Source organism: Lathyrus oleraceus, chromosome 7, assembly GCF_024323335.1.
Source record: "Lathyrus oleraceus cultivar Zhongwan6 chromosome 7, CAAS_Psat_ZW6_1.0, whole genome shotgun sequence".
Classification (NCBI taxonomy): Eukaryota; Viridiplantae; Streptophyta; class Magnoliopsida; order Fabales; family Fabaceae; genus Lathyrus; species Lathyrus oleraceus.
The window spans coordinates 30,724,411-30,868,589 of NC_066585.1; the positions used below are offsets into that span (position 1 = coordinate 30,724,411).

At 36.9% G+C, this 144,179-nt stretch overlaps 2 protein-coding genes, 1 non-coding gene and 2 pseudogenes across 3 annotated transcripts; 3 read left to right on the forward strand and 2 right to left on the reverse strand.

Annotated features, from left to right (window-relative positions):
- Positions 1–9,238: 9,238 nt before the first annotated feature.
- On the reverse strand, positions 9,239–10,410 carry LOC127101847 (uncharacterized). The gene is made up of 2 exons (XM_051039284.1): positions 9,519–10,410; positions 9,239–9,418 (listed from the first exon to the last, which is right to left on the reverse strand). The coding sequence occupies exons 1-2, from the start codon at positions 10,341–10,343 to the stop codon at positions 9,239–9,241; spliced, it is 1,005 nt and encodes a 334-aa protein (XP_050895241.1). The 5' UTR covers positions 10,344–10,410.
- A 7,932-nt stretch (positions 10,411–18,342) lies between these two features.
- LOC127101848 (protein CHROMATIN REMODELING 19-like) lies at positions 18,343–19,895 on the forward strand (annotated as a pseudogene).
- A 3,973-nt stretch (positions 19,896–23,868) lies between these two features.
- On the forward strand, positions 23,869–32,452 carry LOC127101849 (protein CHROMATIN REMODELING 19-like; annotated as a pseudogene).
- A 23,583-nt stretch (positions 32,453–56,035) lies between these two features.
- On the reverse strand, positions 56,036–83,151 carry LOC127101851 (uncharacterized). Its single transcript, XM_051039286.1, has 4 exons — positions 82,806–83,151; positions 63,821–63,977; positions 56,406–56,550; positions 56,036–56,304 (listed from the first exon to the last, which is right to left on the reverse strand). Exons 1-4 carry the CDS (start codon positions 83,149–83,151, stop codon positions 56,125–56,127), a joined length of 828 nt encoding a protein of 275 aa, XP_050895243.1. The 3' UTR covers positions 56,036–56,124.
- Positions 83,152–98,245: 15,094 nt separating this feature from the next.
- LOC127109042 (small nucleolar RNA R71) lies at positions 98,246–98,352 on the forward strand. The gene has a single exon (XR_007796528.1). It is a non-coding gene; the product is annotated as a small nucleolar RNA R71 (small nucleolar RNA).
- The last annotated feature ends 45,827 nt before the right edge of the window (positions 98,353–144,179 follow it).

The following is a 144,179-nucleotide window of genomic DNA, read 5'->3' on the forward strand; positions in this document are numbered from 1 at the left end:
AGACATAGGCTATAATTTGTAATATCCAACAAGATAAAATATAGAATATTATAAGTGGGATATTAAAATAGTGATAGGGATGCATCAAAGTAGCATAAAAGGGACATAGGTAAATGAAGTCACATAAGATACATCATATGTGCGTACAAAATATAACATGTCCAAAAATACAAAATACTAATAATATGCAACATAAGCCATATTAAAAGGAATGTCACCTCGCTTCCATCAAGTTATCTTGCCTTCCTTTTTCCTAAAACCTAATCAATTGAAAAGATAAACAACAACATGAGATGCAAAATCTTAGTAGAGTCCTACAAAAATCATAAGTTCTCTCAATGGTCAAGGTTCTCTACTATCATAGATTCATAAGTTCTCTCAATGGTCAAGGTTCTCTACTATCATAGATTCGATAATATTCTAACACTCACGTGTTTAAAACAAACAAAGGGGGTTCTGACACTTTTCCAATAGCTGTAATTGATTACAAAATTCTTATAATTAATTATAGTTCATCCAAAAACTCAAAGAATTCAATTTTCAATAGTTGTAATCGATTACAATCCAGAGACTCAAAAACTCGATTTTGTTTTACCTATAATCAGTTATATACTAGCTAAAATCGACTACATACTAGTTGTAATCGATTAAAGACTTGCCCAAATTTTAAAAGCACCATTTTCCTACATTCAAACCAGCTTCCACTTTCTCTCCTCACCACGTACACCATCCCAAAACATATTTGAAGTATTTATGAATAACAATTATGCATGTAGTCACATTCAAGCATTGGAACATAAAAAATATAAAACTTAAAGTACTCAATTCTCACATGCAAACCCTTAATTGGTCTACGACAAGATCAAAGCCCAAGAACCTCATCTTAGCAAAATTGGAGATTTTAAATTTGAAGAATGGTGAGGATGATATTCCTTGATTCTTCTATCTTCTCCTAAGCTAGATGATCTTCAATTATTTATTTCTACATGAAATATTTACCTTTCCTTCGCATGCAAAAATGAGTATGAACCTTGGAGCCTCATCTCTCTTCTTTCTGTCATTCCCATGTGTTCCTCTCCCTTTATCTAAACTCTCTCTAAGTTCTGAATGTAAAAGATGAGAAATGAGATAAACTCTTATACTTTAGGCTTTTAGACTCTCTTAGCACAAAAACACAATTCCCTTCAAGTTACTCTCAAATTCCCACTATTTCATTTATGCCATTAGTCTTAAAAATCCTAAAATTTATTAAGAACAGACATAGAATCTTAAGGTAAGAAGGGTTTAATGAGACGGGGTATTACACCCCTACCCCTTAATTAAAATTATGTCCTCGAAATTTAAAATTTACCACAAGAGGTGTCGATAGATGGATGGCTCGCACGTAAATTCTCTGGGGTGAGATTCTTTCAACCTCACATTCACCAACTATATCTACTTATTCCTTTGGGACTTCGGTGCATAATCCACTATTCAACCTGATTGAGGTTAGAATGTGAGATGCAATTTCAAATGTATTGATAAGGATAAGTTTGAAAAAAATTGGAAACAATTTTCGAAATTGATATATATGTGTGTGTGTGTGTTTGGCTCAAAAGGGGAGGGGAAGAGATATATTTTAATTAAAATATGTTTTGTTCATAAAGGGAGGGGATAGATTTTATTAATAATTTATATTTTTATCGGTAAATATCTTTTGGTTATAAAATATGCATAAATAATTAAACACAATTTCTATCGTTGATTGATTAAATAAGTTATAACGTAACATTTACAAAATCAAGTACAATTGATTCAAATTATAATTCTTCGACACTATTTAATGCATGTCTTGATAACAACTTTTAAATCGTGATGAACAATCTAACAAAACAAATACAGAAAATAACAATATAATAGACAAAAAAAGTTAAATGGTTTAAAATTTGATGTTAAAGGAAATACAATAATACACAACAAAATTAGAAGAAAAAAATAAACAAAAAAAAAGTGCAGTGATTATAATGTATATTAAGTATAAAAATACAAAATTACATTAAAGGAGAAAAACAATTAACATAAACCCATGGATATGACAAAAAAAAACTCCACTACAGAGAAGCACTTATACAAAAAATAATACTTTGTAATACTAAAATAAATAGGAGGATATTTTAGTAAATGTAAAATAAATTTAAATAATAAGAATCATATTATCTCCCCTATCCTCCAAATTCCCTGGATTTGGAGGGACATAGAAAATATGTTTTTGAGGGATTTTGTTCCCTCTTATCCTCTCTCTTCTTAAAATTTGAACCAAACATATTTAATTAAAAATATTCTCTCTCCTCCTCTCTCATCCATCAACCCTCAATCAAACACATCTTTATGATCTAGTAAGAACCCATGTATCTAGAACTCAACTTATTTGTCTTGAGTGACTTCTTATACCCTAACTTAGGGGTAACCCTCAAGAACAAATGGTCTCACTCATTAAATTACAAGATTATCCTAAATATTTTTAAATTAGAATAACGGTGACCCTCGGTGAATTTGGAAATTTTAGCACATATTAGCTATAATGGTGACAAACAAAAAAAAGTTATAATGGTAGACTAAATTTTAGGATTAAAATATTAATAGAACCAAAATAATTTTAAATTGAGTTATTTCCACATAAAATAATCCGGAAATTTATTCATTATTATTACTATAATTGATGCAATAACTTTTTAGAGTAAAAATGTTAATGCTCTCAAAAAAAACAGGAAATCAAAAATAATTCATTATTATTAACTATAACTGATGCAATAAATATAACAATTAAAAATGTTAATGGTCCCCAAAATTCTTTTAAATATTTCTGTTTGTTTTTAAAAAAAAAATTGGAAATTAAAATCAAAATTTGAATATTCAAAATGTATGGATATTTCTTAGGCTGCATTTTAGCTTATTCTATCTACTCTAGGCTTTTATATATATATATATATATATATATATATATATATATATATATATATATATATATATATATATATATATATATATATATATATATATATATATATATATATATATATAGTAATGAATCCATTCAACTCAAACAAAGCAAGTACAAGGGGTACTTGAATTATTTATAATTGAAACAACTCCAAATACACTAATTGAAACAACAAAGGGGAGCATTGAACCAATCAAAGAAGCAAGAAGAAGATACAAAGTTTGAAGCAACCCTTAACCACTCCCAAGCTTTGGTTTTAATGTTGGACTTACATTCCTCCAAATTCGAAATAGTTGCCTTAAATATAACTGCTTTACGCGTCAATCAAATGGTCCATTAAGTCGCCAACCAAAGTAAACCAAAGTACACTCAGAATTCTACGTACCTCCTTTTCCTTCACCTTAATATGCTTGCATGAAAACAAAGAGAAATCATCCGCCGATAAATTTGTATTTGCACCTAACCACTTAATCACTTTAGCCCATAAACTTCTATTGAAATTACAACTACAAAACAAATGATTTCTCGATTCATCTTCCTTAAAATAAAGCATGTAGCACTTATCTCTATCATTAACAATAATCCTCCTTTTCAGTAATTGATCTTGAGTGAGAAATCTATCAAGATTCCAACGTCATTTGAACAACAACAAATTCGACGGTGCCGTAATTTTCCACATAAATTTGATAGCTTTTCTCACAGTTCCTGAAAATCTGAATGCATTACTGTTGCAGAACTGAAAGTAAACACCTCATGACCCGATTTGAAAGAGAAAGATGTGTGCTTCTCTGGTAACCATTCAAAAACACTAAAAAGCTCATTTATTTGATTAGCAACAAATATTTTAAATTGATTATCAAATATTAAACATATGTTTTAAAGGATTAATCAGAGTTTTCTTATCATTCAATCTTTAAAATATTTAAAAATGTGATATTATTTTCATATGTATTAATAATATTGATTTATTTATTTGCAGATAAGAATGTTAATAATTTCAACTTTAATATATAAAAGTAGGAAGCGTTCCAGAAACTTATACATATTAACAAAGACAAGTAAAAATTCAGCTAAGACTTTGATGATCTCTACATTCTGCTTCATTTATCAACAAGAAAATAAAACAAATAAAAAGTCAGGCAAATAATTATATATATATATATATATATATATATATATATATATATATATATATATATATATATATATATATATATATATATAGTAATGAATCCATTCAACTCAAACAAAGCAAGTACAAGGGGTACTTGAATTATTTATAAATGAAACAACTCCAAATACACTAATTGAAACAACAAAGGGGAGCATTGAACCAATCAAAGAAGCAAGAAGAAGATACAAAGTTTGAAGCAACCCTTAACCACTCTCAAGCTTTGGTTTTAATGTTGGACTTACATTCCTCCAAATTCGAAATAGTTGCCTTAAATATAACTGCTTTACGCGTCAATCAAATGGTCCATTAAGTCGCCAACCAAAGTAAACCAAAGTACACTCAGAATTCTACGTACCTCCTTTTCCTTCACCTTAATATGCTTGCATGAAAACAAAGAGAAATCATCCGCCGATAAATTTGTATTTGCACCTAACCACTTAATCACTTTAGCCCATAAACTTCTATTGAAATCACAACTACAAAACAAATGATTTCTCGATTCATCTTCCTTAAAATAAAGCATGTAGCACTTATCTCTATCATTAACAATAATCCTCCTTTTCAGTAATTGATCTTGAGTGAGAAATCTATCAAGATTCCAACGTCATTCGAACAACAACAAATTCGACGGTGCCGTAATTTTCCACATAAATTTGATAGCTTTTCTCACAGCTCCTGAAAATCTGAATGCATTACTGTTGCAGAACTGAATGTAAACACCTCATGACCCCTGTTGCAGAACTGACAGTAAACACCTCATGACCCGATTTGAAAGAGAAAGATGTGTGCTTCTCTGGTAACCATTCAAAAACACTAAAAAGCTCATTTATTTGATTAGCAACAAATATTTTAAATTGATTATCAAATATTAAACATATGTTTTAAAGGATTAATCAGAGTTTTCTTATCATTCCATCTTTAAAATATTTAAAAATGTGATATCATTTTCATATGTATTAATAATATTGATTTATTTATTTGCAGATCAAGAATGTTAATAATTTCAACTTTAATATATAAAAGTAGGAAGCCTTCCAGAAACTTATACATATTAACAAAGACAAGTAAAAATTCAGCTAAGACTTTGATGATCTCTACATTCTGCTCCATTTATCTACAAGAAAATAAAACAAATAAAAAGTCAGGCAAATAATTTTTATTTCCAAATATATATTTAAAAGATACTTGAAATAAAATATTATTTTAATATCTATTTAAAAGTTACTTGAACGAGTACTAAATCATCTTTAAATAATAGAAATATAAATCAAGCTTCCCAATCTTTGCAAATATTATATAAACTTCTATATTTCTTTCAAATACAATACATATATTTTACAATGTACAATTAACATTTAATAAAATGTAAATTACTAAAAATAAATTAACAAATAAGATTTATTAATATTAAGCAAAAAATAAAAAGATAAACATTTTAATATTTATAGTTTCATTATGCATGTATACTTAGTCGGTACAAAGGAACTTAAAATAAATTATAATTATAATACTAAAAATTAATTATAAAATACATATTTGGTCCCAAGAAATATTTTACATTTGATTAGAGTAATATTGATTTTTTTTTTTAGAATTCAAATTGATATTGATTAATCAATAAAATATAAACCTATCTGTTATAGTAATATTGATTTTTTTTAAAAATCAAATTGATATTGATTCAATAATTATTATGCTATAATATTAATAAACATCCCAATATCTGAGAAAATAAAAGTCCTACTATTTGAGAAAATAAAATAATCCACTATTCAATAACATTAATAATAATAATAATAATAATTATTATTATTATTATTATTAAGATGTTATTGAAGACAAAATAAACTTCAATTTTAATATTTTAAAATTTTCTTAAGATGATATTCATTAAATAAAAACATTATTTTCATAGAACATTATTTATTATTATGCTATAATATTAATAAACATCCCAATATTTAAGAAAATAAATGTCCCACTCTTCCAGAAAATAAAACAATCCACTATTCGATAACATTAATAATAATAATAATAATAATAATAATAATAATAATAATAATAATTATTATTATTATTATTATTATTATTATTATTATTCCCATATTATAACAAAACTATTAGTAAATCAATTATTTCACTAAGAATTAAATTATTTTCAAACATATTTTATGTATAAATATTATTTTTTTTCAAATATTTTTAAAATAAAATGCTTCCTCCAAATTCAACTCTCCAATAACTTTGATAATGTTTTATAAATTATTTTAATAACTCATAAAATCATCCTAAAATATTAAAATAGTAAACACAAATAATTAGGGTTTTAATAATCAAACGCATCTACAATAATGCTCTCAACATTTGCTGAGTGTGAGTTTTGAAGCAAAAAGTTTATCTCTTCATCATATCTGCACACATATGAAACGTCGGATGTTTCTATTTTAAGTGACTTCAAATTAATTAGGGAAGGTGGATTAACTTTTAATAAATCAAGAAAAAGGAAAAGAACCTACCAAATAAAAAAAAAAAGTATTAGATTGATTTTAAGTTTTTTTTATAACAACTTGATTTTTTAGATTGATTTTAAATCATTTTGTTCATGTTTAGAACATTTACAAATTTATAATGGTTGTATTTTTGGTTGCATTTCATTACTTTCGTATCACTCAAAATAATTGCAAGTATAATTTATATATTTACACTTTTAAAAAAGAGTAATGATTGTTACACACAAAAACTTAAAAGATTAATTTATTATACAAAAATAATTTAAAAATCTTTGAGGTAAGTTTACCTATATACATATGTAGTTTTACATATAATTTTAAATTGTATTTTCATAACTAAATACTCTTTCAATTATTTTATAGATTATTATATTTAAAATAAATATTTTTTTATTAATTATCATATAAATATATAATGATATTAAATTACTTTTGAAAATATAGTGGGGGACACATGCCCCCTTACTATCACAAGTGCCTCCTTTAGTAAGAAATCTCTTCCAATTTAATCATAAGTTATTGATTCGAATTCAACTTTTAAATTACTAGTATGATAACCTTTAATTTATTATTTATTTTATATTTTTCCCTCTCTCCAATGAATTTTCTATTTTTTTTGCTAACGTTTGTTTTTATTTAGTGAATCACATTATAAAGTTGATTATTTATTTTTATTATTAACATATATTTTAATTAATAAAAATCTTTTCTTATAAGATAACATTATTATTTTTTGTTTAATTTTTTCTTTCCTTCATATAAAAACATGATCATTCGTGATGGTTGCGGAAAAAATGATTCAAACAGATTCGTCATCCGTTGTACTCGACAAGAACCTTTTGGTTAAATTTGCGATTGAATGTTAACTTATGTTAATTGTTTTCTTCGAGTGATTGAATGTGTGAAAGCAATATATTTTTGGTGTTTTTTATTATAGTGTTTGACGAGACGATGAATCTTGCTCCTACGTATCTCCAGGTGCATGAAGAACTCAAAGCTACGTAGTTCATGGTAGATAGGAGTGTTGGTTGATTGATTTTAGAGGACGAATATTTAGGTCGCATTTTAATGGTTAAACATTGGCTTATTTGCTCGTAGATGGGAGACTTAGTATTTGTTTGTTTTGCGGTAGAAGGAATCTTGTTTGATCATATTCTAGCAGTTTAAACATTTAGCTGTATGATTCCACATGGGAGGCTTAAGAGCTTGTTGTATACGCGTTAGAAAGGACTAAATATTGTTCGTTTATGGAAAATAGGTTTTAATCACACGGGGGCGAGAAAAAAGGTTTGAGTTTGATTAGAGTGTGTTATGGTTAAATACGTGTCTAGATCGCATTCTAACGGTAAAACATGACTTGCTTACTCGCGGTGGAGGCTTAACCGCAAGTTTGTAAGTGTTATAATGGATTGGACAAAAAAATTCTGAAAAGAAGTTTTTGATCGCACGGGGGCGAGAAATTATGTTCAAGTTGTGTTAAATGATTTCAGGAGAATGACGAAAATTTGATGTGAATGAGACGTGAGTACTAAATCATCTTTAAATAATAGAAATATAAATCAAGCTTCCCAATCTTTGCAAATATTATATAATCTTCTATATTTCTTTCAAATACAATACATATATTTTACAATGTACAATTATCATTTAATAAAATGTAAATTACTAAAAATAACTTAACAAATAAGATTTATTAATATTAAGCAAAAAATAAAAAGATAAACATTTTAATATTTATAGTTTCAATATACATGTATACTTATCGGCACAAAGGAACTTAAAATAAATTATAATTATAATACTAAAAATTAATTATAAAATACATATTTGGTCCCAAGAAATTACATTCGAATATTGATTTTTTTTTAGAATTCAAATTAATAATGATTTATCAATAAAAATATAAACCTATCTGTTATAGTAATATTGATTTTTTTTTAAATCAAATTGATATTGATTCAATAATTATTATGCTATAATATTAATAAACATACCAATATTTGAGAAAACAAAAGTCCTACTATTTGAGAAAATAAAATAATCCACTATTCAATAACATTAATAATAATAATAATGATTATTATTATTATCATTACTATTATTATTATTATTATAATTAAGATGTTATTGAAGACAAAATAAACTTCAATTTTAAAATTTTAAAATTCTTAAAATGATATTCACTAAATAAGAACATTATTTTCATAGAACATTATTTATTATTATGCTATAATATTAATAAACATCCCAATATTTAAAATAAAACAATCCACTATTCGATAACATTAATAATAATAATAATAATAATAATAATAATAATTATTATTATTATTATTATTATTTTTATTCCCATATTATAACAAAACTATTAGTAAATCAATTATTTCACTAAGAATTAAATTATTTTCAAACATATTTTATGTATAAATATTATTATTTTTCATATATTTTTTAAATAAAATGCTTCCTCCAAATTCAACTCTCCAATAACTTTGATAATATTTTATAAATTATTTTAATAACTCATAAAATCATCCTAAAATATTAAAATAGTAAACACAAATAATTAGGGTTTTAATAATCAAAGGCATCTACAATAATGTTCTCAACATTTGCTGAGTGTGAGTTTTGAAGCAAAAAGTTTATCTCTTCATCATATCTGCACACATATGAAACGTCGGATGTTTCTATTTTGAGTGACTTCAAATTAATTAGGGAAGGTGGATTAACTTTTAATAAATCAAGAAAAAGAACCTACCAAATAAAAAAAAGTATTAGATTATTTGCAATCATATTTTTGATAAATTTGAAAACTACAATATAAAAAAAGAGAAATGAATACATTAGAAAGTACCTCAAGAGTATATGTATCAACCATTAATGACTCGATATTAGCAAATTGCTCCAGCCAGTTGAGTAAAATCCAATAGTTCTTCCCAATGTTTTCAAAACACCTTATATTAATTTTTAACTGTTTGATAGAAGATGAAAAGCTCTTGCTGCCAAAAAGTTTTGAAATATGATTACCCTTAAAAGAAAAGGTACGAAGACTTGGAGCATATAACTCAATTTCAAAATAAGTTCTGGAAATCATATAGTAACACATAGTTATAGATAAATTTTCAAGTTTGGCATTTGATATACATAGGTGACGTTTATGCAAAACCTGACAGTGATGAATGATCAAAGTATTCAACATGTTAAATGTGGAAAATGGGTCAGCACAACCATCTTCATTGGAAAAAAAAGTAAAGTGGCTTAGAGAGAGGGTGGTTAGTGCTGGAAAATTAAGGGAATTTGGAAATATACTAATCACACCACTAATTAAATGGTCACTAGTAAGTTCAAGTGACTTTAATGTAGGACATGAAAAGGAAAAGCAATTAGGCTTAAAACATATGAATTTTATAAGCAAGTGTTGAACATGGTGTGAAAAAGCATATTTCAAAATATGATAAACTAATTTGTTGCACTCCTTTCTTAAAAATGGGGGGTGAAGTAGGATGGAGTGAATATCAGTCTGATCATCCCGAAGAGACAGAAACTTAAAAACAAAATGTTCAAAAAGTTTGCCACTCAATTCTGAATAATCTAATAATGTAAGAATATGAAGTTTCTTCCAAACATTAATCCATCTTTTGGACAAAATACAAGTTTGAACGGCCTCTTGTGCATCCATAAAAGACAGTATGTGTATCAGAATACAATCGGACAAATCACTGATGATATCTACAAAATAAATATAACGCAAATAAATATGACTAGAGATATACAAATAAATCACTAACCAACCTAAATAATTAATACATAATGATTGACATATTCTTGGATCAAATAAATGTACTGCAATACATATTGTTGTCATTACCGTATGTAGTAATAACAATTTATTGTTTAATATCAAAAAAAAATTACATTATTGGAATCTGCCAAAACCCTTTTGAAAACCCTAGTTTTTACCGTAAACGAAAGAAATAAAAAACCTGGTCCTGGTGAGAGTTTTTGTTGGTTGGCCTTCATGGCTGGTGGTTGCTTTCTGGGAGCCCTGACCTTCTTGGCTGGGGCAAGTTGTTGTTGCTTTCTGGGAGTTTTGGGTTTTGGGGTTATTTGCTTTGAAGGTGCCATCTATATGAATGTATTCTTAAGCACGAATTATCGATTTAGGTTTGATTGGGCGCTATTTATATAGATGAAAATTATCCATATGAGAAGAAGGCGTCCGTGGATTTGGAAATTTTGGCCCATGCTTTTTAGCTATAAATTAAATTTTTGGATTAAAAATATTAATGGTCCCAAAATGCTTTTAAAGTTTTTGATTGATTTCCACACCAAAAAACTCGAAATTGATTCTTTCCTATTACTATATAAAATATGCAATAAATGTTTTGACTAAAAATGTTAATGGTCTCCAAAATAATTTTAAATTTCTTAGTTTATTTCCAAAACAGGAAATTAAAACAAAATTAAAATAATGATATCTTAGTATATAATGATATAATCAATTGACGATGATATTAGTAGTTGATTGTAATTTTTTATAATGATATCTTAGTATTAAAATAAAAACATATAAAGTAAATTTTTGAAAAAACTTTTTAGTAAAAAATTATTTTGAAATTAAATACAAAATTAATTTAACTATATTTTAACTGAACACATTTTAAATTCAAAATTAATTTTAAAATAAATAATTCACAAATGGAACTCTAAGGTCCTTTTAAATTATTTTTGTGTAATAGATTGCTTTTAAGTTTTTTTTATAACAATTTGATTTTTTAGATTGATTTTAAATCATTTTGTTCATGTTTAGAACATTTACAAATTTATAATGGTTGTATTTTTGGTTGTACTTCATTACTTTCGTATCACTCAAAATAATTGCAACTATAACTTATATATTTACACTTTTAAAAAAGAGTAATGATTGTTACACACAAAAACTTAAAAGATTAATTTATTATACAAAAATAATTTAAAAATCTTTGATGTAAGTTTACCTATATACATAAGTAGTTTTACATATAATTTTAAATTGTATTTTCATAACTAAATACTCTTTCAATTATTTTATAGATTATTATATTTAAAATAAATATTTTTTTATTTATTATCATATAAATATATAATGATATTAAATTACTTTTGAAAATATAGTGGGGGACACATGCCCCCTTGCTATCACAAGTGCCTCGGTTAGTAAGAAATCTCTTCCAATTTAATCATAAGTTATTGATTCGAATTCAACTTTTAAATTACTAGTATGATAACCTTTAATTTATTATTTGTTTTATATTTTTCCCTCTCTCCAATGAATTTTCTATTTTTTTGCTAACGTTTGTTTTTATTTAGTGAATCACATTATAAAGTTGATAATTTATTTTTATTTTTAACATATATTTTAATTAATAAAAATCTTTTCTAATAAAGATAACATTATTATTTTTTGTTTAATTTTTTCTTTCCTTCATATAAAAACATGATCATTCGCGATGGTTGCGGAAAAAATGATTCAAACAGATTCGTCATCGAACTTTATTTATTCCAATTAATGAAAGAGAAAAATATCGATAAAACCTTTAAAAATGGAAAAATGATCTTCAAAACCAAATTCGGGTTCAGAGTCGATTATGTAAGGGGGAGGTATTAGCACCCCTCACATCCGTTGTACTCGACAAGAACCTTTTGGTTAAATTTGCGATTGAATGTTAACTTATGTTAATTGTTTTCTTCGAGTGATTGAATGTGTGAAAGCAATATATTTTTGGTGTTTTTTATTATAGTGTTTGACGAGACGATGAATCTCGCTCCTACGTATCTGTCATACCCCGATTTTGGCCCTGAAAATCTTTCCCCATCAATCACTCGTTTGCATTCTTTCTTCATTCACCTTCATATCCTTCATTCATGTTCATGTTTACTATTTCATATTTTTTTTACGTTTTTTACATTCCAAATTTACATTCATATTTTCTTCATTCACATTGAAAAAAAATTCCATTCATATTCAAGAATTTCCACATACTCATTCATAGTTCAATTACTTCATTCATTCAATCATAATCATCCATGTACATGGCATATGAATAACTTATAATCAAAAAGCATCTCATCACATGAATACATGAAGTTTCTAAGATGCAAAGAGAGATCTTTGTCTTGCTACAAGAAACACCAATTTTCATTCATTGCAAATCATAGATTATCCAAAAAAATACATAATTTACAAAGAGCACGGTTTGCATCAACGACAAGTTGAAAGAATAAAGCGTCGGAAGTCACAAACAAGGAGAGACGACGATGTTGGGCCTCAAGTTCAACCCGAATCTCTAGTTTCCATTTCAGAATTCCATGGTTCTCGTTTTGCTTCAGCCAACACCTTCACTGTTTCAACAATTTGGGCCCACTTGAATTTTGAGAAGCCAACCTTCAACTTATCTGATGGATGATTCGTCGTTGCCTTCAAGTTGTGTGCCTGCATTTATTGAGATATCACAAGTATTGTTATTAGAATTTACAGAGATGGTTGGGGTCCCACAACAATCTGCTTTTCTTTTGTTAGATGGTGCTCTCACCTATCTGAGAGAATTAGCAAGTTATTTTCCTTTCACAGATCCTACCTCATCGAGCAAAGTTTATACAAAATTAGTACAAATTCACATGAGGGCAATAGGTAATCCATATTGTTGCAAGGAAAGAGGGCAAAACTAACCTTGCACGAAAGACAGTCGAGCACAAAGACACTGCATAAAGGACCGTTTGAAGCTTGCTCTTCTAATGAGATGCACTACTTTTGCTTGAATGAATTGAAAACTAGGTTGCAGGTGTCATTCAAAGCTTTTATAGAGGGGCAATCGGAGTTGCACCTTTTGTCTACTATACAGGCCATTGAGAGAGCACTAGTTGGAGTACAAGAAGGATGCACTATAATCTATGGCATAAAAACAAATAAAGATAGGGGGTGAAATTTCAACACTTGTGGCAGCTGGCATTGATTGCTTGGACATGATTCTCGAATTTGTTTCAGGTCGGAAAGGCTTGAAGCTGATCAAAAGACACTGTCAGAGCGTAGTACCTGCTGTTTTCAACATTATTGTGCATTTACAGAGCCGACATACATTTTATGTTAACTTGAGATGTAAAACAGCTGCCGGTACTCCAGATCCAGGGTCAGCCATTCTCATGTATGTTGAAGTGCTAACTACAGTTTCAAGGAAACATGGTCTTTTCTCAATGGATGTGTGTCATGTGGGTCACATGTTACATATCCCTGCTGCACTCTTTCAGAGTTTCCATCAGCATAGAATTTCTAAAGCTTCTCGTCCTTCATATTCATTTATGGTCTTGGAAGAGCAAAATTCTCGTTCAAAAGATGGAGTGAATTTCTGTCATGTAGATCACCAGTTCACAATTAATCTATTTGTTGCTTGTTGTCAAATATTGTGCACCATTATAAGGCACCGTCCAAGTGAGTGCAAACAGTGTGTTGCCCATCTTAAAGCTTTTGTCACTATTCTTCTTAATTGCTTGGAGACAGTTTTAGAGAACAACAAATCAACGGTGAATGAAGGTTGGTTTTGTTGGGAAGTAGAAGAGGAAGTAGAAATTAACACTGTTGCTATAATCCCCGTCTCTATGCAGAATTTGCCTCACAACAGTAGTGGTGGTTTCTCAAATCAACATATATCTGCACAACCACGACATCAACAACATCAACAGTACCTAAAACCGTTACTGTCAAGCATTCCAACAAAACATATCATGGTTGTGATGATTGTTATCTTAAGAAAGCCACTGAGTCGGTATCCTTGCAAACTCGTAGCTGGAAAAGTGTCGGTCCGCAAGACAGCAAGCCCCCTAAAACACATGGGACACTATTAAACGTATGAGGCAAACTAGTGGTGCTCGCATTGAGGTTGATGATTCCAAGGCTCGTCTTGATGATTGCTTAACCACGAGAGCAATCATGATGTCATGCTTCTAGCTGCCAGGGCGTTAACTCATCGCTGCGATGTGTTTCCGTCGTCTTGTACTGCTGTTCTGCATTATGGTGCAATGCCAATCTTCTGTGCCAGATTGCTTACCATAGAGTATATGGACTTGGCCGAGCAGTCTCTTCAAGCAGTAAAGAAGATTTCTTAGGAGCTCCCGACTGCATGTCTTCGAGCTGATGCTCTGATGGCTGTTTTTTCTTATTTGGACTTCTTCTCTACTGGAGTTCGGAAGGTGGCATTGTCGACTACTGCTAATATGTGCAAGAAGCTTCATTCTGATGCAGCTGACTTTGTGATGGAAGTTGTTCCTCTTTTGACAAACCTTCTTCAGTACCATGACGCCAAGGCTCTTGAGTATGCTTCCATATGTTTGACTCAAATAGCTGAGGCATTTGCATCATCCCCAGACAAAATAGATGAATTGTGCAATCATGGACTAGTGGCACAAGCTGCCTCCCTAATTTCTACTAGTAGTTCTGGAGGTGGACAAGCTTCTCTCGGCATGTCAACATATACTGGCTTGATCCGACTTCTTTCCACATGTGCAAGTGGGTCCTCTCTTGGAGCTAAAACATTGTTTCTCCTTGGAGTTGGTGGCATTCTTAAAGATATACTATCCGGTTCGGGAGTTTCGTCCGACGCCTCTGTTTCACCTGCATTAAATAGGCCAACAGACCAAATATTTGAGATTGTGAACCTGCCAAATTCACTAAAAGCACCAAAAAATGTTCCTCTCCCTGATTCTCAGAAACTTAATGGTGTGAACGGTGTCGGTGCTAACTTACCTAAGGCCCACGAAATTGTAAAAGTGAATGGAAGTTTTACTAATTTCTCGCCCAGTCCCTCAAGTATCACTAGCGCAAACAGTGTTAAAGAACACCATATGAGTTCTGTTGCACTACTGGATGGAAATGGTAATGTGAACCATGATGCAAATCTGACCTCGGACGCTTCAGGGACTGAAAGTTTGAAGAGTGCCTTAAAAAATGGCAACGGTGACGATACTTCAAAGTTATTTGATGAAGACTTGAATAAGGCACCAAATGGGCATGCTGTTTTGCAGGTAAAGGAACTTCTACCTCGAGGACTTATTAACTCCGGGAATTTATGCTTCTTTAATGCAACCATCCGGCACACCATCCTCACACATCCAAACTGAAATTACATCATCAAAAACCACCCAAAAGCCAATCTCCAAATGCAGTGCAATGATAACAGCAACACATCGAGATACTGACGAACAAAAACGACAACAATCCGATTTAGTTAGAGGAACAAATGATGATGTACTCCTTTCTCGTGGTGTTCATAATCCTGAAGACTTCAATGAACGAGAGCATGGAAAAAACGACGATATTTCTGTCGAGAATCATGCTAATGAGGATAAGGTGCTAAGAACTGAGTGTGAACATGTTGTCTTGGCTATGCCTGCGAAAAGTGGTTTGTGTTCTAGTGCAACTGATTTTGCAGCTGAGCGTATGATACGAAACATGCCATTCCTTTGTAACGACATTGTGTGGTCTACCTTACTCCGAGCATGTAGGGATCACAGGGATGTTGACCGAGGAAGATGGGCAGCAGAACAAATGCTTCGCTTGGATCCAAATTCTGCTGGAACTCACATCACTATGGCTAACATATATGCTGCCAGTGGAAGATTGGAGGAAGTAGCACATTTAAGAAAGTTAATGAAGTCAAAGGAAGTTGTCGATAATGCTATTGCTGCAAGTCCTTACGAAACCAACAGTGACGATGACGAAGGTTATTCGGTTTGGGTTGATTGATGCCGGTTCAATATCTTAACTCACTGCAGGTGGAACATCGGGGGTTAATTCCGCTGTCTGCATCGATGGTTGAGCCGCTGCAGTTGCCGTCACCGTCCATGCCACCAATAATTACTTTGTGACTGCATCACTTGACAGCACATGGTGCTTTTATGAACTGTCTTCAGGAACTTGTCTGACTCAGGTTTCAGACTCTTCTCAAGGCTACACATCTGCAGCTTTTCATCCTGATGGTCTTATTCTTGGTACAGGCAATGCAAGCTTTTACTTCGCTACTACAATTGGTTATGCTTTCTTGCAGATCATCCTGGTAATTGAAAGTGTAAGCGCCATACTTAATCATGACAGAACGCTTACAAAGTTAACTACCGCAAAACTTCGAAATGTCAAATCTTGAGAGCTTCATTTGGAGTATGATTTCAATGCATCCAAAACTTCTGTGGTGCCCCAAGTTCACTTGACTTTGATCCAAAAAGGTAAAATTATAAATTCCACGGTTGGACTACTGGGCTGTCCTTCATTTCCTTTTTATCATCCATATGTATTGTTTCGGATGCAAAGGTTTTTAGTATTTGAACGCAAGACTTCACACGTTGAACTTGTAAAAAAAAACAATATCTCCACTATAGAGGGATTACGTGAACTTACTCGGCTCCGTGTCCTAGACCTCAGCTTCAATCGTATACTAAAAAATGCAGATTTTAACAATCCTGCAAATGTGATATGCTCTCTGAGCTTTGATCGGGATGAAGATTACTTTGCTTCTGCTGGGATATCTAAGAAAATAAAAATCTTTGACTTCAATACACTTTGCAATGATTGTGTCGATATCCATTATCCTACAGTTGAGATGTCAAACAGATCAAAGCTCAGATGTGTTTGCTGGAATAACTATATTAAGAATTATCTTGCCTCTACAGACTATGACGGTGTAGTGAAGTTATGGGATGCTAGTACAGGTCAAGAATTTTCTCAGTACAGTGAACATGAAAAGAGGGCTTGGTCTGTTGATTTTTCTCCAGTATGTCCTAAAAAATTTGCCAGTGGAATTGATGATTGTACTGTCAAGCTGTGGAGCATCAGTGAGAGAAACTGTTTAGGCACAATCCGGAATGTTGCTAATGTATGCTGTGTTCAATTTTCTGCTCATTCCTCTCATTTGCTAGCTTTTGGATCTGCAAATTATTCAACTTACTGTTACGATCTTCGCAAGCTTAGAGGTCCCTGGTGTGTACTGGTTGGCCACCGTAAAGCTCCGCATCAGTATCAGTAGCAGTGGATGTCCATGCAGTATCCTGCTACTGCTATGGCTATGATGCAGCAGCAGATGATGATGTATCCACAGCATTACATGTTGTGTCTTCATCCTCATCATTATCAGGCGCCGCCTCATTAACATTAACCGTTGGCCGTTTGCAGCACAAAGGCACAAGAGAGCCTGCACGCACGGCATACTGCAAGGAGTTAAACTCCTTATCCAAGGCAGGATTACCTCCCCCATTTAATGTTCTTCTTGTGTGTTATTCACTTTTCGAACGGCACAACCCACAGCAGAAGGATGATCGTAAAATTTTGAAGCGTTGGAAGTGGAGTTGTGTACTGATGGATGAGGCACATGCTTTAAAGGACAAAAATAGGTTTAGGTGGAAAAATCTGATGTCTGTTGCTCGAAATGCAAACTAACGCTTGATGCTGACAGGGACACCTCTTCAAAATGACCTACATGAGTTATGGTCTATGTTGGAGTTTATGATGCCTGACGTTCTTGCTTCTGAAGATGTTAATTTAAAAAAGTTGCTAAGTGCTGAAGATACAGATTTAATAAGTCGTATGAAGTCTATCTTAGAGCCATTTATTTTGCGGCGTCTGAAATCTGATGTAATCCAGCAGCTTATTCAAAAAAATGCAGAAGGTTGAATATGTTATGATGGTAGAGCAACAGGAACATGCATATAGGGAAGCCATGGAGGAGTATCGGACTGTTTCACAAGCTCGGTTAACAAAATGTTCTGATCTGAACTCGTAAAATGTTCTTGAACTTCTTCCTCGACGACAAATAAATAATTACTTTCTTCAGTTTCGCAAGATTGCCAACCGTCCTTTGTTGATAAGGCGAATTTATACTGACGAGGATGTAGATCGTTTTGCTAGGAAGATACATCCATTGGTTGCTTTTGGCTTTGAATGTACTATGGACAGAGTTATAGAGGAGCTTAAAAGTTACAACGACTTCTCCATCCACCGACTTTTACTTCATTATCGTATCAATGATAGAAAGGGGGATTCTTTCAGATAAGTACGTTATGCTTTCTGCGAAATGTCGGGCTCTAGCAGAACTTCTTCCATCACTAAAGAAGAGTGGCCATCTTGTCTTGATCTTTAGTCAATGGACATCCATGCTTGATGTATTGGAGTGGGTTGTGGATGTTATTGGGTTGACCTACAAACGGCTTGACGGAAGCACACAGGTAGCAGAGAGGCAAACAATAGTTGACACATTCAATAATGATACTTCGATTTTTGCATGCTTGCTTCCCGCAAGAGCTGGTGGACAAGGCTTAAACTTAATTGGAGCTGATACAGTTTTGATTCGTGACATGGATTTTAATCCACAGGAATTGGCCAAACAAATCCTGTAACCATATATAGACTGGTGACAAAGGGAACAGTTGAGCAGAATGTGGGTCAGCGGCAAACAGAACTGCCGGCATATTTGATGACTTTGAATCAAACACAACCAAAACCCAGCAGCAAATTCAAAACTTCACGACTGCCGGCACCAATGGAAAGTGTTATCACACGACTGTCATTGCAGCAAAACAACCGTAGCCCTGCAAAGATCAAACCAAATCCACGTCGAAGCCCCTGCGACACAAACACACAAAAATCAGTCCAATTCCAAAAAAAAAGGGAGAAAGCACATATTCAAGTGAGTTACAGTGGTGAAAGTTTTCTTACCAATGGTGAAGTTTTCGAAATGAAGAGGAATTGGGAGAGGGACCACAAGCTGGAATAAGGACAAAATTCCAAACGTCTTCCGTACAGACACTTCCCACTACTCTGAAAAACAAAAACACAGCAGAGAGAAAGGAGGATGAGGGGTATATAATAGGAGGTCACTGTTCATGAGGAGAGAGCTGAAAAACCCTAGAATTTTGAAGAGGATTGGCGGCTACTATTCAGAAAAGAAAAGGAGAGAATTGAAGGCAAGGCTTACTCACATTCGTCGGTCGAACTCGCCGCAACCGGTTAGCTTCCTTTCCGAGCTTTATTTCCATGTTTCGATTATGCTTTGAACTCCATGTTTGATTTACTGCCTGTTTGTTTGTGATGTTAACTTGCTGTTAAAATTTTGATTTTCAAAATGGAAAGAAAACTAAGCTTTGGTCATCCGTCGTTACTGTTTTCAACATGAGCTTTGGTTATTCATCGTTACGGTTTTCAACTGTGTTTGATTTAAAAGGTTTGGTGCGACTTTTGTTATATTATGTATTAGCTTCTGAAATTATATAACAAGGATGTTTATCTAGTTGAGTTGGTAAAGTTGTGCTTCAGTAAACCTTAGGTTTTGGGTTCGATTCTTGGTTTTCTCATTTTTACATACCTTTTATTTTCTACTAGTTTTTATTATTATTACCATTTTTTTCTATTATTTTAAATCTTTTATTTATTTTTTATTTTTATTTTTTCTCTTTTTTTTAAAACACTTGTTGATTTTAATGTTAAACATCGATTTTTAATTTATGGATTTGACAATTTTCTTGTTATTTATCCATGATTATTTTTATCGATATATTGATAGTATTTCGCCGCGTTTCGATTAATCGCATATGACATTTCAATTGTTGTGAATATGTACAAACCGGCTTTGAGCACATTATTTAGGTTTTGTGTGTTCCTCAATTTCCATCCGTGCAAATCCCGATTTTATCCTTTTTTCGATTTAATTTTTAAGTGTCTTGTAAATATAACTTGTTGTGTTATTTTCACATGGCTTACTCTTGGACCTTCTTACAATGAGACAGTTCGCTTGCACTTACAATCATGAATTGCATTATTTGTTGTTTGGGTCCGATTTAATTATTCCAGTATTTTGAGTCCCCATTTGACAAAATGTACCCCACTCCCCCGATGTGTAATAATTTTACTATTTTATTTCTTTGACTGTTTAGTTAGCTACTAACACAAGAATAAAATCAGCAATTTCAAAAAGATCAAAAATAAGACTCGATCCAATGTCGAGTATTTTCTCAATAAACAAATCAATCCTTTTCTTCCTCTCATTTTATTCGATTCCTTTCAAACTTTCATCAAATGCTTGATCCAACGTCAAGCCATTTTCATAATAAAAAACTCAAAAAATATTAATTTATAGTTAAGACTTTTTTCAATAAGATGGAAGTGGAACGTGGTGTATACCACGCACTCCTGAGACTAGGATCCGAGATGTATATCTCGCCAATCTTAGCTCTCGCCATCATCCAAGTTTATCCACTTTGTTTTCTCTCAAACACTCATTCAAAAATTTCTCTTGAACGTCCATCAATACTTGATCTAGGGTCAAGTCATTTTTCACAACAAAATTCAAAATACCTAATTCTTATTTAACACTTTCTCAATAAAGGTGGAAATAGAACATGGTGTATACCATGCACTCCTGAGGTTAAGATTCGAGACGTATGCCTCGTCAATCTTAACTCTCGCCATCATTTAAAATTGTCAATGCGGTTTCTTCAAACCTTTTCTCAATCGAATTCAAAACACTTAATTATGATCAAACATTTTTGCAAATAAGATGGAAATGGAACGTGGTGTATACCACGCACTCCTGAGACTAGGATTCGAGATGTATATCTCGCTCATCCAAGTTCTCGCCATTATTCAAAACACATCAAACCAATCAATTTCTTTTCTCGCCGCCGTGCGATCCACCCTTCAAACCTTTTCTCAAACGAAAGGTACTTTGTTTCAAAATAATGCAAGGCAATGTTTTTCCACCTGTTTTGGGTAGTCCAACAATGTTTTCGTCGATTTGACACAAAGTAGCTTTCGCTAAAATCGACCAACAAACAAACATTTTTCTACCCAGAACTACGTAAGCCTTGATTTCTCTTTTGAGATACGTAGGAGCAGGATTTGTAAATCTTGTCAGGCCCACTAATAAAAAAACTTAGGTTTAGTCCTTCGTTAAAAAATCCAAAAACATCTTCTCTTTTCTTTTGATTCTATTTATTCTTTCCCACCTAATAATTTGAAAAGCCTAATATTTTAATTAACACTAACGCACACAACTGACCTAATGGTTCCCGTTGAGTACAACGGACGTGAGGGATGCTAATACATTCCCCTTGCGTAATCGACTCCCGAACCCGGATATTGGTCGCGATGACCATATCTTATCCTTTTCTTTTGTCTTGGGTTTTATCGATATTTCCCCTTTCCTTTTTAGGAATAAATAAAGTTCGGTGGCGACTCTGTTCAGTCCATCATTACGAGCGTGCGATCGCGCTTCGCTTTGAAGTCGTATCCCCACATTTTTTCGAGGTGCGACAATATCTCCAGGGGCATGGAGAACTCAAAGCTACGTAGTTCGTGGTAGATAGGAGTGTTGGTTGATTGATTTTAGAGGACGAATATTTAGGTCGCATTTTAATGGTTAAACATTGGCTTATTTGCTCGTAGATGGGAGACTTAGTATTTGTTTGTTTTGCGGTAGAAGGAATCTTGTTTGATCGTATTCTAGCAGTTTAAACATTTAGCTGTATGATCCCACGTGGGAGGCTTAAGAGCTTCTTGTATACGCGTTAGAAAGGACTAAATATTGTTCGTTTATGGAAAATAGGTTTTAATCACACGGGGGGCGAGAAAAAAGGTTTGAGTTTGATTAGAGTGTGTTATGGTTAAATACGTGTCTAGATCACATTCTAACGGTAAAACATGGCTTGCTTACTCGCGGTGGAGGTTTAAGCGCAAGTTTGTAAGTGTTAGAAAGGATTGGACAAAAAAAATTCTGAAAAGAAGTTTTTGATCGCACGGGGGCGAGAAATTATGTTCAAGTTGTGTTGAATGATTTTAGGAGAATGACGAAAATTTGATGTGAATGAGACGTGAGCCTCGAGACCAATTAATCGGGATATTACTAGAATGCTAGATTCCAATAATACCTTTTTAATTCAATGTACTAATAAAATTGTTTGATGGAGGATGAACTTTCAAATGATTGTTTAAAGATTCCATCAGAATGCTAGACTCTAATGGCCCCTCCTTTCGCCCAAGTTTAGATTAGGTTTCTTAGAAATGAAAGTGTGAATGAAAAACTAACCCAAGGCGTGTGCCTCAAGAGCATTCATTCAAAGATTCAAGGAATACGAGACTCCAAGAACCTTCTTCTTTCGTGTTTTATTAATAAAAGGTATAACGTTGTGTTTGAATCATGAAAGATTGAATTGCACGGAGGAAGTACTTGACGTTAGATCGGGTATTTGCATTAGTGAAAATGTTTTAATTTGGATTATGAAAATGGTTTGAAGTCGGAGCGATTGTGAAATCGAATTGATGGTTTGCAATGAAACATTGTTGAATTGATTTTGACACATCTCGATCAATTTTTTTTATTATCAAAATCAATTGTTTAAAACTAAATTAAATCATCTAATTAAGTTATTTGAAAGTAATTATCAAAATTGTTTGATTAAAATTTAATGTAATCAAATAATTAAGTTAATTAAAATTGATTAACAAAATCATCTAATTAAACAAAATTTTAATTAATTAAATAATTTGATTAAAACATAAAAATAAGATAAACAACCAAATGAGTATAAAATGATCAAATCGAATAAATCACAATGTGCTCAAAACTGATTTGTACATAACGACTATGTATCATACATTTAATCTGATTTAACATAATGGAATCAAATAGCAACAATATTATATTTACAATATTTACAATTTATGAGGGTGTCATGATAAACGGGTCCAATGCATATAATAAAACTCAATACTTATTCTAAATTTAATTTTCTAATAATAATATATAATAATAATAAAATATAAACAAAAAGAATATTGCAAGAGGGAGCATCGCCCCTACTTCTTTCCTGATTCCATACAGTCTCACTTTTTTTCAAAAAAATTAACCATGGCCAATAATATTATGACATGTGGCATCAAAAAAATAAGAAGAAAGAAACAAAGTGAACGCCAAAACGTTAGAACGCATAATCAGAACAAAATCCAACAATTCTTCCTCACTTTTCTTCTTAATTTCAACACTTATTCCTCAAATTCACACCAAAGAAAAATATAACAGCAGAATGTTAAGGTGGTCCAACATCGGAAAAGTGAGGATTTCTTCGAATGAGAGGTAGTGAACGGTTTGTGGAGGTGTGGTGTTTCACGTGTGAATGGGATGTCTCTAGTGGTAATGGTGGAGAAAGGGAGAGTTGAGAGTGTTGAGTTAATGGAAATGGGGAGTGTAAAGTTTTATCGTGGGTTATGGAGGCTTGAAGGGATGCGACAATTGTATCATTGTTTTACGGTGGTGATGGGTTTTGAAGTGTTAGGAAGCGGTCGTGGAAGATGGTGGTTATCAGGTTTCATGGTGAAAGTTTGAGGGAAATAATTGGTGGAAAGTGTTGATGGTAGTGGAGAAGGAAGAAGAGGGACTGGAGGTAATTTTCGATTGATTGCAGAAGAAGAGGATGAAAACAAATTTATGGATTTTCACCCTTTTTCAGAGAGAGAGAGAGAGGGAAAGATGAGTCTCTGAAAATGGATTTTCATTTTTATCATTTCTCTCTTTTTCATAGATTGTCCCTTTGTTATAGTGAAAAATGAGAGAGGAAATTACCCGTTGGGAATTTTCAGTAGTGACCCGCGTGGCATTGTGAGGATAAGGCCTAAAAAATGTGTGAGAATATCCCCTATGAAATGGGGACGTGTCTAGCTCTTATTGGTTGAATTCTTCTCCTTCTATTTAACATCCAATGAGAAGGAGATCAAGACTACAAGTACCCAAACAAATGAGGGCATATGGCATGTTAATAATGGAAGGAGAGAAATATTTTTTTTATTCTGATTTTTCATATGAATGCTATTCATTTAATTGCTGTTTTTTTATTGGATGAATGAGGCAAACATGGATAATCAATATGGGTCTTTCACTAATCTCGATTTAACGGTCGAGATAAAGTAAAAGAAAAACACATCATTTAAAATGTTGAAGTTGTCCCTTCTAGAAGTATTAATTAATTTAAATGAAATTAAATGAATTAAAACAATTAAAATCTACCAATTCTTAAATTAATATGATAAAAATAAAATGAAAAGGTATAAAATTCTATTTAATCATTTTGAACTCTTTGACAAAAGAATAAAAGTAAAATGACTGAACATGAATAAAAGTCTAGCGCATAAGTGCTCGAGAAATCAAAATGAATGCACCAAAATGATGAGCGCGAAATAAACTTCTCGAGAAATATACAGGTTTTTGTTCAACTTTGAAGTGAAAAATATTCAATTGAAAAGGCTCAGACGGATTAAAATGCAGCTCAAAAAGTATTCAAAAAAGCAAGACGAGCACACAGGTTAAACTACGCAAAATGGAGATTAACAAGAATGGCATTTGCAAGCTTGATTTCGAAACTTTTTGTCCGCCAATTTTATGTACATTTGACAAACGGTTCAACCGATCTGTCTGTAGATCCGAAAATTTATTTTGGATTGTATTTTAGGCATTATGAACAGTGAGAGACATGTTATGTTTTAGAGATGATGCAAAGTAAAAATAAAGTCAGATGTATGAATGTTTTAAAATGCCCGGACAAAATTGGGGTATGACAACTGGTCATGGATAATTTCCAATTACCTTATTAAATGCCTTAAGGATGAATGCGTTTTTCTTTTAGATTAGGCCCCTTTAGATGAATTATCCCCAATAATGTGAATCAAATTATCTCTTTTCTATGATGAAACTAATCTTTTAGTTATTCAATGTTATTTTGTGTTTAATGATTTTTGTTCTTATCTAAGGAATTGGTGGAATCGATCTTGATAGTAAGAGAACTAACACTAAATTTGGATGTTGGAGTTAAATAATATTGTGGGACGATTTATGATTGTTAGACATAGGCTATAATTTGTAATATCCAACAAGATAAAATATAGAATATTATAAGTGGGATATTAAAATGGTGATAGGGATGCATCAAAGTAGCATAAAAGGGACATAGGTAAATGAAGTCACATAAGATACATCATATGTGCGTACAAAATATAACATGTCCAAAAATACAAAATACTAATAATATGCAACATAAGCCATATTAAAAGGAATGTCACCTCGCTTCCATCAAGTTATCTTGCCTTCCTTTTTCCTAAAACCTAATCAATTGAAAAGATAAACAACAACATGAGATGCAAAATCTTAGTAGAGTCCTACAAAAATCATAAGTTCTCTCAATGGTCAAGGTTCTCTACTATCATAGATTCGATAATATTCTAACACTCACGTGTTTAAAACAAGCAAAGGGGGTTCTGACACTTTTCCAATAGCTGTAATTGATTACAAAATTCTTATAATTAATTATAGTTCATCCAAAAACTCAAAGAATTCAATTTTCAATAGTTGTAATCGATTACAATCCAGAGACTCAAAAACTCGATTTTGTTTTACCTATAATAAGTTATATACTAGCTAAAATCGACTACATACTAGTTGTAATCGATTAAAGACTTGCCCAAATTTTAAAAGCACCATTTTCCTACATTCAAACCAGCTTCCACTTTCTCTCCTCACCACGTACACCATCCCAAAACATATTTGAAGTATTTATGAATAACAATTATGCATGTAGTCACATTCAAGCATTGGAACATAAAAAATATAAAACTTAAAGTACTCAATTCTCACATGCAAACCCTTAATTGGTCTACGACAAGATCAAAGCCCAAGAACCTCATCTTAGCAAAATTGGAGATTTTAAATTTGAAGGAATGGTGAGGATGATATTCCTTGATTCTTCTATCTTCTCTTAAGCTAGATGATCTTCAATTATTTATTTCTACATGAAATATTTACCTTTCCTTCGCATGCAAAAATGAGTATGAACCTTGGAGCCTCATCTCTCTTCTTTCTGTCATTCCCATGTGTTCCTCTCCCTTTATCTAAACTCTCTCTAAGTTCTGAATGTAAAAGATGAGAAATGAGATAAACTCTTATACTTTAGGCTTTTAGACTCTTTTAGCACAAAAACACAATTCCCTTCAAGTTACTCTCAAATTCCCACTATTTCATTTATGCCATTAGTCTTAAAAATCCTAAAATTTATTAAGAACAGTCATAGAATCTTAAGGTAAGAAGGGTTTAATGAGACGGGGTATTACACCCCTACCCCTTAATTAAAATTATGTCCTCGAAATTTAAAATTTACCACAAGAGGTGTCGATAGATGGATGGCTCGCACGTAAATTCTCTGGGGTGAGATTCTTTCAACCTCACATTCACCAACTATATCTACTTATTCCTTTGGGACTTCGGTGCATAATCCACTATTCAACCTGATTGAGGTTAGAATGTGAGATGCAACTTCAATTGTATTGATAATGATAAGTTTGAAAAAAAATTGGAAACAATTTCCGAAATTGATATATATGTGTGTGTGTGTTTGGCTCAAAAGGGGAGGGGAAGAGATATATTTTAATTAAAAATATGTTTTGTTCATAAAGGGAGGGGATAGATTTTATTAATAATTTATATTTTTATCGGTAAATATCTTTTGGTTATAAAATATGCATAAATAATTAAACATAATTTCTATCGTTGATTGATCAAATAAGTTATAACGTAACATTTACAAAATCAAGTACAATTGATTCAAATTATAATTCTTCGACACTATTTAATGCATGTCTTGATAACAACTTTTAAATCGTGATGAACAATCTAACAAAACAAATAGAGAAAATAACAATATAATAGACAAAAAAGTTAAATGGTTTAAAATTTGATGTTAAAGGAAATACAATAATACACAACAAAATTAGAAGAAAAAAATAAACAAAAAAAAAGTGCAGTGATTATAATGTATATTAAGTATAAAAATACAGAATTACATTAAAGGAGAAAAACAATTAAAATAAACCCATGAATATGACAAAAAAAAAAAACTCCACTACAGAGAAGCACTTATACAAAAAATGAATAACTTTGTAATACTAAAATAAATAGGAGGATATTTTAGTAAATGTAAAATAAATTTAAATAATAAGAATCATATTATCTCCCCTATCCTCCAAATTCCCTGGATTTGGAGGGACATAGAAAATATGTTTTTGAGGGATTTTGTTCCCTCTTATCCTCTCTTTTCTTAAAATTTGAACCAAACACATTTAATTAAAAATATTCTCTCTCCTCCTCTCTCATCCATCAACCCTCAATCAAACACATCTTTATGATCTAGTAAGAACCCATGTATCTAGAACTCAACTTATTTGTCTTGAGTGACTTCTTATACCCTAACTTAGGGGTAACCCTCAAGAACAAATGGTCTCACTCATTAAATTACAAGATTATCCTAAATATTTTTAAATTAGAATAACGGTGACCCTCGGTGAATTTGGAAATTTTAGCACATATTATTAGCTATAATGGTGACAAACAAAAAAAAGTTATAATGGTACACTAAATTTTAGGATTAAAATATTAATAGAACCAAAATAATTTTAAATTGAGTTATTTCCACATAAAATAATCCGGAAATTTATTCATTCTTATTACTATAATTGATGCAATAACTTTTTAGAGTAAAAATGTTAATGCTCTCCAAAATTCTATTAAATTTTTTAGGTTATTTCCAAAAAAAACAGGAAATCAAAAATAATTCATTATTATTAACTATAAATGATGCAATAAATATAACAATTAAAAATGTTAATGGTCCCCAAAATTCTTTTAAATATTTCTGTTTGTTTTAAAAAAATAAATTGGAAATTAAAATGAAAATTTGAATATTCAAAATGTATGAATATTTCTTAGGCTGCATTTTAGCTTATTCTATCTACTCTAGGCTTTTATATATATATATATATATATATATATATATATATATATATATATATATATATATATATATATATATATATATATATATATATATATATATATATATATATATATATATAGTAATGAATCCATTCAACTCAAACAAAGCAAGTACAAGGGGTACTTGAATTATTTATAATTGAAACAACTCCAAATACACTAATTGAAACAACAAAGGGGAGCATTGAACCAATCAAAGAAGCAAGAAGAAGATACAAAGTTTGAAGCAACCCTTAACCACTCCCAAGCTTTGGTTTTAATGTTGGACTTACATTCCTCCAAATTCGAAATAGTTGCCTTAAATATAACTGCTTTACGCGTCAACCAAATGGTCCATTAAGTCGTCAACCAAAGTACACTCAGAATTCTACGTACCCCCTTTTCCTTCACCTTAATATGCTTGCATGAAAACAGAGAGAAATCATCCGCCGATAAATTTGTATTTGCACCTAACCACTTAATCACTTTAGCCCATAAACTTCTATTGAAATCACAACTACAAAACAAATGATTTCTCGATTCATCTTCCTTAAAATAAAGCATGTAGCACTTATCTCTATCATTAACAATAATCCTCCTTTTCAGTAATTGATCTTGAGTGAGAAATCTATCAAGATTCCAACGTCATTCGAACAACAACAAATTCGACGGTGCCGTAATTTTCCACATAAATTTGATAGCTTTTCTCACAGCTCCTGAAAATCTGAATGCATTACTGCTGCAGAACTGAAAGTAAACACCTCATGACCCGATTTGAAAGAGAAAGATGTGTGCTTCTCTGGTAACCATTCAAAAACACTAAAAAGCTCATTTATTTGATTAGCAACAAATATTTTAAATTGATTATCAAATATTAAACATATGTTTTAAAGGATTAATCAGAGTTTTCTTATCATTCAATCTTTAAAATATTTAAAAATGTGATATTATTTTCATATGTATTAATAATATTGATTTATTTATTTGCAGATCAAGAATGTTAATAATTTCAACTTTAATATATAAAAGTAGGAAGCGTTCCAGAAACTTATACATATTAACAAAGACAAGTAAAAATTCAGCTAAGACTTTGATGATCTCTACATTCTGCTTCATTTATCTACAAGAAAATAAAACAAATAAAAAGTCAGGCAAATAATTTTTATTTCCAAATATATATTTAAAAGATACTTGAAATAAAATATTATTTTAATATCTATTTAAAAGTTACTTGAACGAGTACTAAATCATCTTTAAATAATAGAAATATAAATCAAGCTTCCCAATCTTTGCAAATATTATATAAACTTCTATATTTCTTTCAAATACAATACATATATTTTACAATGTACAATTAACATTTAATAAAATGTAAATTACTAAAAATAAATTAACAAATAAGATTTATTAATATTAAGTAAAAAATAAAAAGATAAACATTTTAATATTTATAGTTTCAATATGCATGTATACTTAGTCGGTACAAAGGAACTTAAAATAAATTATAATTATAATACTAAAAATTAATTATAAAATACATATTTGGTCCCAAGAAATATTTTACATTCGATTAGAGTAATATTGATTTTTTTTTAGAATTCAAATTGATATTGATTAATCAATAAAAATATAAACCTATCTGTTATAGTAATATTGATTTTTTTTAAAAATCAAATTGATATTGATTCAATAATTATTATGCTATAATATTAATAAACATCCCAATATCTGAGAAAATAAAAGTCCTACTATTTGAGAAAATAAAATAATCCACTATTCAATAACATTAATAATAATAACATTAATAATAATAATAATAATAATAATAATAATAATTATTATTATTATTATTATTATTATTAAGATGTTATTGAAGACAAAATAAACTTCAATTTTAATATTTTAAAATTTTCTTAAGATGATATTCACTAAATAAAAACATTATTTTCATAGAACATTATTTATTATTATGCTATAATATTAATAAACATCCCAATATTTAAGAAAATAAATGTCCCACTCTTCCAGAAAATAAAACAATCCACTATTCGATAACATTAATAATAATAATAATAATAATAATTATCATTACTTTTATTATTATTATTATTATTATTATTCCCATATTATAACAAAACTATTAGTAAATCAATTATTTCACTAAGAATTAAATTATTTTCAAACATATTTTATGTATAAATATTATTTTTTTTTCAAATATTTTTAAAATAAAATGCTTCCTCCAAATTCAACTCTCCAATAACTTTGATAATATTTTATAAATTATTTTAATAACTCATAAAATCATCATAAAATCATCCTAAAATATTAAAATAGTAAACACAAATAATTAGGGTTTTAATAACGCATTACAAGTTGTGTGTTCATCCTCATCATTATCAGGCGCCGCCTCATTGACATTAACCGTTGGCCGTTTGCAGCACAAAAGCACAAGAGAGCCCGCACGCACGGCATACTGCAAGGAGTTAAACTCCTTATCCAAGGCAGGATTACCTCCCCCATTTAATGTTCTTCTTGTGTGTTATTCACTTTTCGAACGGCACAACCCACAGCAGAAGGATGATCGTAAAATTTTGAAGCGTTGGAAGTGGAGTTGTGTACTGATGGATGAGGCACATGCTTTAAAGGACAAAAATAGCTTTAGGTGGAAAAATCTGATGTCTGTTGCTCGAAATGCAAACCAACGCTTGATGCTGACAGGGACACCTCTTCAAAATGACCTACATGAGTTATGGTCTATGTTGGAGTTTATGATGCCTGACGTTCTTGCTTCTGAAGATGTTGATTTAAAAAAGTTGCTAAGTGCTGAAGATATAGATTTAATAAGTCGTATGAAGTCTATCTTAGAGCCAATGATTTTGCGGCGTCTGAAATCTGATGTAATCCAGCAGCTTATTCAAAAAAACACAGAAGGTTGAATATGTTATGATGGTAGAGCAACAAGAACATGCATATAGGGAAGCCATGGAGGAGTATCGGATTGTTTCACAAGCTCGGTTAACAAAATGTTCTGATCTGAACTCGTAAAATGTTCTTGAACTTCTTCCTCGACGACAAATAAATAATTACTTTGTTCAGTTTCGCAAGATTGCCAACCGTCCTTTGTTGATAAGGCGAATTTATACTGACGAGGATGTAGATCGTTTTGCTAGGAAGATACATCCATTGGTTGCTTTTGGCTTTGAATGTACTATGGACAGAGTTATAGAGGAGCTTAAAAGTTACAACGACTTCTCCATCCACCGGCTTTTACTTCATTATCGTATCAATGATAGAAAGGGGGATTCTTTCAGATAAGTACGTTATGCTTTCTGCGAAATGTCGGGCTCTAGCAGAACTTCTTCCATCACTAAAGAAGAGTGGCCATCTTGTCTTGATCTTTAGTCAATGGACATTCATGCTTGATGTATTGGAGTGGGCTGTGGATGTTATTGGGTTGACCTACAAACGGCTTGACGGAAGCACACAGGTAGCAGAGAGGCAAACAATAGTTGACACATTCAATAATGATCCTTCGATTTTTGCATGCTTGCTTCCCGCAAGAGCTGGTGGACAAGGCTTAAACTTAACTGGGGCTGATACAGTTTTGATTCGTGACATGGATTTTAATCCACAGGAATTGGCCAAACAAAGCCTGTAACCATATATAGACTGGTGACAAAGGGAACAGTTGAGTAGAATGTGGGTCAGCGGCAAACAGAACTGCCGGCATATTTGATGACTTTGAATCAAACACAACCAAAACCCAGCAGCAAATTCAAAACTTCACGACTGCCGGCACCAATGGAAAGTGTTATCACACGACTGTCATTGCAGCAAAACAACCGTAGCCCTGCAAAGATCAAACCAAATCCACGTCGAAGCCCCTGCGACACAAACACACAAAAATCAGTCCAATTCCAAAAAAAAAGGGGAGAAAACACATATTCAAGTGAGTTACAGTGGTGAAAGTTTTCTTACCAATGGTGAAGTTTTCGAAATGAAGAGGAATTGGGAGAGGGACCACAAGCTGGAATAAGGACAAAATTCCAAACGTCTTCCGTACAAACACTTCCCACTACTCTGAAAAACAAAAACACAGCAGAGAGAAAGGAGGATGAGGGGTATATAATAGGAGGTCACTGTTCATGAGGAGAGAGCTGAAAAACCCTAGAATTTTGAAGAGGATTGGCGGCTACTATTCAGAAAAGAAAAGGAGAGAATTGAAGGCAAGGCTTACTCACATTCGTCGGTCGAACTCGCCGCAACCGGTTAGCTTCCTTTCCGAGCTTTATTTCCATGTTTCGATTATGCTTTGAACTCCATGTTTGATTTACTTCCTGTTTGTTTGTGATGTTAACTTGCTGTTAAAATTTTGATTTTCAAAATGGAAAGAAAACTAAGCTTTGGTCATCCGTCGTTACTGTTTTCAACATGAGCTTTGGTTATTCATCGTTACGGTTTTCAACTGTGTTTTATTTAAAAGGTTTTGTGCGACTTTTGTTATATTATGTATTAGCTTCTGAAATTATATAATAAGGATGTTTATCTTGTTGAGTTGGTAAAGTTGTGCTTTAGTAAACCCTAGGTTTTGGGTTCGATTCTTGGTTTTCTCATTTTTACATACCTTTTATTTTCTACTAGTTTTTATTATTATTACCATTTTTTTTCTATTATTTTAAATCTTTTATTTATTTTTTATTTTTATTTTTTCTCTTTTTTTTAAAACACTTGTTGATTTTAATGTTAAACATCGATTTTTAATTTATGGATTTGACAATTTTCTTGTTATTTATCCATGATTATTTTTATCGATATATTGATAGTATTTCGCCGCGTTTCGATTAATCGCATATGACATTTCAACTGTTGTGAATATGTACAAACTGGCTTTGAGCACATTATTTAGGTTTTGTGTGTTCCTCAATTTCCATCCGTGCAAATCCCGATTCTATCCTTTTTTCGATTTAATTTTTAAGTGTCTTGTAAATATAACTTGTTGTGTTATTTTCACATGGCTTACTCTTGGGCCTTCTTACAATGAGACAGTTCGCTTGCACTTACAATCATGAATTGCATTATTTGTTGTTTGGGTCCGATTTAATTATTCCAGTATTTTGAGTCCCCATTTGACAAAATGTACCCCACTCCCCCGATGTGTAATAATTTTACTGTTTTATTTCTTTGACTGTTTAGTTAGCTACTAACACAAGAATAAAATCAGCAATTTCAAAAAGATCAAAAATAAGACTCGATCCAATGTCGAGTATTTTCTCAATAAACAAATCAATCCTTTTCTTCCTCTCATTTTATTCCATTCCTTTCAAACTTTCATCAAATGCTTGATCCAACATCAAGCCATTTTCATAATAAAAAACTCAAAAAATATTAATTTATAGTTAAGACTTTTTTCAATAAGATGGAAGTGGAACGTGGTGTATACCACGCACTCCTGAGACTAGGATCCGAGATGTATATCTCGCCAATCTTAGCTCTCGCCATCATCCAAGTTTATCCACTTTGTTTTCTCTCAGACACTCATTCAAAAATTTCTCTTGAACGTCCATCAATACTTGATCTAGGGTCAAGTCATTTTTCACAACAAAATTCAAAATACCTAATTCTTATTTAACACTTTCTCAATAAAGGTGGAAATAGAACATGGTGTATACCATGCACTCCTGAGGTTAAGATTCGAGACGTATGCCTCGTCAATCTTAACTCTCGCCATCATTTAAAATTGTCAATGCGGTTTTTTCAAATCTTTTCTCAATCGAATTCAAAACACTTAATTCTGATCAAATATTTTTGCAAATAAGATGGAAATGGAACGTTGTGTATACCACGCACTCCTGAGATTAGGATTCGAGATGTATATCTCGCTCATCCAAGTTCTCGCCATTATTCAAAACACATCAAACCAATCAATTTCTTTTCTCGCCGCCGTGCGATCCACCCTTCAAACCTTTTCTCAAACGAAAGGTACTTTGTTTCAAAACAATGCAAGGCAATGTTTTTCCACCTGTTTTGGGTAGTCCAACAATGTTTTCATCGATTTGACACAAAGTAGCTTTCGCTAAAATCGACCAACAAACAAACATTTTTCTACCCAGAACTACGTAAGCCTTGATTTCTCTTTTGAGATACGTAGGAGCAGGATTTGTAAATCTTGTCAGGCCCACTAATAAAAAAACTTAGGTTTAGTCCTTCGTTAAAAAAACCAAAAACATCTTCTCTTTTCTTTTGATTCTATTTATTCTTTCCCACCTAATAATTTGAAAAGCCTAATATTTTAATTAACACTAACGCACACAACTGACCTAATGGTTCCCGTTGAGTACAACGGACGTGAGGGATGCTAATACATTCCCCTTGCATAATCGACTCCCAAACCCGGATATTGGTCGCGATGACCATATCTTATCCTTTTCTTTTATCTTTTGTTTTATCGATATTTCCCCTTTCCTTTTTAGGAATAATTAAAGTTCGGTGGCGACTCTGTTCAGTCCATCATTGCGAGCGTGCGATCGCGCTTCGCTTTGATGTCGTATCCCCACATTTTTTCGAGGTGCGACAGTATCTTCAGGTGCATGGAGAACTCAAAGCTACGTAGTTCGTGGTAGATAGGAGTGTTGGTTGATTGATTTTAGAGGACGAATATTTAGGTCGCATTTTAATGGTTAAACATTGGCTTATTTGCTCGTAGATGGGAGACTTAGTATTTGTTTGTTTTGCGGTAGAAGGAATCTTGTTTGATCGTATTCTAGCAGTTTAAACATTTAGCTGTATGATCCCACATGGGAGGCTTAAGAGCTTGTTGTATACGCGTTAGAAAGGACTAAATATTGTTCGTTTATGGAAAATAGGTTTTAATCACACGGGGGGCGAGAAAAAAGGTTTGAGTTTGATTAGAGTGTGTTATGGTTAAATACGTTTCTAGATCACATTCTAACGGTAAAACATGGCTTGCTTACTCGCGGTGGAGGCTTAAGCGCAAGTTTGTAAGTGTTAGAAAGGATTGGACAAAAAAAATTCTGAAAAGAAGTTTTTGATCGCACGGGGGCGAGAAATTATGTTCAAGTTGTGTTGAATGATTTTAGGAGAATGACGAAAATTTGATGTGAATGAGACGTGAGCCTCGAGACCAATTAATCGGGATATTACTAGAATGCTAGATTCCAATAATACCTTTTTAATTCAATGTACTAATAAAATTGTTTGATGGAGGATGAACTTTCAAATGATTGTTTAAAGATTCCATCAGAATGCTAGACTCTAATGGCCCCTCCTTTCGCCCAAGTTTAGATTAGGTTTCTTAGAAATGAAAGTGTGAATGAAAAACTAACCAAAGGCGTGTGCCTCAAGAGCATTCATTCAAAGATTCAAGGAATACGAGAATCCAAGAACCTTCTTCTTTCGTGTTTTATTAATAAAAGGTATAACGTTGTGTTTGAATCATGAAAGATTGAATTGCACGGAGGAAGTACTTGACGTTAAATCGGGTATTTGCATTAGTGAAAATGTTTTAATTTGGATTATGAAAATGGTTTGAAGTCGGAGCGATTGTGAAATCGAATTGATGGTTTGCAATGAAACATTGTTGAATTGATTTTGACTGATCAGTCACCATTTATGCTAGACATTCCACTATTTAACCGTGAATAAATCAGGTAAAAAGCTAGTTTGGAAGCTCAGGGAATCAAACGTCAGATGAGAAATCGAGCCCGAGCAAGAAAACGGAAGAAAAAGTCATTTTTTGGAGAACCTGCTATCCATACGCGTATGGCCTTACATGATACGCGTATGGACCTTCCCAGTACGCGTAGCATACGTAAATGACCAGAGGGAAGGAAAAATCAACCAAAATACAAGCTTCTGGTGATACGCGTACCAATTTGGGCAGTACGCGTATCACTCTGGGCAATACGCGTACCAGGCTGGGCAATACGCGTATCAGAGACTGTGTTACGCCCAATACGCGTATAGGACAGTGCAATACGCGTATGGGACAGCGCAGTACGCGTATGGAGCACAAAATCAGGAAAAGTCTAACTGAATGGCTATTAAGAAAGCAGAATACGATTTTCCGAAGGTTGGACGTTTTTGGAGAGAAAAGAGACGCGTTTTGAGAGCTGGAGACTCAACGAATATCAACGGATTCATATGTTCAAGAGTTTTCCGACGATTGAAGATTGATTCCTCACGAAATTCTGTAATGACAACAATATTAATCTTTGTTTTTATTCCGATTATGAGTAGCTAAAACCCCCATTGCTAGGGGGTGACCCTGATTCTGAATGTGACAGATTTGATGTTTATGAATGCATTGATTATTTATTCTTTTCCATTGATTTGTTCTTATTACCATTCTTTATGCTTTATTCGTCGGACCAACGAATGATAATTATTATGAATAGTTTAAGCGGGACAGTTGTTGTTCATTGATCTGGATAAGAACTTTGGATAGTAAAAATAACCTAGGACTAGGGATTTTCTATCTAACCGGTAATTCTTGATATTTGAAGGCTTGAGTATGAACTTAATTATTTATGGACATAGTAATTAGGTTACATAATCAAAGGTCTGTTCACTAAGGACTTAGGAATAGATACCCTTGAGGACCGGAATTAATTTGAAAGGAATATTGTCTAAGCCTTCATAAATTATATCTGTTACAGGAAGTTTCATTCACCGAACCCTAACAATCTTCCCTCATTTGTATCTCGATCAACCTTTTTACTTGTTTTATTTATTTGCAATCAATAGCATAATTAATCACAACACAAAAAACCAAAGGCTTTTGTCTAATTAAAACAATCTACAAACTCTGTATCGTCAAGCAGTCCTTGAGATCGACAAACGGGGAAATTTCCATTTTATTACTACAGTGAGAAAAATAGTACACTTGCTATTTACTCATCAAGTTTTTGGCGCCGTTGCCGGGGACTGCCAAAGATAGTAGAGTTTATTAATTTATTTTCAATTAGAATTTTGTTGCTCTGCATCCAAAATTTTATTTATTGTTAATTTTATTGTTATTATTATTATAACTAACTTCTGTCTAATCTGTGTATGCGAGGTAAGGCCTCAGCTGATTTTTATTTTGACGCAGAACCAGAGAGAACATTGCGCAAAAAGCTCAGAGAAGCTAGAAGAAAGAAACTGGTCAACTCTGACACCGAAGAACCGGCCACACCTGTCACTCCAGTTTCTGTTCACTCCGAAAAATCTGAGTCAGACACAGCTTCACATCCAGACACTGAAAATATGGCTGCAGACCCACCCCCAGCGGAAAGACTTTTAGGTGATTATGGCAGACAGAATAACCCAGCAGTGCGGTTGACCATTGTTAACCAACCTGTTAATGTTGCTCACTTCCAGTTACATCCCTCAACTATCCGCCAGTTAGAAAGCAAACCTTTTGCAGGAAAGATCAATGAGGATGCAAACAAGCATCTGCAGAGGTTTCTGACTATGACTACCTCATTGAAAATTGATGGGCATTCTGAAGAGGCAAAGAGATTGGTCATGTTCCCATTCACATTATCTGAGGACGCTGAGGAATGGTTCTATTCCCTACCCGCAGGAAGCATTACTACTTGGCAACAAATGGAAACAACATTCTTGAATGAGTATTTTCCTGCTTCTGTGTATATCGGTAAGAGATATGACATTGTGAATTTCAAACAGAAAGACGGAGAGACACTTGGAGATGCATACAAAAGATTCAAGAGATGTTTAGTTGCATGTCCTACACATAATCTAGATGAAACTGAACAAATGCAGAATTTTGTAAACGGGCTGAAAATGAAAACTAAGCAACTTATTGATACAGCTGCTGGTGGCTCATCTAATTTTTCAACAGCAACCGGTATCAAAAAGATCATCGAAGCTATTGCAGCAAATGAGCATTTGGAATTATATGACCGTATTGTGAATCAGCCGAAGGGAAAAATTGACTTGAAATTAGCAAATCAGGTAGTGAAAATGGAAGACCAAATTGCTGCTGAGGTTGAAAGAAGATTGAAAGCTATGAATTTAGGTACCCAGACTGTGGCTCAAGTTCAACCGGTTCCGACCATGAATTGTGAGATTTGTAGTGGACCACACTTTACCATGCATTGTGTTGCAACCGCAGAACAAGTGCAAGCTATCAATTACTTGAGGCAGAATAGTCCCTACTCAAATACTTATAATCCGGGGTGGAAAAATCATCCTAATTTCTCTTGGAAAGATCAGCAAGGTAATATTCAGAACCAAGGACCTCCACAACAACAACCACCGTACCAAGAGCAACCTTATCAGCAACAGGTACCGAAGAAAGCGGATTGGGAGATTGCTATAGAGAAGATAGCGACTCATAATATGCAATTTCAGGAGGAAACCAGGAATAATCAGAAAAGCACCAATGCATCCATTAAAAATCTGGAGATTCAACTGGGTCAGATAGCACAACAGATAACAAATTCCCAAATACCAGGCGCATTACCTAGTGCAACAGTGACAAATCCGAGGGAGCACAATAATGTGAGTGCGGTAACAACAAGAAGCGGAAAAGCTGTTGAAGACCTTAAGAAGAAGGATGAAGAAGAAGATAAATTGTGTGAAGTGGACCTGGAAATCCTAGAAAACAAGACACCACCTGAGGAAGAAAGTGTGACACTGCCGGTGGTACAAGAAAAGCTACCTGAACCAAAACCCATCATTAAGCTTCCATTCCCACAAAGAAACAAAAAGAAGAAGCAAGATGAGAAAAATTTTCAGAAATTCATGGAGTTGTTCAAGAAATTAGAAATCAATATTCCATTCTCTGAGGCACTCGAGCAGATGCATATCTATGCGAAATTCATGAAAGACATCATCTCCAAGAAGCGCACCACTGACACTGACTCTGTTATACTAACTGAAACTTGTAGTGCTATTTTGCAGGGTATGAAGATTCCAGTAAAGAAGCCAGATAGAGGTTTTGTGACCATCCCGTGTACCATTGGAGACAGGTCTTTTAAAAGGGCACTGATTGATCTGGGGGCTAGTGTTAGCCTTATGCCTTTGTCTATTTACATGAAGCTAGGGATAGGAAATGTTCAAGATACCAGAATGACACTTCAATTTGCTGACCACTCAGTTAAGAGACCTTTTGGGGTAGTTGAGGATGTTCTGGTCAAAGTTGATAAATTTGTTTTTCCTGTTGATTTTGTAATTTTGGAAATGCCAGAAGATGAAGAGATACCTCTGATTCTGGGCAGACCTTTCTTAGAAACAGGTAGATGCATGATAGACATTGAGGGAGGTACCTTGACCCTAAAGGTATATGATGAAGAGCTCAGAATTGATGTCCGAGATACTATGAAACATAAAGAGGAGATGTGTACAAACCACTCTGTGGAAGTAATTGATCAAATGGTAACTAGCACAATGCAAAGAAAGTTTCCTGAATTACCATTGGAAAGAGTTCTTAGTCTGTCGGTCAGAGAGATTGAAGAGAATGATGATGAAAAAGAAAAAGAAGTGCTTGCCATGCTGGATACACAACCTCTTTGGATGAAATCCAAACCACGCCGGTGGGAGGATCTGAGATCTTCACCAGAATTAGAAAATGAAAAGGGTAGTAAACCAGGTATAAATTTTGAATTAAAACAATTGCCTGTAAATCTTAAATATGTCTTTCTAGGATCTGGAACAAATTATCCTGCTATTATCAGTTCTGAGCTAAATGCCATAGATGAGGAAAAGTTGATACAGGTACTAAAGAAGCATAAAAGTGCTATTGGGTGGACTATTGAGGATTTGAAAGGTATTAGCCCCACAGTATGCATGCATAAGATACTAATGGAGGATATCAGAAACCAGTAGTGCAACCACAAAGGAGGTTAAACCCAGCAATGAAAGAAGTGGTAAGGAAAGAGGTTGTAAAGTTGTTAGATTCGGGGATGATTTACCCCATTTCTGACAGCTCGTGGGTGAGTCCAGTGCATGTGGTCCCAAAGAAAGGAGGAACCACAGTAATTTTAAATGAAAAGAATGAACTGATCCCAACTCGCACAGTAACAGGGTGGCGAGTATGCATCGATTACAGAAGACTGAACACTGCAACAAGAAAGGACCATTTTCCTCTCCCGTTTATTGATCAAATGTTAGAAAGACTTACAGGTCATGAGTATTATTGCTTTCTGGATGGATATTCGGGATACAACCAAATTGCTGTAGCCCCGGAAGATCAGGAAAAGACTGCATTTACATGTCCTTATGGTATTTTCTCTTATAGACGGATGCCATTTGGGTTGTGCAATGCCCCAGCTACTTTTCAGAGGTGTATGACATCTATATTCTCCGACATGCTTGAGAAGTATATGGAGGTGTTTATGGATGATTTCTCTGTGTTTGGTTCTTCTTTTGATAATTGTTTAGCTAACTTGTCTCTGGTTTTGCAAAGATGTCAGGAAACTAACCTTATTCTCAATTGGGAGAAATGTCATTTCATGGTGCAGGAAGGAATTGTGCTAGGACACAAAATTTCCCACAAAGGAATTGAAGTGGACAAAGCCAAAGTGGAGGTGATAGCTAACCTCCCACCTCCTGTGAATGAAAAAGGGATAAGGAGTTTTTTGGGTCATGCAGGTTTTTATCGCAGGTTTATCAGAGACTTCTCAAAAGTCGCCAAACCATTGACTGATTTGCTAGTCAAGGATAAGCAATTTAATTTTGATAAAAACTGCATGGTAGCTTTCGAAACTTTAAAGAGTAAGTTGATCAGTGCACCTGTTGTAATCGCCCCCGATTGGTCCTTGCCGTTCGAAATAATGTGTGATGCAAGTGACCTTGCTGTGGGGGCTGTCCTAGGACAGAGAAAGGACAAATTATTGCATGTGATTTATTATGCTAGTCATGTCCTTAACCCGGCCCAAATGAATTATGCAACTACCGAAAAGGAGTTGTTGGCCGTGGTTTACGCTTTTGACAAATTTAGATCATATTTTCTTGGTTCAAAAGTCATTGTGTATACTGATCATGCTGCTTTAAAGTATTTGTTTGCTAAGCAGGAATCAAAGCCGAGACTTTTGAGATGGATCCTCCTCCTTCAGGAGTTTGATTTGGAAATCAAAGACAAAAAGGGGTGCGAGAACATGGTCGCGGATCACTTATCTCGCATGTCCCCAATCAAAGAGACTGAGGAGGAACATCCTATTAAGGACACATTCGTTGATGAGAAAATACTTGCTGTTCAGGAGATACCATGGTTTGCTGACTACGCGAATTATGTGGTAGGTGGGGTTATACCTGATGACTTTAATTCTCACCAAAAGAAAAAGTTTCTTTATGATTGCAGGTTATACCTATGGGATGATCCATTTCTCTACAAAAAGGGAGTGGATGGTTTGATCAGAAGATGTGTGCCAGAAAGAGAGCAAGCCGACATTCTGAAAGCTTGTCATAATTTGGAGTATGGTGGACATTTCAGTGGAGATAGAACTGCAGCAAAATTCCTCCAGTCGGGTTTGTACTGGCCGTCGCTATTCAAGGATGCAAACTCTATAGTCCGAGAATGTGATAGGTGCCAACGAATAGGTAACATTACAAAGCGGAATCAGATGCCGCAAAACTCCATGCTAGAAGTGGAGCTGTTTGATGTTTGGGGAATTGATTTTATGGGACCCTTTCCGCCATCATCTGGTAAGAATTACATATTGGTTGCGGTTGATTATGTGTCAAAGTGGGTAGAAGCTGTGGCATTACCAACAAATGATGCTAAAGTGGTGGTGAAATTCTTGAGGCATAACATCTTCTCTAGGTTTGGGGTACCACGGGCTTTAATTAGTGACCAAGGTACGCATTTTATAAATAAACTCTTGGAGAATCTGTTGAAGAAGTATAATGTCAAACATAAGATAGCCACACCATATCACCCCCAGACGAGTGGGCAAGTGGAAGTATCCAACCGTCAAATAAAGCAGATCTTAGAAAAGACGGTAAATGCTTCTCGGAAAGATTGGTCAGTAAAGCTGGATGATGCATTGTGGGCATACAGGACTGCATTTAAAACACCAATAGGTATGTCTCCCTATCAATTAGTTTACGGTAAGGCTTGTCATTTACCACTCGAACTCGAGCACAGAGCCTTCTGGGCCTCCAAATTCCTTAACTATGATCTTTTCAAAGCGGGTGAATCCCGAATTCTTCAACTTCATGAGTTGGAAGAATTTAGGAATCAAGCTTATGAAAATGCCAAAATTTACAAAGAACAAACAAAAAAGTGGCATGATCAAAAGATCCAGAAAAGGGAATTTCGGGAGGGACAACTTGTACTGTTGTTTAATTCCAGGTTGAAGATGTTCCAAGGGAAATTGAGGTCAAGATGGTCTGGACCGTTCGTCATTAACAAAGTACTTCCTTATGGAGCAATAGAGCTTAAAAATGAGAAGAATGGCGACACTTTCAAAGTTAATGGTCAGAGGTTGAAGCCATACAATCCCGGTGAAAGGGGACCAATTGAATCCGTTAAACTCCTCTGAGTATGAGGTATCCCGTTGAGCCATACGACGTTAAACGAAGCGCTGCTTGGGAGGCAACCCAAGGGAGGTTTGAGTAGTTTTATCATTTTATTTTTGCCGAGTCAGTTTTGTTAAGAAAAGAAAAAATTTATGAAAAATAGAAAAAAAAAATTTTGAAAATGATTCTGCCAATACGCGTATGGATCTCATGATACGCGTATTGGACAACAAAAACGCACCCCCCTGGTGAAACGCGTATGATACGCGTATAGAGGAAACATACGCGTATGATACGCGTAAGGGACCAGGCCATACGCGTATCACCTTATGATACGTGATCTGTTACGCAGACCACTTTTTGCACTTCTTTCAGCAGCGTATGATACGCGTATGGTCTATTGATACGCGTATGGTACGCGTATGGATGCCTGATACGCGTATTTGCTGCGTATCATACGCGTATCAGTTTTATGGGGATGTTTATATAGTTTTTGTCCGTACTGACTTCATTTTCTCACTTTTTCATTACGTGTTTTCTGCGTATTACTGTGATTTTTTTCTGTGTTCTTCTATTTTCCTTCCGTCTACAGATCAATATCATGTCTCAATCACCCAACGAAGTCAACAAATTCCGTACCACCTACCATGAAGATCGATATGAACAAATCAAGGGTCGAAGCATGGTTGAAGAAAAACATTGGATGTATCAGAATGATACGTATCCAGAGGTCACGAATATTCTAAAAAAGCAGAAGTTGATCTACTTTAATGACAAAATCCAACCGGTTTCACTGGATTTGATCTGGGAGTTTTACGCGAATGCGCTACGGGTAACATCTGATGAAGACGATCCCACAGGGAATGCAGCGTTCGTGTCATGGGTCAGGGGCACAACGATCAAATTTGATGGAAAAACGATTAACAGTGTGCTGAAATGCAAATTTTATGATTCCGTTTGTCCATTTAACGAAATGAAACGGTCGGACAAGAACTATTGGCCTTATGCTGACATGAAAAACTCACTGATTAGGCCAGGCCACGATTGGGCACCCACTTCAAAAATCTCTCCGGCAAAGGTTATGGTGGTTGATCTAGCTCCGATTCCGAAGGCATTGGCCTATTTCATTCATCACAATCTGAGTACTAATCGAAGCGGGTCAGAATTGATATCCGAACGTGCCTTACTGCTCCATCAGATCCTGCATCAGAAACAAGTGAACATTGGACAAATCATAGCTACTGATATGGATGACATCGCTCAGTCACCTAAGAAATCATTAGGCCATGCGACTGTGATTTACCTGCTGTGCAAGAAAGCGGGTGTTCCGGACTTCTCTGAGTCGCTGATGTTGCGACCTGCTGCACCGCTGAACGCCCACTGGATGAAGGAGAGGACGGTCACAGATGATCAGCCCCGACCTTTGAGGCAACCACGAGACAGGGAGGGAAGCACCAGTGCTCCGCACCAGGAGGCTCAGCCGACTGCAGCAGAGACACAGCCACCTCAGCCTCCTCCGATTGATGAGAACTCCAGAGAGTATCGGATGCAGATGTCCCAGTTTTGTGTTATGCAGGACTTCTGTTTTCAGTATGGGCTGTCAGGGAGAGTTCTGACTCATCAGACGGATCTGTGGGAGGAGGCACAGCGCTTCAGAGATAGATTCTCGGGACCGCCTCCAGCCCCTCATTTTGGCCAGTTCACCTATCCTTGGTGGAACCAGCCAGTTCAGATAGGGGGAGAGATTCCGCAGCAGCCACCGCAGCAACCACCGCATCAGACACCACCTCAGCAGCAACAGTCTCCGTCGGGCCACACAGAGACGTTGACGCCTATCTCGGCATTCGCACGAGGGCAGACTATTTTGGACCCGACATATATGATTAATTTTGATACCCACATGCAGGACGGTGGACAGAGTGATTGACTTTGATTGTTGTTTTTGTACTTTTGGTTTTATTTGTGTAATTTTTGTTTTTTTTAGTTATTCAGTTTTAATTTCTGTTGCTTTGATGTAACCACCTATTATGGGTTGGCTAATTCTAATGAATTTGATTTGGTTTACCTCCATTTTCCTGTTTATTTCATTAGATACGTGACTATGTCTGGCTATTGGTTTTCGCGATCACTTACACCAACTACTTGGGCGTCCTCTCTTTCAGTCCCCTGACTTTAGATACTGTTGTTTATGATTGGACGCACTGGTTCAGATTAACATCAGAACCACGAGCATGAGCTTTGAACTCAGAGATATGATAGAACAAGTCAGCTTAAACCGTCCTGGTGAGATCATAAAAAGCCAAACACTTATCATCATATGAGAGATATCAGGTATGTCTTTATCAATCTTGGTTTGCGTATGTTCTTTTGTTATTATTAGCTGTACGAATACACACACTGAGGCATGTTTTTTTTGTTTATCACCTAGAGCCTTTCTAGCCATCCCATTATTGTTATTATCCATTGTTTTACCCTGTTGAGCCTGTTAATCATTTATTTTTTGATATACCCGTTTTTCTAAAGCCATGACCTTGTACCTATCCTACCCTGTTCAGAGTATGTGAGAATTGATTTCATCTCTACGTTTCTATCTGAGTTTGGGGTTGCTGTTGGAATAGCAACCTTTAAGTTTGGGGTAGCCTTGCAGTACATGAAGAGTAAGTGAATGTCGTATGAAAAAGAAAAAAAAAAGAAAAAAAAAGAAAAGAGAAAAAAGAGAAGAAAAAAAAAAAGAGAACAACAACATGAAAAGAAAGAAAGAGAAAAGCGAAACACAATAAAAGAACAGCTTTTGAAAGATGCTACATTCACTATATATAAAAGAAAAAAGGATGACATAACCCTACAAAAAAAAAAGAAAAGAAACGTAGTGAGAGAATGATTTCATGTACTCTGAACCAAAAACCTTTGTTCAAATTTCATAGCCTACCTAAACCAAAACCCCGTTACAACCCAAAAAGAAAAAAAAAACCTTGTTCCAATTTCATACCCTACCTAAACCAAAGCCCCGTTACAACCCTAGAAGACCTCAAATAGTGTGTGTGATTGTACATGTTGATAGGATGAGAGAATTTATTCAAACTTCTGATTTGATATCGCATATTGTGATTTGAGAGTGATAACACTTTAACCCAGAGAGACTTGGTGAGAGTGTGATATAAGCTGACAGGTAAAGTCATATCTCTGAGGGAAAGAGTTTCTAGCTCGTTGGCTATGTGGAAGAATCAGAAAACCTGAAGAACATCAAGAGGTCCAGTGCGAAAGATTTCAGCAGTATTGTGGTAAGAACTGTGTTACAGTAAGTTTGGGGTGACATGATTTTTGATGGTAATAAAATGTTACTTGAGGACAAGCAATAAGCTAAGTTTGGGGTTGTGATCAGTCACCATTTATGCTAGACATTCCACTATTTAACCGTGAATAAATCAGGTAAAAAGCTAGTTTGGAAGCTCAGGGAATCAAACGTCAGATGAGAAATCGAGCCCGAGCAAGAAAACGGAAGAAAAAGTCATTTTTTGGAGAACCTGCTGTCCATACGCGTATGGCCTTACATGATACGCGTATGGACCTTCCCAGTACGCGTAGCATACGTAAATGACCAGAGGGAAGGAAAAATCAACCAAAATACAAGCTTCTGGTGATACGCGTACCAGTTTGGGCAGTACGCGTATCACTCTGGGCAATACGCGTACCAGGCTGGGCAATACGCGTATCAGAGACTGTGTTACACCCAATACGCGTATAGGACAGCGCAATACGCGTATGGGACAGCGCAGTACGCGTATGGAGCACAAAATCAGGAAAAGTCTAACTGAATGGCTATTAAGAAGGCAGAATACGATTTTCCGAAGGTTGGACGTTTTTGGAGAGAAAAGAGACGCGTTTTGAGAGCTGGAGACTCAACGAATATCAACGGATTCATATGTTCAAGAGTTTTCCGACGATTGAAGATTGATTCCTCACGAAATTCTGTAATGACAACAATATTAATCTTTGTTTTTATTCCGATTATGAGTAGCTAAAACCCTCATTGCTAGGGGGTGACCCTGATTCTGAATGTGACAGATTTGATGTTTATGAATGCATTGATTATTTATTCTTTTCCATTGATTTGTTCTTATTACCATTCTTTATGCTTTATTCGTCGGACCAACGAATGATGATTATTATGAATAGTTTAAGCGGGACAGCTGTTGTTCATTGATCTGGATAAGAACTTTGGATAGTAAAAATAACCTAGGACTAGGGATTTTCTATCTAACCGGTAATTCTTGATATTTGAAGGCTTGAGTATGAACTTAATTATTTATGGACATAGTAATTAGGTTACATAATCAAAGGTCTGTTCACTAAGGACTTAGGAATAGATACCCTTGAGGACCGGAATTAATTTGAAAGGAATATTGTCTAAGCCTTCATAAATTATATCTGTTACAGGAAGTTTCATTCACCGAACCCTAGCAATCTTCTCTCATTTGTATCTCGATCAACCTTTTTACTTGTTTTATTTATTTGCAATCAGTAGCATAATTAATCACAACACAAAAAACCAAAGGCTTTTGTCTAATTGAAACAATCTACAAACTCTGTATCGTCAAGCAGTCCTTGAGATCGACAAACGGGGAAATTTCCCTTTTATTACTACAGTGAGAAAAATAGTACACTTGCTATTTACTCATCATTGACACATCTCGATCATTTTTTTTTATCAAAATCAATTGTTTAAAACTAAATTAAATCATCTAATTAAGTTATTTGAAAGTAATTATCAAAATTGTTTGATTAAAATTTAATGTAATCAAATAATTAAGTTAATTAAAATTGATTAACAAAATCATCTAATTAAACAAAATTTTAATTAATTAAATAATTTGATTAAAACATAAAAATAAGATAAACAACCAAATGAGTATAAAATGATCAAATCGAATAAATCACAATGTGCTCAAAACTGATTTGTACATAACGACTATGTATCATACATTTAATCTGATTTAACATAATGGAATCAAATAGCAACAATATTATATTTACAATATTTACAATTTATGAGGGTGTCATGATAAACGGGTCCAATGCATATAATAAAACTGAATACTTATTCTAAATTTAATTTTCTAATAATAATATATAATAATAATAAAATATAAACAAAAAGAATATTGCAAGAGGGAGCATCGCCCCTACTTCTTTCCTGATTTCATACAGTCTCACTTTTTTTCAAAAAAATTAACCATGGCCAATAATATTATGACATGTGGCATCAAAAAAATAAGAAGAAAGAAACAAAGTGAAGGCCAAAACGTTAGAACGCATAATCAGAACAAAATCCAACCATTCTTCCTCACTTTTCTTCTTAATTTCAACACTTATTCCTCAAATTCACACCAAAGAAAATATAACAGCAGAATGTTAAGGTGGTCCAACATCGGAAAAGTGAGGATTTCTTCGAATGAGAGGTAGTGAACGGTTTGTGGAGGTGTGGTGTTTCACGTGTGAATGGGATGTCTCTAGTGGTAATGGTGGAGAAAGGGAGAGTTGAGAGTGTTGAGTTAATGGAAATGGGGAGTGTAAAGTTTTATCGTGGGTTATGGAGGCTTGAAGGGATGCGACAATTGTATCATTGTTTTACGGTGGTGATGGGTTTTGAAGTGTTAGGAAGCGGTCGTGGAAGATGGTGGTTATCAGGTTTCATGGTGAAAGTTTGAGGGAAATAATTGGTGGAAAGTGTTGATGGTAGTGGAGAAGGAAGAAGAGGGACTGGAGGTAATTTTCGATTGATTGCAGAAGAAGAGGATGAAAACAAATTTATGGATTTTCTCCCTTTTTCAGAGAGAGAGAGAGAGGGAAAGATGAGTCTTTGAAAATGGATTTTCATTTTTATCATTCCTCTCTTTTTCATAGATTGTCCCTTTGTTATAGTGAAAAATGAGAGAGGAAATTACCCGTTGGGAATTTTCAGTAGTGACCCGCGTGACATTGTGAGGATAAGGCCTAAAAAATGTGTGAGAATATCCCCTATGAAATGGGGACGTGTCTAGCTCTTATTGGTTGAATTCTTCTCCTTCTATTTAACATCCAATGAGAAGGAGATCAAGACTACAAGTACCCAAACAAATGAGGGCATATGGCATGTTAATAATGGAAGGAGAGAAATATTTTTTTTATTCTGATTTTTCATATGAATGCTATTCATTTAATTGTTGTTTTTTTATTGGATGAATGAGGCAAACATGGATAATCAATATGGGTCTTTCACTAATCTCGATTTAACGGTCGAGATTAAATAAAAGAAAAACACATCATTTAAAATGTTGAAGTTGCCCCTTCTAGAAGTATTAATTAATTTAAATGAAATTAAATGAATTAAAACAATTAAAATCTACCAATTCTTAAATTAATATGATAAAAATAAAATGAAAAGGTATAAAATTCTATTTAATCATTTTGAACTCTTTGACAAAAGAATAAAAGTAAAATGACTGAATATGAATAAAAGTCTAGCGTATAAGTGCTCGAAAAATCAAAATGAATGCACCAAAATGATGAGCGCGAAATAAACTTCTCGAGAAATATACAGGTTTTTGTTCAACTTTGAAGTGAAAAATATCCAATTGAAAAGGCTCAGACGGATTAAAATGCAGCTCAAAAAGTATTCAAAAAAGCAAGACGAGCACACAGGTTAAACTACGCAAAATGGAGATTAACAAGAATGGCATTTGCAAGCTTGATTTCGAAACTTTTTGTCTGTCAATTTTATGTACATTTGACAAACGGTTCAACCGATCTGTCTGTAGATCCGAAAATTTATTTTGGATGGTATTTTAGGCATTATGAACAGTGAGAGACATGTTATGTTTTACAGATGATGCAAAGTAAAAATAAAGTCAGATGTATGAATGTTTTAAAATGCCCGGACAAAATTGGGGTATTACAACTGGTCATGGATAATTTCCAATTACCTTATTAAATGCCTTAAGGATGAATGCGTTTTTCTTTTAGATTAGGCCCCTTTAGATGAATTATCCCCAATAATGTGAATCAAATTATCTCTTTTCTATGATGAAACTAATCTTTTAGTTATTCAATGTTATTTTGTGTTTAATGATTTTTGTTCTTATCTAAGGAATTGGTGGAATCGATCTTGATAGTAAGAGAACTAACACTAAATTTGGATGTTGGAGTTAAATAATATTGTGGGACGATTTATGATTGTTAGACATAGGCTATAATTTGTAATATCCAACAAGATAAAATATAGAATATTATAAGTGGGATATTAAAATGGTGATAGGGATGCATCAAAGTAGCATAAAAGGGACATAGGTAAATGAAGTCACATAAGATACATCATACGTGCGTACAAAATATAACATGTCCAAAAATACAAAATACTAATAATATGCAACATAAGCCATATTAAAAGGAATGTCACCTCGCTTCCATCAAGTTATCTTGCCTTCCTTTTTCCTAAAACCTAATCAATTGAAAAGATAAACAACAACATGAGATGCAAAATCTTAGTAGAGTCCTACAAAAATCATAAGTTCTCTCAATGGTCAAGGTTCTCTACTATCATAGATTCGATAATATTCTAACACTCACGTGTTTAAAACAAACAAAGGGGGTTCTGACACTTTTCCAATAGCTGTAATTGATTACAAAATTCTTATAATTAATTATAGTTCATCCAAAAACTCAAAGAATTCAATTTTCAATAGTTGTAATCGATTAGAATCCAGAGACTCAAAAATTCAATTTTGTTTTACCTATAATCAGTTATATACTAGCTAAAATCGACTACATACTAGTTGTAATCGATTAAAGACTTGCCCAAATTTTAAAAGCACCATTTTCCTACATTCAAACCAGCTTCCACTTTCTCTCCTCACCACGTACACCATCCCAAAACATATTTGAAGTATTTATGAATAACAATTATGCATGTAGTCACATTCAAGCATTGGAACATAAAAAATATAAAACTTAAAGTACTCAATTCTCACATGCAAACCCTTAATTGGTCTACGACAAGATCAAAGCCCAAGAACCTCATCTTAGCAAAATTGGAGATTTTAAATTTGAAGGAATGGTGAGGATGATATTCCTTGATTCTTCTATCTTCTCCTAAGCTAGATGATCTTCAATTATTTATTTCTACATGAAATATTTACCTTTCCTTCGCATGCAAAAATGAGTATGAACCTTGGAGCCTCATCTCTCTTCTTTCTGTCATTCCCATGTGTTCCTCTCCCTTTATCTAAACTCTCTCTAAGTTCTGAATGTAAAAGATGAGAAATGAGATAAACTCTTATACTTTAGGCTTTTAGACTCTCTTAGCACAAAAACACAATTCCCTTCAAGTTACTCTCAAATTCCCACTATTTCATTTATGCCATTAGTCTTAAAAATCCTAAAATTTATTAAGAATAGACATAGAATCTTAAGGTAAGAAGGGTTTAATGAGACGAGGTATTACACCCCTACCCCTTAATTAAAATTATGTCCTCGAAATTTAAAATTTACCACAAGAGGTGTCGATAGATGGATGGCTCGCACGTAAATTCTCTGGGGTGAGATTCTTTCAACCTCACATTCACCAACTATATCTACTTATTCCTTTGGGACTTCGGTGCATAATCCACTATTCAACCTGATTGAGGTTAGAATGTGAGATGCAACTTCAATTGTATTGATAAGGATAAGTTTGAAAAAAAATTGGAAACAATTTCCGAAATTGATATATATGTGTGTGTGTGTGTGTTTGGCTCAAAAGGGGAGGGGAAGAGATATATTTTAATTAAAAATATGTTTTGTTCATAAAGGGAGGGGATAGATTTTATTAATAATTTATATTTTTATCGGTAAATATCTTTTGGTTATAAAATATGTATAAATAATTAAACACAATTTCTATCGTTGATTGATTAAATAAGTTATAACGTAACATTTACAAAATCAAGTACAATTGATTCAAATTATAATTCTTCGACACTATTTAATGCATGTCTTGATAACAACTTTTAAATCGTGATGAACAATCTAACAAAACAAATACAGAAAATAACAATATAATAGACAAAAAAGTTAAATGGTTTAAAATTTGATGTTAAAGGAAATACAATAATACACAATAAAATTAGAAGAAAAAAATAAACAAAAAAAAAGTGCAGTGATTATAACGTATATTAAGTATAAAAATACAAAATTACATTAAAGGAGAAAAACAATTAAAATAAACCCATGGATATGACAAAAAAAAACTCCACTACAGAGAAGCACTTATACAAAAAATGAATAACTTTGTAATACTAAAATAAATAGGAGGATATTTTAGTAAATGTAAAATAAATTTAAATAATAAGAATCATATTATCTCCCCTATCCTCCAAATTCCCTGGATTTGGAGGGACATAGAAAATATGTTTTTGAGGGATTTTGTTCCCTCTTATCCTCTCTCTTCTTAAAATTTGAACCAAACACATTTAATTAAAAATATTGATTTTTTTTTTAGAATTCAAATTGATATTGATTAATGAATAAAAATATAAACCTATCTGTTATAGTAATATTGATTTTTTTTAAAAATCAAATTGATATTGATTCAATAATTATTATGCTATAATATTAATAAACATCCCAATATCTGAGAAAATAAAAGTCCTACTATTTGAGAAAATAAAATAATCCACTATTCAATAACATTAATAATAATAATAATAATTATTATTATTATTATTATTATTATTATTATTATTATTATTATTATTATTAAGATGTTATTGAAGACAAAATAAACTTCAATTTTAATATTTTAAAATTTTCTTAAGATGATATTCATTAAATAAAAACATTATTTTCATAGAACATTATTTATTATTATGCTATAATATTAATAAACATCCCAATATTTAAGAAAATAAATGTCCCACTCTTCCAGAAAATAAAACAATCCACTATTCGATAACATTAATAATAATAATAATAATAATAATAATAATAATAATAATAATAATAATAATAATATTATTATTATTATTATTATTATTATTATTATTCCCATATTATAACAAAACTATTAGTAAATCAATTATTTCACTAAGAATTAAATTATTTTCAAACATATTTTATGTATAAATATTATTTTTTTTCAAATATTTTTAAAATAAACTGCTTCCTCCAAATTCAACTCTCCAATAACTTTGATAATGTTTTATAAATTATTTTAATAACTCATAAAATCATCCTAAAATATTAAAATAGTAAACACAAATAATTAGGGTTTTAATAATCAAACGCATCTACAATAATGTTCTCAACATTTGCTGAGTGTGAGTTTTGAAGCAAAAAGTTTATCTCTTCATCATATCTGCACACATATGAAACGTCGGATGTTTCTATTTTAAGTGACTTCAAATTAATTAGGGAAGGTGGATTAACTTTTAATAAATCAAGAAAAAGGAAAAGAACCTACCAAATAAAAAAAAAGTATTAGATTGATTTTAAGTTTTTTTTTATAACAACTTGATTTTTTAGATTGATTTTAAATCATTTTGTTCATGTTTAGAACATTTACAAATTTATAATGGTTGTATTTTTGGTTGCATTTCATTACTTTCGTATCACTCAAAATAATTGCAAGTATAATTTATATATTTACACTTTTAAAAAAGAGTAATGATTGTTACACACAAAAACTTAAAAGATTAATTTATTATACAAAAATAATTTAAAAATCTTTGAGGTAAGTTTACCTATATACATATGTAGTTTTACATATAATTTTAAATTGTATTTTCATAACTAAATACTCTTTCAATTATTTTATAGATTATTATATTTAAAATAAATATTTTTTTATTAATTATCATATAAATATATAATGATATTAAATTACTTTTGAAAATATAGTGGGGGACACATGCCCCCTTACTATCACAAGTGCCTCCGTTAGTAAGAAATCTCTTCCAATTTAATCATAAGTTATTGATTCGAATTCAACTTTTAAATTACTAGTATGATAACCTTTAATTTATTATTTATTTTATATTTTTCCCTCTTTCCAATGAATTTTCTATTTTTTTGCTAACGTTTGTTTTTATTTAGTGAATCACATTATAAAGTTGATAATTTATTTTTATTTTTAACATATATTTTAATTAATAAAAATCTTTTCTTATAAGATAACATTATTATTTTTTGTTTAATTTTTTCTTTCCTTCATATAAAAACATGATCATTCGCGATGGTTGCGGAAAAAATGATTCAAACAGATTCGTCATCGAACTTTATTTATTCCAATTAAGAAAAGAGAAAAATATCGATAAAACCTTTAAAAATGGAAAAATGATCTTCAAAACCAAATTCGGGTTCAGGAGTTGATTATGTAAGGGGGAGGTATTAGCACCCCTCACATCCGTTGTACTCGACAAGAACCTTTTGGTTAAATTTGCGATTGAATGTTAACTTATGTTAATTGTTTTCTTCGAGTGATTGAATGTGTGAAAGCAATATATTTTTGGTGTTTTTTATTATAGTGTTTGACGAGACGATGAATCTCGCTCCTACGTATCTCCAGGTGCATGAAGAACTCAAAGCTACGTAGTTCATGGTAGATAGGAGTGTTGGTTGATTGATTTTAGAGGACGAATATTTAGGTCGCATTTTAATGGTTAAACATTGGCTTATTTGCTCGTAGATGGGAGACTTAGTATTTGTTTGTTTTGCGGTAGAAGAAATCTTGTTTGATCGTATTCTAGCCGTTTAAACATTTAGCTTTAGAAAGGACTAAATATTGTTCGTTTATGGAAAATAGGTTTTAATCACACGGGGGGCGAGAAAAAAGGTTTGAGTTTGATTAGAATGTGTTATGGTTAAATACGTGTCTAAATCGCATTCTAACGGTAAAACATGACTTGCTTACTCGCGGTGGAGGCTTAACCGCAAGTTTGTAAGTGTTAGAATGAATTGAACAAAAAAGCTCTGAAAAGAAGTTTTTGATCGCACGGGGGCGAGAAATTATGTTCAAGTTGTGTTAAATGATTTTAGGAGAATGACGAAAATTTGATGTGAATGAGACGTGAGTACTAAATCATCTTTAAATAATAGAAATATAAATCAAGCTTCCCAATCTTTGCAAATATTATATAATCTTCTATATTTCTTTCAAATACAATACATATATTTTACAATGTACAATTATCATTTAATAAAATGTAAATTACTAAAAATAACTTAACAAATAAGATTTATTAAAATTAAGCAAAAAATAAAAAGATAAACATTTTAATATTTATAGTTTCAATATGCATGTATACTTATCGGCACAAAGGAACTTAAAATATATTTACATTCGATTAGAGTAATATTGATTTTTTTTTAGAATTCAAATTGATATTGATTTATCAATAAAAATATAAACCTATCTGTTATAGTAATATTGATTTTTTTTTAAATCAAATTGATATTGATTCAATAATTATTATGCTATAATATTAATAAACATACCAATATTTGAGAAAACAAAAGTCCTACTATTTGAGAAAATAAAATAATCCACTATTCAATAACATTAATAATAATAACATTAATAATAATAATAATAATAATGATTATTATTATTATCATTACTATTATTATTATTATTATAATTAAGATGTTATTGAAGACAAAATAAACTTCAATTTTAAAATTTTAAAATTCTTAAAATGATATTCACTAAATAAGAACATTATTTTCATAGAACATTATTTATTATTATGCTATAATATTAATAAACATCCCAATATTTAAGAAAATAAATGTCCCACTCTTCGAGAAAATAAAACAATCCACTATTCGATAACATTAATAATAATAATAATAATAATAATTATTATTATTATTATTCCCATATTATAACAAAACTATTAGTAAATCAATTATTTCACTAAGAAGTAAATTATTTTCAAACATATTTTATGTATAAATATTATTATTTTTCAAATATTTTTAAAATAAAATGCTTCCTCCAAATTCAACTCTCCAATAACTTTGATAATATTTTATAAATTATTTTAATAACTCATAAAATCATCCTAAAATATTAAAATAGTAACACAAATAATTAGGGTTTTAATAATCAAACGCATCTACAATAATGTTCTCAACATTTGCTGAGTGTGAGTTTTGAAGCAAAAAGTTTATCTCTTCATCATATCTGCACACATATGAAACGTCGGATGTTTCTATTTTGAGTGACTTCAAATTAATTAGGGAAGGTGGATTAACTTTTAATAAATCAAGAGAAAGAACCTACCAAATAAAAAAAAAGTATTAGATTATTTGCAATCATATTTTTGATAAATTTGAAAACTACAATATAAAAAAAGAGAAATGAATACATTAGAAAGTACCTCAAGAGTATATGTATCAACCATTAATGACTCGATATTAGCAAATTGCTCCAGCCAGTTGAGTAAAATCCAATAGTTCTTCCCAATGTTTTCAAAACACCTTATATTAATTTTTAACTGTTTGATAGAAGATGAAAAGCTCTTGCTGCCAAAAAGTTTTGAAATATGATTACCCTTAAAAGAAAAGGTACGAAGACTTGGAGCATATAACTCAATTTCGAAATAAGTTCTGGAAATCATATAGTAACACATAGTTATAGATAAATTTTCAAGTTTGGCATTTGATATACATAGGTGACGTTTATGCAAAACCTGACAGTGATGAATGATCAAAGTATTCAACATGTTAAATGTGGAAAATGGCTCAGCACAACCATCTTCATTGGAAAAAAAAGTAAAGTAGCTTAGAGAGAGGGTGGTTAGTGCTGGAAAATTAAGGGAATTTGGAAATATACTAATCACACCACTAATTAAATGGTCACTAGTAAGTTCAAGTGACTTTAATGTAGGACATGAAAAGGAAAAGCAATTAGGCTTAAAACATATGAAATTTATAAGCAAGTGTTGAACATGGTGTGAAAAAGCATATTTCAAAATATGATAAACTAATTTGTTGCACTCCTTTCTTAAAAATGGGGGGTGAAGTAGGCACTACGCCAAAAAGGACTATTAACAGCGCATCTTAGACAGCGCTTTTAAAAGAAAGCCCTGTCTAAGGTTAAAATAAAAATTAAGCGCTGAAAATGTTCCAAGAAAATAATGAAAGCGCTGTCTAAGGGGGGGTCTTAGACAGCGCTTTTGAAAAGCGCTGTCTAAGACCCCCCCTTAGACAGCGCTTTTAGAAAGCGCTGTTAAACATAGACCTTAGACAGCGCTTTTGAAAAAGCGCTGTCCAAAGTCTTTAAATTTTAAAAAAAAATTAAAACCAAAAGCGCTGTCTAAGGGGGGGTTTAGAAAGCGCTTTTGGAAAGCGCTGTCTAAGGCCCCCCTTAGAAAGCGCTTTCCACAAAAGCGCTGTCTAAGGTCTAATAAAAATAAAATTTCAGACTTTAGCGCTTTCGTTCTCTGTTCTTTTGTTTTGCCTCTTCTTCACTCACCTCACAGCGCTTCCGCCGCACTCGTCTTCCCCTCAATCTCCAACAACCTTCCACTCTAAAAGACGACATCACACAACATCACGCCTTCCACTCCAAAACACGAAAACCCTATTTTCCTTCAACTTCCGAAAACCCTTTTATCCGCCGTCGAGGGTCCCTCCGCCGTCACCGAAACATTCGACCGCCGCACTCGCCTCTCACGGTACGTTCTGCTCTAATGTGTTAGTTAGCTAGCTTACTAGTTATGCAATGCCACAACGCCTGCTTGTTTGACTTTGGCTTGAACTGGAATGTTGGTGTTAAAAATGTGCTTGTTTGATTGTAATGCCATGAGTTCAAATAACTTGGATTGTTACTGCAATAGTTTCTTTTTTTTATACTTGTTGCAGTTGTATGTTTTGCCTATGTTAATTGCTCTGCTTGAATCATGTTGAGGGATGTAATTAGATCCATGGCTGAATGTATGTGTATGGGTTGGTGTTAGCATATGGCTTCCCTGTTTGAATCTACACTCAATGCTTGTGGTTTGTCCATTGCCCTGTTGCAATCTTGATCAAATTTTTACTATCCACCACAACTGTCATTGTTAATGGTTTTGCTATTGCCCTGTTGAAATCTTGACCAATAAAAATGTTATTTAAATATTTAGTTTATTGACTATTTGTATAATTGTAAAAATATATTACAAAATTATTTAATGTTTATACGAGAGTATTTAGTGTAGATTGCAGGAACAAATACAACACAATTAATAGTATATGTACAAAGAAATTTAAAAAGAATTTTGTAAAAAAGGAGAAGATATTCAAGAGGGACATATATTTAAGAATACTGATAGTAGCTGATTGCATTCACATGGATAACTACAAGTTGATTAGACCATTTTAAGAAAAAGAAATTAGTTAGACTCTTTTAAATCCGAACAGAAATGAAAATTGGATAGTTATAGAGCACAATCAAAGTTTCATACAATGGTTGAAGGATCATATTTATTTGAAGCGCTCTTCAGATCCTTCTTCGGTAACAGAAAGGTTGAGATGTTTGGCGTATGGTCCAAGTTTGCATGTGTTTTCTCATAGCGCATATTCAATTAATGGATACACATTTTATACCAAAGAACAAGATGATAAGAGTACTATGCAAAATAGTGGTGTCACCGTGCTAGCTGAAGCAATGCATATATCAAGTATGAAGGACTTAAACCCCAAATATGCAAATTTGTCATATTTTGGAGTTATTGAGCATATTTGGGTGTTTGATTACGAGAAGTTTCAGATTCCCATCTTTGGTTGCAAGTGGGTGAGTAGTAGTGGCATACGAATGGATAAGTCTGGATTTTTGCAAGTTGATTTTACTAGGGTGGGGTACAAAGATGAACCTTTTATTCTAGCATCTCAAGCTAAACAAGTGTTCTATGTGAATGACCCGAAGAGTACAAAATGGTCTATAGTGCTTTTCTCTAACAAAGTGACTGATGATAGCGGTGTCGATCAATGTGATATTGATGTTGAGAATGAGTCATGCATTAGACGGAATGAGTTGAATAGAAATGATGAAGTTGAGGATCTTATACCGGATGAGTCATATATAAGAAACGATCATAATGAGGGAATTTGGATCAATTCATCCGTACGCATTGCTAAGAAACAAGTGATTAATATTCCAACAAAGAAAAGAAAGAGATGTTAGTGACTTAGGTAAATTATCCATGGTTTCTTTATGTTTTTTTTCATTTGTTTTGATTATAAGTTATATGTGGTAATGCATGATTTCATTATATTTTTGTATTCAATTGCTTTGATTATAAGTTATATCTGATAATGCATGATTTCTTTATTTTTTTGTTTTCAATTGTTTTGATTATAAGTTATATTTGATATTTGATGGTTTCCTTGGTTTATTACAGGTTAGACATGGCTGATGACCAACATGAGGAAGTTAGTAAAGTATCCGCGGAAGAAGAAATCCGAAGAGGCATCACAGTAATGCGAAGGGTGGTCCAAGGAAGATCTCGAGGCATCATACTAGATGTCTCTTGGAACAACCAGGGACAACTTATAGAACCTAATGGGCATACCTTAACTAGTTTCATCGGTGCACTAGTAAGGAATGAAATTCCCATTACGTGTGATGATTGGAGAAATAAAGAGTTGAAAGAGTCCAAAGAAAAAATTTGGAGTGAGATAAAGGTACAATCATTTGGCCCTTAATTATACCGTATCAATTATGTTTTTTTCAATTACCGATACTAACTATCAATCTGTATGTTTTTCTTAGCGATGTTTTAACATCGAAGAAGAAAGAAGAGGGTTTTGCATGAAATTGGCCGGAAAGCTTCTTAGAGGGTTTCGGACATTTTTATCATCCAAGTTCCTTAAGGATGCGGATGGTAATTTTGTGGATGCGGAGCTTCCTAGAAAATATGAAAGTTTGATATCGGCTGAAGAATGGGAAGCTTTCAAATCCAAAAGACAAGACCCGACTTTTCAAAGAATAAGTGCTACGAATCGGGAAAGAGCATCGAGTCCCGCATATCCGTACCGAAAAGGACGTGTCGGATATGGACGCTTAGAACAATCCATGGTAAGTATTTATAAATTGCGAAAACAAATTTGTTCATCATATATTAGTTTTATCTGATCAAATTGTATGACTTAATGTGTAGCTGCAGAAGGAGGAAAGTTCAGAAACATCTCTTCCTGCACATGTTTTGTGGAAGGAAGCCCGTGTGGGCAAATCTGGAGTTCCACAAGAAGAAGTTTTAAACGTATACCAGAAATGTGTAAGTATAATATTTTTTCATTAATTGAATAACATTTTTATACACATATTTGACAAGTATACGGTATTCATCTGATTTTTCAGGAGGAGCTATCTCAGTCTCTATCTCCCGATGATACTAAGAGCATACTTAGTCGGGCATTAGATGTCCCTGAGTATTCTGGTCGGGTGAGGGGTAAGGGATTTGGAGTCACTCCGACCTCCCTCAGTGTTAGAAAAGGAAAGGCTCCTAGTAATCGGGAGCTTCATGCAAGATTGGAAGCCATGCAAGCTGAGCTTGATGCATTGAGGAGAGAAAGAGAGGCTAGCGCCTCAACGGTATACAGAGATGCTTCGGACAAAAACAGTATCAACTGTACCTTTCAGCCGAACATTCCAGAGGTAATTACATATAATTGTCTTAAATTGAACTGTTTGCTTAAATTATGTATTTGACATATATACACATTAACGATTTCTTGTTATTATTGGTTTTAGGGCATTTCCCATTGTCAGCTGTATTTGTCGTCACCACACTATCGGATGGTTGGCAAGGGAAAAGTGCATAACGTTAGCGGAGTATTACTCCACACTAGAGAGCTCCCTGCTGGATGTTTGAAGGTATCAGTTGATATTGCAGTTGACCCGAATGCATTATTACCATATCCTAGCGATGATTCGGATGCAACAACGGTGCACGAAGCAGTAGGTTCGTTTGTTGCATGGCCGACAAACCTCATATGCGTAGGATATGAGGTATGCTTAAAACTTATGTTAACTTTAATGTGTATATTCAAAGTTTAAAATTTATGCTTAAAATTTTACTTACATATTTTCCTTGATTATGTTAAATAGACTCCCACAAAATCCAAATCAAGAAAAGAGGTAATATACAATTATATGACATATATTCATGGAAGTTGTTACATTCTTAATTTGATCTAACTATTTATATGACATGTAGGTTCAAGAAAATGAGGTTAGCAATGCCTCCGCACAACAAATAAAGGAGGTTAAGAACGCCTCCGCACGGGTAAAAAGTTCTGGTGCTAAGAAGACCGTAGCTAGGAAAAAACCTACCACCAAGTATAGGTCGTGCCTCAGGACATTTATAGAGATGACCGATATACCGACCGGAGGTGTTCGGACTATACATATGGAGGAAGGGATTTTCGGCTTTGCTCACGACCAAATGATTGGTAATGAAGACTTCATGCAAGTTTTTGGTCATGAAGAAATCGGCGTCAACGTTGTCAATACATATATTAGGTAAATCCGGTCTACTTTGTTTTATTAATTCGGTTTACTTTATGTTAATCCGGTTTACTTTATGTTTCAAAAGAGGTGTTAATGATGTTTTTATATTAGGTTTTTGTATGACAAAATGATGCGCCCCAATGATTTGGACGAGTCATTCGGATTCTTAGCACCAGCGAGCATCAACTTAGGTGCAATCTTAAATAACCCGGATTCCGTGACGGAGTACGTTCTTCGGATCCTCAATGACAATAAAGATGCGGAGAAGTTGTTTTTTATACCGTTTAATACCGGGTTAGCATTTCATTCTAAATTCATATATTATAATTATTTTCCAAGTTACCATCTAACATTTGCCTAATCATTACAGTGGACATTGGTTGTTGCTCGCAATCAATCCTATCCGAGAAATTGTGTATTATCTTGACTCGTTAGGAAATGATTGGACAACATACCCGGATATGAAGCGCCTAATTGACACGTAAGTGAGAATGTTCAAAATTTTTCTTAGTTTATGTTAATTGTTCTAATTGCTTCATTTTTATTTTATTAGCATCCTACAAGCTTTTCGGGCCCAACGAGATATCCAAACCTCAAGGAGGGGCGCCAACCGCATTACATGGATTAAAGTGGCGGTATATTTTTAATTACCACATTTTTTATTATATTAGTGATGACACTTGATAAAACTTAGGATTTATAATCCATATTTTTTTTTCATGTAGTGTCCTCAACAACGTAATCAAATAGATTGCGGGTATTTCGTGTTGAGGTTTATGCGGGATACTCTTGCTTTGGGCCGATTAGTGATTCCCACCGATGTATGTATTACTAACTTATGAGTTAATTTTATATTTACACATATCTCATATAATTAAATAGTTGGAATTAATTCAAAATATTTTTTGCTTCATATGTAGTACTTTGAGGAATTCAAGTGTGCATTTTATACAAAGGATCAAGTGGACGAAATCAAAGAGGAGTGGTGTCAATTCATGATAGAGCTCAAAGTTTTTTCATAAATTTGTGTAATTTTGTAGTATATTTGTAATATATGTAATGACTTGTAAATGTGTACATAAATTTGTAGTATAGGTAATGACTTGTAAATGTGTACATAAATTTGTATATATTTTGATACATTTAAGGCAAAATTGGTTTGAATTGGTATATATATATTTGTTAGCCAAAATTGGTAGAAAAAAGGCCAAAATGGCATGTATAAAATGTGATTCTGTCTGTCAAAATCTGGTTGAAAACAGGTAGAAATTCTGGTTTATAAACCTGGAAAAAATGTGGTTTAAAACAAAAGCTACAAAAATTTTCGTATACATTAGACAGCGCTTTTGGAAAAAGCGCTGTCTAAGGGGGGCTTAGAAAGCGCTTTAGGCAAAAGCGCTGTCTAAGGGGGGGGGCTTAGACAGCGCTTTATGAAAAGCGCTGTCTAAGCCCCCCCCTTAGACAGCGCTTTTGCCTAAAGCGCTGTCTAAGGTATACCTAAAAAAATTAAAATAGGGGGGCTTAGACAGCGCTTTTCAAAAAGCGCTGTCTAAGCCCCCCTATTTTAATTTTTTTAGGTATACCTTAGACAGCGCTTTTGCCAAAAGCGCTGTCTAAGGTATACCTAAAAAAATTAAAATAGGAGGGTCTTAGAAAGCGCTTTAGGCCAAAGCGCTGTCTAAGGGGGGGGCTTAGACAGCGCTTTTAAGATTTCAAAAAGCGCTGTCTAAACCTTTAGCAGCGGAGGTTTAGACAGCGCTTTAAAGCGCTGTCTAAGGCTAAAAAAAGCGCTGTCTAAGGTCTTGTTTGGCGTAGTGAGGATGGAGTGAATATCAGTCTGATCATCCCGAAGAGACAGAAACTTAAAAACAAAATGTTCAAAAAGTTTGCCACTCAATTCTGAATAATCTAATAATGTAAGAGTATGAAGTTTCTTCCAAACATTAATCCATCTTTTGGACAAAATACAAGTTTGAACGGCCTCTTGTGCATCCATAAAAGACAGTATGTGTATCAGAATACAATCGGACAAATCACTGATGATATCTACAAAATAAATATAACGCAAATAAATATGACTAGAGTAATACAAATAAATCACTAACCAACCTAAATAATTAATACATAATGATTGACATATTTTTGGATCAAATAAATGTACTGCAATACATATTGTTGTCATTACCGTATGTAGTAATAACAATTTATTGTTTAATATCAAAAAAAAATTACATTATTGGAATCTGCCAAAACCCTTTTGAAAACCCTAGTTTTTACCGTAAACGAAAGAAATAAAAAAACCTGGTCCTGGTGAGAGTTGTTGTTGGTTGGCCTTCATGGCTGGTGGTTGCTTTCTGGGAGCCCTGACCTTCTTGGCTGGGGCAAGTTGTTGTTGCTTTCTGGGAGTTTTGGGTTTGGGGGTTATTTGCTTTGAAGGTGCCATCTATATGAATGTATTCTTAAGCACGAACTATCGATTTAGGTTTGATTGGGCGCTATTTATATAGATGAAAATAATCCATATGAGAAGAAGGCGGTCGTGGATTTGGAAATTTTGGCCCATGCTTTTTAGCTATAAATTAAATTTTTGGATAAAAATATTAATGGTTCCAAAATAATTTTAAAGTTTTTGATTGATTTCCACACCAAAAAACTCGAAATTGATTCTTTCCTATTACTATATAAAATATGCAATAAATTTTTTGACTAAAAGTGTTAATGGTCTCCAAAATAATTTTAAATTTCTTAGTTTATTTCCAAAACAGGAAATTAAAACAAAATTAATTATCAACTTTTAAATAAAATAATGCAAAATTTTAAGAAATCCACGAATAAAAAGTTTATTTTAAAAAAAAATAATGAAAAAATTAATTATCAGATTTTAACATTTAACTTAAAGGCACATGTTAGTATTATCTATGAAAAAATTATTATTATTAGTTATAAATGATGCAATAAAATAAGAATTAAAAATGTTAATGGTTTCTAAATTTCTTTTAAAAATTTTGGGATGTTTCAAAAAAATTTTGGAAATTAAGAGAATTAAAATTATTAAGTACTTTTTATGCTGTTTTTTTTAAGCGGTAGTTTTACCTAAGGACAGAGTCAAAAAAATTATGTTATGGGGGCAATATATTAATTTATGAACTTATTACATTATATATCTACCACGAATAGAACTTTAAAACATAAATATATATCATATTATTTTTTATCAAATTTATCTTTAAAAAATAATTAATAAAGTTTAAATTTTTTATTTATGTAATCTTTTTAATTTTATTATCAACAATGTTTATCTATCTACTTTTATATATAATCAATTGACGATGATATTAGTAGTTGATTGTAATTTTTTATAATGATATCTTAGTATTAAAATAAAAACATATAAAGTAAATTTTTGAAAAAAAAATTTAGTAAAAAATTATTTTGAAATTAAATACAAAATTAATTTAACTATATTTTAACTGAACACATTTTAAATTCAAAATTAATTTTAAAATAAATAAATCACAAATGGAACTCTAAACAATTATTCATATATTTACACCAAGGTCCTTTTAAGTTATTTTTGTGTAATAGATTGCTTTTAAGTTTTTTTTATAACAACTTGATTTTTTAGATTAATTTATTACACAAAAATAATTTAAAAAATCTTTGATGTAATTTTATCTATATAAATGTAGTTTTACATATAATTTTAAATTATATTTTCATAACTAAATACTCTTTTAATTATTTTATAGATTATTATATTTAAAATAAATATTTTTTTATTAATTATTATATAAATATTTAATGATATTAAATTATTTTTGAAAATATAATGGGGACACATGCCCCCTTACTACCACAAGTGCCTCCGTCCCTGTGTTACCTATGAGCATTTGGATAAGTTAGTAAGAAATCTCTTCCAATTTAATCATAAGTTATTGATTCGAATTCAACCCTAGACGCGCAACAATGTTAATGTCTACGATTGCATGTATAGTGTGTTTTTTAAATTACTAGTATGATAAACTTTACTTTATTATTTATTTTATATTTTTCCCTCTCTCCAATGAATTTTCTATTTTTTTTGCTAACATTTGTTTTTATTTAGTGAATCACATTATAAAGTTGATAATTTATTTTTATTTTTAACATATATTTTAATTAATAAAAATCTTTTCTAATAAGATAACATTATTATTTTTTGTTTAATTTTTTCTCTCCTTCATATAAAAACATGATCATTTGCGATGGTTGCGGAAAAAATCTGTAGTGAGCATTGCTGATGTTACCAAGGTGATCCGCAGTGGTCGTGTGTTTGGGTCAGTGTTCCTAAAAGACAAAGAAGATTCAGCTGTCAGTAAGGAAGTGGAAGTTCCTGCTGTAGATCTGGTTAGTGCTTCAAAGGGTAAGTCTGGTGAATCCAGCAATTTGAAGGCTAATGATGATGATGAGGTACTTCGTCTGATCAAAAAGAGTGAGTTCAATATGGTGGAGCAGCTGCTCCAAACCCCCTCAAAGATTTCCGTACTGTCTCTGCTTATGAATTCATAAGCGCATAGAGAAGCACTGCAAAGAGTTCTTGAGCAAGCATTTGTGGAACATGATGTTACGGTGGATCAATTCGATCATATTGTGGCTAATATCGCTTCCTGCAACAATCTCAATTTCTGTGATGAAGAACTCCCTGAGGAGGGTAAGAATCATAATCTGGCTTTGCATATCTCTATGAATTGCAAAGATGATGCTTTGTCCAATTCGCTTGTTGACACCGGGTCTTCATTGAATGTGTTGCCGAAGTCACCTCTTTCAAAGCTATCATATCAAGGAGCTCCCATGAGGTATAATGGTGTAATCGTCAAAGCTTTTGACGGTTCATGCAAAACAGTTATTGGTGAAGTAGACCTTCCAGTGAAGATAGGTCCGAGTGATTTTTAGATTATTTTTCAAGTAATGGATATCCACCCGCCCTACAGTTGTTTATTGGGAAGGCCATGGATCCATGAGGCGGGAGTTGTTACCTCCATATTGCATCAGAAGCTCAAATTTGTCAAAATGGCAAGCTTGTCATTGTTGGTGGGGAGAAGGCACTGTTGGTTAGCCACTTGTCATCTTTCTCTTACGTTGAAGCTGAGGATGAGGTTAGGACTCCGTTCTAAGCCTTATCTATTGCTGCTGAAAAGAAAGTTGGGGCACCTATGTCCTCATTGAAAGATGCAAGGAAGATCGTTGAAGAAGGCAATGCTGATCAATGGGGGCGCATGGTAGAGGTCTCCGACAACAAAGGTAGAACTGGTTTGGGCTTTCAGCAAGGTTCATCAACTGCAAGGTCTGAGGATATGCAACTTAGCTTCCGTAGCGGAGGGTTCATTCATGGCAATGAACAACACTTAGCTGTTGTGCTAGAGGATGACGAAGAGGAAGACTGCACCAATTTTGTGACGCATGGAAAGGCTTGCAACAATTGGACTGCTGTTGATATTCCAGTTATTTTGCATCAATCTAAGTAATTGCTTTTATATGTTTTAAAAATCCTTCTCCTATGCCTAAGGGAGAAGTGAACATTGTTTGGGCATTTTGAAATTGATCATTAATAAAATTAATTCTATTCATCCACGTCTATGATGTTTTGTTTTTACTTTTTGCTTTATTCTGAAAATGGTAATCACAAAAAACATAAATAAATAATATAATTGTCCATCTGCATAATATTTGGTCACAAAATTCGCTTCTCTAAAATCAAAATATCAAATCATTATGAAGGTTGGTTTCTAACCCCATTGAATACAATGATCCTTCTCCTTCTCCAAATTTTAAATTCCCTGTGTTTGAGGCCAAGGAGGAAAGTGATGAAGAAGTGAGTGATGGATTATCTCGTCTTCTTTAGCATGATGAAAAGACCATTCAGCCGTTCGAAGAACAGATTGAGTTAGTCAACTTGGGTTCCGAGGATGATGTGAAGGAAGTCAAGATTGGGTCTCGACTGTGTCCAGATGCTAAGAAGGGGTTGGTTGATCTTCTTCGAGAATATTCAGATGTGTTTGCTTGGTCCTATCAAGACATGCCTGGTTTGGATTATGAGATTGTGGAGCATAGATTGCCGTTGAAGCCAGAATGCCCGCCAGTCAAGCAGAAGTTGAGGAGAACGCATCCTGATATGGCTGTGAAGATCAAAGAAGAAGTGCAGAAGCATATTAATGTTGGTTTCCTTGTGACCGCTGAGTATCCGCAATGGGTGGCCAATATTGTGCCCGTGCCGAAGAAAGATGGGAAAGTCTGCATGTGTGTTGATTACCGAGATTTGAATAAAGCCAGTCCGAAAGATGATTTCCCTCTGCCACACATTGATATGTTGGTAGACAATACTGCTAAATTCAAAGTCTTTTCGTTTATGGATGGATTTTCTGGATATAATCAGATCAAGATGGCACCCGAAGATATGGAGAAGACCATATTCGTTACACCTTGGGGAACATTCTACTATAGAATGATGCCTTTCGGTTTAAAGAATGCTGATGCAACTTACCAGAGAGCAATGACTACTCTTTTTCATGATATGATGCATAAAGAGATTGAAGTTTATGTCGATGACATGATCGCTAAATCTATTGATGAAGAGGAACATGTTGAGCATTTGTTGAAACTTTTCCAGCGTTTAAGGAAGTATAAACTCTGCTTGAATCCCAATAAGTGTACTTTTGGTGTTCATTCTGGTAAGTTGTTGGGCTTTATTGTCAGTGAGAAGGGTATTGAAGTTGATCCTGCCAAGGTCAAAGCAATACAAGAGATGCCTGCGCCCAAAACTGAGAAGCAAGTCAGAGGTTTTTTCGGCCACTTGAATTATATCTCAAGATTCATTTCTCACATGACTTCCACCTGTGCGCCTATATTCAAGCTTCTTCGGAAAGACCAGTCTTGTGATTGGACCGAAGACTGCCAGAAAGCTTTAACAGTATCAAAGACTATCTGCTTGAACCTCCGATTTTGTCTCCACTTGTTGAGGGAAGACCGTTGATCATGTATTTGACTGTGCTTGAAGATAGTATGGGTTGTGTTCTGGGTCAGGAAGATGAGTCTGGAAAGAAAGGATTTGCAATTTACTATCTCAGTAAGAAGTTCACCGACTGTGAGACTCGGTATTCTATGCTAGAGAAGACTTGTTGCGCATTAGCTTGAGCTGCTAAGCATCTGCGTCAATATATGTTGAATCATACTACTTGTTTGATATCCAAAATGGATCCAATCAAGTATATATTTGAGAAGTCTGCTTTAACTGGGAGAATTGCCCGTTGGCAGATGTTGTTATCAGAATATGATATTGAATACCGATATCGGAAAGCAATCAAAGGTAGTATTTTAGCAGACCATTTGGCTCACCAACCGATTGAAGATTACCAGTCAGTGTAGTATGATTTTCCTGATGAAGAGATCTTGTACTTGAAAATGAAAGATTGTGATGAACCATTGCTTGAAGAAGGGCCAGAACCTGGTTCTCGTTGGGGCATAGTATTTGATGGAGCTGTTAATCAATATGGTAATGGCATTGGGGCAGTGATTATTACTCCTCAAGGCACACACTTTCCATTTACAGCTAGATTGACTTTCAAGTGTACAAATAACATGGCAGAATATGAAGCCTACATTATGGGGCTCGAAGAGGCCATTGAACTCAGAATCAAATATTTAGATGTCTTTGGAGATTCGGCTTTGGTTGTGAATCATATCAAAGGTGAATGAGAGACGAATCAACCCGGTTTGATACCGTATAAAGATTATGCGAGGAGGATTTCAACTTTCTTTACCAAGGTTGAATTTCATCATATCCCTCGAGATGAGAACCGGATGGCAGATGCTCTTGCAACATTGGCGTCAATGATTGTAGTGAAGTACTGGAATGAGGTTCCTAATTTGACTGTGATGCGTCTTGATAGACCATCTCATGTGTTTACTGTTGAAGAGGTCAAAGATGAGAAGTCGTGGTATTACGACATGAAATGTTTCCTCCAAAGTCAAATTTACCCATTTGGGGCATCTTTGAAAGATAAGAAGACTTTGATAAGGTTAGCCGACAATTTCTACTTGAATGGTGACGTGTTGTACAAGAGAAACTTCGACATGGTTCTGCTCAGATGCGTGGATAAACACGAAGCAAACTTGTTGATGACTGAAGTGCATGAAGGTTCCTTTGGTACACATTCCAATGGACATGCAATGGAAAAGAAGATGTTGTGAGCAGGTTACTATTGGATGACAATGGAATCTGACTGTTGCAAGTTTGTGAAGAAATGCCACAAGTGTCAAATATATGTGAATAAGATTCATGTTCCTCCGACACTATTGAATGTTATTTCTTCCCCATGGCCCTTCTCCATGTGGGGAGTTGATATGATTGGGATGATTGAGCACAAAGCGTCAAATGGACATCGTTTCATTTTGGTGGCTATTGACTACTTCACAAAATGGGTTGAAGCGGCATCGTATGTGAATGTAACCAAGCAAGTTGTTGTGAGGTTTATCAAGAATCAAATCATATGCCGTTATGGTCTGCCAAGTAAGATCATTATTGATAATGGATCGAACTTGAACAATAATATGGTGAAAGCTCTCTGCAAAGACTTCAAGATTGCACATCATAATTCTTCTCCCTACAGACCCAAGATGAATGGGGTTATTGAAGCCATAAATAAGAACATCAAGAAGATCATCCAGAAGATGGTTGTGACATATAAGGATTGGCATGAGATGCTTCCATTTGCTTTGCACGAGTATCATACATCCATCTGCACTTCAACAGGGGCAACCCCTTTCTCTCTTGTTTATGGTATGAATGTACTGCTCCTCATAGAGGTTGAGATTCCTTCGCTGCGTGTGCTCATGGAAGCCAAGTTGATTGAGGTTGAATGGTGTCAGACCGGGTTTGACCAGCTGAATTTGATTGAAGAGAAGAGATTAACTACCATGTGTCATGGTTAGTTATATCAGCAGAGGATGAAGAAAGCTTTTGATAAGAAGGTCAGACCTCGGGTATTCAGAGAAGGTGACCCTATGCTCAAGAAGATTTTATCTTTCAAACCAGATTCTAGGGGCAAATGGACTCCTAATTATGAAGGCCCATAGGTTGTCAAGAGAGCCTTTTTAGGTAGTGCTTTGATTCTTACAACTATGGATGGTGAAGAGTTCACTCGTCCTGTGAACGCATATGCAGTCAAGAAATACTCCGCCTAAAAAATAAAAGAATAGCTCGCTAAGTTGAGAACCCGAAAGGGCGACTTAGGCAAAAAAGAGCGTCTCGGTGGATTGAAAACCCGAAAGGGCAATCCAGGCAAAAATTAGAGACATAAAACAAAAAAGTTTATCCCAATAAATTGAGTACCCCACCTTGGGGTAATTTATGAAAAAATTAGGGATTATGGCAAGTAACTACATCCTGCTGATCTTCGGTTTTGAAGACTTATCTTGAGCATATTGTCAAATTTTGGGTTCGCTATCTCCAGCAGTCGCCCAAAGCACAGTGGATATCAAGAGTTGGTAGAAGGATTAGTGATCATTGTATTCAATGTAACCCTTTTCCATGTAAATTACCATTTTCAACTTTGTAAAAATTTATGGAGTCTTGTCATTTACAAACTACCAATCTATTAAATAAAGTTGAGCCTTTATCCAAATGTTTCTACTCTTATTTATTTCAGCCAATAGTTTTAAATTTTATTATGATCATTTTTGAAGTTAAAATTGTTAATCAAAATTATTTTCTTAAACATATAAAAGCAAGAATTTTTCAGAGGCAGTTTTAAAGCAATATCAACAGCATTTCGAAAAAAAAGCAAGTCTTAAGTGTGGAGCTCTATGGGTCCTCCCAAGCAGATAACCCTTCGGGTATCCTTAGCCGAGTTTGTTGATCTAGTGCCCTGCGGAGTTGTGTTTAATCCCCAGCAAAACTTCTATATTTTTCCCAACTGAGTTGGTTGATTCATTCCCCGATAGAGTTTGTGTGTTTGTCAGCAGGGTTGATTTTCTGTTTTGATCTTCAGCAAAGTAAGATCGATCTCCCAAGTAAATCGCGTTGGTTCTTCTCCAATAGCCATCTGACTCGCTCCCAGCCAGAGTTTCCTCCTGGTTTCTGAGATGCTATTTGTGTTTATGCCATGTATGGTTGTCTCCCATTTGATATGGTGTTAACCTAAAAATCCCTGCAGATTTGATAATTTTCCCTTTTCTCAGCAGATCTCCTCCTTCCCCAGATAATGTTGATCCTTTGAGATTTTGATCTCCCTGTTCTCCGGCAGTTGTATCCCTTTGTTGTGGATTGACTGAGAATTGTACCGATGATTCAATTTTTTGCGACACCTTTGTATCCTTTGCGATCGTTTTGTCAGCATAATCATCATACATATACATACACATATACATATACACTCATATAATTTCATGATTACATATTTTTGCATAATCATATTTGTTGATTCATTGTTTGAGATTATTATTCTTTGCTATGGCGATACTTTATCCCCATACAAATCTGGCGTCTGTTCTCCCTCAATTGTAGAGTGTCAGCCCCTTAAGCAGAAAGATTTTTAACCTTTCTCCTTTCCCCACTGAGTTATTTCCTCATGGATGATCATTGTTTTAGTTTCCTCCCCAGTTGATTACCTGGATGGAATTACTCCCCTTGAGCTATATCCTCATTGGGTTGAGTCTTGATTGACCTTTTCTTTCTAGATCTTACCTAGATAGATGCTTTTAGTCCCTTGAGAATCTATTACCTAGTAATTGGTGATGTTCTTCTCATGTTTTTCACTTTTTCCCAATACCCGACAAGAGCAATTTTTTTTCTCCCCAGCGGATTCATTTTCACGTTTCCCTAGGAAGTATATCCTTGATATTTTCATCCTAACCGATGACGGATATTTTCTTCCCTTGCTTGGGTCTATCCTTGATATGTTCATCTTAACCGATGGCAGATATTCTCATCCTTGGTATTCTACCCAGTAAAAAGGTAGTTGTAATCCCTATTTTGTTCCCCAGAGGGTTAACCCTTGATATGTTCATCCTAACCGATGACGGATTTCCTCCTCTTTGCGGTCTTCTACCCAGTAACCGGTAGTTGTAAATCCTGCGCTTCCCCTCAACAGAGTTTATCCTTGATATGTTCATCGTAACCGGTGACGAATTTTCTCTTTATTGGTCTTCTATCCAGTATTCGATAGATGTAATTCCTACTTTTTGTTCAGTTGGTTTATCCTTGATATGTTCATCTTAATTGATGACGGGTATCCTCCTTAACAATTCCCAAGCAAGACTATCCTTGATATGTTCATCTTAACCGATGACGAATTTTCTTTCCTTTGAGTATATCCTTGATATGTTCATCTTAACCGATGACGGGTATCCTCCTTAACAATTCCCAGGCAAGACTATCCTTGATATGTTCATCTTAACCGATGACGGTTTTTCTTTCCTTTGAATCTATCCTTGATATGTTCACCTTAACCGATGACAAATATTCTCATTTTCGGTCTTCTGCCCAGTAACTAGTAGTTGTAAATCCTATTTTTGCAGTTTTTCCCAGCAAGGCTATTCTTACCCAGTAGCCGGTAATGAATTTTCCCTCCTGGTGGTTCCTAGCGAGTCATCCTTGATATGTTCATCTTAACCGATGACGGGTGTCCTCTCTGTCAGACTTTTATTATCTCCTTACCCAGTGACAAGTAGTGGATAATAGATTTCTACTCCTCCCGCGTTGAAGTTGATTTCTTCCCCAGTTGAGTTGAGTGTGCATTTCCTTAGTGAAATCGCTTTTCCTTGCATTGATTCAAGAACTTCAGTTTTATCCTGATCTACTTGTAATCCCCTGCAGATGTTTTTGTTTCCCCGACTGAGTCTTTCCATTTTATGGAATTCCTCTAGTATGCCCATCAGTTTTAAGTCGTAGTCTGGCCTACGCATAACACTTTATCCCCCAGAGTCTCTGTCTCCCCAGTGAGTTTCCTTATGGAATGCATTACGCTCCTACGAATTTTCGGTCTCTCTGATTTCTTTTCCTTTGTGGCAATATTTCCCCACAGAGAAATTTTCTTTTATATATGCATCATGAGGTCTCTTAGGGACCAAAATTTGTTTCTATGTTGTTATTTAAGCCCATTCTACTAAGTCGACGCGAAGATTTTAACCTTCACCTCCTCAGTTAGAATGTCCTTAAATAGGGGCAGCTGTAAGACCCCAATTTTGACCCTAAGATCCCTCATGCAATCTCATCATATGCATTAGCATTAGGATCATACCTTGACATCCTCCTTACCCCTATTTCATTTGGTTTGATTTGGGAGAGATCACCAAGCACCATGCGATTGTATCATGCTTTTATTTTATCATTTCACTAACCAAAATACCAAAAATATGTCTTTGCATTTGCTTAATTCTTTTGTAGGTAGGGCATGATCATCATTGATCTATCAAGTTCACACCTAGGGTTTGAGACCTCATGGCTAAGTGTTGGTGTAAGCCCTAGAGGCCAATACTTTTGGTACTTGTATCGAATTATTTATTAATTAATAAAAGGCTTTTTCTTTATTACGTTTGATTAATAAAGTCCCTAGAATAGCTAGTCCGTTTAATGTATCAAGTATGACTTAATCATGAGATCACATTAAACATAAGGACACTATTCTTAAAGTATCTGTAGTCGAGCTTTATTGTGAAGTGGGATAACATTAAAGCATTAAGACTATTATGTTTGTAGACTGATGATCACATCTCATGGATCATGGATAAAGAGTTATCAAGTCTTAAACATAGGTATGAATATTAAGAGTAATATTTATACCGGATGACCCGCTATGAGAATACTATATAGAAAGTTATGCAAAGTGTCATAAGTTATTCTCATGGTGATAATAGTGTATACCACTCTTCGACCTGAAACCACTGTGGACCCTAGATGTAGAGTCGAGTGCTTTGTTGCTGATCCAATGTTGTCCGTAACTGGATAACCATAAAGACAGTTGATGGGTTTTCCACAAAGCATGTTAAGGGACATGAGTGTCCTAGATGGAATTTGTCCATCCTGCGTAACAAGATAAATGTCTATGGGCCCAATATTGAACTGGACAAGGATGACACGGTCTATACCTTGTGTTCAATATAGACATAAGGGCAAAGGGGTAATTATACACATAATTATTATCACAGGAGGTTTTGTCAGATCACATGACATTTTCGTGACTTGGGTAGCAGTGATGTGTTGCTAGATACCGTTTACTGTTTATTATGTTAAATGCGTGATTTAATATAATTGCCAACGTCACGAAAACCTACAGGGTCACACACAAAGGACGGATTGATGAGAAATAGAGTAACTAAGGAACACCGTAAGGTACGGTGCACTTAAGTGGAATACGAAATATGGTAAGGTACCACACGCTTAAGTGATTTTGGGCATATTATAAGATATGGGGCAAAATACACTTAAGTGGGCTTTTTAGCTTGAAGCCCACACAAGTGGTTCTATAAATAGAACCCTTGGGTAGAAGCATTGTCATTCAGACTAACACTCAAGTGAAGACTTGGAATTTCGTTTCCCTCTCTCTCTCTCTCACTCAAAGCCTTCATTCGTACCAGCTAGCACTAAGATTGAAGGAACCCGTTCGTGTGGACTGAGTAGAGACGTTGTCATCGTTCAACGTTCGTGATCGCTCCGTGGATTTGTATCCAAGGTTTTGATCGTTACAAGATATCTGCACCAAAACCAAGGATTGATCCATAATGTTTCAAAGCATCATATATGAGTCCCAATGATCTATACATGTTATATTGATAAAGCATTCTTCAAGAGTTTGGAAGGGATTTGCCTTGGAAACCCTAGTTTAACCGGGTATCTTGAGTAACTTCTTTAACAAGCTATCTCACCAATTGATCAAATTTCTCAAGGGACACTTCAAAATTCATCATCTTATGCATATATTATCTACCATGAGCCTAGAAAGTCAAGAGACATGAAGGTTAGCAAGTTGGTTGATGGTGGTTGGCCAGATGAATTCATCTCATCAAAACTGGGTCTCCCTAGACCCTATCTCCTACAATTTTCACCATATGAAAATGATTACAAGATCAAAGTTACTCTAAATGACATTCCAAACAACTTTCATGTTGAGATCTAGATCTAGTTTTTCTTGGAAAATCATTTTCTATGTTGAAACATTATAGGTCATTTTGTCTAAACCCTAATTTGAAAGTCAACTTCCCAAGGCCATAACTTGCTCAACTTTTATGAGATGAAATATTTCCAAGTTGCATAATATAATTCAAGATGTCTACTTCAACTTTGATGTTTGGAGTGAAACCTAATTCAACTTTTATGAGCATGTGATATCAGGATACATTATAGGTCATTTTTGACCTATACCATTGAACAAATGATTTTTCCAAACTTCAAAAATGCATAACTCTATCATTCTAAATCCAAATGACATTCAATTTGTGACTATTTTGAAGGTATTTGAAATAGCTACAACGTTTATAAAGACACTTTTCTCATTTGAATCTCACATAAAAAGTTAAGCAAGGTGGAATATTGAGATATATGGCTTGACACTTAGAAAAAATTTCAACATGTTGAAATTTCCCAACTTCCACCTGAAAATTCACCATGATCCAAGTTCCAAATGAAAAAGTGTTCAACATCAAATTTGTTCCCCTTGATCTAAGATTTCCAAAGAACTCAAGTTCATGCATTTTGGATAAGGATTGCTAGGTCTGCGCATGGCTTTAATAGAGCTGCATGATTAGAAGAAATCAAATGCCAAAAATCACATTTCACATTGCCTTAACATCCAAGCTTCAGTTGAACTTCATACAAGTTGCAAGTGGATCAAATTGGATTGTTTCATGGGCCTGTACATGCCCATGCAAGCTTGTGCATCACCATTTCCAAATTTAGCAATTTTTCAAGTGTGCAAATATCAGTCCCAATTGCTATAAATACAGGCCCTTGGAGCTCAATTCAAACACACCTTGCGCGCCAGCTTTGCCCCCCAATTGAAACCCTCACCATTCAAAGGAAAACTTGAGAATTTTCAACTTGAAAATTGAGTTTGAATCTCACTGTTTGGAGATTCAGAAACTCCAGGATCCAAAGCTTTGTACCATTGCCAAACCTCTCCTGTAAGCTTCTCAAGTGTGATCAGATCAAGGTTGAAGCAAGCAAGATCCATTTCTGCACAACATTGAATGTAAATTTCAGAAAACTTCCTCTCTTCGATTCTCACTCAATTCTCATCAATTCTCTTGAATCTTTGGTTGTCTGAAGTCCTACAAATATAGGTAAGAAGATTGAGTTGCTTGGAGGCCAAATCAAAGCAACTTAGTTGACACACCTCAAAATTCAACTCCTCATATCTTTTTATATATTTGGAGTTAGTTGAAATTAAGGTTAGATTCGTGTTCTACGCTATTTTTCCTTACAGATCATGCCCTCCTTTTTTATTTTGGTGATGGTTGAGGGTGGACCAGTCTGGTGAGGTCCATCGGAGAAGAAGACCAGAGCTTTGGCTCCGGCGGTGTGTTGGCACGTCTCCCAGCCACAGGATCCATTCAGATTGTTTTAATCTTAGGCGTTTGTTTTGATTACCATGCGTGTGGCGCGCTGACTAGGTTCCATCATGGAGCGCGTGTTTGTGTCCACTTGATATGCTACCTCAATTAATGAGGGAGATCAAGTGGCTCACATTTTTTTGATTTTTTGATTTTTTTTTAATTCATTTGATTTTCATTAATTCATATTAATTTTAATATTGATCCAAAATATATGAGAGTTTCACCAAAAAAATTTAAATAAATTCCTCTTTCATATTCTGAATTAAAATTATATTTTGGATCATTATTAATATTTTTCATGATTTAATTGATTTTATGAGATTGTAAGTCTCCCCTCTTTCATGGTATTGTGTGGAAACTTGGCCTTTTTTCCTTCCTTTGGAAGATGTCTTGGCTCAAGGATTCGTGCTTGTGATAAGTGGGTTGAGTATTCTCCAAAGAATGACTTAAAACAAAACAGCAAAAGCAAAACAATACTAACTTCTAACTTATTAACAACTAACATTTAATTTCAAGTCCTTTATTTTAATGCACTTTAATTTTTAAGCTCTATCCATTTGCCATTATTCATATCATTCTAATTGTTTATATTAATGACTTTTCACTTTGTCCACTTGGACCATATTATGTGATATATCTTGCTTGTGTATATTTTGTTTGTTTGTGTGGTCTTTGACCATCAATGTACATGATAACAACAAAAACTCTAAAAAAACTTTTGTGTGGACTGTTGGCTTGATCTTGGACAATATTCCTATGCTAAAGGACTTGGCCAATGCCAATCTTCATGTAACCAAGTGCTTGCAATTTGAAACTTCATCTGATATATCTTAGAAGACCCCTTTGAGTTCATCTGCAACATGATCATTGTGAAGTTGTTATTTTGAACCTATGACTTGTGGAATTCATCTGTTACATGAGCAAATTTGAAGGAGATCATGGAGTGGCTAAAGCTTGGATGAGGCTATCTTTATTTGATGCCTTGCTCTTCAAGATAATATTGTATGCATTGTTGGTGGCTTGATTCTAATGTCCAAGGGAATTTGGGATTTCTATAGGACATTCTTGTCTATTGGATTGCTACCCATTGGTCAGATCTTTTCAACTCTTAGCTTTTAATTTTGTACATAAGATTAGTCTCTTCATCTCCTCACCACTTCTTTAATTTCAAATTCTCTCCCTCCTTTTTAAAATTTCTTTGTGTGAACTAGTTTTGTTCTAAACTTTGACCACTTTGCAAACTAGAAACTTTGGCCTTATGCCATTGCATTTTCAAACTTCTTTTCTTAAATCAAGCTTGTAAATATACTTAACTATACTTGACTTAAATTTTTTCAAAAGCCAAAAATAACTAACTCATTCAAACCTTTTTCTAGGCCCTTGTGCCTCTTAAACTTATTTTTTTTTAATTAAAAGCAATGCATCCACTTTGAAATTTGTATAACGAACTACGAGGTTTTGATCCCTCATTTTCATGTTGGTACGTAGGCACAAGTCCGAAGGTCTTGTCAAACACAAAAATATAATCAATAAATTCTTTTCTCATCCCCCCATTCTATTTGTTTGTAAATATCACTTTGTACAAAATACATATGCACACAAAAAAGGACTCCCTAGGAGTACCTAGGACACTTTGGGTGCTAACACCTTCCCTCTGTGTAACCAACCCTCTTACCTGTAATCTCTGACATTTTAGTAGTTTTGATTTGAAAACTTCTTACTTTTAGGTTTTTGTTCGTACTTTTTCCCTTTTCCCTTGGAAACAATAAAAGCGCGGTGGCGACTCTTGTTATTTGACGTCTAGCTTTCCCATAGCTTGATGATCATGAATTTACTACTACACCCCCTTACCTGTAATCTCTGACATTTTATTAGTTTTGATTTGAAAACTTCTTATCTTTGGGTTTTATTCGTACTTTTCCCTTTTCCTTTGGAAATAATAAAAGCGCGGTGGCGGCTCTGTTTTTATTGACGTTAAGTTTATTCATAGCTTAATGGTCATGAATTTACCGCTACATGAACTTCATTAATAATCAATATAATCATGTATCACTCATCAACACCAGTTATGTCAACCGGTGTTGCAATTTTTTTAACATATTGTTTAATCGATTATCTGTCAGCCTATTAAATAATACAATAACATTAAAACTTGATACAAGTGAATATCAAACTCCAAATCTATGTATAGAATTTGGTATTTGATAAATGAAAACTTAGGTCAAGACTTGAAAGATATTTATGAATAATGATTCAAACCACGAATATACATAAGAGCAAAGATAATCATATATATATTGATTATTAACTAGTTCACATACAAAGGATCAAAAGAAATATATACTATTTAGATTAATTATTATATAATCTTGACTAAAGGGGGTTTAGATACACATCATGGTATCTTTCTTCATAAGAGAGATGAAGAGTTCACAAGCATCAATGTCGAAAAGTCAAAGATTGATGCTCTGAAGAATTGATTATGAGTTCCTTTGATATTTTTGGTGTGTTTTTCTCTCAAAATGGGTATTGTGTCCTAAAATTGTGAATTATAAATTATAAATACTAGGCTGAAAAATAAGACCGCACTAAGCCCCATAAGGGTTTGCTTAGCGCGGCTACACAACAAAAAAGACCAAATTGCCAGAAACCACGTTGAGCGTGCAACCTCCTCTCCGGCCACCTCTAAGTGCGCTTTGACCGCGCTTAGCCCAAATTGAAATTCTTGATTTCCATAAAAAAAATGCATCTTGAAGCTTTTATTTTGCCTTTTAAGTGCCCAATGTTCAACTATGCAAGGAAACCTACAAAGTGAAATGCATATGATCAAACTCTATGATATTTACACGATAAAACTAGAAAATAATTATTTATTTTAAAGTTAAGGTTTTGACATGAAATTCCAATGAAACCAAGTGATTATATACACAATTTGGCCCTCATTAGTCCTTGCATCAGAAATTCCACTTACTCAAACTGACATAACAATACAAGGTACTCACCGTATTCCTTCTTCATTCATGCCTTTATCATCTATTGTTCCCTCATCTAGTGGAAATACTATCATTACACGTTCCAAAAAACAATATTTTAAAACCAAAATCTATTTTTGCTACCACCAAGCATATTTTACATGAAAAATTGGAACCTTCAACCATCATTGAAGCCTTAAAAATCCCTCATTGGAGACAAGCTTGTTTAGAAGAGTTCAATGCACTTATGAACAATGGCACATGGACATTGGTGCCCAAGGATACTAGCAAAATTTTGGTAGGCTGCAAGTGGATCTTTCATATCAAAAGAAACCCATATGATATTATATTTAGGTACAAATCCAGATTGGTAGCCAAAGGCTACACTTAAACACCTGGATTGGGTTTCAAAGAAATTTTTTCTCATATAGTTAAACCTTAAACCATCCAAGTTATTCATCTGAAGGTTGTACAAAAGTCGGATAGGGGGTTCATTAGAAGAGAGTAATAATAAGAATTGTGTATTCTTGCATCGGTGCACTTTGTGAAATTTTTCATCACAATTAAAAAACAATCTTTAAGCTTTGTATGCATCCATTTCAATTCATGATAAGAGTTAACTTTGTGGAGAGTTTTTGGGGTATGAAGGAGGGGTTGGTAATGTTAGGCTTGGTTGTGGCGATTATGGTGAGTTTATTAGATATTGTGGTGGTGGGTTAGGTAGTATAGGTGGTGAGTTTATTTTGATACCAACAATTTTGACTCAACCAATTTTATTTATCCAATGACTTGGAAAATGAGGTAGGATACAAAATTGCAAGTTCATTTCGAATCTCAGAACAAAGGCCAAAGATGACAAAATTAAGAAAGGGATGGTTAGGTAACCTAACCATGCAGTTATGAAGACGTTCAAACTCATGTTGGTACTCCAAAATTGTTGTTGTTTATTTTAGTTTGAACAACATTTGCTAATGGTTCTCATAAGCGGATAGTCGAAAGCTGATGTAGGATGGCTTTTTAAGCCACCCGGGTTTGTTTCAGACCCAAAAACAGCATTATAATAATTTATGAAGTTTTATATTTTATTTTTGTTTTGTATTAAAAGTCTATTAGGGTTTCCTTTTTTCTTCTATTTTGTTTTTGTTTTGAAATTCTAGTATCAGATATGAGATGTCGAAGGTAATGTCACGACACTAATATCTGAGCAACAAGTGAAATATGAACAGACTAAAAGTCAGGAAATAATTGAAAAACGACACAAGCAATTGTTAACCCAGTTCGGTGCAAACACACCTACGTCTGGGGACTACCAAGCCAAGAAGGAAATCCACTAAATAGAATTAGTTCAAAGACTCTCAGCAAACAACTTCAAGTTACAGTCTTTTCACCTAATCTCTACCCGTGTGATTTCTATCTAAGAACTCTTAGACATGAGACTCTACTCAATCCCCCTCAGTCACAACAGTGATACTAGAACAAATACCAAAAGAAAGAAGACACACTTCAAAGACACACACTTGATCTTGCTTAAAAGCTTCAATCAAGTAAAAAAATACACTCGTACTTCAAAGCTTAGAGTGGACGAATTACAACTCAAAAACTCAGTCCAATTCACACATCAACAGGATGGATGAATGACTCACAATTCATAAACTCACACAAGACTAAAACCCTAATCCTCACTCACTTCACGTTCGTATATTCTCTGTGTAAAACATGGTTTACAAAGTCTTTAAATAGAAGCTTCCTAAATGGGTCTGGGCAGCATGAAACCCTACTTCTATTTATTTCATATTCCCTAAGAAATAGCAGCGAATCATTCCTTTTTGGGAAATAGAATATTCTGGATTTAAATATTACTTATTGAATAATACATGCAATCTCCACATAAGCATACAAAGATTTTGCATGAAAAGCGCAACAACAAAATACATAACATTCAGACTAAATGTTCTGTATGCACATGTCGTAACATCGGGTCTGACATCTTGAATAAATCCTGCACAGCCATATTAAACAACCTGCAGAAAGCAGATATCACATGTCAAGACTACAAGCGTGACATCTTGCGATAACACTAAGTTTTACCAAAATTGATGCCAATTCATAAAACCAACAAACTCCCCCTTTGGCAAATTTTGGCTAAAACAAACAATAGATCACACGTTCACAAGAAATCAATCAGAGCATCAGTTCAGTAGCAGACGTAAACATACACACATTACTAGCAAAAATATCAACTAGTAAACACACGAGCGCTTGTACTCTCCCTCAAGTCCATGCAATTTCCCAAAACACAATAGCTCCCCCTTAAGCTAGTCCACAACAAGCAACAACCACACTACTTCACACAAACAGAACACAGAGAATTCTCCCCATGTGCCAAACAAAAAAAACACCAGAATTCTCCCCCTGTATCAGACAAATAGAGCAACAACAATACTACATAGCTAAGCAAAGATACTCAGCTACATCTACAGCTACTTCTCCCTTTTTTAGCCAAAAGAGACCAAAGAGACAAAATAAATGTCTATCTAATCATTAACCGAAATACCAGAAGTTAAAGAGTTACATCACCAAGTGAATACGCAACTGTAAGAAAGCTGAGAAACAAACCAAAAAAACAAAGAAATCCACCAAAACAACAACAAAAAGCCAAGAAAACCATCAAAACAAGAGGGACCAAAGCCAACAGAGCTACTCAATAGAGCTTGAGTTTGCAGCCTCACTAGAGGTGTGGGCTTCAGTTTCTTCTTCATGACTGACATTAGCATGTTCAACATTTTCACCCCCAGCCTGCTCCAAGCTTGCAATCAAGGCTTCCAAAGATTGTTTTCTAGCTGTGGCTACCCTAATCCCTTCACCTAGCTCTTTGCATGTCTCCTTAAGCTCAGCAATTACTCTAACTTTTGAGACTGGCCTCTTCATGGCAGATGTCATGACAATATCCTCGACATGACTGCCTTCAAAGAGTTTGTAGTGCACAGACAGAGTTGTTTTTCTTCTACTAGGTAAATCATTGTAAGAAGCAATGGACGACTTCTTCTCTTTCTCAGCAAAAATGGCATTCTCCATCTTGATAGTTTAAAACGCCTGACATGGTATTTCACATAGTTCACCGTCCATTTCCCCCCTCTATCATTCTTTGAATCGTCTCCTTCATCATTGCACACCCATTCATGGCGACAGCCGCACAACAATTATCACAACTAGGGAAAACTCCACTCTTAATCAGATGTCTCTGGACCACAGACATTGGAGTTCTTAACTGATCCACCTCCGTCTCCTCCATTTTTCTCTTGTCCTTTGACATCACGTTCACCCCCATAGGACCATGCATCGGCACAGGGTTAACATCAACATTCGGTGTCGGTGCAAAATTGATGGCTTTAGAATCCACCAAATCTTGAACGACATGCTTAAAAGCTCTACAACCCTCAATGTGATATCCGGGTGCCCCAGAATGGAACTCGCACCTGACGTTCTCATCGTAATTTGCAGGCCTCTAACTTAGTCCTACCGGAACCAATATCCTCGGCTGAACTAACCCAAGATCATTCAACCTTCTAAACAAAACGGTATAAGTCACGGGTGGCCCATCAAACTGACGATCTGCCGTCCCTTTCGTCACTTGGCACCCAGATCTCTGTGCTCTCTGTTGAGGTGGCTGCTGTTGCTATTGTGCAGATGAATTACCAGCAGGAATAGTCACTGCAGCAGCATACGGGTGGTAACGATCCCTACCATGTTCCCTTCGGGCACACACATCACTCGATTTACCCTCCTTCTTGTGCTGACTGTCGCCAAAGGGCTTTTCTACTCCAGACGATGGAGCATTTCCCTGTATTTTCCCCATTCTCAGCCAGTTTTCAATCCTCTCCAACCTCTCGGCGATTGCTTTCTTCCCCAAGGCGAACCCTTGCATGACACTGATCAACTCACCCATGTTCTCCTTCAGCTCGAGAATGTCAGCGTTGGGCGGATTCATCATTCTGGGTTTTTTGCGCCTTGGTAGGGTATCCGAGCGGCCGAGCTATGTGCAGAGGAATGACTCGACGTGCGCGAGCAGTGATTCCTAAGTCAATCAAACAGGTTAGATACTGACACCTACAAAACAGAAAACAAGTTAATATGAATCACACATGAATGCAATGTCTATCCGCATGAGGAACATTCTGTCTTTTGATTCTGGATTCATCGAGACGGATAATAATTTGACAATAACATTCTGACATCAGGATGTCTCTCGACCGGAATCTCAATCGAGGATGTTCCCTGAGTATGGATAGACATGAGTTAGATGTGAATGAATGCAAAATGGGAATGATGCAAATGCATGAATGCAAGTCACTGTGCATCCTCCAAGTCATCTGAAGATCAACTGTACTGGACCGGTCTCTGAACTGATCACCCATTTGAGGGACCTAGTCACCATAAGTCCAACTCATGAGGTTCCGAAATAAACGGAACGGAGGATATATCACCATCATCATAGGAAATCCACTGAATGGATGACAACAACCTCTGAACAGGTACCTTCAAATTCAACCCGGGGATCCAAAATAAACGGAACCCGTTGATAAGTACCACGGACAGAACTCCGGCGTCTCGGAAATAAATATCCAAAGATCCGACTGTACCAAAGTCACCATCAGTACCTACAAATGATCATTCCCTCCCCACTCACGGGTGTCATCTAGGCCAGGGTAAGGTCAAGAGAAACGCAGGATAAACGATCCTTTCAAGAATATCATCATATGCACACCAGGTGTATGCAACGATAATACCCCATCAGGATCTGAACTGCTCGTGATACCATGTTCCGCTAAGTGGCGCCATACCACCCGCTTCCCATGAATCACTCTATTCCTAGGTGTCCTAAAGTTCACTCATAGCCTGGGTATTGGGCCTTTTACCTCTTGTAACTCCCACCCAACAGAAAAGCAGATACATAGCCAGCACAATGATAATATGATGCATGCAAACATATATGCACATATATACAATCACAGCATAATAAACATGAATGCAATAAATAAAGCAGTAAAAGCAACCACAACTATCCTAAAAAGCACTAGGATTGACTCGCTTGGATCATGTGTAGTCCCCAGCAGAGTCGCCAGGTGTCGCATTGCGAAAAACAACCGGAGGGAAAAGACACAGAGCCGCCACCGTGTGTTATTTATCCCAAAGGAGGGAAAGGAAACGCTCGAAGTAAACTTGAAAAAGGGAAAGGAATGGTCTTACGACCAGAGATTGCTAGGATCGGGAGTCGGTTACGCAAGGGGAAGGTATTAGCACCCCTCATGTCCATCGTACTCGACGGGATCCACGCTCAAAAGAATAAAATAAGGTTGCTGAATAACTGCTCAAAGAATGCACGCACACTGGAATAAGCAAACAGGTGAAAGAAGATGGAGGAAGGGGACTCGGCATGATGTCGCATCCTAGGCCTACGTAGTTTGTCAGAAACAAACATCAAAGTCGACGTAGTTCGGGGAAACGGGAAATGTGCTCTCTAGGACATCGCATCCTATGCATACGTATCTTCTCTAACCAGAGTAAGAATCAGAGCACTTGTAGCTCGGCTAACGCACGCCGAAACAAATCACTGAAAGGAGACGCTGAGACGTCAAAACAAACACAACTGGAAACAGAATGCCAATAGATGGACTTACATCCAACTCCGAACAAACAAACACAAACAGGAAACAGACTGCCAATAAATGGACTCATGTTCGACTCCGAACAAACAAACAAAAACAGGAAACAGACTGCCAATAAATGGACTTACATCCAACTCCAAACAGACACGCAAACAAACAGGAAACCGAATGCCAATGGCTGGACTTACATCAGACTCCAAACACACACACAAACAAGGAAACCGAATGCAAATGGCTGGACTTACATCAGACTCCAAACACACACACAAGAGGGTGGAAAAAGAAAAAGGGTGCCCGGAGAGATCAGCTCAATCTCCTGCCTACGTATCTCATCTGGTATGAGAATCAGGGCGACGTAGTTCCCCTTAACAGGGAAGAAACTCTCCTAACCAGAGACTAGGGAGATAACAACTAATAGGGAGACTACGACTCGAGCCTAAAAGTTGTCATGCAAACGATCCCTAAGTTGAGGTCTCTAATCAGAACCTAACTCGCACAGGAAGCAAGCTAATCAAAGCTACAAGTAAACAAACACAGGTGAACAGATATCACACACTATATGCAAACAAGCAGCTCATACAAGGCTGGGCTTTAGTCAAGGGGTCATATAAACCTCGACAAACAAGCCATCACTGGACGGGTTCTGAAGAAGCTCTTAACCACTGACATTGACAGTCAGGGTGAGCAGATGAAAGGTAAAGAGGATAAGACCTCATAGCTCTTAACCCGGGCCTGGGTGAGCTTGAATCAATGAAAACGTGGGGATCCAGAATGTGGGACCCTACTCCACTTGACTGACTCTATATACAAGGATCTTGGGTTAGGTTCAAGAGCATCAGCACATAGTGCGAGCATAATGAACGACTCAACGAATAACAGGGGATTGATTGCTAATCCCTTCTATCTGTCAATTGCCTCTTCACTTAGGAGGACTTAAGTACATGGCACAAATATAAACAATCACAGTCATTGCCTCTTAAGGAGGACTTCAGCCAAATGCCTGCCAAAAGAAACGACAGGGCTTCCAGACTACATGGAGTTAGAGGATGATTACCGAGGCAGTATATCAACCACAAGCAAAGCAAAGCTCAAGCAAGAGCTAAAACCGACTAATGTACCTGTACAAAAGCCAAACAGTTAATATTCACATTCAGAAGAACCAAACAGACAATCAACAGTGGGACATTTCCAATATGTACACAATGCAAGTCCTATGTGTCAACAACTCAAGTGAGTTCATCACCAATGGACCTATAACACAACAAAGGTTAGTGGACAAAAAAATTTGCATCTCAAGTAAATGAGATCACATCAACCACTAGAGCTAAATGCTTGAACCTGAAATGCAAAGCTCAAAAGGTGAGTACAAACCACTAGTGCAAAGACTAGGGTCAAAGGCAAAGCAAAAAGTCAAAACAGAAGTTGATATTCAACATGAAGCACATTTATTCAAATAAGAACATGTCCTAAAAAGGACCAAACTCAAATCCTAAGGCAAAGCCATCTATTGATCATGATAAGGCAAATGCATACAATGTGATCAACAATTGGGCATACAAATGAGAAAATGCACATTAAATCAGAAACACATCAAATGATCATGAATTTTTTTTATGTGTAATCAACATGTCAAACACAGGTATCATGCAAAACATTAGAACCAGAAAAGCTCAATTGACCTAGGAATGAAAATGAACAAAAGCAACATCCAAATGTGTGACACACATTGTCACACCACACATTCATGTATCAAAAACAGAGATGAAATATGCTAAAAATGCCAAACAAAAGCTCAAAAATCATGTAACATGTTAGGAATGAGCATGTCAAATTTCAAAGCAATTGGATCAAGTATGAGCATTCCACAAAAGAATTGGCACACCATGTCATTTTTTGCATCATGTTCAAATAATCAATCACATTCAAAATTCCAGCAAGGCACAAATCCAGAAATTCACATCACAAAATAAAAGACATTCAAATGAACATGTAGAAAAAAGTTTGGATTTATTTGGAATCATTTTCTATTTTTAGTGATTTTTCCAATTTGAAGAAAATAAAATGGAAATAATGAGAATCATTTAAAATGTTAATGGCATAAAGAACACATAATGCAATCAGCAGGATTCGAGCCCAGGTCATGTAGGTCCAAGGAAGCGCTACAGGAAAATTAGTTGGAATAAAGGAAAGTTCACATGCCAAGTATCGAACCCGGTACATGAAGGTTCAAATAGGCGCTAGCATAAAACAAATAAAACAAACCAAAGTAACATGAGCAAGGATCGAACAGATGCAGCGAAGGTCACAAGCGCGTTTCAAAAGGAAACGCTGCATTCCACTAAATGATGTGGCGCCCAGTCATCAGGTCCAAGGCCACGCGAGCGAGTCAAACAGACGAAGGCCAATGGAATCGCCAACACGCGCATGCGTGGCGCCAGCAGGGATCAAAACCCTAGTGCTTAAATGCAGAAGGCGACTGGTGGAGGAGCTCAGCCTTCTTCTCCGGCGAGACCGGCGGAGATGCTCAATTTTTTTTCCAGAAATAAGCAAACTATACATCATTGAAACCGTCTCGAAGCCAGGAACACGGATCTATGATTAATTCAAGCTAAATCTCCATGGATAATGCAAATCGATTGAAAACATTCTACACATACAAACTTTAATTCACCCTAACTCACTCAGTACTTCACCAAATCCAAAACTATTTACATCAGCATCATCAGTGAGAAAAACTCTACATGTTCATGGCAATAAAAATGAAGAATTAGGAGTTTCGAATTCCAACCTTTTTTTAGAACAGTGGATGAAAACAGTGGATTCAAGAGCTGTAATCCTCCAGATCTCCTCTATCAACCTTGTAGTGAAGCTTTATGCACGAAATATGACTTGAAAAGGCTTGGATCTTGATCAATTTGAAGCTTCCATGTTCATCTTCATGAGCTTGATGTGCACGAATCTTGGCCAAAATCTTCAATCCAATGCTTGATTCTTCATCAATCACACTCAATGAACACAATTATGCAGTAAAATCAATGAGTCGTGTGCAAAAATTTGAAGTTTCAATTGAGAGAAAATTTGGAGGGAAAGAAAATTTTAGATCTAGAATGTGATAAAACTCAGCAATTCTGTTAGGGTTAAGCTTTTATATCACATGTTAATCACTTTGCTAATGATAATTAGGCTTGGCTAATGAAAGTTTAACAAAATATGGAGTGTAATGCAAAATTGGTAAATTCACCTTATGCATGGCCAAATGGACGTGAACAGTACACATGCATGGTTCAAATACACTTAAAATCAGCTCATGAGCATAATTGGCTTGGAATTTAGCATGTATGATGCACCAAATTTAAATTCTTCAATTTTCCTCCAAAATGATTTCATGCATGGCCAAATGATCATGTGATATTATTTCATGCAATGCAATGATGGATTTGGAAAATATTGGTCACGAGAAGCAATATGCAAAAAGAGTGGCTTAAATTGGAGTTTTGGATCAAAAGTTATGGCACTTTGAAGTTTCATGCACACTTGGTGATCATTTGCTCATAACTTCTCAACCATTCATCAGATGCTTATGATCTTGGACTTTTTAGAAATGGGAGAGAAAGATATTCAACTTTCATGTTGACCAAAATTTCATTTGAAGCTTCTTTGATGTTGGAAAGTCAAGTTGAATGTGGTCCAAAAACTTGCCATTTTTGGAAACTTGAAATTACAGGTCACTTTCCATTTTTGGAAACTTTTGATTTGACTTCAAAATCTTCAAGGTAGATGTTTGACATGATTAATAAACCACTTTTGGACATGAATGAAATGTCTCAAACCAATTCTCCACCTCCTAGCCCTCAGTTGACTTTACAGTTGACTTGTAAGGGCCTCAGATGACCTGAAAATGTACTGAGGACTTTGAGCCTCTACCACTAGGCAAAGTTGCTTCAAAATGAACCTTGATTCATATAAGCTCTCTAGAATACTCATGTGGCCTTCAACTCAAGGAAAACCTTGCCTTTTGCACTGATGATTCTCTTGATACCAATGCTGGATTGCCATGATGCAATGCAATATGTAATGATATATGACCTAAAAAAATGAAATGAATGCATGAAAGGGGGGTGCAAATTTGAGGTGCTACACCGCCCTACCGAGTTCAGTGCCAGATACCTCTGAACCAACTAACAATGGGTAAGTTTTTTTTTTCTTTTTCTTTTTGTAGCAAATTTTTACAATTTTTTGGTTTAAATGACTTTGTGAGGGTCACCTATACCGAAGTTGCCTTTTTACTTTCTTTTATATATATATATATATATATATATATATATATATATATATATATATATATATATATATATATATATATATATATATATATATATATATATATATATATATATATATATATATATATATATATATATTCTGGATCATTCACATATTTGCATCGGTCCCCTACGTAGAGGATGCGTAGGCCGGAGCTGACTGCTGAGATAAACTACTGAGGACTTATACGAAAATGATGATTAAGGCCATGGTATATGGGGTTTCGGGAGTGGTTCCTATATTCACGAAGTCTATGGTGCTAAAATAATACTGATGTTTCGCAAAGTTCTCCCAAGTCACCGCATCCTTACTCAAAACATGTCTTTAAAACCTGAAAACTTTCGGAATAACACTATTTTCTTTTGCAAAATTTTTTTTCGGTGGGGCTAAAGGTATGGGGAGGTAGGATTGTACTAAAGATATACTATATTTGGTGACTCGTCAGACTTATGCATTATACTAAAAAGCAAAATAAACAACTAAAAGGAAATAAACTATCTAAAAACAGCAAAGAAAAAGCGAAGGTAATAAAGAAAAGACGATAGAGTCTCCTCCCACACTTAAATCGAACATTGTCCCCAATGTTTCGAAATAAGATAAGGGAAGAGTTACCTGACAACCTATTGCTGACCACTAGTGCCCTCGCCATCCTGAGGTGGACGACGGGATCGGGTACGACGATGGTCTCTCTGATCCATCCTCGCCTGCAGGGCATCCTGAGCGGTCCTCACTTCTCGAAGGTTACCTAAAATGGTACCCTGAGTGTTTTCTATGAGAGCAATATGCTGACGGTGGTGGTGTTGGTGACGGGCTTGTGTATCTGTGGTCGTTTGTAGGGACTGTAGAACAGTGTCGTAGGACATGTCTGTCCTCCGCTGCGACTCTTGCATGAAGCTCATGTTATTCGCCAGCTGTTGTTGGATGGTAGAGAGTAGGTCGTCGCGCCTTTTCTCTCTAGCCATGTGGTCTCTCCACATCTCCTCCGTAATATAAAATCCAGGAGTGGTACCTGCAGAAGAAGAAGATGGTGTGGTGTGTGGTGGTGAAGGATGATGGGGGGACACATGGGGTACGGGAGATCTCTCTCTCCGATCATATTCATCATCAGTGTCATGTCCCGCCTTATCAGGAATATTAGGAGGAAGAGGACCCAAAACAGGTGGAGCATCTAAAGCGTAGGTCCAATTCCTTTCATCTCGTACATCTGGACGTCTAGTGCACGGTAAAACAACAGATGGGATGGCTACACCATGAACTATAAGCATATAGCCTCCTTCTCTCCTCAAACGGCACAATTTCATGTCTCTCAGAAATTTTAGGTTAATTGTGCGAGGAGGTAAGGGGTCTAGGGTAGCCATCTCATTGTTCAGGTTAAGCGCCCGAGCAATAGATGTAATCAATCCACCAAAAGAAATTGGTCCCGCTTTATTCAAAGTTAAAGTCATATGAGCAAGCATGAACGGGACCGAATTAATTCGTCTATTTGTGAGGCTTCCTTGTAAATATAGAAGCTCTCTAGCATTAACCTTATTTGGATTCTCCCGGCCAAAAATAGTGCATGCCAACAAATATCTAACAACGCTGATGGCCGGGTTATGGATAGTTGAGGCAAGAACTCCTTCAAAAGAGTTTATGGAAGTGTTTGATAAACGCTCCCAGAAGGAAAATACCTCAACTGACCACTCCGAATCCAAAGGGGCCTCACAAATAGCACCTTCCCCATGAGGGATTCCTAACAAGCTGGCTAGTTCGTCGATACTAAATTCATATTCAACAGCAAACATTCTAAAACTGACAGTACCAACTGTGCTAGCAGTGTTAGGGTTGACAATATAGATTAAGGAACTCAAAAATTCAATTGTCAATCGCTCATAGGTGGGTTCTTTGTTGGAAAATAAATTATGCAAACCTAAGTTATCTAATAAATGAAATATGCTATGATAGATACCTAAAGTGTAGAGACAGTTTTCGTCAACATACCTTGTCGGGAGGATTTCCCGATTTTGCAACCGTTCGATAATTTTTCTTTATCTATCCCCCGGTTTCCCTCCTCGAAGAATGAATCCATTAAACTCCATTTGTGTAGCTCTTGAAAAATGGCGAAGAAGATGAAGTGGAATGTGAAAAGGTTGGATTTTTACGAAATCCGACGGATGAAAATGGAAATGGAAATCGGAAAAATGATTTGTACGGTGTGGTGGTTAGAAAAGTATGAGCTTTTTGTGGGTTCAAGGATGTTTTTCCAAGGTGAAAAAATGGGTTTGGAAGGTTGTAAGGTGTGAAAATGGTGAAGGAAGGGGTTCTTCCCCGACCTTTTACAGACGCTGTGGCGGGCGCCACAGGGTCTATGGCGGGCGCCACAAGGCAAAATCTGGTTGGGCCGGATTTTGGTCCTTTGGCTTGGGCTTCTCTTTGTCTTTTGGCTTTGAGGGATCCGAATAGCATTTGTCTTGTGATTCTCCTAGCATCATTGGCTTGCATAATTTTATAAAAATAAAAAATAAAAATAAAAATAAAAATAAAAATAAAACAAAAATTAAATATTAGACTAATAAATAAATAAATATCTGAAAATAGAAAATGCAAATAAAACAAACATAAGACATATATAGATAAAAGTAGAAATATCAATGTATAGACATAGTTTATATAATATTCCAAATGCGATAATATAAAATGAGTTATGTAAATACGAGAAAAAATAAAATAAAATATAAAATAAGATGAAATGGTAAGATCATGTAGTGGGGATGTCGTCTTCCTGAGAGGCTCCACGGAGCATGGCTACCTCCTGCCCGAGCTCTGCGATCTCCTGATATAGACAGTCGGCTTCAGTAGCATGGGTGAGATCAGACACTCCCATCTGTAAAGTGAGGTCAGCCACCTCCTGTCTAAGCTCTGCGATCTCTCTACGACACTCAGCAATCTGGGTGCGGATGTCGGGGGTCTGCAATGAAAGATTATTAGAGAAAACAGTGATTCTGGGAGATGGTGGTATAGGCGTGTATTCAGCAATGGGTGGTGATCTCGGCTCCTCGACGGTCTCTCCCTGGCCCTCTAGAGCATAACTCCAATTTGCTGGATCATGCACACTGGTCATCATGGGATCTGGCAGTGTGAAATAATGGATAGCCTCGCTGTTGACCAACAATCAGAACGGACATGGGTGGAAAGAGGCTCTCCTCATCAACCGTCTGGTCAAACAGAAGTCGATGTCCATGGTAGTGTACCCACAGTAGATCCGAAGATGTAACAGCTTGCGAGACAGACCTAAAGCGACAGCAATCTGCGTGATGATTCCGCCCACATGGTTGACTCCTTCGGTAGATTTGGAGATACCACTGAGACTATATAACAAAAAGTTCCCACATGCTACTGGGAGAGACTGGGATGCACAAAATAGTAGGAAGATCTCCTATTCACTCAATAGTGTCTCTGCGTCTGGCCTTCCCAGGAAGGAATGTGCTAATATCATCTGAAAGTATCTGAAGGCGGGGTTATGTATAACATGAGATAACTGCGTAGATGGATCCTGGCTTCCGCCACCTGATATATCACTCCAAAACTTCTCAACCTCCTTACCCAGAAAATATCCCATAGGTGTCTCCGGGATAGCATCAGGAGTGGTCTGGAAACCCAATAGGTCGCCGAACTCTTTCTGGCTGAAGGAGTACTCAACTCCAAAGAGCCTAAAGGCAGCATACCCATCTGGTCCAGAGTATGGGTCATAGTCGAATGAACTCAGGAACTCCAATGTCAGGTTCCTGTAGGTGTTACTCAAGTCATCAGCAAACTTGTCCCAGTGAAGCTGGTGGCTAAGGAATCGGATACTCGGCTCGATACCCAGTGCCTCCATACAGTGCTGCTCAGGATAACGTGTGGGTGCCATAGGGCGCTGATACAAAGCGACGTAGCGCTCTCTCTAAGCATTATCTCTATAGGCCACGTGCATGTCATCGAAATCCTGCATCCTGTAAAAGTTAAGAAAGTGATCCTGAAAGTGCAAACCATTCAAATTTTAGTCTCAATGCAAAATATGATAAAATAAAATAAAAATAAAATTAAATAAATGCGAAAAAGTAAAATGAAAGAAAAATCATGGTGGTAGGAATTGGTGGATCAATCAGGGTGTGGCTTGAGTAGTATGCTGGAATGTCTCCTCCTTCGTACAGCTTCAGTCTTTGTCCATTTACAATGAATGGACTACATGTTTCGTTCTTGATTTCTACGGCTCCGGATCTCAGAATCTTGGATACTTCGAAAGGACCAGTCCATCTTGAACGTAGCTTTCCAGGGAAGAGTCGTAACCTAGAGTTAAAAAGGAGAACATGATCGCCTATATTGAAATTTTTCTTTACTATTCTTTTGTCGTGATAGGCTTTTGTTCTCTCTTTATATATTTTTGCATTCTCGTAGGCAGATTGCCTAAGTTCTTCTAGTTTATGAATGTCTAGGGTACGCTTTTCTCCAGCGGCTAGGTAGTCTAAATTCAAAGTTTTAATGGCCCAATAGGCCTTATGCTCTAATTCGAACGGTAAGTGACAGGATTTTCCATAAACTAGTTGATAAGGAGTAGTTCCTATAGGGGTTTTGAAAGCGGTTCTATAGGCCCATAATGCTTCTTGAAGCTTCTGAGACCAGTCTCTCCTAGAAATAGAAACGGTTTTCTCTAGGTTTTGTTTTATCTCCCTATTAGATACTTCTACTTGGCCACTAGTTTGTGGATGGTATGGTGTTGCTACTCTATGCCTAACTCCATATTTTCTTAAAAGTTTGTCAAATATTCTTGATATGAAAAGTGATCCTCCATCGCTTATGACTAAATGTGGTGTTCCAAATCTAGGGAATATATAGTTTTTAAATAGCTTGATTACTACCCTAGTGTCGTTTGTGGGTGCAGCTATAGCTTCAATCCACTTAGACACATAGTCTACAGCTACTAAGATATACCTGTTTCCTAAGGATGGTGGGAAAGGTCCCATGAAATCTATACCCCATACGTCAAAGAGTTCTACTTCCTGAATGTTTCTTAGAGGCATTTCATCACGCCTTGAAATGTTTCCAGTGCGTTGGCATCTATCACATTTGACAATGCAAGCATAGACATCACGCCACATGGTAGGCCAGAATAGGCCAGCTTGAAGAATCTTGGCGTATGTCTTAGAGGTGCTCGCATGTCCACCATAAGGTGCAGAATGACAATGCTCGATAATATTATTTACCTCTTCTTCTGGAACGCAACGACGAAAAATGCCATCTTTACCCCTTTTGAAAAGGAGCGGTTCGTCCCAATAGAAGTTTCTCACATCGTGGAAGAATTTCTTCTTGCGGTGGTAGTCAAGATTAGGGGGTACTATATCAGCAGCTAGGTAATTAACGAAATCTGCATACTAGGGTATGTTACTTATTGCTAAGGAATGTTGGGGATGCTCATGAGGGCTTAGGTTATTTTCTTCAATGGTTTCTACTCTAGCTATCAGTCTATCATAGGCGAAATCATCATTTATGGGTACTAGTTCAGGTTTTAGATGTTCTAACCTAGAAAGATGATCGACTACTACATTTTCAGTGCCTTTTTTATCTCTTATATCTAAATCAAACTCTTGTAGTAATAGAATCCATCGGAGTAACCTGGGCTTGGCATCTTTTTTACTTAATAGGTAACGAATGGCAGCATGATCGGTGTAAACTATAATTTTTGCTCCTACTAGATAAGATCTAAATTTGTCTATAGCGAAAACTACAGCGAGTAATTCTTTTTCAGTTGTTGCATAGTTAAGTTGGGCAGCATCTAGGGTTCTACTGGCATAATAGATGGCATGTAATTTTTTATCTTTCCTTTGTCCTAGAACGACTCCACTGCATAATCACTAGCATCACACATTATCTCAAAAGGTTTTGACCAATCAGGTGGTTTCATAATGGGTGCTGAGATCAATGCTTGCTTTAAAAGATTAAATGCGTCATTACATTTTCCATCGAAAATGAATTCAACATCTTTCATTAAAAGTCCAGTTAACGGTTTGGTTATTTTGGAGAAGTCCTTAATAAAATGCCGGTAGAATCCAGCGTGTCTAAGAAAGCTTCGGACTTCTGTGATGGTTTTTGGTGGTTTTAGGTTTTCTATAACTTCTATTTTAGCTTTATCTACCTCTATACCTTTTTCGGAAACTATATGTCCTAAAACTATTCCTTCGGTCACCATGAAATGACACTTATATCTTCGTAAAACGTCTAAAAGTTGGTTCGTTTCCTCTTGGCTCAAGGTAGCACTAACTATAACTGGACGGTTCATCTTTTCATCGAGGAACTCATATCTCAGGTTCTTAGGCAGTTCCTTAAGTTCTAAGGTTGGTTTCTTAGGGCATGGCATAGGATCTGGGGTAAGGGATAAACATTCGTAAAGGTTATCATCGATGTAGGGTTTCTTAAAGTCATCATCTTCCCTTATGAGAGTTGATGGTAACTTAATTGTTTTTATAATTTCTTTTTGTTCTAATTCTCTAACACATTCATCAATGATATCTAAGGCATAACACGAGTCTCCCATCATAGGTGCCATAAGAAATTTCGAAAGTATAAATTTTATTTTCTCGTCACCTACCTCAAATGTTAACTTTCCTTTCTTAACATCTATTATGGCTCCTGCAGTCGATAAGAATGGTCTACCCGGAAGGATTGGTATATCATTATCCTCTTTGATGTCCATGACAATAAAATCAGTAGGGATAAATAACTGACCTATCCTAGGAACATCTTCTAAAATGCCTATCGGATATTTAACAGATCTATCGGCTAACTGAAGTGACATCTTAGTCGGCTGTAATTCTCCTAAGTTTAACCTCTCACAAATTGCTAAAGGCATTAGGCTCACACTAGCTCCTAAGTCTAGAAAAGCTTTTTCGATGACATGATTACCCAAAAGGCAAGGAATGGAGAAATTTCCAGGGTCTTTATCTTTCTTTTCTAATTTGTCCTCGGAAATAACATTACATTCCAAAGGCTTCGGATCGTCAAGTCTACGTTTGTTGGTAAGGATGTCTTTGAGAAACTTTGCATAAGAAGGTATTTGGGCGATGGCTTCTGTGAAAGGGATTTCTACATGAAGTTTTTCTATAACTTTAATAAATTTTTGATACTGTTTATTGATCTAGGTTTGTTTGAGTGTTTGCGGATATGGTATAGGTGGTTTATATGGCGGGGGTGGTACGTAAGTTTTATCTTTGGGTTCTTCTCCTTTTTCTCGACCTTCCTGGTTTTCAGGTTCCTCTGGTTCCTTTACTTCGTCCGTGGGTTTGGTACATTCCTTAGAAGTTTTGGGTTCACTCAATCTAGTGTTTGGTGGCTCATCATAAGCGTTCCCACTTCGTAGGGTAATGGCATTGGCTTGTCCTCTCGGATTTTATTGAGGTTGTCCAGGGAATTGTCCTCCAGGTGTAGTCTGAGGGGCTTGGTTTAAAGCTACCTGAGAGATCTGGGTTTCAAGCATCTTAGTATGAGTAACTATTTGGTCAACCTTGGTTCCTAACTGAGTAATCAATTCGTTAACATGAATGTTTTGGTTCATGAACTCCTTGTTTTGTTGGGTTTGAGCGGTGATAAAATTTTCCATAATTTTCTTAAGGCTCGGCTTTGGTGGCACAGGTTGCATAGGTTGATTCGATCTTGCGGCTTGATAACTAGGTCTCGGAGGTGCATTATTTTGAATAGGGTTATTATTTTTATAGGAGAAGTTCGGGTGATTCCTCCATCCAGGGTTATAGGTATTCGAATATGGGTTCCCTTGGGTGTAGTTCACTTGCTCAGAGTGGGTTTCGTTTAATAGACTGCATTCTGCAGATTGGTGTCCTTTGGTTCCACATATCTCACAATCCGATGAAACTACGGCTACAGTATTCGGGTTTATGCACATATGCTCGACCTTAAGGGCTAATGCATCCATTTTAGCTCTCATCATGTCTATAGAGCTTAGTTCATGCACTCCTCCTTGGGCTTCCTTCTTCTCTATTGTCGCTCATTCGACTCCCCATGATTAATGGTTTTGAGCCATATCTTTGATGAGGGCACTAGCTTCAGGATAAGGTTTGTTCATCAGAGCACCGCCTGCGGCAACGTCGATGGTCATCTTTATGTTATAGTGAAGTCCATTATAGAAGGTTTGAATGATTAACCAATTTTCTAAACCATGATGTGGGCATGCTCGTAACAGCTCTTTATATCTCTCCCAAGCTTCGAACATCGATTCTCCTTGGTTTTGGGTAAATCTAGCTATATGGTTTCGAAGAACGACGGTTTTACTCGGGGGATAATATCTAGCAACAAAAACTCTTCTAAGGTTATCCCAAGTCGTAATGGAATTGGATGGAAGGGAATCTAACCTTGATAGGGCTTTATCTCTGAGGGAAAAAGGAAATAATCTTAAACGTATTGCCTCAGGAGAAGCTCCATTGGTTTTAAAAGTGTCTTCTAATTGAAGAAATATTTTTAAATGTTGGTTTGGGTTCTCAGTAGCGAGACCTGCGAATTGTCTCTGTTGCACTAGTTGCAACAGGGATAGTTTAAGTTCAAAATTATTAGCTGGGATGGTTGGGTTTACTATACTAGAACTAGGTTCTTCATTTGATGGTTGAGCGAAATCTTTAAGAGGTCTTTGGTTTTGACCTTCGGCCATAACTCTCTTAATTCTATGAAAGAATAAACGTGCACGAGCGTAACGTTCAGGTTCTGCCAGAGGGTATACTAAGCTTAAATTTCCGGTGCTGCGAGTTCTTCGCATTGACCGGCGGGAAATAGCCTAAGTCTAAACGATATAACAACAGGGAAATGAAATTTGACAAAATTGGTCCCCGACAACAACGCCAAAAACTTGATGCGTTTGTTTCGCAAGTATACGAACGCGTCAGAGTAATATAAAAGATTGTCGAATCCACAGAGACCAAGTGTCAATCTATCGTTATCTATTGTTATGGTGTTTATCAAAGGAAATCAAAATAGGTGTTTTTAGGGTGTGCAAGGAAAAGTAAAGTATTGAATAAAGTTTAATTAATAAAGACAGGGTCGAATGTAATTCACGTAATCAATTAATAATCCAAATACTTGCTAATAGAATTACTTATGGGCAATGTTTCCTACTTTGAAAAGAACTAATTTAACAGGAACTGTCGCTTTCGCGTATTCAGAACCGAGTTGTACTCCCTAATCAAACCCTCTTATTGTCACTTATAAAAAGGCGCGCATTGCCTTAGAGTAGTAAACCTATTTTTAAGAAATATAGTATCTTGACTAAGTTGAAAAGTATTATAACCTGGAATTCTTAACCAAAAGAGGTTCTTATGAACCAGAATCTAAACGTAAACGCATCCGAAAATAGTTTAAAATCTATTTTCTTCTTAAATTAAAAACTCCTAATGAACTAAACAAAGCGTTTTCGCTGTGTCATACGGTGAACTGACTTAGTGTGTTTTTGCTTTGGAAAGCAAATGTCGCGGATAGCAAGAGTCGCCACCGACTTTTCTTTTATCCAATAAGGAAAGGCGGAAAAGAACAGGAAAGACCTTGATTAGATTTTGGGTTCGGGAGGTACATTATACAAAGGGAAGGTGTTAGCACCCTTTGTATCCATGGTTATCCATGGGCTCTTAATTGCTTGATCACTTATGTTTTTCTTGTCTGAAAAAAAATGTTTGAGAACTGTTTAGAAAATGTTTTGAAAAGAGAGTTTAACTTTGTAATGATTCTTGTACGAATGTATACAAAGTATTTATCTCGTTTAATTTTGAAAGCTGTTTAGAAAAATATAACTTGGCAATGATTCTAGTACGAATGTATACCAAGTGGTGATTTTCTAATAGATGTTTTGCAAAGTGTGAGGTGTGAAAAGTGTTTTAAGTTGTGAGTCAGCATTTCAGAGTTATACCTACCCAAGGTCTTTATGGGTATTTCCTATCCTTATGAAGGTAAAACTGTCCTTACTATTGAGAAGTAAGTAGTCTTATCCTTTGGATGTAAAGGGACATCGTAGGGTCGTCGATTGGTCATTGAAGGCAACATTTGTAAGGATACCTTAGCATTCGAAGGGACAATCATCATTTAACCGTAGGCTACCACAAAGGGTCATCGAGGGACAAAACCATGTATTCGAAGGCAACATTCGAGGGACTATGATGATTTAACCGAAGGGTCTTTGCTAAGTGTATCCCCACATTCGCGGGACATGACCGTAATACCGTAAGGCAACAAAGAGAGGGCCAAGATCATATATTCAAAGGCAACATTTGTAATCAGTTAGGTAATTAGGATGAATCTCCACAAGGGTATCTCACAAATAAAGTGGGATACCTAGCAAGCTACCTTCTTCGGGAATATGTGAGCCCTTACAAAATTCAGCAAACAGGTCAGAATACCAAATGGGGTGCGATCAATAGTTGCACCGAACAAAGGAATCGCAACAGTAATAATGTCAGGAAAATAATACACAGTTATGATAGGACATGTCAGATGAACACAGAACAGAACAGAAAAAAAATCAGCGACTGTTATGTTTGCTACTGCCTCGCCTAGCGAAGGCTTGGCGAACACTCGCTACATGTTCGCTTAGCGATGTGCTAGCGAACGACTGCGGGTTTTGATTTTAATAACAGTACGATTTCAGCAAGCTCCAAACCCTATGGCATCCATTACAGAAATTACATGGTTAAACATTCAAGACATCCATGCATACTTAATTCCACATGCAAAAACTAAGATATATTTATAAATTCAATCATTATGTCACATGTAAATTGGGAGCATAAAGCGGTAGTGGTAAGACAAACCTGTTTGCAATTGAATTGCAATGTTGAATTGGCAGATCACTCTTAGGGTTGGTGCCGGATTGAGTTGGGCGGTGGTAACCTTTGTGCAGATGAGTTTCCTTCAGGGTTTCCTTTAGGGTTGCTCTGAATTCTCTTGGTTAGCCTCCAGGGTTTGCTGTCTGTGTGGGTTTGTGTTTCTCCCTCTTTCCTCCTCCTCCTTTTTTTCTGAATGAGGTCTTGTATTTATAATAGTTTTTTGTGACCTAATGGGCTCAGAATGAAGCCCAAAATTTCTGGTATTCGCAAGCTTCGCTGGGCGCGTGGTGCAGCGAAGGGTTCGCTAGGCGAAGGATTTTGCTCGCCTAGCGAGCAAGCCAGTTTAAGTCATTTTCTGGATTTGGCCACCTGTGTGCTAGGTCTTTGTTCCTTTAAGATTAATGTCTTGAAAAATGAGTTGGAGTGCCTTGAAAAATGTCTTGCAAGATTAACGGGCAAATTTTGGGGTATGACAGCTACCCCCCTGTTCAATATTCTTAAACCGAGAGAGTTAGAATGGTATGTACGCCATTCGTGGTTTGGAGATGGAAGATTATTGAACACTTAGAATGCCCCAAAAATTTGCACTTGTTAATTAAAAGTTAGTCTTGATGGAGATGGGCTCAAAGATGCCATCCAGGAAGTTTGATGATGAGAGCTTCAAAGTGCGTCGTACATCAGACCAATTTGAAGACATGGGTGCCACACCGGGTCGTACGCTAGACCGTATAGTGAGTCATCCATTAGGCTGTCGACTTCACTGGGGATAAAGGATCAGAATGGATCATGCGCTAGATCGTATCTGAATTGCAGAATGATCCGTATGTTAGGCTGTATCTGACGAAATAAGAATCAGAATGGATCGTACGCTAGATCGTATCTGAGTTGCAGAATGAGCCGTCCGTTAGGCTGTATCTGGAGAAATAAATGTCAGAATGGATCGTACGTTAGATCGTATCTGAGTTGCAGAATGAGCCGTACGTTAGGCTGTATCTAACAAAAAGTAGTTGTATGCTAGACTACACCTCGGAATGTACCGTACGCTAGGTAGCATCTGAGGAATGAAGATCAGAATGGATCGTACGTTAGATCGTATCTGAGTTGCAGAATGAGCCGTACGTTAGGCTGTATCTGACAAAAAGTAGTTGTACGCTAGATCGCACCTCGGAATGTACCGTACGCTAGGTAGTATCTGAAGAAATGAACATCCAAATGGGTCGTACGCTAGACCGTATTGAAATAGTTGAAGGAATCATATGTTGGGCTGAATCAGAATGAACCGTATGTTAGGCTATATCTGATAATATTGGTACATGCTGTATTTGCAATAAATGTCTGGGATGGGCTTAAAGATGCCATAATTAGGAGGATATCAGAATGCTTGTCAGAATGAGTATTCATATGGATTATATCTGGAAGATGCCTCTGAATCTCAAATGTAACTGATGAGGGTGTCCGTCTGAATGAACCTTTATTTTGACTGTATCGGGAGGATAATTAACCTGAAAAAAAAGTTAGCCTCATGCCATGTCATGATGCATGAGATGTTTTATGCTTGTGAAAATAAATGCGAACATTGCATGCATGTATATGATGTGAAATGTTGCATGAATGGATTATGCGTCTGAGAATTTTTGCCAGGGGAAAATAAATCCCCATATTCTGGTTGGAGATACTTGTATTGATGACCCTTTCTTAGCTGGGGATACTTGATTTCTGTCTAATGGTAGAAACATTCAACAGAGCCTGGCTGGGGATGGAAGAGATGACCAGTCTGTCTAGTGATGCCAATTTCTTCTGGGAAATAACTGGTTTTGCTGGGGAATAGGATTAGCAACCGGATTCATCGGAAAGCATGGTTAGACTTTATCCTCGACCCTAAAGTCTTTTAGTAATTGCTATTCCTATTTTATGCATGTACTTTCGATAAACATCAATCATGTTCAAATGCATATCTTAATTCGAATTAAATCAATGGACGTTTATGCAAACAAAACAGAGAAAATAAAACAAAAGCATCTTTTTGGAAATAAAATTGTATTGATTTTGAAAGAGGGCCTATAAATAGGCAATTTGAGTACAAGGAGATAGAAATCCTAGTAAGAGGAAATCGTCCAGAAAACAAAGAGAAAGCTATGCAGAAAAAGTCCTATTGATTTTAATTCCACTGCTGTCATTATGTCTTCAAGCCTCTCATCTCCTGTTGTCGGATAGAAGTGATTGGCTTGTTCAGTCCCTTTGACTTGGGTGAAGCAGACCGAGAACGGGACATAGTCATACGCTTTAATCCCTAATTTTTGCCTGGACCGCCTTTTCAGGTTTTCAGTCCACCAGGATACCCTTTTTTGCCCAAGCCGCCTTTTCGGGTTTTCGACTTGCCGGGTGTACATTTTTATATGTTTATCCCTAATTTTTACCCGAACCCTTTTGGTTCGCCGGGATGCCCTTACTTTTGCCTAGATACGTCGGCCTAGCGGGTCTCTTTTATGCGTAGTATTTTTTAACTATGTCTGCGTTCACGGGATGTGGGAAGTCTTCGCCATCCATTGTAGCAAGCATCATGGCTCCACCAGAGAATACCTTCTTAATTACAAATGGCCCTTCATATGTGGGAGTCCATTTGCCTCTAGAATCACCTTGTGGTAGAATGATACGCTTTATCACCAAGTCGCCAATCTGATATACCTGTCTCTTGACCATTTTATTAAACGCCTGGGTCATGCGCTTCTGATATATCTGCCCATGACAAACAGCCGCAAGTCTCTTTTTATCAATCAAATTTATCTGATCGAGTCGAGTCTGAATCCATTCATCCTCGTCTAAACCTGCCTCTTTCATGATTCTTAGAGAGGGAATCTGAACTTCCACCGGTAAGACGGCTTCCATTCCGTAGACTAAAGAGAAAGGAGTTGCCCCTGTCGAAGTTCGTACTGAAGTGCGATAACCATGAAGAGCAAATGGTAACATCTCATGCCAGTCTTTGTATGTTACTGTCATCTTTTGTATAATCTTCTTAATATTCTTATTAGCAGCCTCCACGGCGCCGTTCATCTTTGGCCGGTACGGAGAAGAGTTATGGTGTTTTATTTTGAACTGCGTGCAGAGTTCAGTAATCATCTTGTTGTTCAAATTGGTGCCATTGTCTGTGATAACTCTTTCAGGGATGCCATATCGACAAATAAGACTATTCTTGATGAACTGTGCCACCACATTCTTGGTGACAGAAGCAAATGAGGCCGCCTCTACCCACTTTGTAAAGTAATCAATAGCAACAAGAATGAAACGATGTCCATTAGAAGCAGTAGGTTTAATCTCTCCAATCATATCGATGCCCCATATTGCAAAGGGCCAAGGGGCTGTCAACACGTTTAATGGAGCAGGAGGCACATGTACTTTATCCGCATAGATCTGGCACTTGTGACAAGTTCTGGAGTGATGGTGGCAATCAGCTTCCATGGTAGACCAATAATACCCTGATCTCAGAATCTTCTTGGCCATCGTATGTCCACTAGAATGAGTCCCAAAAATACCATCATGTATGTCTTCCATAATCTTTTCCGCTTCCTTTTTGTCCACACAGTGAAGCAAGGTCGAATCATGATTACGTTTGTATAATACTCCATTACTCAAAAAGAATTTAGCGGAGAACTTCCTCAGAAACTTTCTGTCATTGATGGATACCCCTTCAGGGTATTCCTGAGTTTCTAAATATCTTTTTACTTCGTGGAACCAAGGTTTCTCTTCTACTTCATAAGCATTAAGTTCATAACAATATGCTGGTTCATCTAATCGTTCAATGGTGATCATGGGAGTTTCATCATCCCATCTGACTCTGAACATAGACGACATGGTAGCCAATGCGTCTGCCAACTGATTCTCTTCTCGTGGAATATGTTCGAATGTAATCTCTTCAAAGTATGGGAGTAATGTTAACACCCGCTCTCGATAAGGGATGAGATTCGGATGTTTAGTGTCCCATTCTCCTTTGATCTGACTGATTACTAAGGCTGAGTCTCCGTACGCACTCAAAAACTTGATTCTCAGGTCTATAGCAGCCTTGAGTCCCAAAATACATGCTTCATATTCAGCCATATTGTTGGTACAGTCAAAACATAGTCTAGCAGTGAAAGGCGTATGGCGACCCCTAGGAGAAATAATTACAACACCAACACCATTGCCCAATGCATTAGAAGATCCGTCAAAAACCATAGTCCATCGGGATCCCAGTTCGGGTCCTCCATCTGGTCCAGGTTCTTCATGATCAGTAACAAGCATGACATCCTCATCTGGGAACTCAAAATTCATAGATTGGTAATCATCAACTGCTTGATGAGCCAAATGATCAGCTAACACGCTTCCTTTGATTGCTTTCTGAGTAGTATATTGGATATCATACTCTGTTAAAATCATCTGCCATCTTGCTATTCTTCCGGAGAGGGCAGGTTTCTCAAATATATATTTGATAGGATCCATCTTAGAAATCAATAAAGTGGTATGATTCAACATATACTGTCTTAGTCGGCGAGCAGCCCAAGCCAAAGCACAGCAAGTTTTCTCGAGCAATGAGTATCTTGTTTCACATTCGGTAAACTTTTTGCTAAGGTAGTATATGGCATGCTCTTTTCGACCAGACTCGTCATGTTGCCCCAACACACACCCCATTGAATTTTCTAACATGGTCAAATACATGATTAGAGGTCTTCCTTCAACTGGTGGCATCAGAATTGGAGGTTCTTGGAGATACTTCTTGATTCTGTCAAAAGCTTCTTGACATTCATCATTCCATACCATCTCTTGATTTTTTCTCAGTAATTTGAAGATGGGTTTGCAGGTAGCAGTCAAATGGGAGATAAATCAGGCAATGTAATTCAAGCGTCCCAAGAAACCTCTGACTTCTTTATCTGTACGGGGAACTGGCATTTCTTGAATAGCTCTCACTTTAGCCGGGTCAACCTCAATTCCTTTACTACTGACAATAAAGCCCAAGAGTTTACCGGATCTTACTCCAAAGGTGCATTTGTTCGGGTTCAATCTCAACTTGTATTTCTTCAACCTCTCAAACAGTTTGTATAAATGATCGAGATGTTCTTCTTCAGTATGAGATCTGGCTATCATGTCATCCACATATACCTCTATTTCATGATGGATCATATCATGGAACAAAACCACCATAGCACGCTAGTATGTTGCCCCTGCATTCTTTAAACCGAATGGCATTACTTTGTAACAAAAAGTGCCCCATTGCGTCACAAACGTAGTTTTCTCCATGTTTTCAGGTGCCATCTTAATCTGGTTATAACCTAAGAATCCATCCATGAATGAGAATACCTTGTGTTGAGCGGTGTTATCTACCAGAACATCAATGTGCGGAAGTGGAAAGTCATCTTTGGGACTCGCTTTATTCAAATCTCTGTAATCTACACACATTCGCACCTTACCATCCTTCTTTGGCACTGGTACCACATTAGCAACCCATTAAGGATAAGAAGTAACGGCCAGAAAACCTGCATCAAATTGTTTCATAACCTCGACTTTGATTTTCTCAGACATTTCAGGACGCATGCGACGAACCTTTTGCTTAACAGGATGACAATCTTCCTTCGTTGGCAAACGATGCACTACTATATCAGTATCCAATCCTGGCATGTCTTCATAAGATCAAGCAAAAATCTCTATATAGTCATGTAACATCTGAATCAATCTTTCTTTGACACTGTTTTCCAGGCCTGCTCCTATTTTGACTTCTTTCTTGTCTACTTCAGTACCCAGATTTACAATTTCAATTGATTCCTCATGCGGCTGTATAGTCTTTTCTTCTTGCAGTAACAGTCTGGCAAGCTCTCCAGGTACTTCACAATCTTCCTCACTTCCATCCTCGGCTTGGTAGATCGGATTTTCAAAGTCATAATGAACAGTAGCAGAATTATTGTCAACAGGATCCAGAGTGGATATGGATCTGCAATTTGTTACGTGAGTGTGTGTAAGAAAGCATAGCTTGTTCGAAAGATGACAGGAAAGATAAAGAGCGCAATATTCGAATGCAAAAAGTCCATTGATTTATTGAATGTGAATATGCTTATGAAAATGACAAAACCCTTAACAAATTAGCTATTTGTGCCCCGGGCATAGACACAATGCTTTAAGAAGTTCAATTGTAAAAAATTAAAAATTTGCAACACTAAAATAGGCAATAACAATTACTCCTGACTAAAGGAAATCGGGATAGTGTCTCAGCCTTCCAATTATTGAGTCCGTCACCAATTATTGGGAAAATCCAGCTATCCAAGTCGCAATCGCTATCAGCATCTTCTACAGCATTAATTTGATCTTTGACTGCCTTTTCAGAGCTAAATCCCAGGCCAAATCTATCAGACTTGTACGGTACATCGATCAGTTGACCCCAGCCAGTATGACCACCATCTTCGACCATGGCTTGAGCATCTTTCATAGAAATCATAGCAGGAGGAGCACGAATAACCTTGGGCACACAGGAAGTTGGCTTAAGGACAAGACTGGTCGGAGGAACTACTTCAAATGACTGAGAAGGAGTCTCAAAGAATTCACCATCCATCTCGACGTATCTGAAGGTATGCACACTACTGACAATATACTCTTCTTCTCCACACACAGTGACAATCTTACCCTCTATTGGATACCTCAGCTTTGATGGAGAGACGAAGCTACAACACTTGCCCCATGAATCCAAGGGCGTCCCAGCAAGCAGGAATAGGCAGGACGAATGTTCATTACGTGAAAGGTAGTGTTGAAGACTTGAGGTCCTATCTTGATAGGGAGAACCAGTTCACCATGGACAGTACTCTTCGCACCATCATAAGCACGCACCACAACGTCACTAGGTTTCAGTTTAATGCTTTTACCGTCAAGTTTATTGAGCACAACTTTCGGTAGCACATTCAAAGAAGAGCCATTATCGATCAACACATGAGAAAAGGTGATCCCCTCACACTCAATGGAGATATGCAGAGCTTTATTGTGATTCTTTCCCGCTGGTGTCAGGTCAGAATCGGAAAAGCCTAAGCCATTGTCAACAGCCAAGTTAGCAACATAATTTTCGAACTGATCGACAGATGTCTCCTGAGGTACATGAGCGGTCTTCAAGAACTTTATCAACGCATTGGCATGAGATTCAGAAGATAACAACAAGGATAACATTGAAATTTTAGACGGAGTATGCCCCAACTGTTCTACCACATCAAAATCACTCTTGCGGATGATTTTCAGCATTTCTTCCATTTCCTGTTTGGCAACATCTTCGGTAGTAACTTCGACGGGTGTCCTTGACTGAGAAGGATTGATTACCGGTTCCTTTCCTCGAGTTTCAGGGACGGGAGGTGAGATTTCTGGAGAAAAGATCCTTCCGCTTCGAGTAATTTTACTAGTCCCAACAATGTCAACGTCATTAGGATTAGCAGAATTATCATCTTGCTTCATGCCGTGGATGTAAACATCACCTCCATGATTCCACGGAATGGCTTTGCTTGAGGAATACGGTACTGGGCCAGGTGCAGTAATAATTAGGGGAGCAACCTTGGGCTCAGCAGTAATCTTCACATGTACTCTAGTAGTGGTAATCTTCACTGGAACTTTGGACCTAGCAATCACAGGTATTTCTTCAACAGGGTTTTCCATTTTAGGAATCTTTTCAAAGAGAATTGTACATTCATCCATCAGCCGTTGAATACCATTCCTCAACTTTAAGCAATCATTGGGTCAGAGTATACAGAGATCGCAATTTTCAGCACAACCTGGAAATAAACCAGCTCGCAATAAATTCTTCTTGATGATTAGGAGAGGAGATGTTAAGCCAGCTACATTAGAAATGTGAGAATTGTCATCCACAGCGTTAACAGTCTTGTCATGATTAGGCATAGGAGCAGTGATGACATTAGGAGTCTCCGGGGGATCAAATTCAATTTCTCCAGCGTCGATCATATCCTGAATCTTATTCTTCAACAACCAACAATCGTTTGTATCATGCTCGGGGCTATCGAAGTGATACGCACACCTGGCATTGGAATTATAACGAGGAGAAGTAGTGTTGGGATTTGCAGGAGGACCTCTGAGGGTAATTAAACTTGCTTTTAGCATACCCTGCAGTGCTTGTGCTAAAGTCATATTGATCTTCGTAAACTGTCTTCTTGGCCTGTCTTGTCTGTGCTGGAAGCTTTGAGATGGCGGTGCTGCAATCGTAACTGCTCCAACAACATGGTCACGATTTTTCTTGTTATGACCCCTATGACCGTACACAACATTTGATTCGTTCCTCCCCTGATAGGACTTTTTGGTGCTTGCAGAGGTAGCCGCCTGTATTTTTCCACTTCGAATGCCGCTTTCAACACGTTCACCTGTCAATATAAGTTCAGTGAAACTCGATGAAGAACTTCCCAGTAGATGGCTGTAGAATGGGCCAGCCAGTGTACCCATGAACATGTCCACTAATTCTCGATCAGTCATAGGGGGTTTGACTCTGCCAGCCAAGTCTCTCCATTTTTGAGCATATTCTTTGAAGCTTTCTTTAGAGCCCATAGTCATATTCTGCAATTGTAGCCGAGTAGGCGCCAATTCAGAATTATACTGGTAGTGCTTGTAGAAAGCTGTCGCTAAATCAGTCCAGGTGCGGATGTTAGAGCTCTCGAGCTGATAATACCATTCTAACTGTGTGCCAGACAGACTCTCTTGAAAGAAATGGATCCATAGCTTCCTATCAGTGGTATACGGCTGAATCTTTCTCACATAAGCTCTCAGATGCATCTGAGGACAAGACGCACCATCATACTTATTGAAAGCGGGGACCTTGAATTTGCGGGGAATGACCACATCAGAGACCAGATCTAAGCCTTTGAAATCTAGACCGGGCGCCTTCTGACCCTCCATAGCTAGCATGCGTTCTTCCAGCAACTTATACTTATCATCTTTTGGAGAGTGCTGTTCATTTTCATAATCTTCATCGTCGTCCTCAGGGTTGAAGGGATCAGCATTCTCATCTTCCGAATCATTTTCTGTCTCCTCTTTGTGATCCTTCGGAATTCTAATCTTGACTCCTGCGGCCTGTCCTTTAAGTCTTCTTCCCGGGTTAATGTAACTCACAGCTTTCTTGTCTTTCTTCTTCTCGAGTAAGAGAGCCTTCAGCTCATCCTGCCCCTTGGATAAGTTCAAGATCATCTCCTGGAATTGAGCATTCTGAGCCTGGAGATCTTTGACAGTTTGTTCGAGAGCCATCTTTCTGTTTGCAATGAAAACCATGACAACATTGATCCTTTATAATACCTGTTATGCAATGTTATGTTATGTTATGCAATGTATGAAATGTTTTCAAGGACTTTTGGAATTTAACTTTGCGTAAACCACCAAAAAGGGGAACTTTTATTAATAATTTCTTTAATCAATGTTCATTACAAAAAAAATAATAAAAATACAATGAAAGCTCAAGTCTCCCAGGGACGGCTTCTTTTCGGGCGGAGATATGCATTGAGTCTTCGTTCCTCATTAAGCTGGCTGGTGAGCTCTAATACTTTCTTCCTTTCTGCACCGAATTGAGTTTCAAAAGTATCCCTTTCCTCTCTTAACTGGATCCAGGATTTCTTCAATTCTTCAACATTGGTAAGCATATTTGGATAAGGAATGATCTGAGGGGCACCTCCTTCAATTTTCGGTTCGACAATCAGAGGTCCGATTGCAAGATATGGCATGGTAAGCTCACGAGCTCTGGCGTGTACCCATCTGAGATAAGGTTCCATAGGAATAGAGTTTTTCTGTCCTAAAGTACTTCTTTTCACCATGCCCCAAGCTCATAAAAACCTTTGACAGAGACCTTGAGAGTCGTTATCATAGACAAACACAGTGCCTTGAATAATTATTTCATGTGGACCATCTCTTCGAGCATAACCAAACTGACGTAGGGCTAAAGCTGGGTTATAAGTAATACCTCCTCTTATCCCCAGGAGTGGTACGTTAGAGAATTCTCCGCAACGGTCAATGATGATAACATTTTCCTTGGGCTGGGGACACCAATGGACGTCTGAGTGGGAGAGCGACATTATCCTTTGAGATCATTTCAGGTTTTGCTCATTCTTCAAGACTGATTGAGGAAGGTGCGAAATAAACCACCTAGATAATAAAGGTACGCAGCACATGAGAGTCCCTTGCCTTTTCATAGTACGAGTGTGAAGGGAATGCAAAATGTCTCCAAGCAAGGTGGGCACAGGGTTATGAGTGAGAAATATCCTAACAACATTCATGTCTATGAATTGATCCGGGTTAGGAAATAGCACCAAACCATAGATTAGTAGTGCTAGAACATCTTCGAAAGCATGGACATTCATAACTTTTAGGAATTCCCGGGCCTTATTTATCAGAAATTTGGCAAGTAAACCCTTAACTCCACTTCTTGTTACCCAATTAGTTTCAATGTCGGACTTTGTCATGTGTAAAGCTGCAGCAACTTCTTCAGACTTCGAAATCTTTTTTAAACCACTGAAAGGGGTTTGATCAAGGATAAGTATCCCAAGCAGCCTGGAGAATTCTTCTAATGTGGGTACCAACTGATAATCTGGGAAGGTGAAACAATGATGTTTAGGATCGAAGAACTGGAATAGAACTCTCATCATATCTTCTTTGAAACCGGTGGTAACTAAATTGAGGAGAGAACCATGTTTCTTGATGAACTGAGCATGATCGGGAAGTTCTGACACTAAATCCTTGAGTTGAGGAGAGATCGCCACAAGATTGATCCGGATGGTCTTCCTGGAAGCCATAGCCTGTTTAACACATCAAAGTTAAACCCCTAAGTCCTTGAAATGGTTAATACAATGTCATGATGTTATGATGTTATGATGTTATGATGTTATGTAAGTAACAAACACAAACAAGTCACACCGCAATCATTCCTAGGTTTTAAGGCTTGCATGAGTTCCATAGGTAAGTACCCTCCCCACTGAAGTTTGGTTGATTCAGCCTGTCCTAGAATAGTAACCGGGTTCTAGAAGGATCTCAAATCATCGACCTTTCCTTAAGTCCACTTCAGTGCAACACCAAGCGGTTGACCAAAATTTCCTTAAAGTCCAATCTCAAAGAGTGTAGTATCGAGTATCAACCAACCCCAGTCGGAACCGAAGTCAGTTATCTCACTACTTTCTAATGGCTAGGATGAGTCAATTAGGGTTATAAAGGTCTGGTTAATGCTTTGATGACACCACGCAGACGCCAAATTTTTCCTCAAGTAAACATGAGGAACATCAGGACATCCAAAGTGTCACATTAACCGTAGCCATCATTTTAACCATTCCAGTATACGCCGGATAGTCGTGATGATCTCGTGCTACTTACCTAAGGTACACTAGATTCGGGTGTAGGATCTTTCACTCAAGCATAAAATACCCAAGCAATCCCTTAAAAGTAAATCAGACAATTCAAATAAGTGATCTTTTTTTTTTAAGGCAACCTCTCTTTTTAAGGTTCCCCAACAGAGTCGCCAGTTCTGTCATACGGTGAACTGACTTAGTGTGTTTTTGCTTTAGAAAGCAAATGTGGCGGATAGCAAGAGTCGCCACCGACTTTTCTTTTATCCAATAAGGAAAGGCGGAAAAGAACAGGAAAGACCTTGATTAGATTTTGGGTTCGGGAGGTACATTATACAAAGGGAAGGTGTTAGCACCCTTTGTATCCATGGTTATCCATGGGCTCCTAATTGCTTGATCACTTATTATTTTCTTGTCTGAAAAAAAATGTTTGAGAACTGTTTAGAAAATGTTTTGAAAAGAGAGTTTAACTTTGTAATGATTCTTGTACGAATGTATACAAAGTATTTATCTCGTTTAATTTTGAAAGCTGTTTAGAAAAATATAACTTGGCAATGATTCTAGTACGAATGTATACCAAGTGGTGATTTTCTAATAGATGTTTTGCAAAGTGTGAGGTGTGAAAAGTGTTTTAAGTTATGAGTCAGCATTTAAGAGTTATACCTACCCAAGGTCTTTATGGGTATTTCCTATCCTTATGAAGGTAAAACTGTCCTTACTATTGAGAAGTAAGTAGTCTTATCCTTTGGATGTAAAGGGACATCGTAGGGTCGTCGATTGGTCATTGAAGGCAACATTTGTAAGGATACCTTAGCATTCGAAGGGACAATCATCATTTAACCGTAGGCTACCACAAAGGGTCATCGAGGGACAAAACCATGTATTCGAAGGCAACATTCGAGGGACTATGATGATTTAACCGAAGGGTCTTTGCTAAGTGTATCCCCACATTCGCGGGACATGACCGTAATACCGTAAGGCAACAAAGAGAGGGCCAAGATCATATATTCAAAGGCAACATTTGTAATCAGTTAGGTAATTAGGATGAATCTCCACAAGGGTATCTCACAAATAAAGTGGGATACCTAGCAAGCTACCTTTTTCGGGAATATGTGAGCCCTCACAAAATTCAGCAAACAGGTCAGAATACCAAATGGGGTGCGATCAATAGTTGCACCGAACAAAGGAATCGCAGCAGTAATAATGTCAGGCAAATAATACACAGCTATGATAGGACATGTCAGATGAACACAGAACAGAACAGAAAAAAAATCAGTGACTGTCATGTTCGCTACTGCCTCGCCTAGCGAAGGCTTGGCGAACACTCGCTGCATGTTCGCTTAGCGATGTGCTAGCGAACGGCTGCGGGTTTTGATTTTAATAACAGTACGATTTCAGCAAGCTCCAAACCCTATGGCATCCATTACAGAAATTACATGGTTAAACATTCAAGACATCCATGCATACTTAAATCCACATGCAAAAACTAAGATATATTTATAAATTCAATCATTATGTCACATGTAAATTGGGAGCATAAAGCGGTAGTGGTAAGGCAAACCTGTTTGCAATTGAATTGCAACGTTGAATTGGCAGATCACTCTTAGGGTTGGTGCCGGATTGAGTTGGGCGGAGGTAACCTTTGTGCAGATGAGTTTCCTTCAGGGGTTCCTTTAGGGTTGCTCTGAATTCTCTTGGTTAGCCTCCAGGGTTTGCTGTCTGTGTGGGTTTGTGTTTCTCCCTCTTTCCTCCTCCTCCTTTTTTCTGAATGAGGTCTTGGTATTTATAATAGTTTTTTGTGACCTAATGGGCTCAGAATGAAGCCCAAAATTTCTGGTATTCGCAAGATTCGCTGGGCGCGTGGTGCAGCGAAGGGTTCGCTAGGCGAAGGATTTTGCTCGCCTAGCGAGCAAGCCAGTTTAAGTCATTTTCTTGATTTGGCCACCTGTGTGCTGGATCTTTGTTCCTTTAAGATTAATGTCTTGAAAAATGAGTTGGAGTGCCTTGAAAAATGTCTTGCAAGATTAACGGGCAAATTTTGGGGTATGACACGCTGTTTTTGAAATAGTTAAAAACAATTAAGTTTAGATGGCTTTCGATCTTACCCAAAGGAATCGAAGTGCGGGAAAACTTAAGTTGAAAGTTAAAATAGACCTTAAGTGTTTCTACGAACAATTGTACGGATTATTGGTTCAATTACGATTCTTACTTTCTAACCTTATAGATTTAGTTAGACATGGTGAAGTAAAAGTGCATTAATTTAAATAAAAGTAGTGCGAGTGCGGAAAGTAAATAAAAGTAAAGTGAGTGCGAAAAATAAATAAATTAAAGCGAGTGCGGGAAATAAATAATTTAAAGCGAGTGCGAGGAAATAAATAATTTAAAGCGAGTGTGGGAAAATAAATAAATTAAAGCGAGTGCGGGAAATAAATAAAGTAAAGCGAGTGCGGGAAATAAATAAAGTAAAGCGAGTGCGGGAAAATAAATAAAGTAAAGCGAGTTCGGAAAAATAAATAAGATAAAGACAAGTAATCAAAACCTGCTCCAATCGGAGGGTTGAATAAATTGCAAAGCGGAAATGAAAATGGCGGCAGGATTAACTTCCTTCCAAAGTGCTCCAAACTCGATTATAGACTCTATCACAGACTCGATTACACAATTGTGGTAACACTCCAATGTGAAGCGATTACCACTTTAAAATACTGAATATATGCCTAAGTGAAACAAAGTTGCTCTGAGTTTGCCTCTGCTTTAAGTTTGGATGATTGTAAAAGTGATTTCGAGTTTCTATTTATAAGCAAGTAAAAAGATGGAAATGACAAGGATGCCCTTCAACTTGGAAATGGGAGGGAAAACTTTTCCTCTTGTGGCGCCCGCCACAAGGCCATGGCGGTCGCCATAAGGCCAAACTGAGGCGCCTTAGTGGAAGTAGTGGGGAACGTGGAAGTTGAGGGAAGTTGAGCTTGGACACGTCATGGCAGGTGTAGCGGGGTATTCGTTACCATTAGAGATATCGACTAAATCTAAGGTAAATCATACAAGTCGAGTCGCCACCGCACTTCTATTTATCCAAAGGAATGGTTAGAAAGCGAACAAAAACCTAAAAGTTTTATCGAATCAAAAACTAGTAAAAAAGTCAGAGATCTGAGTAAGGGGGTTGGTTATGCAATGAGAAGGTGTTAGGCACCCAAAAACATCCTAGGTACTCCTAGGGAGCCCTTTTCATACTTGTTGTAAGGTTGGTATTTTGTGAAAAAAATTGTTTGTGCAAACATGATTGGAGAGATGCGAGGAGAATGTACAAGTTATTTACATTTTGTGTTTGGATGGATAAACCCATTGCCTACGTACCATCTTAAAAAAAGATTAGGATCAAAACCTCGTAGTTCGGGGTATAAATCTCAACATGAGTTGGTGAATTGATTGGTCCAAAAGCCTTAAGGTCTTTTGTTATCCAAGGGAGAAAACTCAACCTAAAACCACAAATTCACCATGTGAGGATAGCTTCAACATGCTAGTGAGGGGTTAACCCTATAATAAGCATGGAAGACTTATTGTCCATCACTAAGGATAAAGGTGAGTATTACATCTACCTCAAGGATAACTCAAACCTAATAGCTAAGGGTTATGGAAAATTTGATTAAGAAATTGGTCATTGAAACCACAAAAGACATTTGAATGGGTTGTATTAACCAATGAAAGGTATGTATAAAAATGGTCAAAGTTGACTTAGAAGTTCAATTCAAAAATAAGTGTTATGAATAGAAAGTTGGAAAATCAAAAGCATAAGGCTTAGGTTTCTAATTTTGAAAACAAGTGTTAAATGTTTGCACAAAGATTTTGGCTTGGGTTAGAGTGGAGAGAAGAAGAAGAATGGCTAAAGTCCTAAACATACATGAGGTGAGGGATAAAGAATAAGACCGCAATCGAGTTCCTCTCTTGAGATCATATTGATGATCCAAGTAGCTCCCATCCTTTGGAATAAGCAATCACATAAGCATAAACTCAAGCAATCAACAATCAAATGTCTTTTGTGGTTTCAATGACCAATTTCTTAATCAAATTTTCCATAACCCTTAGCTATTAGGTTTGAGTTATCCTTGAGGTAGATGTAATACTCACCTTTATCCTTAGTGATGGACAATAAGTCTTCCATACTTATTATAGGGTTAACCCCTCACTAGTATGTTGAAGCTATCCTCGCATGGTGGATAGTTGGTTCAGGTTGAGTGTTCTCCCTTTGATAATGAAAGACCTTAAGGCTTTTGTTTAAAATCAAACCACTTATCTTTTTGGAAATCTTTTAGCCGAACTACGAGGTTTTGATCCTGTAAAGGTACTTAGGCAATGGATTCATCCATCCAAACACAAAAATAATAAAACTTGTACATTCTTTTCTCATCCCTTCAGTCAATGTTTGCACAATAAATATTTTCATAAACAATACTTTTTTACAACAAGTTGTGAAAAGGGTTCCCTAGGAGTACCTAGGATGCATTGGGTGCCTAACACCTTCCCTTTGCATAATTACCCCCTTACCCAGATCTCTGTACCCCTTTTATTGGTTTTCTTTGTAAAACTTCTTAGGCTTTTGTTCGCTTTCTAGCCATTCCTTTGGATAAATAGAAGTGCGGTGGCGACTCTATCTTTGTATGTTTTGCTTTTGATTTAGTCAATAAACCATAAAGTGATGAATACACCGCTACAGAAAAATGGCGACTCTGCTGGGGAATACACTCTTCCTAGTGGGTTTGCCAACTTTTCACACTTGTTGTGTTATGTTGTTTATGACATATTTTTGTGCAATTTGGGATTACTGTATTGTTTGTAATGATTGGTTTGCTTGATATATCAATTGCTTGCTTGCTTGGTGATCTCTGTGAGATGAGTTCTATACTCGAACTCGAGTGCACCCTATGATAGGAGAATGGCATAGTCTCGTCGACTTGTGTGGAGTTATTCCTTAGCAAGTTGACTTGCGAGTCCATTCACTTGGTGGAGGTCATGTTGGATTAATGATGTCACACAAGTTATTTGTGGTTAGGCATTGTTCTTCCAATATGTGCCTTAGAAGCCAAGGACCTTAGTTTACCAAGCCCATCTTGGCCTATTTTTTAGGATGTAGTGTGGAGGTCGTTCAAATGTCAGATTTGATGCGATTGTTACGCGATACTACACTCATAAGAGTCTCTCTTGAGAATATTTTTGGAATACGAGTATTCGTTCCTCCGATAATATTCGAAAGATGGGATGATGACTATGGGAACTTCTGGTAGAACATGCTTGGCAGGTTTAAACCATAGTACACTCCCTTTGGGTGGTTCTTAACCGAGACTCCATGCTCGTGACTCACAACAAACCCGTGATTCATGGTTGATCCGTTCAGCTATCGTTAATATCAATGGAACTTGGGTGTTGATAAGGTGTAAACCCTAATCCACCAAAATGGATGATTGATATTAAGGATGGTTGAACCGTTCGTATATCGTTAATACCAATGGAACTTGGGTGTCGATAAGGTGAAAACCATAATCCACCAAAATGGATGATTGATATTAAGGATAATACGAGCTATCCCATGACCTTTGTTTGGTGTGCTTTGCTTGATCCTTGAGTGTGATTGTTGCATTCATGCATTCATGCATTCATTTGCATCCATATCATCAGATAAAAAGAAAATTTTCAAGGAACTTAAGGGATTTATTTGCAAATTTTTCAGATATGGAAAGACCAAAAAGGCATACAAAGAAGTACAGCTTCAGACAACCCGATCTAAAAGAGTTAAGGAATCTGACATCCTATGTACTAGATCCATTGGGTTTCAAAGCTCGTTATGGGAAGCTTCTGCCTCTTCTGACTACTCAGGTTGACGAAGGGTTGATGGGCACTTTGGTGCAGTTCTATGATCCTCTGTATCACTGCTTCTCTTTTCCAGACTTCCAGCTATTGCCTACCCTTGAGGAGTATGCTCATCTTGTGGGTATTCCTATTCTGGATCAGGTGTCGTTCAGTGGCTTGGAGAGTATTCCTATTTCTCGAGAGATAACTGACATGTTGCACATAGATGAATCCTTGGGTAAAGCTCATATGACTTCCAAAGGTGGAATTCAAGGTCTCCCTTCTGAGTTCCTCATCGCTCAAGCTACCGTTTATGGGAAGGCCATGAGTGAGGATGCCTTTGAAGCCATGTTTGTGCTTCTCATCTATGGATTGGTATTGTTCCCAAACATTGACAAATTTGTGGATGTGAACGCTATTAGGATCTTCTCGGATCTTAATCCCGTTCCGACTCTGTTGGGTGATGCCTATGTCTCTTTGCATCTGAGGAATGCAAAGGGTGGTGGCGCTATTGTGTGCTGTTTGCCTCTGTTATATAAGTGGTTTATTTCTCACTTACCTCAGACGGTCGCTTTCAAGGAGAACAAGGGATGTCTACGGTGGTCCACGAGACTCATGTCTCTCACTAATGATGATATCTCTTGGTACGATCGTGCATGTGATGGTGTCCAGATCATTGACTCTTGTGGTGAATTCTCCAATGTGCCTCTTCTTGGTACATGTGGTGGGATTAGCTACAACCCTGTGTTAGCACGACGTCAGCTTGGGTTCCCCCTAAAGGATAAACCTAATAACATTATGTTAGAAGGTGTGTTCTTTCAGGAGGGTAAAGATCCCCAAGGCCTGAAAGCAAGGATGGTCCGCGCTTGGCGCAAGATTCACAAAAAGGGTAGAAGTGAGTTGGGTCCGAAGAACTGCATAGCTTTGGAGCCGTATACTACTTGGGTGAGGAAGAGAGCATCTGAGTATCTCATGCCTTATGATTATCCGAGACCTACACCTTTGGTTGTGGCTGGGCCTTCAACCCTCCCTAACCAAGGCGTAGAGGAGTTGAGAGACGAAGACCTTTCACGTGTCTGGATCCGTGAAAGAGAAGAGTTGCTTCAACAGCTTAAGGAGAAGGACGCTCTGATTGAGTTCCTCGAGCATCAGGTCATTGATGATCCTGACGATGCTTGGACTTCTCTACTTCCTCAGTCTTCCAAGTTCTGGAAAAGGAGGTATGACAGACTCGCCAAAGAGAAGGCGGATATTGAAGCAGCATATGAGAGAGAGATTAAGAGGCTTCGTGCAGCTTATCTTCCGGCATCCCGAGCTTCTAGGGATCAATATGATGTTTATTTTCCTTTTCTCTTGTAATGATGAACAATGTTGTACTTCTCTTTTTCTCGAATATATTTGATGAGATATTTTCCATATACGATAAAATGCTTAAATACTCAAAATTTGCAAATAATACCCTAAAGTTCCTTCGAAAATAAAAACAAATCATGTGCACGAGCATTGCATGCATCATTTGCATAAGCAGGTGTTAGTTCCGGTCTTCTTGTCTGTGGCCTAACTATGTGCTCTTCATTTATTTTGAAGACAAGCTGACTCATCGGTACTACACCAGAGCCAACTCTTATAGATTGATGGATCATCTTGAACAAGAGAATCGCGAGCTCAAAGAGGAAGTCGCCAGACTGAGTGCGTTGATGGAGTCTTTCCTAGCCGCTCAGAACCAGCCGTCTCCAACACCTGCAACTCCTCCCCAGAGGACTGTTATTTCTGAGGTTGTTTCTGCTACTGTGCCAGCTGCCAGTGCCCATTTCGTGCCAACAGCCATGCCAGCCGGGTTTCCGTGGGGTATGCCTCCTGGCTTTATGCCTGATATTCCTGCACCAACATTTGCTTCCATGCCGGCATCTAGCCCGGTCATTGTTGTGCCTCCTCCTGTCGTGCATACCGTTCCTAGGGTAGACGACACCATCTATCATTCTGAGCGGTCTGAGGGCCCAGATTTTCATGAGAAGATGGATGCTATGAATGACCAATTTCTTGAACTCCGCAAGGAATTGAAGACCCTTCGAGGAAAGGATTTGTTTGGCAAGTCTGCAGCCGAACTTTGTTTAGTTCCCGGTGTGAAAATACTTGTCAAATTCAAGGTCCCAAACTTTGAGAAGTATAAGGGGAACACCTGCCCGCTCAGCCACCTGGTTATGTATGCCAGGAAAATGTCTACTCAAATGGATAATGATCAGCTGCTCATTAATTATTTCTAGGACAGTCTGTCCGGAGCTGCACTGCGATGGTATATGAGTTTGGACAGCGCAAACATCCGTTCCTTCAATGACCTTGGCGAAGCTTTCGTCAAGCAATACAAATACAATATGGATATGGCTCCCGATCGGGATCAGCTCAGAGCCATGTCCCAGAAGGACAAAGAGACATTCAAAGAGTACGCCTAGAGGTGGCGAGAGCTGGCAGCTCAGATTACTCCTCCACTGGAAGAGAAGAAAATGACCAAGATCTTTCTTAAGACCTTGAGTTCATTTTATTACGAGCGGATGATTGCTAGCGCTCCTTCTGATTTCACCGAGATGGTGAACATGGGGATGCGTCTAGAGGAGGGAGTCCGTGAAGGACGACTGACCAAGGATGAAGGCTCTTCTAGCAAGCGATATGGGGCGTTTGCGAAAAAGAAAGATGGCGAGGCACATGCTGTGCAATCCCATGTGAAACCCAGAAGACCCTCAGTTAGGAGAAAGCCTGTGCGTTCAGCCAGCAACCAGCACCAGGTGGCTCATATAGCACCTGTTTTCAGAGATCAGCAATATAATCATCAGCAGCACAATAATCAACAACCAACTCAGCAGTATCAACAACAACATCGTCCTCAGCAGCAGGCTTACCAGCCTCGCAACAGCAGTAATCAAGCAAGTACGAGTTATCAAAGGAAGAAGATCACTTTTGATCCGATTCCGATGTCATACGCAGAGCTGTATCCCTCTTTGATAGAAGGTTAAAATCTTCGTCTCGACGAGGTAGAATGGGCTTAAATAATAACAGAGAGACGAATTTTGGTCCCTAAGAGACCTCATGATGCAAATGTACGTATGCAAAAGGTAACACATTGTGGAGATATGTGTCCACAAAGAAAGAAAAGAAATCAGGAGAAACTGATAATCCATATGAGTAGTACACTTAACGGGATAGAGACTCTGAGGACTCTTATGGGGATAGAAGAAGGGATACATTGTGTGAGCAGGTCACGACTTGAAACGTGGGGAGGAGAACTCAATGGAAAGACCCGAGCTGACTCAAAGGCGCATGTATTGGGGAATATGCCAATACAGCAAAGTTATTCATAATGGATAATCCGGATAAAAATCTGGACTCAGGCTGGGAGAATCCACTAAGGGACCTCGCTAGGGAAAACCAGAACAAAAACTCCTCTGAGGAAGCAACAGGATGAGGTATTACCGGTTACTGGGTAATAAGCTCAAAGAGACATGTGATCCGAACACCGGTATAAGGGTGAGAGAACAACATGCTCGGGGGGAATGAATATCTAAGACCAGTATAAGTGTGAGAGATATCTGTAATACCCCAAAATTTACCCTTCATTTTTCCTATAAAAAAAACGAAAAAAAAAACGAAAAAACGAAAATAAAATTATATATATATATATATATATATATATATATATATATATATATATATATATATATATATATATATATATATATATATATATATATATATATAATATATATATATATATATATATATATATATATATATATATATATATATATATATATATATATATATATATATATATATATATATATATATATATATATATATATATATATATATATATATATAATAAATAAAAGAAACATTTTGGACTTGGACCTCTCTCATTTGAGCCCACAGGTCCACAAAAATCAGGTTATAAATTCAGGGTTTCAGTGAAACAAAATTTCATTCTATTCCTATTACCCTGGCTGGAGGAAAAAGATAGTGAGAGAAGAGCTAACAGAGTTCAGAGCAACCTCCAAACCCTGAAGGGAACTCAACTGCACAGAATCACCTCTGTCTCACATAAACCCTAAAGATTCTTTTGTAAACCTCAAGGGTGCAACTCAATTTCAATCAAGCTCTCCAATCAGGTTTTCCCTATATCCATCATATTTATTCCTTTAATTTGAATGCTCTAAATGTATGAGGTATTATGGGTGAATTTGATACCCTTTTGATGCATGTGTTTGACAAGAGGTTTAGGCCTCCTACCCTTGGTTGCTTTTTGTGAATTTTAATGGCATGATTCATGTGGTTACATTTTGATTTGGGGGAAACTCTTGGTTACCCTATTTTGTTTCTCTAACCTGTTTGTTGAGTTTTGTTTTGTGAGGGCTCATATGACTCTTGCAGAGATGGTTTGCCTGGTGTTCCACTTTATTTGTGGGATACCACCTGGAGGTTTCATTCCGATTACCTGTACTGACTCACTTTTTTTGATGGTGTTAGCTTGGAAGGATCTCAGGGTTTCCTTGTTCCGTTAATTACTGTTACTTCGGATCTTTATCCGTGTGGTACTTTTACATTTTCCCGTATTTTTACCGCTTTCTTAGCTGGAAGACCTCGATAGGAGGCAATGTTTTGTGTGCTTACTTTATGCATGTTCCTTCGTCTAGGATTTCCTTTTTGCATGAGCATCCCAAACCCTAACCCTTCATTGATTTTTCTTCTCCTAAACACACGTTTACTCCTTCTACTACAGGTGAGTAAGTCTCCAAAGGTCGAGCATCCGGTAGATTGCGTAGTAACGTTGTTCGTCCAAAACCCAATCCATAACCCCGTAGTTAGCCGAACTACGGCTTGCTCTGATTCTCATTCCAGATGAGATACGTGGGCATAAGACGCGATGTCTTAGCGAGAACACATCCCCTAACCCCTAGGTATCCGAGCTACGAAGACTCTGATTCTCATATTCAGATGAGATACGTATGCAGTGGATGCGACATCCGCGCGAGTCATTTTCATTTAACTACTTTTTTTTAGTAAACAGCACAAGATAAACTCACACCCTTTAGACAAGAACTACAAAAGTGGATCCCGTAGAGTACTACGGATGCGTAGGGGTGCTAATACCTTCCCTTCGCATAACCGACTCCCGAACCCAAGATTTGGTTGCGAGACCTTGTCTTTTCCTTTCCTCTTTTCAGGTTTACTTCGAGCGTTTCCTTTCCCTCCTTTGGGATAAATAACGCACGGTGGCGACTCTCCTGTCATTTTCTTTCGCCGGTTGTTTTTTCGCACACTGTATTTTTCAGGTTGCGACTGTAACACCTCAAAATTTGCCCTCCTCTCTTGGGACTAGCATTAACATATTGCATATCATTTTAGGTCATTAGGCATTGCATATTGCATATCATGTGGTTACATTGTGCAAGTCATCCTCTCAAGTCTTGATCAGAAGATGAGAAAGTCAAAGTGCAAGCCTAGGGTTTATTGACTGATCATGGGCCATCTGAGGATTGGGCTGTGAATTAGGGTTTTGTGATTCTCAATGGATGTTGGTCTTCATCTTGATTGCAATGATACATCATCATCATCATGGTTGGATGTCATCAGGAGATTGAAGAAGATTCCTTGAGATTAGGGTTTTGACCACTAGTCAACCCTAATCAGTTGCATTGGACCAATCAGGGCATGATCAGGAGATGGGATTTATGATGGTTGTGGGGTTCATTCTTTGATTATATTGAGCTAATTGAGGCTAGGGTGTCACCCTTGAGCCATTTCAGTTGGAGATTGGGGCTCAGATTGATCTATGCATTGCCTGATTCATCTGTCAGTTGAAAAGTCAACTGTGGTCAACTGTACATGATCTGATGGATTTGGAGGTGGAAATGAGTTGGACACACTTCATTTATGTTGGAAAAAGTGTTAAATGACATTGCAAAGCTTAAGAATGAAGAAAATCAAGTCAGGACAAAAACTGCCAAAAATAGAAAGTGACTTGTAATTGAAGTTTCCAAAAATGGAAAGTTTTTGACCTCAAGACCACGTGTCCAAGGAAGCTTCAAAGGAAAATTTGTTCAACATGAAAGTTGTAGATCTTGTTCTCACCTTTCCAAAAAGTCCAAGAACTTGAAAATCCAATGTATGGTTGGAAAATTAGGGCTCAGTGAAATTCGAAAATGACCCATAATCAGGAGGCCATAATTTCCACATGGTTTGTCTAAATTGCAAGTTATTTATATGCACAAACTCCATTTGACATGTACTTTCATGGTGCATAATTGGATTTTCTCAAAAGTGGCCAATGCAAAAAGTCAAATTTCAACTGGACAGTTGAATGGACCAAGGGCAAAATTGTCCAACTTGTGAAATAATTGGAATTTTTGAGTGGGGATTTTTGCTACACCTCATAAATGGTATTTGAAACTTGTTGGAATCATCATAACATGGCTAGGTTTCATGATTTGGAATTTGGCTTGTAAAATGAAATTGCAAAATTGGACAAAGTGCTATCACATGTGGAATTTCCAAAATATTCATCCAATGGGAGTGAAACAAGTTGCAACAGCTCACACATGTCATTTTGAGAGTGTGTGAGCTGTCCATGAGGTGGCAATGAGCTGGCTTTGGAAAATACCATTTTGCCCTTACTTGAAAATGACACTTTCACTAATCAAATGCAAGTTGGTTAATAAACATGATTAAGCTTGGATTAAGCATTCATATATAAACCTAATCATCCAATAATCATAACAGAAACACACACATTCCAAAACCAGATCTGAAAACTCTCCAATTCTCTCAATTCCCTCAAGAACACAAAACCTTCAAATCCAAAGAACTTCATCAATTCTTGATCAATTCTCGAATTTCTTTTTGTGCTGATCTCTATTCATCTTCTACCTCAACTGTTTTGGAGAAAGAGCATCAAAATCCTCATAATTCGCAGCTGTCCAAAAGTGCATCATCAATGGCAAATCGATTCTTCATGCACTAGAAGTGAAACCAGTTGGATCTAAGCTTTGCATCTCACTTCCACAAGCTCATGTTACAACTGTTTGAAGCTAACACACGCAGAGCTCATCAATTCAACACTGCCATTGCCAGGTTTTGCATTTTTCGAATCTCTAGATATGCTTAATGTTTATATGCGTTTGAAAGTTCATGCCACGTAGAGTTTAGTGATATGATTGGTTTGTGAAACGATGCACTGTAGGCTAAGAAATCTGGATTTGAAATTATGAACCAAAACCCTAACATGATCGATTCAGATGATTTAGGAATTTTTAGGCAAAATTAAGTTGATATTTGTGATCTACGTAGTGAGACGAGTCCAACGGTTATCCACTTGTCCATTTTGGTGACGATTTGAAATTAGCGTGTTCTTGAGTGGCTGGATGAAGAAGACGATGAGTTCTGCGCAATTTACTGTTTGATCTTCATTTCCATTTGAAAATTCAAATTTGGCGTTTCCCTCCCCCGCGCCAATTAATTACCAGAATGCCATTACTAATTCATTTTAATTAATTTAATTGTTAAAAAATTCATAACACCTTAGAAAATTCACCAAAAATCATAGAAAATTCAGAAAAATATGAGAATTGTTTCTTTGACTTCCTTGTTGACTGTAGATGTTTTTTGACCTATTGGTCAAAGTTGTGCATGGTGGAAATTGTGTTTGACTTAGGGTTCTTTCACATGTATGTAAATTTGATACACTTTGCCATTTTGTTCATGAAATTCTCATAGTTGCAAATAAATTCTTGAAATTTTTTGTGATGATTGTGGACTGGTTGATGCTTATTTACATGTAAATTTCATGAAATTTTGATTCTTGGTCATTGAGATACCAATTTTTGAACTTAGGTGTGACAATGTGTGTCACACCTCATTATGTCAACTTGCTGGATTTTTTTTAGTGACTTATACTTGTTGGATTAATGTGAAATTTTGCATGATGATTGATTAACATGTTAGGATGCTATGTGATTTTTTGTGGAATTTTATGTGGCATTTTCAATTTGATTGCTATTTTTCATCTCTGTTGGTCAAATGTGCAAGCTTGTGTGACATGTGTTTGAAATATCCTTGTGAAATGCTCATATGGTATTGAATGATCATGAAATTTGATATGCTTGTTGTAGACACATGATGTGACATCCCTGTTTTGGTCTCACTCATTTCTTTATTGTTTTCATTGAGTTATGAATTTTTGAAGTGGAAGCATGTGTTGATGTTGTGATTTGGAGCATGTAATTGTGTCTGTTTTTGTTGATTTTCATTGACATGGTTTCCTTTGCCCAATTAAGCTGAAATTTGGTGTGCTAGACCTAGGATGTGTCCTGTTTAGGTGTAATTTATTTGAGATTTTTTGGATTTGTTTTGATATGGATTTGAATGCAATAGTTCTGTTTGGATGTTTGGTGTTCCATTTGAACTAGTTTGATTTGTTTTGTGCATAAAATGAACATGATGAATGATATGGACATGGGACTAATTGTGTTGGTTTTCTATTGACGTTAATTTGAGTTTGGTTAGAGATACCTTGCTGTTTAGGAATTTTTCTTGCTTTTGGACCCTAGGCTTGGCCTAGTGGTCTTGTTGCTAATATTTGCTTGATTTTTCAGGATGAGTAGCACAAGGCTCATGGAGAATGATCCAAGTTGATTGAAATGATGTTGTTTGATGTTTGTACACTAACATAACTTTGTTTTGTAGGTTGTGAAGATTGGGCTTGAGCTCATAGCTTGCCTTTGTTGTGCATTAGTTTGTATAGTCTGACTGATTAATACTTGCTGTTTATTTTTGTCTGTCTGAGTACTAACTGTGTTTGACTGTTTCCAGGTACTTTTAGTTGCTCAGTTCCTTGTGAACTTTTGCTTTGCTTTGCTTAAGCAACTTGCATTGAGGTATAACTTCCTAACTTCATGTAGTCTAGAGACCCGGTCTGTTATTTGGCCGGGCAAATAAATGTCTGAAGTCCTCCTTAAGAGGCGATGCTTGTGTGTGTTTACATTTGTCCCAAGCAGGAAAAGTCCTTTAAATAAGGCAATTAGTGGAAGGTAGGGATATGCAATCTATCCCCCACTATTCAGTTGAGTCTTCTCCTTGCTCCCATTACATGGTTGTAGCATTGAGATCACAAGCCCAAGATCTTGTGCAGTGCACATTGTGTCAGGGTCTCTGAGTATAGAAGGGTTCCCCCATTCTGGACCCATGCTCATTTGTCAGAAGCTCTCCCTGGTTAGGGATAAGAGCTGTGAGGTCTGATCCTCACTTCACCTTTCATCTGCTTCACCTTAGCCTCATAATGGCAAGGTTAAGAGCAAACACAGCCCGTACAGATGACTTGCTGAGGCAGTCAAACCTATTGTGTGAGCCCACTTGTTTGGTTATAGTGCGTGCTATGTGGATATCTGTTTGAGATGCTTGTTCTCATTTGATGTATGCTTGAATTATTTTGTATGCTCGTATGCTTGCTTCTTTCCTAGATAGGAGTAGTTTGCTTATGCAAGTAGGATAGAAAACTGAACTTAGGGCAACGATGCATGACAACACTAGGCTCGAGTCCAGCTCCCTAGTAGTGTGTCTTTCCCTGGTTTCTGGCTGAAATCTTTTTCCCTTTCAGGGGAACTACATCGCCCTGATCCTCGTTCCAGACGAGGTATGTAGGCAGGTGGTCGTGCGAGACCACTCCGGGCAACCTTTTTCTTTTTTGTGTGTGTTTGCATGTATCTTCTTGTGTTTTGGTTCGGATGCCGACGTAAGCCCAGTGATTGGCAGTCGGGCTCCACGTTTGCCGTTTTGAGTGTGTTTTGGGTTCGGATGCTGACGTAATTCCATCCAGTGGTTGTCGGGCTCCATGTTTGCCACCCTTGCTTGTTTGTATGTTTTGTGTTGTTTGGCGTGCGTAAGCCGAACTACAGTGGCTCTGATTCTCATGTTCAGATGAGATATGTAGGCATAGGATGCGATGTCCTATCGAGCTCCCTTCTCTTAACCCCACCTGCGTTCCCTGTGTGTGTGTGTGATGTTTAGCAACCTTTTCTTTTCTTAGAACGTGGATCCCGTCGAGTACGACGGACGTGAGGGGTGCTAATACCTTCCCCTCGCGTAACCGACTCCCTTACCCTTTCTCTTTGGTCGCAAGACCATTTCCTTTCCAGGTTTCTCTGAGCGTTTCCTTTCCCTATTTTGGGATAAATAACGCGCAGTGGCGGCTCTGTGTTGTGTTTTTTATTTGAGTCTCGCCGGTTGATTTTTCGCAGGATGCGACAGCTGGCGACTCTGCTGGGGAATTACATAAGATGTAGACCTGTGCTGGTCCATCTTCCCTAAGCGAGTCCTTCCTAGCGTTCTAGGATAGTTTAGGGTGCTTGTTCTGTTTAATTTATTGCGTTTATTATTCTAACCTGTGTATATATTTGCATTAATGTCTGCATGCATCATACTATCATATTGTTGCCGTCCTCTGTGCAGGTGGTTCCCTCTGTTTGGGGTGGGTGTTCTGAGTGGGGCTAAAACCCAGGCCCGAGTATACACCTAGGACTAGTGTGGTCTCATGTCGCCTCTTTCGTGTTAGGTTAACATGTGCCTGGCGGCGTGATGTACCACAAGCCGGATGAGGTTCATTTGATAGTGCTTTCCTCTGTGGAGTATCCACTTTGGCTTAGTTACTTCATCTGAGCTGTTGACTCTGGTGACCGATCATTTCCCGGATCTTTGGTTTAGACGATCTTAAGGGAGCTACAATGGCACACCCGAAAGGGCAAACCCATTGAGTATCTCCGCCCGATTGTCGAGACTATTATCCGCCTTAGGATGGCCTGTTTAGAATTTACCTGTGAGGGGAGGGTGATTCTTTCAGATGCATGTTCAGAGGGTGACTCAGATGGTGACTATTTGTTCCGTAGATCAGAGTCCTATTTATAAGTCGGATTTATGGCCATTTATTGCCGAGACGCCGGAGTGCTGTCCGTGTTATTTATCAGTGGGGATCCGTTTATTTCAGGATTCCCCGGGCCGAGTTATTTATCAGTGGGGATCCGTTTATTTCAGGATTCCCCGGGCCGAGTCAGATGGTTGAGAATGTCTGCTCAGAGATTGTCAGATGATGATGATGATGTATCTGTCTTCCGTTTATTTCGGAACCCGTGGATCAGATGTGTGATTGTGTGTTCCTCAGATGGTTATGATCAGTTCAGAGACCAGTTTCAGTGCAGAGGATCAGATGGCTTGGAGGATGGCAACGCATTGCATTCATTCATCTGCATCGAACCTATGTCTAGCCATATGGGGAGTATTATGGATTGAGAATCTGGTTGAGAGACATCTGGATGTCAAAATGTTATTGGAGAAATATCATCTGTCTCGATGAAACCAGAATCGAAGGACGGAATCTTCCTCATATGGACAGACGTTGCACTCATGCATATTAACCTGTTTGCTGTTTTGCAGGAATCATTGCTCGCGCTCGTAGAGTCATCCCTTTGCACTCAACCCGACCTCACAGATACTTCACCAGGCGCAACACTCCTCGACTGATGGATCTCCCAAGTACTGATCTCCTCGAGCTGAAGGACAAGATGACTGAGCTGATCAACATCATGCAGGGTTTTGCAGTTGATCAGAAAGCTTTGGCTGACAAAGTTGAAAAGCTCGAGCGGGCTTCAGCTGCTAACAGTGTTGTTAATCTGGATGGTGTCTCCAATCAGGGGCTGGGTGGATCCAGAGACGGTGGAAAAAGAGAAATCGTAGGTATGGTGAACAACAATGCTGGTTTTGGTAATGCTGGTGGTCAGCCTGGGCCCGGTCAGGGGCAGAATTTGAAGGACAGTTTATTTCCTCCATTCTTTGGGGTTGATGATGACCGGGAGGAAGATAGAGAGGCTGATCAATTCTCCATGCATAATGAGCCTCTTGGGCAATATGGTGGTCAACCACAAGACAAAGAGATTCAGTTGCTAGCAGAGAAGGTAAGGGCTCTGGAAAGCTACGCCACTCCGGGGTTTGTCAACATGTCCAACATGGGGCTGGTTGAAGGGATTGTGATCCCACAAAAGTTCAAGGCGCCCGCATTTGACAAATATAATGGGAGTTCCTGCCCGGAAACTCATCTGCAAGCCTTTGTCCGCAAGATCTCTGCATATACTACAGATCAAAAGCTTTGGATGTACTTCTTCCAAGACAGTCTGTCTGGAGGCTCACTGGAATGGTATACCAAGCTGAAATCTGCTGACATCAAGAGCTGGCAGGATCTGGGGGATGCATTCTTTAAACAGTATCAGTTCAATGCTGATATGGCCCCGAGTCGTACCCAGCTGCAGGGTATGTCTCAGAAAAATAACGAGGGGTTTAAAGAATATGCCCAAAGATGGAGGGAGTTGGCTGCCAGAGTGCAACCTCCTCTAGTGGACAGAGAGATGTCTGATCTCTTCATGGGTACCCTGCAAGGGGTTTTTGCTGAAAGGATGGTGGGTTGTCCGGTAACCAACTTTGCCGATATTGTGGTGGCCGGAGAGAGATTTGAAAGTTGGCTGAAAATGGGGAAAATACAAGGTAGTGCTTCGTCATCAGCATCGAAGAAGCCATTTGGGAATGGTCAGCGCAAGAATGAGGGTGAATCAAGTGCGGTCTACGCTCAGAGAGGACACGGTAGGGATCGTTACTACCAGCACACTGCTGCTGTAACCATTCCTGCTGGTAGTCAGTCAGCACGACAGCAACGTCGGCCGCCTCAACAGAGAGCCGGGTACCAGGTGAGAGGTAAAGGGATTGATCGCCATTTTGATAAGCCGCCCGTGACATACGCTGTTCTGTTCAAAAAGTTGATGGATCTTGGGTTGGTTCAGCCGAGGGCGATGGTTCCGATGAGAACAGATCAGAGGCCTCCTAACTATGATGAGAACGCCCAGTGTGAATTCCATTCTGGAACACCGGGGCATAACATTGAGGGCTGTAGAGCATTCAAGAATGTTGTACAGGATCTGGTAGACTCCAAGGCTATTAATTTTGCACCGTCACCGAATGTTAATGCTAATCCCATGCCGGCGCATGGTCAGGCGATGGTAAGTGCAATTGCTGAAGATTCAGATCACGTCTGTGTGATGAGTGAAGAGAATGACAGTAACTGCAAGTTCAATAGTTGGATAAAGCTGTGCGTACCAGGAAGCTGGAAGGCCTAAACAAGATCATCACTGACACTCGTCCGGAAGAGTAATATTTCTTGTTTTCAGTTTATATGCATGGAAGCCATATGTGTTGCCCGACACGTAATGGTTCATTGTAAGGGCCACCTCGTGTTCATAAATTTGCATTTTCTGCATCATTAATAAATGGATGTTTTTCAGTCAAAAAGCGGTGTTCCCTGTTTTTCATTTATTTTTGCAGTTTTAAAAAACAAATAAAAATGGCAATGTTTTCATTCTTCCTTTTTGATTTGTCTCGTTCCGACTTCAAAAATATTCTCCGGATCTCGTTGATAACGATTCGGTTACGCCTCATATGACTTCGACAAACCGATCTATCTTGCTGAAGAAGAAGACGAAGAAGAGTGTGACCTGCTGGAATTAGCCAGGTTGTTGAAACAAGAGGAGAAGGTGATTCAGCCGCACGAGGAGCGGGTTGAGGTTGTTATTCCGAGCACCGCCGAGGCCAGGAAGTGAAATTAGGGCCGCTTCAGAGGCAAGCCGAGAGCAGAATGGTAGCCTTGTTGAAGGAGTATGTGGATACCTTCACCTGGTCGTGTCAGGATATGCCGGGGTCGGATACCGATGTCGTTGTGCACAAGCTACCATGGAAAGGAGACTGTCCTCTAAAGAAGCAGAACGCCGGTGCTACTTATCAGAGAGCCATGGTGACTTTGTTTCATGACATGATTCATCATGAAATCGAATGCTATGCTATGACATGATAGCAAAGTCCCAAACAGAAGAGGGGCATCTGGCTGACCGGGGCAAGTCGGTGGACTGGTGGAGACAATTCACACTGAGGTTGAATTCAGATAAGTGCACTATCAGAGTGCGGGCCGGTAAGCTGTTGGGGTTCATTGTAAGGGAGGAATCGAGGTTCATCCTGCAAAAAAAAAAAAAAAAAAAAAGAAAAAAAAAGAAAAAATGCCTGAACCGAGAAAAAGTAAAGAAAGAGGTTCGTGGTTTCTTAGAAAGATTGAACTACCTGTCATGGTTCACATCTTATCTAACAGCCACGTGTGAACCCATATTCCAGATGTTGAAAAAAAATCAAACGGTCAGGTGAAATAATGATTGCCAAGGGGCATTGAAAAATAAAAGAATAAGTTGCAGGAGCCTCTGATTCTGATGTCTCCTGTGGAGCGATTGTTAATCTGTACTTGACGGCCTTCGAGGGGTCTACGAGGTGTATTGGGTCAGCATGACGCGTCTTGTCGAAAAGAGCATGCAATTTACCTAAGCAAAAAGTTTACCGACTGTGAAACAATACATTCACTGTTCGAGAAAACTTGATGTACTTTGGCATAGGCTGCTCGCCGACGGAGACAGTATATGCTGATTCATACCACTTTGTGGATTTCAAGATGGATCTGATCAGGTAGATTTCTGAAAGAGCCAGCAATGACCGGACGGGTTGCGAGAGGGCAAATGATTTTGATTGAATGCGATATTCGATACACCGTTCAGAAAACAATCAAGGGGTGTATTGTCTGATTACATCGCTCCGCAACCCATTGAGGATGATCAACCGATGAAGTTTGAATTCCCTGATGAGGACATCTCGAGGTGCTCTAATCGAAAGATTGAGAGTAACCGATCCCGGAGGAGGGGCCTGACCCTGAATCCGAACGGATTTTGATGTCTGATGGGGAGGTTAAGGTGAATAAGCTTTTGCTGCCCGGATAACGCTTGAAGGCACCGACGGTGTGACTGAGTACGAAGCTGGTAGCCCGGGTGCCGAACGTCGGTGCGTACGCCTACTGGGGCAAATCCTTTCTCATTGGTATATGGAATGGAAGCTGTATTACCAGTTGAGGTTCAGATTCCCTCTTTGAGAGTCCTGATGGACGTGAAATTGCAAGAGGCGGAATGGGTAAGGACCCGGTATGAAGAGTTGAGCCTGATTGAAGAAAAGAGGCTAGCAGCCATCTGTCATGGGCGGTTGTACCAGCAGAAGATGAAGCGTGCCTTTGACCAGAAGGTGCGACCTCGGGTGTATCACGCAGGTGATATGGTGCTGAAAAGGATCCTTCCTCCTCAAAACGATCGAAGGGGCAAATGGACACCGAATTATGAAGGTTCATTCATGGTCAAGAAGGTTTTCTCTGGCGGAGCCTTGTTGTTAACGACCATGGATGGCGAGGATTTTCCATCCCCTGTGAATGCGGACGCAGTTAAAAAAAAAAATACTTCGTATAAAAGACCCGCTGGACGAAAAGAATAAAATAGTCCAGGCAAAAATGGGCATCCCGGCGAACCAAAAACAGAAAGAAAAGGTTCGGGCAAAAATTAGGGATAAAATGAAAAATGTACACCCGGCAAGTCGAGAACCTGAAAAGGCGACTTGGGCAAAAAGGGGTATCCCGGTGGACTGAAAACCCGAAAGGGCGGTCCAGGCAAAAGAGGGATTAAAACGAACAACGGCGTCTCGCATGATCGTTTGCGCTTTGGTTAAGGCATCATGGATAATACCTGGTGGGGATCAATCAGAATCGTCTTGTTCAGAAGGCAGAAAGCATGGAGAGTCTGAGGACATATGGGGTGTAACCGAGTTGGAACTCGATGAGATCACGGGTTTCACATTGCCATTAGGATAGATTTTTCCTTTTGTGCGCGATTACCTCTTTTCAGGAATTGCTTCCTTTGTATTGCTCAATTTGAGCCACACTTTTCCAATCAATAAAATGCATATTCAGTCAAATAATTTTGTTTTTGTTTTTCATAACCGCTTTGATTGCAAAAACATCCAGATATTTTTGATAAAGAATCTTGCATTTTAAGACATACAGGTCCCTTCCAATGCATGCTTATAAGATTGAAACTGGAAATCTTATTTGGAAGGTTGAGTGACCCAAGTGTTGAAATCTTGACACGCCTGGGGCACGGTTTTATCTAACGATCTGTTTTGCAGGAACTGTTAGATATTTTTCACTCACTTGCAGGTTGTGAGGCGGAAGCTTTGTAATAGATCCCCAGAGAGTTCGATCAGGAATGAACGAAGGAAAGAATGACGAAGACGTTAAGACGTACGACGATCCTTGAGGATAATCAAGAAGACTCTTCAAAGTCGGAAGACTGGAAAGTTTGTAGAAATTCCCCGCAGAGTCTGATCAGGGACGAGTAAGTTGGAAGACGATGATGAGCGACGTTGAGACGTCCGACGACCTTTGAAATTAACCAAGAAGACTCTTCAAAGTCGAAAGGTTGAAATTTCTGTATACATCCCAGGAGTACGTTTCCGTTGAGCGCGGCGCGATTTTGGAATACGAGATGATGGAGCAGAAAAGGTCCAGACGAGTCTGGGAGTTCTCAAAAGTGGAAAGCTGATACGAGATTGGGAGGTGGATACCGTGGTTCGATGAGTCGACGGGTGTTCTGTGCCAACTTTTCTCATTTCCCAGCTAGGTCCCCAAGCAGAATTAGAGGACCAAATCCCCTGCAGATCCAAGGTTTGTGACTTCTCCAGCCGAGTCAGGATGGTTATCCCGGTAGGTTTAAACGGTGTTTCCTCAGCAGCCAAGCCAGAAGCTTGCTACTCCCCGAGTGGAGCGGGTTTCAATGAAATATATCTCCAACAGTGTTCATCCTACCAGTGGATTGGACGAGTTTCTGTAACAGAAGGATTTTGCATCCCCAGCTGAGTTGATTCTAGCTATGGATTGCATGGGTAATCCCCAGCGGAGTAGCATTCGTTTCCCTAGCAGGGTCAGGATGGTTATTCCCAGCAGGTGATAGATTGATGTTTCCCCAGTTGAGTCTGGAGATTGCTATTTCCCCAGCGGAGTTGCTGTGAGCATTTCCCCAGAGAAGTCGTCAGGTATCTGTGAGGATTTCCGAAGCAGAATCAGGATTGATATCCCCAGCAAGGCAAAGACTGTTGTATCCCCACAGAGTGTTGATGGTGTTTATCCCCAGCAGTTTCTCGAGCGGATTGGGTGCAAAGGAGGTTCTTCCCCAGCAAGGGTTGCCTTATTCCCAGCAACAGTGCTATTCCCCAGCCGGGTGGAAATCAGAGCGGTGACGAGTTTCTCAGCGGAGTGTCTCGTATTCCCCAGAAGAGTCCCTTGAGGGGGATACTTTTTTATGCATTCATCATGAAAAAATAACATGGCATATTGCATAGAAAAATAAATAATCGCGTAGCATTTCCCTGTTTATGGAGCATTACGCAGAAAAAATCAATCATGCATCATTGCAAGCATAAGCTAGTCTCAAGCCGTGGTTACCGTTTGAGAAGTGGTTTTGGCCAGACAGTGAAGGTGTTGCTCTGAGGAGTTTAGCGTCATAGCGTCAGATCAGCAATGTTCCCCAATAGTGCGATATTGGAGGAAATTTTTCCGTCGGACGGAGATGGAAATAAAATCAGAGGACGTTACGCGATCAGCGCGATTTTACGGGGTTCAAATGGAGAAAAGGAAGTGCTGAGGCATTTTCTGGGGTTCAAATGGAGATTGGAGTTGGAGATTTTATCCGGGATGAGGTCCTCAGGATTATCTTCTGTTCATGTTTCACCTTAGACTCTGGCTGAGGCCAATGGAGGTCGTTGTAGGTGTCTTCTGAGGAAGAGATACACATGTTACCTTCCTTTGTGAAGGTTTACCCTCTGACATGTCGCCCTCAGAGTGGTTTGGTGTTATTTCCGACGTTGCCAGCGGAATTATCACGGAGAAAAAGAAATGCTGAGGCATGTTCTGGGGTTCAAATGGAGAAAAGAAATGCCGAGGCATGTTCTGGGGTTCAAATGGAGAAAAGAAATGTTGAGGCATGTTCTGGGGTTCAAATGGAGAAAGGGAGATGTTGCGACATTTTCTGGAGAACGGGGTTCATATTGGCGATCGCGAGTTATCGTCAGGCGACTGGGGTTCAAACTGGAGATTGGGGTTCATTATTTGGCAAAAAAGGAGAGTGGGGTTCAAATGCAGAGGTCCTAGGATCGTTTGCGCAAAGACAAATTTCGGGGTTCAAGAAAAGCATAAAAAGAAGAGAGTGATAATCCCGAGCGGATGTGGTTTTTAAACCATGGTTATCCCTGTGTTACCATTTATTTTGGTACCCAGGTCGACGTTTCGAGTTTGTTTCTTCGCCGATGCTGACAGGCGTTAATTATTATCCCATCAGAGTGCAAATTGTTCGTCTGTTTCTTGGTATTCAATCACTCTTCATCCTGATCATCTGAAAGCCGAGGCTATTCATATCGACAGGTTCACAGTGGATTGAATAGGGGCAGCTGTAACACCTCAAAATTTGCCCTCCTCTCTTGGGACTAGCATTAACATATTGCATATAATTTTAGGTCATTAGGCATTGCATATTGCATATCATGTGGTTACATTGTGCAAGTCATCCTCTCAAGTCTTGATCAGAAGATGAGAAAGTCAAAGTGCAAGCCTAGGGTTTATTGACTGATCATGGGCCATCTGAGGATTGGGCTGTGAATTAGGGTTTTGTGATTCTCAATGGATGTTGGTCTTCATCTTGATTGCAATGATAAATCATCATCATCATGGTTGGATGTCATCAGGAGATTGAAGAAGATTCCTTGAGATTAGGGTTTTGACCACTGGTCAACCCTAATCAGTTGCATTGGGCCAATCAGGGCATGATCAGGAGATGGGATTTATGATGGTTGTGGGGTTCATTCTTTGATTATATTGAGCTAATTGAGGCTAGGGTGTCACCCTTGAGCCATTTCAGTTGGAGATTGGGGCTCAGATTGATCTATGCATTGCCTGATTCATCTGTCAGTTGAAAAGTCAACTGTGGTCAACTGTACATGATCTGATGGATTTGGAGGTGGAAATGAGTTGGACACACTTCATTTATGTTGGAACAAGTGTTAAATGACATTGCAAAGCTTAAGAATGAAGAAAATCAAGTTAGGACAAAAACTGCCAAAAATAGAAAGTGACTTGTAATTAAAGTTTCCAAAAATGGAAAGTTTTTGACCTCAAGACCACGTGTCCAAGGAAGCTTCAAAGGAAAATTTGTTCAACATGAAAGTTGTAGATCTTGTTCTCACCTTTCCAAAAAGTCCAAGAACTTGAAAATCCAATGTATGGTTGGAAAATTACGGCTCAGTGAAATTCGAAAATGACCCATAATCAGGAGGCCATAATTTCCACATGGTTTGTCTAAATTGCAAGTTCTTTATATGCACAAACTCCATTTGACATGTACTTTCATGGTGCATAATTGGATTTTCTCAAAAGTGGCCAATGCAAAAAGTCAAATTTCAACTGGACAATTGAATGGACCAAGGGCAAAATTGTCCAACTTGTGAAATAATTGGAATTTTTGAGTGGGGATTTTTGCTACACCTCATAAATGGTATTTGAAACTTGTTGGAATCATCATAACATGGCTAGGTTTCATGATTTGGAATTTGGCTTGTAAAATGAAATTGCAAAATTGGACAAAGTGCTATCACATGTGGAATTTCCAAAATATTCATCCAATGGGAGTGAAACAAGTTGCAACAGCTCACACATGTCATTTTGAGAGTGTGTGAGCTGTCCATGAGGTGGCAATGAGCTGGCTTTGGAAAATACCATTTTGTCCTTACTTGAAAATGACACTTTCACTAATCAAATGCAAGTTGGTTAATAAACATGATTAAGCTTGGATTAAGCATTCATATATAAACCTAATCATCCAATAATCATAACAGAAACACACACATTCCAAAACCAGATCTGAAAACTCTCCAATTCTCTCAATTCCCTCAAGAACACAAAACCTTCAAATCCAAAGAACTTCATCAATTCTTGATCAATTCTCGAATTTCTTTTTGTGCTGATCTCTATTCATCTTCTACCTCAACTGTTTTGGAGAAAGAGCATCAAAATCCTCATAATTCGCAGCTGTCCAAAAGTGCATCATCAATGGCAAATCGATTCTTCATGCACTAGAAGTGAAACCAGTTGGATCTAAGCTTTGCATCTCACTTCCACAAGCTCATGTTACAACTGTTTGAAGCTAACACACGCAGAGCTCATCAATTCAATACTGCCATTGCCAGGTTTTGCATTTTTCGAATCTCTAGATATGCTTAATGTTTATATGCGTTTGAAAGTTCATGCTACGTAGAGTTTAGTGATATGATTGGTTTGTGAAACGATGCACTGTAGGCTAAGAAATCTGGATTTGAAATTATGAACCAAAACCCTAACATGATCGATTCAGATGATTTAGGAATTTTTAGGCAAAATTAAGTTGATATTTGTGATCTACGTAGTGAGACGAGTCCAACGGTTATCCACTTGTCCATTTTGGTGACGATTTGAAATTAGCGTGTTCTTGAGTGGCTGGATGAAGAAGACGATGAGTTCTGCGCAATTTACTGTTTGATCTTCATTTCCATTTGAAAATTCAAATTTGGCGTTTCCCTCCCCCGCGCCAATTAATTACCAGAATGCCATTACTAATTCATTTTAATTAATTTAATTGTTAAAAAATTCATAACACCTTAGAAAATTCACCAAAAATCATAGAAAATTCAGAAAAATATGAGAATTGTTTCTTTGACTTCCTTGTTGACTGTAGATGTTTTTTGACCTATTGGTCAAAGTTGTGCATGGTGGAAATTGTGTTTGACTTAGGGTTCTTTCACATGTATGTAAATTTGATACACTTTGCCATTTTGTTCATGAAATTCTCATAGTTGCAAATAAATTCTTGAAATTTTTTGTGATGATTGTGGACTGGTTGATGCTTATTTACATGTAAATTTCATGAATTTTTGATTCCTGGTCATTGAGATACAAATTTTTGAACTTAGGTGTGACAATGTGTGTCACACCTCATTATGTCAACTTGCTGGATTTTTTTTAGTGACTTATACTTGTTGGATTAATGTGAAATTTTGCATGATGATTGATTAGCATGTTAGGATGCTATGTGATTTTTTGTGGAATTTTATGTGGCATTTTCAATTTGATTGCTATTTTTCATCTCTGTTGGTCAAATGTGCAAGCTTGTGTGACATGTGTTTGAAATATCCTTGTGAAATGCTCATATGGTATTGAATGATCATGAAATTTGATATGCTTGTTGTAGACACATGATGTGACATCCCTGTTTTGGTCTCACTCATTTCTTTATTGTTTTCATTGAGTTATGAATTTTTGAAGTGGAAGCATGTGTTGATGTTGTGATTTGGAGCATGTAATTGTGTGTTTTTGTTGATTTTCATTGACATGGTTTCCTTTGCCCAATTAAGCTGAAATTTGGTGTGCTAGACCTAGGATGTGTCCTGTTTAGGTGTAATTTATTTGAGATTTTTTGGATTTGTTTTGATATGGATTTGAATGCAATAGTTCTGTTTGGATGTTTGGTGTTCCATTTGAACTAGTTTGATTTGTTTTGTGCATAAAATGAACATGATGAATGATATGGACATGGGACTAATTGTGTTGGTTTTCTATTGACGTTAATTTGAGTTTGGTTAGAGATACCTTGCTGTTTAGGAATTTTTCTTGCTTTTGGACCCTAGGCTTGGCCTAGTGGTCTTGTTGCTAATATTTGCTTGATTTTTCAGGATGAGTAGCACAAGGCTCATGGAGAATGATCCAAGTTGATTGAAATGATGTTGTTTGATGTTTGTACACTAACATAACTTTGTTTTGTAGGTTGTGAAGATTGGGCTTGAGCTCATAGCTTGCCTTTGTTGTGCATTAGTTTGTATAGTCTGACTGATTAATACTTGCTGTTTATTTTTGTCTGTCTGAGTACTAACTGTGTTTGACTGTTTCCAGGTACTTTTAGTTGCTCAGTTCCTTGTGAACTTTTGCTTTGCTTTGCTTAAGCAACTTGCATTGAGGTATAACTTCCTAACTTCATGTAGTCTGGAGACCCGGTCTGTTATTTGGCCGGGCAAATAAATGTCTGAAGTCCTCCTTAAGAGGCGATGCTTGTGTGTGTTTACATTTGTCCCAAGCAGGAAAAGTCCTTTAAATAAGGCAATTGGTGGAAGGTAGGGATATGCAATCTATCCCCCACTATTCAGTTGAGTCTTCTCCTTGCTCCCATTACATGGTTGTAGCATTGAGATCACAAGCCCAAGATCTTGTGCAGTGCACATTGTGTCAGGGTCTCTGAGTATAGAAGGGTTCCCCCATTATGGACCCATGCTCATTTGTCAGAAGCTCTCCCTGGTTAGGGATAAGAGCTGTGAGGTCTGATCCTCACTTCACCTTTCATCTGCTTCACCTTAGCCTCGTAATGGCAAGGTTAAGAGCAAACACAGCCCGTACAGATGACTTGCTGAGGCAGTCAAACCTATTGTGTGAGCCCACTTGTTTGGTTATAGTGCGTGCTATGTGGATATCTGTTTGAGATGCTTGTTCTCATTTGATGTATGCTTGAATTATTTTGTATGCTCGTATGCTTGCTTCTTTCCTGGATAGGAGTAGTTTGCTTATGCAAGTAGGATAGAAAACTGAACTTAGGGCAACGATGCATGACAACACTAGGCTCGAGTCCAGCTCCCTAGTAGTGTGTCTTTCCCTGGTTTCTGGCTGAAATCTTTTTCCCTTTCAGGGGAACTACATCGCCCTGATCCTCGTTCCAGACGAGGTATGTAGGCAGGTGGTCGTGCGAGACCACTCCGGGCAACCTTTTTCTTTTTTGTGTGTGTTTGCATGTATCTTCTTGTGTTTTGGTTCGGATGCCGACGTAAGCCCAGTGATTGGCAGTCGGGCTCCACGTTTGCCGTTTTGAGTGTGTTTTGGGTTCGGATGCTGACGTAATTCCATCCAGTGGTTGTCGGGCTCCATGTTTGCCACCCTTGCTTGTTTGTATGTTTTGTGTTGTTTGGCGTGCGTAAGCCGAACTACAGTGGCTCTGATTCTCATGTTCAGATGAGATATGTAGGCATAGGATGCGATGTCCTATCGAGCTCCCTTCTCTTAACCCCACCTGCGTTCCTTGTGTGTGTGTGTGATGTTTAGCAACCTTTTCTTTTCTTAGAACGTGGATCCCGTCGAGTACGACGGACGTGAGGGGTGCTAATACCTTCCCCTCGCGTAACCGACTCCCTTACCCTTTCTCTTTGGTCGCAAGACCATTTCCTTTCCAGGTTTCTCTGAGCGTTTCCTTTCCCTATTTTGGGATAAATAACGCGCAGTGGCGGCTCTGTGTTGTGTTTTTTATTTGAGTCTCGCCGGTTGTTTTTTCGCGGATGCGACAGCGACAGCTGGAGACTCTGATGGGGACCCGGTTTCCCTAAGCGAGTCCCTCCTAGCTTTTGTAGTTTGTTTGTTTATTGGGTGTTCATGCTTTTGTACAGTTATTTATTTACCTGCTTTACCTTATTGCATTGTGTACATATCATTGTTGTATCTGTTGGCTGGCTATGGCTGCTTGGTGATCTTTGTCAGATGAGTTCTATACCCGAACTCGAGTGCACTTAGGATAGGAGAATGGCATAGTCTTGTCGACTTGTGTGGAGTTATTCCTTAGCAAGTTGACTTGCAAGCCCATTCACTTGGTGGAGGTCATGTTGAGATCAATAATGTCACACAAGTAAGTTGTGGTTAGACATTACTTTTTCCAATATAGACCTTAGAAGCCGAGGACCTTAGTTTACCAACCCCATCTTGGCCTATTCGTAGGATGTAGTGCGAAAGTCGTTCAAGTGTAAGATTTGATACGATTGTTACGCGATACTACACTCATAAGAGTCTCTCTTGAGAATATTTTTGGAATACGAGTAGTCGTTCCTCCGATAATATCCGAAAGATGGGATTATGACTATGGGAACCTTTTGTAGAACATGTTTGGCAGGTTTAAACCTTAGAACACTCCTTTTGGGTGGTTCTTAACCTAAACTCCACGCTCGTGACTTGCAACAAACCCTTGAGTCATGATTGATCCGATCAGGTATCCTTAATATCAATGAAACTTGGGTGTTGATAAGGTGTAAACCATAATCCACCAAAATGGGTGGTTGATATTAAGGATAACATGATCCACCCCATGACCTTTGTTTGGTGTGCTCTTAATTTCTCTCCAGACAGTGCAACCTGACAGATGTTCAAGAAGATACAGCGATCCTGATTCCCATGCCACTGTACTGCATTCACATCATTTTGCATCACATCATTTTGCATTCATAATCATTCACACATGTTTATCCATTTCCGTGGGGTTTATATCTTCTACTTGATTCTAGTCGGAATTTTCTTGGTTCTCATCAACGACTTAGTCTTTTTTTTTACATCGTTTATCTATTGAGAGACTGGAATCAAGGGGGTAGAATACCTTTGGAATGGATAAACATGTCATTGCATTTACATATTCATTAGCATGTCTTGCATAACAGGTCCTGCCGCAGTGTTCTCAGTTTGTTTGGTGTTCCATTATGTGGATAGCTGACTCAGGCATTCATCGATATGGTACCTGAAGGAATCAACTATGAAGATGGGGATAGTGATTGCGACATCGATAACTGGGTGAGTCCGAGGATCCCGGGTGAAGTTCTCAACAATTGGTCTTCTGAGGAGATTGTCCAAGCCACTTGTCTGGAGGAGTAATTTTCTTTGTTTATTCATGCATATCCAAGTCTTACGTTCCGCCCAGGGCGTAATGACTCATTGTAGGGCTCATCTATGTGGATACTTGCATTTTTTATCATAAATAAAGGACGTCTTTTTGCATTCAAATATTTCGTTCACTGTCTTTCTATTTTTGCAGTTTTCAAAAATCAAAAAATATTTGGCAATGTTTTGTTTAGTTTTCACTTCTTATTCACACTCATAAGCACATACCATCGCTCATGCAGATGCACATCACCGGATCCTATTGATAACGGTTCTGCTATGGCTCGCTTCGACTTTAAAAATCTAATCTTTCAAGCTGAAGAAGAGGGTGATAAAGACTGTGAACTCCCTGAAGAACTTACCAGGCTATTAAAACAAGAGGAAAGGGTCATTCAACCGCATCAAGAGTCTGTTGAAGTGATTAACCTCGGCACCGAGGACGCCAAGAGAGAAATCAAGATAGGGGATGCTTTGGAAGACAATGTGAAGAAGGGGTTGATTGAATTGCTGCAAGAGTATGTTGACATCTTCGCTTGGTCTTATCAGGACATGTTAGGGCTTGACACATACATCGTGGTACATCGCTTGCCGCTCAAAGAAGGTTGTCCTCTATTCAAGCAGAAGCTCAGAAGAACAAGACCAGAGATGGCTGTCAAGATAAAGGAAGAAGTGCAAAAACAGTTGGATGCAGGGTTTCTAGCAGTCACAAATTATCCGCCATGGGTTGCAAATATCGTTCCGGTACCTAAGAAGGATGGAAAGGTACGGATGTGTGTTAACTACCGGGATCTGAACAGGGCTAGTCCTAAAGATGATTTCCCCTTACCTCACATTGACGTTTTGGTGGATAACACGACTCAGTTCTCAGTATTCTCCTTCATGGATGGCTTTTCTGGCTATAATCAAATTAAGACGGCACCAGAAGACATGGAGAAGACAACATTCATAACCCCATGGGGCACCTTCTGCTATAAGGTGATGCCGTTTGGTCTGAAAACTGTCGGAGCAACATATCAGCGAGCGATGGTGACTCTGTTCCATGATATGATTCATCATGAAATCGAGGTTTATGTTGATGATATGATTGCCAAATCTCAGACAGAAGAAGAACATTTGGTGAATTTGTAGAAACTGTTTGAGCGTTTGAGGAAATTCAAGCTGAGGCTTAATCCGAACAAGTGTACTTTTGGGGTGAGATCTGGAAAACTATTGGGTTTTGTTGTTAGCGGAAAAGGGATTGAGGTGGATCCGGCCAAAGTGAAAGCGATACAGGAAATGCCTGAACCAAGAACAGAGAAACAAGTCTGTGGTTTCTTAGGGAGGTTGAACTACATTGCAAGGTTCATCTCTCACCTAATAGCCACGTATGAGCCAATATTCAAATTGT

Coding starts and splice junctions, on each gene's coding strand:
- LOC127101847 (XM_051039284.1), bottom strand. CDS start 10,343: ATGGATGCACAAGAGGCCGTTCAAACTTGTATTTTGTCCAAAAGATGG. Junction 9,419..9,518: donor TTGATACATATACTCTTGAG/GTACTTTCTAAT, acceptor TTTATTTGGTAG/GTTCTTTTTCTTGATTTATT.
- LOC127101851 (XM_051039286.1), bottom strand. CDS start 83,151: ATGGAGAATGCCATTTTTGCTGAGAAAGAGAAGAAGTCGTCCATTGCT. Junction 63,978..82,805: donor AACTGAAGCCCACACCTCTA/GTGAGGCTGCAA, acceptor TTCGTGCTTAAG/AATACATTCATATAGATGGC. Junction 56,551..63,820: donor ACAACTCTCACCAGGACCAG/GTTTTTTTATTT, acceptor ACTTTTTGGCAG/CAAGAGCTTTTCATCTTCTA.